The 144,179-nt window shown below is 37.4% G+C and overlaps 1 protein-coding gene and 3 pseudogenes across 1 annotated transcript; 2 read left to right on the top strand and 2 right to left on the bottom strand.

The window, feature by feature from the left end:
- Positions 1-34,301: 34,301 nt before the first annotated feature.
- Positions 34,302-61,490, bottom strand: LOC109083902 (annotated as a pseudogene).
- A 2,485-nt stretch (positions 61,491-63,975) lies between these two features.
- Positions 63,976-67,805, top strand: LOC122144387 (annotated as a pseudogene).
- An 11,642-nt stretch (positions 67,806-79,447) lies between these two features.
- Positions 79,448-82,393, top strand: LOC122144386 (annotated as a pseudogene).
- Positions 82,394-123,005: 40,612 nt separating this feature from the next.
- On the bottom strand, positions 123,006-127,503 carry LOC122144405 (myb/SANT-like DNA-binding domain-containing protein 2). The gene is made up of 4 exons (XM_042755286.1): positions 126,967-127,503; positions 125,472-125,727; positions 124,413-124,476; positions 123,006-124,327 (listed from the first exon to the last, which is right to left on the bottom strand). Exons 1-4 carry the CDS (start codon positions 127,462-127,464, stop codon positions 123,460-123,462), a joined length of 1,686 nt encoding a protein of 561 aa, XP_042611220.1. The 5' UTR covers positions 127,465-127,503; the 3' UTR covers positions 123,006-123,459.
- Between the last annotated feature and the right edge of the window lie 16,676 nt (positions 127,504-144,179).

Raw genomic sequence — 144,179 nt, 5'->3', positions numbered from 1 at the left:
GCCTAGATCCTCCTGGCATCTTCTCTGTGTCGGTTACACCTGAGGAAATAGAAAAAAAGTATGGGAGCATTAGTAAAACATTGGGAACATCTGTTTCCGGCCCACAAATCTGAGTGACACAGTCTCTTCAAAATTGCATAAACTGAAAGGTGTTCACTTTCTCGTGTAATTTTCTCTCTGAAGAGAGAGTAAAAAGCTTTTTGTACAAATCTATTTTTTTTTTTTTTTTCATGACAAAAACTTAATTTATCCCATGAGAACATAGGGCAATTTCACAAAATTAATGATAAATAAATTGACCAAAAAAATCTTAAATGGGCTATATGTCAATTTTATTATGCATAACTATTAAGTGCATATTATCCATAACTATTACGTGCTGTGTGACAAGACCTCAAAAAACGGAGATAAAAGGAGAAAAAAATGGTGTGATGCACGTATTACACATACTTTCCCTCATGCACTCAATTTTTTTAATCTAAAATCTTGATGTTAGCAAAAAGAAAAGTTAACGGACACATTGTCAGTCATCTATCAATAACAATATGGAATGTAAACCCAAAAAGGAAACACAGGTATGGCGCACTGTCATGTGGAAAGTCCAAAAGTGAGTCAGAAACTGATTCAAGCATGCGATATTGATCTTACATGTCTGTGTCGTTCAGTGTGTCGGATTCCAATTGATTTCAAAAAACTAAAGAGGGGGCATATATGACGACAAAATGCAGCGTATACTGTCTGTTTGCTTCTATCCGTTCCTGGGTTTGCGCGTCTCTGAAGTCTTTAAGCTGCCGTATACAGTCCACTTACTGCCCGAGCGCATGCACGTCTCTTCACGGGACTAAACCGAGTACGAAAGCACAAACTGAGGCACCAATCTCCAGATCCTCCGCCCAGGGGCTGGTCTGACAATACGGTCGCGTTTCCCAAGACGACGCAAGACTCCGCCTGGCTGCCGCGAGCTCTCGCAAAGTCCCTCGTCAAAGTCAAAGTAATTTATTGTCATTTCTGTTCTCCGTGGGAGAAACGAAAATATATAGGCTATAGAAACGAAAACGGTTTGTCTCCAGCTGGCATGGTGAAGAACAATTACATCTTTTGAAGACAAATACTTGTGTTACACCAAGAGTATATGCAGTAGTTTCATAATTTCACAAATTAACGATAAATAGAATACTGACAATAAATTCTCAAATTGACTATAGGCCTATGCCGATTTTGAAACATACGCCTAATGAAAACGCAACCATACAAATGATAGGCTAGTACACATAAAATGCATAATTTACAGAAAATATGTAATTTATTCCTAATTTCTGCGCCACATGCTAAAATAGCGTTATCCGATTGGAGAACGAATCGTTTTCTTGAGTCGGATCTTTTCAACGAGTCGCTTGAAGCAGTCCACAGCACACATCGGAACCGCTCCATTTCAGTCGGTTCTTTGAAACGAACTGTTCGAAAAGAATCGATTCGCGATAATGAGTCTCAACAAATCCCGCCCCAGACTCACGCCATTGGCCACGGATATTCATTTCTAATTGCCTAAGAATGTTATTTATTTGTTTATAAACTTAGGGCTTTCTCAGGGTGAAATGTTAATAGTCGGAAATCAGGATACAATTCACTGGGGAAATCACATATAAAGGGGTGTTTTGTGCATTTGGAATTTAAACCAAAAATAAATTTTGCTGTTCTTTCACCCTCACTCTTTAAAACAACTTGGTTAAAAAAACAACCCAATTTGGGTAGCTTTTAACCCAAGGACCTGGGTCCATATAGGATAGAACACATGTTGGGTTCATTTTACCCAACAAATTGGGTTGTTTATTTAACCCAGCTAATGGGTTGATTCATTTTTACAATAATAAGCTACTATCTTATTTTTACTTCAGATATTAAATTATGTTTACAGATTAACTTAAATCCTCTTTAAACTTTTGTAAAATATTCCACACAACCTCTGGTTTGATAACTTCCTTTATTTTCCTTTATTTGGGCCTATATCATTTACAGTAGGCTATTGTTTATATCATTTTTAATATGTAGGCTATACATATTGCCTATGCACCCGCTTCGAATGTTATTTAAACTCGCTGAACAAACATTATAAGTAAAAATAAAATATTGAACAGAAGTAATTCTCGTGTAATCAACCAGTCACTGTTATTCTGTTTCCACCATAACGGCACTGTTTCTCATGGACCGAGCTGAGGTCGTGTTCGGCGGGGAACCGCTAACAGCTAAAACCGCCGACCTGTGTTTCACTCTTAGCCAAAATGTGCTGCGACTGCTCTCTCCTGAAGAAGACGCAAAATCCCCACGTTAAATAACTCAACCGCTGCGTTACGTCGGACCCAGGAGCTGAGTAACACTTAACTACCCAAACATTGGGTTGTTAACATTTGGCTCAGGAGCTGGGTAAATCACTAAAAACTACCCAAAAAAACTGGAAAAAAAAATAACCCCCCCAAAAAAAAACAGCATTTGGGTTAAAAAAATATAGGTACCAGGATTTTTTTGAGATTTTTTTAGACCAGCTGGTTTATTTCATGTATAAACAATCATTATGAAAGTATTTTAAAGATTTTTTTTTAAGTGAACATCCTATGCACCTGACCTGACAAAAGAAAAACTTACTCTTCAGTCGAAACATTTTAAAAAGGTTATAGCCTGGACATCAATCTCATTTATGCTGTCACACTGCCTAAACAGCACATAAAAACTGATGGGTGCATATCAAAATGGGTTCTGAGGGCAGCAACGACCTTCAGGAACAGACAGAGGGAAGGGTACACTGTCAGCAGCTCTTCTTGATCCATTATTATAATTTCTCGTCAGCAGTGTGGCATGGGCTGATGTGGCTGTAATGATGTTTTAGTATTCAGTATCTTTTTACTGCTGTTTCATACATTTTATTATAAACCAAAAGGAACATCAGAGATTCACTGCATGTTAAAGTGGTTCTGACCCTACTGAGAAATGCAAATTGGGGGAAGGCCCATCTCTTCTTCTTTCCCTTGTGTAAAGTGATGTAGCCGTAAGCAGTCATGCAGAATTCATGGAAAGTGCCTCTTGCACATGAAATAACCAGATTGAAAGACCTTAATGTTTCACAGCATACATATCAAACATATGTATGCTGTGAAACATCCTAGTCTAGTGGTTAAAGATCTGGGAAGCAACTTCTTCTTTCTACAGTGGGAGGTATTTCTCCTATCAAAGAATGTGAATTTGGGCTGAAATCTCTGAATCAAACGTTAGAGAGAGCATAATCTGAGCAGTTCAGACAACCGTCTGATCTCTGTTCTAACTGTTTATTCAAACCAGGTCTGCATAAAGCCTTTTAGATAAACGGATCATTTAGCTTCTCAATGGACCATGGGCGTACAGAAAAAAAAGGGAAGAAAAGAAAAAAAAAAACCCTCAGCAAGCAAAACTCTTTTGCACCTTGAGATTGAATGAAGTATTTGTGACCATTTGTTTGTATACCTGATGTTTTCCCCCATATTACTGAATACTCACACACACACACACACACACACACACACACACACACACACACACACACACACACACACACACACACACACACACACACACACACACACACACACACACACACACACACACACACACTTTGTGATGCTGCTCTTATTTAATACCACCAACAAACAGAAAAAGGTGCAACATTTCAGGTTTAATCAGAGTTTAGCTCAATAAATAAAAAAACGCAATTGTGCTTAAAAATCTGTTTGCAAAAAAAAAAAATCTGTATTTGATTTTTATTTGAACTACAAATGCCTACTTTCATTTCACCATTTAAAAATGTGTTTAACATTACTTGCTTGTCTACTAAAAATCTTTATTTATTAATTAGAAACATATTATTAATAAACATTCTATAATAAAATTAAACATTAAAACAACAGTTAATAAAATAAAAGTTACTTATATTTATTAAAAAATAAATCAATCCATCACATGGCTGGCTTTTAGTCATGAAGTGTTTTATAGGGAACAGTCAATAAAATGCATTTAGCAGCTACTACATATAATGATATAACTTTAATTTATTATATTTGTGTCCTAATAGAGTTATGGCTCCATTAGCTCTTATGATTAATTGAGCACCAAATCAATTTGCAGAAGCCATATTGCTTTTCCGCCTGACTGATCTGATTTCAGCTCAATATTCAGTGAACCCAGTAAGCCAGATGTCTAATACAGGTGTGAGGAGGTGGGTGCCAGACGTGTGTTCAGCTCATTGGAATTCACCTGTACGTCACAGATGCATATGAGAGTAGTTAGAGTAATTTAGTGCCAGACTGACATTTACTATCCTCGTAAATGACATCATATGGCTTTTGTAGGCGTGAACTGAGATCTCGCTGGCGTGTCGCCATTTGAGCACCTGACTTCGATGGCAACGACCTGATGAGGGATCAAAGACGCTCATCAAAACCTGAGAATTATAATTATACTTTCGCTCTCTCTCCCATGCAGAGCACAAGATGGTTATGAGCTGTCAAAACTTCATGAGAATCATGTTAAAATAGTCTTGCTTTTTGTGGTGTAGTTGCACCATGCTGCTTAAACTGACACATGTGATCCATCGAGACACCCAGAACTGTTACCTGCTAATGATGAGGAATCTTACAAAAGAAGTTAATGAGATCTCACAGTTGTCATACACATTTACCTCATTACTGTGAAAACTTGACGACAGAACAGTGGTCCTTGTGAAAAATTAATCACTGAGGCTGACAACAAAAGTCACTTCACAATGATTGTCATTGTCATTCCCTTCTTCACTGAATTAAGCCAAGATTAAGAAGAAGGTACTTACACTGCAGGCGTTTTACCTGATCAGCTGGCTAACTGATCAATGAAAAAAAAAAGCGTAAAAAAAGCCCCACTGAAAGTCACAATCGATAGCAATGTGATCATTCAAACCCCCTCAGGAGGCCATATAAGAGCAATTGTTACTCTTTCCAGATGGAACAGCCTCAACAAATGGAAGCTTGTTTGGGAGCAGCACACCAATAAAATGTGGCCTATAACATCTATTGCATTTTATATTGCAATCATCAAAGCAATTGTGGCCTACATCACATGTGGAAACACATTTATTTGGCCAAGTGTAAATACAATGTACAGATCCAATCAGATAGCAGTGTGGTTGATCAAATGACACATATAGGCCCAAAGGAAGAACATGAAGAACAAAGAGTGATTCCTTGTTTGAGCATGATCAAAAGTACAGAGGTGGAAATGTGGGAAGGGCAACACAGAATGAATCAGAATGAATCAGCTGGCAGTTATTCACCCTCTTGTAGTCTGATCCATGAACCTCACAGCAAAAATCACAGATGCTAACACAGCAATCTAGAAAGGTGAAAGGGACAAAAATCCATTAACACATAGTGCTCAAACTGACTTTCGCACTATAACACTCTATTTTTCTCCCTGTAGACTCTTTTAAGCTTCTGCTTCCTTCCTTATTACATGTTGTGAATGTAACGAATAAAAATAAGTTTTCATATCATTATGTCAACTGTCATAGTTCGTAATTTCTGTGGCACAAGCCCCATCATCTATTGTAAAAAATAATGACTATTTTCAAACGGTTTCCCCAAACACTCTCCCTGTCTGTGATTAGTTGGCCAAAATGGACAACCTCGCCCTCAAACTTACACCATTGGTTGAAACACTGTTGCTGTTTAATTATGAAAAGATGACTTTATCTTGAATTACATTCAGCAAAATTAACTAATCTTTCATTAAGTCATTAAAATTGTTATCTTTTCAATAGTCAAAACCCACAAAACACGTCCACATAAGCAATCTTGACCATATTCTGAATTGAGAAATTAATAAATTATGACAAACATAAATGATTAATTCACCTTCTGAGTCCAGAGTCTTGCATTCATTAGTCATGTGACAAACTAAAAATAAACAAAACCGATCACAAATGACAAATCAATGTTGCCTGGCTGCTCACGCAAACAGAGAAAAGTTTTGGTAGCACCACAGAAAAAGGGTTTACACCTACAAATGGCTTACTTATATTTGTATTTATAAAGTATCTTCAGATCAAAAGCATGTAATTTTAAGTAGTATATGTTGTTTTTTAGAGACAGCCAAAAAGCACCACCTGAAGACAAACATCAGGGTAGCTAGCTACTTGTTTGGCTTGGCCATGAACAGAGACCTATTAGGAGATGGCAACCTTGACATTTTGCCATTCCATTTATTACATTAAAGAAGTCAAATCATTGTGCTCTTGCTTGTTAAGTTGATTTTTGCTTGTTGATTTTTTTTGTTGTTGTCCAGAGTAACTTGATGTCATTTGATGTCAATTTAGAAGTTGCCTTAAATGTTTCCCTATTTACATTCTTCTTGCTGAAGTTTACTGAGGCCCCCTAGTGGGCCACTGCTGTAAAAAAAGGGAGCCACTTAGATTTAGTTTTGCTTCAGGTTCCAGATTTTACAGGCGATGTAAACTTATTCAACTCAATACCAAACTTCTTTATAGCACAAAAATAAACAAAACTACGTTTTGATGCCAGCAACAAAATATATGGAACGTGTTTTTTTATTCCTTTTTATTATTATATGCTTAATTTGCACTCGGTTAATTTTGCATTTAGCATTGTTTTTGTCAGTTCACCACTATCAGAACAGACCTTTGAATCATTTTTGGGTTAATTAATTTTTGGGCGACCCAGAACTTGCGGACTTTTAATCTAGAGTAACACATTGCATTAAATGCAAAAAAGACTGAAATAGTATTTTCTTGTAAAACATACTCCAATAATCTTTTTTTTTAAAACGAATTCATTTATTTACAACCTTGAAAAATCATTTTTTTTTTACAGTGAACAAAGTAATAGTTTATGCTAAGACATAAAAAACATTAAAATATGTAAGACATAAAAAACATTAAACCGATGTGCACCAAGAATTTAAAGATTCTCATAAAACAGAGGGATAAATACTCTCAGAGGATAAATTTGTATTATATTATATTAAATACTGAAGTATAATTATAAATTCCAGCGTTGATATATCAGCATGTCTTATTCATTTCAAGCCCACCACATCAAAGAATACAGGCCAATGAGAGCCTCATTCTTTTCCCTCCCCCGTCCGTACAAGTATCACAAGGATAAATGAAAACTTTCATTTGAAAACATCAAGCCTTTTAGAGAGGTAAAGATAAAGCTGGGCAGACTGTTTTACTGCTTGAAGTACGTTCCATCTCAGGAAATGGCTCTGTAGTACAATTCATGCATGCGTTTTTGATGCATATCCAGGTCCATCTTTCTTTAACTTGCCTGAAATCCACCCCAGTGCTCATGCAGGTGGTACTGCCGTTGCCATGGAAATTTATACAACAAGATCCTGGGATAAACAAACCTGATTTCAGCTAAAGTGCAACACACCGATAAAGGTAGCAGCAAAAGGATAAAAAGGGTGTTTGCTTTGAGCAAACAGGCTGAGATGATTTTGTGATTTAGTTTAAAGTCATCCAGCCTTTATCTCCTTGCTCTTATCACTTTATTTCTCTTTGAGTCGACAGCCGCAAGCAATATATAAAACCTCAGATGCATCAAATACAACTCATTAAATACACTGCTCTCCAGCTTGGCCCTCTGCAAGATCATTTTTACCTGGTGTGTACCTAAAATGTATTTTTGGCCACCCTGTGTAGGATGAGGGTTTGGCATTCTACTCAAGCTGTTCTCTAAAAAATAGAGAGTCTCAATCGTCGTCTGTTAGCCTACTCACGAAAAAATTAGAGTGCATGTTGACCGAAAAAACAACCCCTTATGTTTAAATGGCAACTAAACAGTGCATTTAGTCTCAGTCCACTAGAGGGGAGCACTTTAGCATTAATTCAATACCAATTTGAGGCAGGATTCCTTCTTGAAACACAATAGGTGGCGCTGTGGGATTTTGTTATAGTGCCTAACTGTCATGGAAAAACCAATACTGCCATATAGTTTACACTGAAAAGTGTATAGTATTATACATTAAACAGTATGCTAATTTGCTAAATGTGTGCCAAAAGAAGTAGAAGAGAAATAAATTAGTGTGCCCGTTTTAGATCCTATTGAAGCTGTTAGCCTTTTGCAGCATAAAAACCTAAGTGTGCTGTATGGAACACACTGTCTCAGAATGCAAGATGTGCTCAACCTGACCTTCAATTTCAGCTGCAATTTCTAACGTATCCCCCTTGACTATTTATTTGCCAAAATCGAATTTACTGTATATATTAAAAATATTTAATATAATATACAGCCATCATTGTTTGTGCAGATGTAGCTGAAGCTGAGGGGCGCTAAGGGTCTCTTGCAACACAAACTGTTAGCAAAACACTTGTGAACTAACTGTGTACAATTATTTACAATCATTGCAGAGTCATCTCCATGCTTTTCAGCAGCTTTCCATGCATCGACTACACTTAACTCATACAGTGACACAGAGAAAAACATTGAATTTTGAGAGCAGACATTAGAGTTTAGGATGAGAGAAATACATTTAAACAGCTTGACAGTCATGAAATTTCATTTCCCTGTTGAAAAAAACAGCATATGCTGGTTAGGTATGTTTTGACGCTGCGATGCTGGTTTATGCTGGGCTTTTGCTGGGTTTAAGCTGGTCCTTTGCGGTTTATGCTGGTCATTTGCTGGTCCTTTTGCTGGTTTTCATGCTGGTCTTTTTGCTGGTTTATGCTGGACCTTTGGGCATGGTGTATGCTGGTCCTTTGTTGGTTCGATGGTGGTCATGTAGGCTGGCAAAGGACCAGCATAAACCAGCAAAGGATCAGCTTAAAACCAGCAAAAGGACCAGCATAAACCAGCAAAAGGACCAGCATAAACCAGCAAAAGGACCAGCATAAACCAAAAGCAAAGCAGACCAGCTCTAACCAGCATCCCGAGCGTAAAAAATACCCAACCAGCATATGCTGTTTTTTCAAGCAGGGTTGCTACTTGTTAGTTCGATGCAAGTAGCGTCATTCTCATTGTAAAGAGTGCTGTGAAGTGTATGAGTCATCAGAATTTTTGCACAATGCATTAAAAGGTTAATTTTTTTCCACTTTCTTTTAACTGGGCGTTATACACTCTTAAAAATAAAGGTGCTTCCCTGTGCCATAGAAGAACCTTTTTGTCTAAATGGTTCCACAAAGAACCTTTAACATCTGAAGAACCTTTCTCTTTTACAACAAGGTTCTTTGTGGGGAAAGAAGGTTCTTCAGATTACAAAAAGGTAAGAAAAGAGATTTAAAGAACCTTTGACTGATGGTTCTTTGTGGAACCAAAAATGGTTACGAAGATGGTTCTTCTATGGCATCACTTGAAGAACATTTTTGACGCACCTTTATTTTTAAGAGTGTTTTGATGGTTTTAAAAACTAACATAAATGGATTAAAATCCACAGAAGTCCAATTTTGAATTCATGGGCTCTTTAAAATGTTGCCATGTTTTGGCAATGGACGAGTTCTGCAAATGCTGAAAGTAGAAAAAGAGCGCTTTCATCTCTGTCAGCTCAATCTCCAGTCACGCTACACTCTTTAATTGGCCGAAAAAGCCTGCCAGACTTAATTTGCCCTCTATTTAAAGTAAAGGGAAAAGCTGGAAAGTAGGACAGAAAAGTCAGTTGCTGAGCTGATGCTTCAGTGGTGCTCACAGTATTTGTTTTGCATTTTGTGAAGTAGACCTCACTCTGTGATGGATGGGATACTGCTGATCTAGTGCACTTGTGGTGTACCAGTATCTGAAGACAAACGAGAAACTTATTTTGACAAGGTGGGCAGCCAGTTTCTTCAGTGAGATTTTTTTTTTCAGTGTGGTTTGTTCAATTTTTTTTGCCATAAAACTTACCCCAAATTGACCCATAATTTGGATTCCCCACTCAAAAGCAAGGCCTAAGATCAGAGAAAACCACTCTGGAACCTGTTCTTTAGACGGACAATGATCTGTCAACCCAGCTGGAGAATTATAAAGGGGAATTCACAAAGTCAAAGGGAACCTCCCTTGTTCCATCTCTTCTGAAAACACACGTGAACAAGCTGAAAAGAATTATGTCAGACAGTGCCTGTGGCCCACATGGACTTTTAACAGCTATGTAAATAACACAATTTGTGCGGTTATATAGCCACTTCACCACATTTCAAACCCAAGACGCTCCAACCAACCCAACCCAAATTTACACCTTTTTTTATTTTTATTTTATTTTGACATAAAGTTCGGTAAAATAAAAATGTCGTGTGAATTATTGGGGGGGGGGGGGGGCTGACTAGTCATGACAGCGTGCATTTTTTAGGAGGAAAAAAAACAGTTGCATATATGTTTTTTTTTGTTTCAAAAAAATTCTCAATTAAATGCCAGTTACAAAAAAGCTTTATAGGACTTTCAGCGGCTCTCTTTACAGTATCTATTTTAAACCGTTGTTTAGGCCTTTAGAATGGATTTTGCTTAAAAGGCCAAGATGGCATAATGAGTAGCTTATTAGTAGATGTCAGTAAATTGTTTTTATTATCAGCTAAGCTACATTATGTTCCCTATAGGTTTAAGAAAATGACATTTACGCGACAATGTCGCCATGAAATCTCTGTGAGATCCGTCCTGTGAGCCGACACCAGTCCTCCTGACACGATTTAATTTTAACAGCCAGACTGTTTCATATAAGATAAAACTGCGTGCTCTATCTTGCATCTCAGTAATCAAGTTAAACATTATTAAAGGACTGATGAAGGCTTCCCAGGTCTAATAAAAAAACAAAAAAATAAAAGAAATCTTGTTAGAGGTTTAACAATTTTGAACTATTTGAAAATCTTATTTTAAATCTGCACACAATTCCACTCTTTATTGAAATGTACAATATAATTTGTGACAAGACGTTTTTGGTGTTAATTTTTGCATTTGACCTCATGCTATATGAGGAAAGAAGTCAAGTAGTTCTTCAAAGCCTCTTAATGGGCATTCATACTTAACTTCATATTACTCCTGTCTTAGCTTCTTTGCACTGGCTGACCTATGTGGTTTAGGAGTGGTAGTTTAGAATCCATCTTATGTTTGGGTTTTTAAGTCTCTAAATAAAAATTTGAGTCTCCCCTCTATCTGAACTGATTTCCTTAAATACTATTTGCTCAAGCTTCTTTCGTCTGGTATTCTAGAAGGCTCACTGTTCCCAGATTTCAACTAAAACAAAGGGGTAAATGTGCCTTGCTGGTAAGGGACGGCTAAACTCTGAAACAGCGTACGCAATTCCAGTTTAGATCCAACACATACTTTACAGTTGTTAAAGTCTTTACTCAGTAAAAGCATTACTATTTCCCATCACTTTACAATGTCCTTGAAGAATCCCCCTTTGTATCGAATTTTTGGTGGTTCATTTTCTGGCTTTTATTTTGATATTATATCTTTTACATGCCTGATCTAGCCTAATTGGTGTTTTGTTGTTTATTAGCACTGTCGAGTTTATTGTATGTTTTTGTGGCAGTGTCCGATGACGCAACTTCTATTTTGCTATCTGATGTTGTAGAAGCATCATTGGTCAGGGCTGCTGTCTATGTCCTATATAAATAAATTAAACTTGAAATTTAAGTTTGCAATAAACTGTTATTATGACTATGGTCGTCGTTTAGCAGTTCTATGGTAAAACAATTGTCACAATAATGTAATGTTTTACTACTACTATAGTCCTGGCTTGTCTTAATCTGATAACACTTAAGCACTTAGGCGGCTGGACAAATTTATAAATATTTTAGTAGAAGCTCAAAAAACGATAAACAAAGAGTAAAATTCTAAAAACAATTGTAGCTCAACGTTAGCTAGGTTGCATGATCTCAATGTAATGTTATGATTGAATAACAGCGCTGCGCAACCAGGTGCTCTTTGTTCAGTGTTTATTTTTGCTATACTGGAGCCCGCTTGCATGTTACATTAGCATTGCACCAAAGATCAAAGGAATCACGTAGGTGTCTAACTTGTACCTGAAAAAGAAAAAAGAATAAAAGACAGATTTAGAGAGATTGTCTCTTAGTTTGGCCAGATGTAATAGTACGTCCATGCTCCCCTAATGTATGGTGAAGCAGTTGATGCACATGATGTGTTTCAGGTATTATACATTACACAACCCACGACCCACACAACACCAAAGTACAACAAACCGAAAGGCCAAAGAGAAGCTGTGTGTTTGCTCTTTAATAATTGATTCTTTTAGGCTGCTCAATAAGGTCAGTTTCGGTGAACCAGAAACCCCTCTGATATAAACTGTAGGCTCTATTGAAACTGGCGCAGGTTTTTTTAAAATCATTTGTCCACAATTACGATTCGGCGGTTTTCAGCCAGCTGCATAATGTTAAATTACAGCTGAAATCTGATTATGGGTTTCAGTTTATTTCAGCAGAGAAAGAGGGACATCTCCAGTGGCGAGACCCCCGCCTGAAATCATATTTCGTTCAGCCTTAATCGCATTTAAGTTGCCGCCGCTTTGGCTTGTTAAAAACGTCTCTCCAGAAAGGTTATAAGGGAGGCTTTCTGTTGTACACAGCCCTCGTTCTGCTCCATTACCAAACACCGCGACGCCTGGCTTCCATGCTGTGGGTCTGTCTGCAGTGTCTCCCATCATCCCCAGTGAAATAAACGGAGTTCTGTCAACAACTCACGAGTCGAGTCACTGTATTATTATGGGCATTCAGGCCGCAGGAACATACACACAGTGAATGGGTGAATGTAGCTGCGGCTACCATGTACCCAAAATTATAAGGAATCAAATTAGGCTAGAAGCACAAAAGGTTTTTGCATCCTGGTGGCCAGGAAAACCTTTTTTTTTTTTAATTATACAGAGAAACTTTTTTATTCCCACGTTCTTTTACAAACAGGAAATCTCAGCCCTTTTTTTGAGAATAGCAATCTCTCTTTAATTCAGACAGAATTTTACACTTTTTCCTTGATGAAATACAGCACCAGCAATCCCGGAATAAATTTACTTGAATTCACCTAATTAATTAATTCAATGATATCAGTATTCTTTGAACCTAATATTGTTGTAAAATTTTTAATTTTCCTAATACCTATTCAGTCAACAAGAACCAAATACGGGGAAACCAAGTGTCTGCAATAAATTTTGGTCTAGCGGTTAATCGATATGCAGAGCAAATGCTCCTCGACACATAGTAGATCACTTAGCTATGCATGGGGTCACCAGTAGACATCGTTTACTCCCTTATGAGCACACATTTTCACACGACACACACACACACACACTTGCTGACCCATTCTTATTTGTGGATGTCCCAGGGTCAACCAAATTGACTGAGAGGAACAGAGAGGCGGGGGCTTCAGTTCATGTGGCAGCCCCATGGAGATGCTACTGAATGCATAATCACTGCACAGAAAACGTCACATTCACTGGCTACACACACGATCTTCTAAAAAAAAGAGATTTACATCTTATGTTTAGGTGAAATGATGATTTGGTGCCATTGAAATGCTTTCACTTTGGGGCATACTTCGAAGGCAGTTGCCATTGGTTTCCCAAGATTAAATGAGAAAAAGACATTTTAAAGACTAAATTTGAGTAGGGGAGCCCATAATCGACGCAACATGAGCTTTTGAGAGTTGGCCTTGCGTCACAGATGTGTTCAAACACAACACAAGTGTTTCTGAAAGATGGGATGGAAGGATATAGGACAGCAGTCATACGGACTAAGCAATGTGAGATGCAGAACAATTACACCCACAAACTGAGTCAGATAGGCGACCAGGCCGGGTAGTACGAGCACGGGAGGAGGAACTCACACAGAAGGGATTCTTTCATGTCAGCATGCACGGTTACTGAAAACTGTCAGCATCTACTTTCCCACAAGCACACAAGGCCAAGAGTTGAACACAGCCGTGTTTCGCTTTGTGAGTCAGACTTCAGAAAATATGTTGAGGTGCCAGGAGAGAAAGCTATCTGAATAAATAAACCTTCATAAGTCCATCTGACAAAGAGTCTTGAACACCACATCAAAGCCATTTTTGGTAATGGTTCTTCTGAGTAACTTTAAAACCATTACAACACCACATGATGGCATTATCTTCCACACAGTAATGATTACCAATTTTGCAACATCTTTATTACATTGTGCTGTACGCTTTTTTTCAGATGGCCCTTGATTCAATAATACCTTGCTTTTCAAAAAACAGATTCCCAATCCTGAAGAGAGGAACCGGCTCTTGGCCTGCATGAGCTAAACTAGCCGAACTAATGATTATTGACCTTAACTACCACATTTTAGGGCCGTGAAAAAACCCCTCATGATGTCCTTTTATTCCCGTTCACTTTTTAAATGGCAAACTCTTATCCCCACGTTTTCCCCGTTGTGTCTTTAACAGACAGAGCAAGTATTGGCTTTCCCATTATGGCTGCGGAGAGCAGCTCACTAATTCAAACTCTCCGTCCAGCATGCTTTTATACAAAATGTTTGTTCTCAGAAGAACAAAATGGAGTGCCGGAGAACAAGACAAGACATGAAAAATCATCATATCCCATCATCTGAAGTGCTACATCTACTCACCTACTTTCCAAGTGAATGCAACAAGTACTCATAGAAACCTTTTAGTGGTGAATATTCTTCTTATGGTCTTATAATATACATCCTTGTCTTTTGAGATCAATGTTTGAGACCATTTGCATTTATAAATCTAATTCAATAAAGTTTCCAATATAAATTGCATTATCAGTATAATGATTTAGGTTAAAAGTTGATTTATTTTTTCATAAATAAATTTCTTAGTGTTTAGTCAATTAATTATAAATCTCAGATTTCACTGCACACCGAAAGACACAGTTTGAGGATAAAATCCAATATTAGTGTAAAAACAAACTTGTAATGTCCCAAATGTCCCAAAATGTGTTGGGACATTTTGAAGCGATGGTATGGTTTTCAATTATTCCCTAAATTTACATTTTTTTTTTTTTTTTTTTTTTTCATTGTATTAATCTTAGATGGATCAACCAAAAATGCTTTCTTGCATTGTTGTTGTTGTTCACAATAGAATAGTAGAATAACATTAACAAGGTTATATTTATTAACCAAGACATTTTAATATATTATATTATAAATATTCAGAAATATTATTTTAAATTAAAAAAATTATTGGTGACGATGACTTTGACTGTCGGCTTGTAAAAGAGTAGGAAGCCAATGGGCAGGGCCAATCAGAAGAATTTATTGATATCATCCTGACGATCAGGGTTGACGATGAATGGGAGCTGAAAACAAAGCCAGCTTTCAGTTTGGCAAGCAGCCTCGCTTGCGTTTGACAACATGACGTCAAACTAGGGGAGGTCAAGGCGTCTAGGAAGCGGCTAGGTGGCTGTGAAATGCGAATGAAACGCGGTAAAAAATTAGGGCGAACCCCAGAAATCTCTGCAGGGCCTTGCGAGACTCTGGGGATGGCCAATTTACCACAGCCTTAAACTTATCAGGATCCCATGCGAACACCCGTCAGTGCGAAATGATGTGTCCTAGAAGAAAAGAAACAGACTGTGCATGAACAAACGCAGTTCTCCGCCTTGACAACAATCCATTCTCTAGCAACGCAGCAGAAGCACTCGTCGTACGTGTTGCACGTGTCTCCTGGGAGACGAAGAAAAAATCAACAATGTCATCCAGGTAAACATATATGAACAGAGCCTTCGACCATGTCTCGCGAACACGTTCATTAACGAGTGCTGGAAGACTGCCGGCGAGTTCGTTAGCCCGAAAAGGCATCACGCAGAGTACTCAAAATGGCCTCCTAGGGGTGTTAAAGGCAGTCTTCCACTCAATCCCCCTCCCCTGATGCGGACCAACATGATAAGCCATTACGTAAGTCCAATTGAGTGAAAAACGGACGCTCCCCTGCAACCTCTCAAAAGCTGAAGGACATAAGCGGCAAAAGGATAGGTATTCTTTACCGTTATGTTGTTCAGCCCTCGGTATGTCCAATGCAAGGGTCGCAAGATCCGGTCCTTCGTTCCCACAAAAAAGAACCCGCCCCGCCCCCGCAGAAGAAGAAGAAGGGCGGATGAACCCCGTTGCTAGAGAACTGGATATATATTTCTCCACATGGCCCTGGCAAGCCGTCTCTGGAATAGACAAAGAATATAACTTGCCCTTAGGGGTGCGACTGAAGGACGTAGAAGTCCTGGCAATAACACACACTCCATAGCGCCTACAGTCATTAGGGACGATGAGGAGGAAGAGACCCATCAAGCAGGCAGACGCACTTACTGAACACCTCCTTCAGGCTCGTGGTACTCCGCGGGCAACGTTAGCAAATCCACTGCTTCCCCCCTGAAAACACAGACTCAGAAACCTAGCGAGTAACACCCCTCACACTTGAGACAAAAAGACAAGACAAATGACACTCCTCGCTCCAGCTAACCACAAGATCCGAGGCGCCAATCCGATCCTGGGTTGTGGTTCCGGTGGATGTCCAGGTGTGACACGTGTGACTAGAGAAACAATGGTCTGGAGGATTGAGGTGAGTCCCGTGTGATGTAATTGAAATCTCCTTCCGTATGGGTTGCCAGATGTGATGAGAGAACCCGGTTAAAGTGGTTCCTGTGTGACTTGACTGGCAGTCTGTGTCCGGTGAGTGCAGAAAGGTGTGCAAACATGGTGGGTGTTTGAGGGAGGTGAGCGAGGAAATGTGTTGAGGTTACGTAGCAACACTTAACGTCCATGAAACAAAGACCCTCTGCACCCAGAATCCAAACAAAAAAGCGTGACTGATCGAGTGCGTGGGCGTGGACCACCGTAGACTCACCCCGAAGGAGTGTCGTAATAGTAGATGAGGTCTTCCTGGCAGAGATCCCACCCGATAGTAGCCTCCGTTTTACTATCGGGCGTTGGTCTTTTAGGACAGCGCACTGGATGTTGTGATGTTCTTGGCTGCCGCAGTATACACGAGGGAACCATGAGAATACAGGAGACCGCGGAAAAGGGGGTGATCCTCCGCCTGATCCTTTCCCTCCACGTGAGAGACGAGCTCCGCCACACAACCTGCCATGGGTGCAAGATCTCCAGGTGGGGCGTGACCGCAACCTCTGAAGCGATGAGACGCTGAGCCTCTCCGGTCTGGCGCTCGCATCGTGAGAGAAAACTGGCGTCTAACAATCCGTCTTGGCTGCTTGGGTCGACGTCGGTTGTCTACTCTGATGGTGAGACTCGATCAAGGCCATATGAGAGGAGAAGTGGGAGAAGCTCGACGGAGCGAATGTATCATGTGGATATGCGGTCAGCAGAACCCATGCAAGAAAGTGATCCCACTGCGCGAATCTTCGTCTATCCACTTAAACAGCACTCCAGCCGACCAGGGTGCGGAACTCAATGAATAGGTCGGCTAACGGGGCCGGTATTGCCTGAAGTAGGTCCGTGAGAAGTCTAGGCGCCTCTCCGGGACCATACTTCCGGACAGACGGATGAGCGGTCGAAGCACCCGTCTCATCTACCTCCGACAGGGGGGGGAGACGTTGAGAAACGAGGCACAGCAGCTGGTCTTGGTGTCTTCCACACCGAAGTCCCCCAGAGGGCAGCCCTCACCTGTCCAGTAGTGACAAGACGAATGCTGACCTGCCATTTCCCCTCGGGTGATAAACGTGTGGGGGACTGCAGGGCGAAGTGGCAGAGAAACAATGAGGACAGAATCGATCGACAACACTTGGCTCACCCGCATATTTCTCAGGGATGGGGAGGCGTGGTTCGGACTGGGGGGAAATCCCTCCGGAGACGATCGGCGGTGTGGGTGGCGTGGGAGGGCAGCTTTTTCTTTTAGGTGCGTTGTTGTGTTGTCGTTGAAGCCTTGAGAGCGAGCTCGGACACCTTCGGCACCATTGCTGGGAAGCTCGGGGGGGGGGGGAAAACCCATAGCATCCTAGCGCCTTGTCGTGGCGAGCCATAAGAACAACGGCTCATTCATCGCCAGAAACTCATTAGATGTGAGATGGGGAAGCGATGACCTGCTGCTTCCATGATGGTCAGATCCTACCTGTGACGGTTTGTAAAAGAGGAGGAAGGCAACTGCAGGCAATCAGAAGAAGTGTATTGATATCAAGGAGTACAGAATATGTTAAGGCAAATGGAAAAGCGGAAAGGTATACGGTCAGGAAGTCGGCAACACCGCGCTGAGAGGAAGTCGATGGTGAAGGTTGAAGACGGTCCCAATGGATGAAAACCAGGACAGACCGGAAACACTGACACGAAGACGGAAACACGCAACACCAATCCAGCACACGCACAAGCGAATGACGGTACTCCAAACTAGGACGTAGTGGAGACATGACTGAGGATATGACAACAGGACAGAGAGAATCGACAGTGAGTATATGTAAGCTGAGTGGAGATGACGGATCAGCTGGAGCGAGACAATCAACACACAGGTGACAACAATCAACCAAACTCCACATGGAGCTACTACGGTGAGTACAAAAACAAACACAAAACATGACACGGAGGAAACAACTGGATTCTCCTACCGTGAAACTTCCAATAGCTTATATATATAGATTTTTTTTTTGGGGGGGGAGGTTATTTACCGTATAGGGCTAATACAATTTGTTCATTATCGATTTGTTGAATTTATAATAAATAAGTATAAGTACAACATGAATATAAACCAAGAAGAAGAAGTTTGAAAGTATTGTTCAATCCTTTAACTTCATGATACTTTAATGCAATGTAAAAACGTGGGGCAAGAGAAATCATTGCACATCTTTTAAGGACCAGCCACCTAGCCCCCTCACTGTGGCTTGTCACACACAAACCCACCTTACAAATCCCATGAAAGATGGTGGTATGATCGCCGTACGCTTTGTCCCAGGTCTGGACCAAGCAGGCCTGTCCTAGGCCTGCCTGCGAGGGGCGCGAATCTATTACCAATGTAGTAAGCTTGCCATTCTGGGTGTAATACCACAGCGCAAATAAGGTAATTAGGTGGTGTCCTCCAGCTGGTGTCCTAATCACTCTGTAGAGCAGAAGATACAATGGACACGTTACAATACCGTAATCTATGTGGGTGTTGCATAATTTCTAGCAGTACGTTCCAGCGGGTCTCCACCCCTAAGTGATAAACATGTTGTTCTTATTCATATATTCTCACTTCCCTGCGGGTAAACTCATTATCTGTGTGGTTGGAATGGTTGGTTGTGAGGGTTGTACATGGCTGGTGCTTCCCTGATTCACGGAGAAAAACCCCCTAAACATTGGCAGGTTAAACATGCGCATTTAACTTGTCGGATGGTATATGACCTCAATCCATTCACTGGGTGTAGGTCCATTCTATCGTAAATGAAGTGTGGCATTTTAAATGCAGTGTTTCCCAAATTAAAAAAAAGTGCTGTTTTGGATGATGAGTGTAATGTAGAGAAAAGTGTGTTAGAGTTTTGCAAAAAAGTTGTTTTGCAATATGCCAACTGAGTGGGAAAGCACGTAATGTGGCTTATAGATTGTGCAGACTTAGGTCTAAAGATTAGGTATATGGAAAAACTAGTACCACTTTTAGTGTTTAAGAAAGCATTCTTAAAACACGAAAACTAACCTATTTCCGTATATTCTACAAATGTAATTATTCCTGTGATGACAACAGTGGAACTTTTAGAAGCCATTAGCATCAGAATAATAATAATCATAATTATATTATATGCTGAAAGTATGATGTTTCAACAATACTTATCCAATGTTGAACAGTTTTATCGATACTGTGATTTTTTTTTTTTTTTTTTCAGGATTCACTGATGATGAAGATAAAATTCAAAAGAAAAACAGCATAAAAAAAACAATAATAAAATTAAAATAAATAATCTTAAATAGATAATAATATAAATATGTAAACATCCTTTCTACAATATAAAATCATTTTTATTATATTCTTATTTTAAATTCTAATGAGAGAAACAAAAAATCTTTTATACTTACAGTTTAGTAGGTTTTGTTCCCTAACTCTAAGTATGCGCACTGTATTAGTGCTAACTTGCCTTAGCAAGCATCACTGATCATCAATGAATTCCTTCATTATCAATCACCCATATGCATTAGTGTGCTGATTGTATTGGAATTTAGTCTGGGCCTTTACTTGCAGGAGGAGAGTGAGAGGGTTTTTTTTTTTTTTGTTGTGATACTCATCTATTGTTGTCTCTCAGTGATTTCCACACTAAAAGGGTGTTCCATGTTCCGTAAAATGAGCTGGAGCTAGTTGCAGGGTGTGGGAGTTGCTTGTGTGTTAATGTTGGTACCATGGCAACATACAATGATTAAAAGTTCTAATGAATCAAGTAGGAAGCAGAGAAACTCATTGGACGCAGACACGGCAGAATCCGTCGTCCGGCCCATTAAACACAGTGAAGCAATCAGAAATGCCCACGGCCATGCATATTAGTTCACTTGATCAGCGATAGGTTCCACTAGACAGTGTGTGGGGAAACTGAGCATCTGTCCACTTTATGCCGTGAAACCCTCACCCTCCCAGAGGAAAAACTGAATAGTGAACAAGCAGTGTATTAGATAAATAGATTTGTAGTTATCTGGGCTGGATGAGAGGTTTAAAATTATGTTTGGAACCTTTAACTTGGGAACAGTGTTGCGGCTATTAACTAAAGACTATTCCAAATTGTTTTGTGTTAAGTGAAATCGAGCTAAAATAAAAACCTAAATATTTAATGAAAACTATATCAACAACTGAGCGAACCACGTGAATAAGAAATGCTGTTTGGGCGGACTAACTGAAATCAAGTTTAACTAGGAAGACAACAACCTAAACTACTAAACTGGAAACATAAACTTAATACCTACATGTTCAGAATAAATTATCAGAAGTACAAAATAGAGAAAACTGATAATTAATAACTGAAATATAATACTGAAACTTGAATCAATAATTAATAAATACTATAATAGATTATAAATAACACAAAAACCAATCTCTTCAGAAAACATTTTGAATTTTAAAGCAAACAATTTGTTTCTGTGTGTTTAAATGAACAAAAAACAAATTCCTTTGGCATTAATTAGCAATGACCACTGCACGTTTTTCATTATAAGTAACAGTTTGCATGTTAGAGCAAAACAAACAACTTGGCTGCTTGGCCGGGGTGAGATTTCTGCTAGAACCGTCCCGAGCCAAGCTCATATAACGTAATAAAAAACATACAGGAGATCAGACACAGATCAACACATGAAATAGTCACAATAGTGAGTGTGATGATGTAATGAGAAGCAAATGAGATTGAGAAAAAAAAACTGAAAAACCTCTTAACAGGACTAATAAGGTCTGTGAATGGAGGAGATGGAGGTAGGTGGTAAGTATATGCACAGAGGGACATTAAAGGTAATGCATGTCTGTATAATGATTGCAAGTCTGTCGCAGCATACCTGTATGCTGTAAATTAATATACACCCAATTAATATACAATATACATATTTTTATTAATAAATGGGCCCACATTCTAGTATTTAAAAGTATACTTTTATGTATGCTTTAGTATAATAGTATAGCAACTTTGAGTACACAACTAGTTTACCTCTATTTTGTAGTTTGTAACTGCAGTTATACTAAAATTGAACTTATAGGTATACGGTCAGTTTACTAATTAAATACTTTGTTTGTACACTTTGAAAGTATAGTCAAACTACTGCATAGTAGTTTTATACTGCAAGTATACTCATGAGTTTTGTCTTTAAGGGAACTTTACATCATACTTTAAGTATACTACTATGTCCCTATTTAGGTTTTAATTTGTAATATATATTGTTATATGAATATCTGAACATACAAAACATCCAAAGAAAGAACCAGGGTATCTGATTGTAAACAAAAACACATTTTATTCTAGCTTCATGCATTCTTTTTTTAAACATTTAAATGTGGGTAAGTAAAAAAATACATAAATTCATAAAAAAACTAAAGAAATACACATTTTGGAACAAAAAGCTGAAAAAAGACTATGAATTGGACTTCAGAATGATATCAAAACCGTTAGATGGGAGTCGATCAACACCCTATAACGCTTGACTGTAATTATTACCTCTTCATCGGTCGACATTTTTATTCCATAACATGAGAGTGTTTGATGCTGTTTTCATGTCAGATGATCGTGTTACATGTGTTAGTTATTCTGTTGTTTCTTTTTCTTCCTCACTTGTGTTTTTTTGGAAATTCTGTATGTGTACTATAGCGCCCTCTACCGTATAACAATGAAAACACAGATTCTAGGAGCACAAGTATAGTTCAAACTCTATTTAGACTTTTTTGTAAGTATAAGTCAAGTATACTTAAAACGTAATTTTAAGTATATTTCGAGAGGTACATAAATGTAACCTAAAACAACAACTTTCCCATTTTTAGTTTTAAAGAAGTATACTAATATCACACTTGAATAAACTTTATTTTTCGTAAAGGGACTACAAAAGCCACATTAATGTGCCAGACAACCAACAATGACTAAAGACCAATCCCTGGTGTGGGAATCTATTTTTTGGGAAGCACTTGAGCTCCTAATTTAAAAAAATTTAAGAGCTTTCTTGTTAAAAACAAAACCAACAAAAAACAAAACAACAACAACAAAAAACAACAGGAGCACCTTCTTGATCAGTAAACAAAATTAGCCTTCCCATTACAAGCTGATAATTGATCCTCCTTAAGTGATTTACAGGGACATTTTTTAACCTTATGGTAATGGCATTTTTTCTAATTTTTATTAAATAAAGTTTTAAAATAAAACTTTAAGCTTTTTCAAAAAATATAAAACATAGAGTAGAAGAACTAAGTTAATAATCAAATGAAATCAGTATTAACCAAAATTAAATTTGCACTACAGATGTGGTACAGAAGAACAAACACAAAGTGACATGTGGGTAGACTATATTTACAGACGTTTGATGAGGCTCAGGGGTGGCATATCATGAGTGCAATTAAATTCATAAATTCATGTTATAATATTACATTTTGAATACAGAATTATTAAACAATTTAAATAACTGAAAGATACTTTACATAATATTGAAACTAAAACTGCCAGTAGGTGGCGGCCAAGCGTCCCCTGATTTTAGCAACAGTATCATTAATTCAGTGTGATTTCGTTCAAATGGCCTGTTTCATTCAGGAACAAGCAAGTGATTGTCTTTATGAATGGGTAATTGAATCATTAACTCACTAGATTTATTTACAACGCACGTTCATTCATAAACTGAAAACACCATTGGGTTTTGTTGGAGATGCACAGAGGCTCAGCTTGTTGCTATGCCACAATGAATTATGATGGTCATCCTTTGACTGTATTGTTTGTTCCCCGTTGAAAAATGTTTACAGCATTGACATCAAGTAAACACCGTAAGAACCACAGAATCACACAAAAACAGAAACAAATACTATATAAACCAAACGTGAAACCCAATATTACAATAAACAATTTGCATCATACATTGTACAGTGATAAACATTTACCGTGTAACTCTTTCAGTGAGATGCACAAATACAATAAAGAGAAGAGAAAATATGCCACAAAACAGCAGACCGCGTCCGTCCTCCACAAAGCGTGCACACACTAAATGGGTAGTGCCTTATGCAGTCATAAGTTCATTTAAAAATAAAAGTCCTTCAAAACCTTTCAATACAGAGAAAAGCAAGTGACAGCATAATAAATTTCTATTTAAATTAGCAGTCCTTTACAGAGCTTGTGACTTTAAATTATTTTGTTGATGAAATAAACGATCAGGTAAAGAATCACTTAATATTATCTCTTGTTTATTGAACTGTTATATTAAATCAATATATCACATTTTCAAACTCCCTTTCATAATCATTAAGGCGATTCTCTCATCTTACTTCATCGCAATCTCACAAAGTTTCTGTTCTCTGAACTGCACAATGAATATCTTTTTTAGATCATGTACACTTTGTTATAATGAGGAGGATTTCGTGAGCTTGCATAACTCAGCACCTGAACCAAACTCTGGTGTTTTGAACAGTGAGTGAATTCTGATTAACTTTGCATTTAAGGAATCAACAATTTAAGGAAATTTAACAATCATGCTGTTAAAGACACTTAATCTGGAAAGCATCTGCTGTGTACAAACATTTGATAGAAATCTTTAAGATGTCAGTTTTTACATACATTCTAAATCATAGACATCTTAAACACATTTTCTAAACTTCTATTTGACATTTGATAGGAAACGCCCTATAGACGTATTGCAGATGTGCAAACACTCTACAAATACATCATGCAGATGTAAATTCCAGATGTCAAATAGACGTTTTGAGATGTACGTGTGCTGTCAGGGACAACGCTGCCAAAACAAGTGTGTAAGAAGTAACCTCTGAAGCTCCCATGAGCTTCACAAAAAACACAACACAAAAAAAAAAAAACAACACAAAAAAACTGATTGGGTCAGTCGCACTGATGCTTCTAAATATTTTTTTCATAATTGACTGAAAATGGTCACACTGTAGAGCTCTGTGAAGACAGTCTGATATTCCATATATTGCATATTTTGGTATTGTAAAGGATTATTATTTTAAAGGGAGTCTATATAAAGAGTTAAAAAAATACTAATAATGAAACAATCACTAATCATCATGTGAGTATGTTAATGACATTTTAATTAGCAAAATATGTATGCTCAAATCAATTAAACCCTTTGTTCAAAGCCAAAGCGTGAATTTCCGGCACAACAAGTCTCATCCTATCATCTTGCCTGTTTCCCTGATGAAGCTCGTCCTAAATCAGCTTCCTTTTGTCATTGCTGGGCCGCAGTGACAACAGCACAGACATTTCCAGTGGAGCGTCACCCTGGGTTAGAGCACTGCTGAAACATTCCTCTGGCAGAGCTGAGTAATGAGGCTCTCTGGACTCACTAGTGGATTTTGGCTAAACTATAGTGTGTTCAAACACACACACACACACACACACACACACACACACACACACACACACACGGATAACTCCCAGTTCACCACTTTGCTTCCAATTACAAATTCAAAGCATGTTAGCGGAGTCAGTCTCTTTCTTATCTATTTGTTCATCCATCCATCCATCTACCCATCCATCTATGCTAAACAGTAAAGGTTACCTATATCTTTCACATTTCAAAGATATAAACAGACAGACAGACATCATTTCTTTCAAAGCATCATCATTTCTTGCTTCTGTCAGCAGAGTCAGTGTCTGAAAATGGAAGTTCATGTCTGCACCCACTGCTTTCTCCATTAGAGAGGGACCATCAGGAAAACCTGATTAATTCCCATAAGCTGTGCCACAGGCAGGCGCCAACATTTCTCCTGGGCCTCTCTCTCACCACGCTGCCAGTTAGGCCATGCGGCACGCTCACAGGGAGAGACAGCGGGTGGTGGAGAGATGCAGGGTGGAGGCCTGGCTCTCACCTGGGGTGACTGACATCAACAGTGGGTCATGTGGGACACATATGCATACATACACACTCATGCACACAAACACTCACTGCATGATACCCGTCCAGGAGGCGACAGTGGCTCTTATCATGTGATTAAAGCGCAGGAAGTGATGAGAGGGTGGTGACAGCAAGCTGGACTGATGCACAGGGGGTGGCAAATATTAGTAATACTCTCCCTAACCACCTACAAAGGAGATAATATCAGATCAACAAGCAACACAATGCTCTCTCATCCCTGGGAGAGTCCATGTTAATGCAAAAAGAATAAATATATATTGTGTCAGGGATGTCTAAAAGTTTTGGGACAAAAAAGTAAAACAAAAATAAATAATCATGAAACTCATCTTTGCAATTAAAGTATCATTCAAAACATTTAAAAAACTCTTATTAGGAAAAGAAAAATCACAAACGTAAAACTATTCTCAGACTACCTACTATAAAGAAGAAAGATTTTAAGCATATTCAGCCAATAAGGGACTTCATTCTCTTTAGTGCTCCAATAACAATGACAGCTAATGAGCCGAATAGTGCTAAGCAATTTTCTTTGGATTTATGTAGTGGAATAGTATGACTGGGACACTTGTGTTGTGCTTAATGCCGTTTGCACCCTTTTAGTGCAGTGCGGGGTCCTGTAATTTTTGGCCTGTTCTGTGTTTTTTCAGCTGTAATTTGCTCTGTCTGTCACTAAACACCAACGCATCAATTTGCTGTCTCTCATCAGCATTAAAAGGGCCGTGGATCAAATCAAAGTTTGTTTAAATAAATAGTTCATCCAAAAATGAAAATTCTGTCATTATTTACTCACCCACGTGTCATATTTTTCTTTGGAAAATAAGAAAGGTTTTGTGTACCCTTTTAATGCAGATGAGAGAGAGCAAATCCATGCCTTTCCATCACATGTTGGGCTTTAGCAACAGGTGGAGCAATTCACATTTAAGTTTTTGGTGAGATATTCCTTTAAGCATTTAAAATGATGACTAAAAGGATGTAGAGTACACCACTTATTGCACAGTACAGTGTTTGTATGGTGAGATCAAATGATCATAAACAGACATTTTTGCAGGAAATTGTGATCTTTTGATAAAGGGTGGCAAAATTGAAGCAGAATAAAACTGAGTGCTGAAAAAAAAAGACATTTCGAAAATTATAGGTTCAATCAGACTTCCCCAGCACTAAAAATGACTCAATTAAATGACATTTGATAAGTGTTACATCAAAGATAATTTACAATGAAGATAAATTCTGTGAATAAAAACAGCTGAATTCACTCAACATGAGCTTTCCTTAACATCACCTTTACAACCTCATGAAGCGTTAACAATCGACAAAACATGCACTGTATTTGAGCGTCAAAGGTCAGTAACAAACAGAGCTTTTTACTTTAGCATTCGCCCAGGTACCATGCATAGCATGAGACACGGAATTAGCTGAAATGCTCAGAATTCCTACAATGCAATGCACCATTTAAATGCACTGATGTCCTTCTAACATCATGACACTTAATAAGAGCGTCGTGTCACGTTGTGTACCGACTTCGGCTCCTGTTAAGCGTCCTCCCCTCATACACGCTGAACTCTTGTTCAACCTGGCCACTGAAATATAAACTGCAAGGTACCTTCTGTGTGCAGCAACCTATAGGGGACAGCAACTGATTAAGTGAATTTATTGTGTAATACACCACTGTCTACTGTGTTAAATGGTTCTGTGTTCATGTAGGTGACTAGCCAGAACATTTGTTATTCTTAAGGCTATATAACTCTAATACACTACATGCCATTTAAAATCAGAACAGGTTTTTAAACACTATAGGCATCATACATTTGCAGACTTTGTAAATAGTTATAGAAAAAAACTGGGCACACTAAAGGACTAAGGATCACACAAACTTTCAAGTCGTTCCAAACACAACAAACTCATGCAGAAACATGCACATTGTTTCCAGGAAACACATGACACATGAAAACAATGTGTTCTGAAATCGATACAAAATTTCAAACAAATGTTTGAAATCCTTCGACTGGATGGAATCATAGTCTGAAGCTTTAAATTTTGAGTATCTTACTATCATAAACAAATCAGAACTGAACTAGCATATAAAAGCCACAACTAGTGGGGCTGGATAAAAATATCAATTCTGAATAATCAATGTCGCCATTCGAACCTGCGTCTCATTTTGGAGGCTGCGTCCTCCGGAGGTTGCATTTGTCGGCCACAAACATCATTTAGGCTTTGACTGTTATTCCTTGTGAGGTGTAAAATACGATAATTTCTTTCTTACTTTGCAATCTTAGACCAATTCAATGACGTATGTGGTCGACGAATGTGTCCTCCAGTGGATGCAGCCCCCAAACTGAGATGCAGTTTGCAACCCAAATTTAATTAGGGGATAAAATCAACCTGTATGGAGAAAAAATGGCAAAAAAAAAAAAAAAAAAAAAAAAGCATGTTGGAATCACGCAGAGTGCACATATTCTGTATTGTACTAATTATGATAAACCCTTTAACTTTAAAATAAGATGTAATTTACATATTATACAACATTTCTTGATATCAATTATTCTCTTCAAGCTATGTCTGTACGCTCCAAATGACAGGATGTCAGCTGTTCCCTTCATCTAATCATCCTCTGCTATCATCCTCCATGTGGTCTCCAATCGCCATGGTTACTCCTCACATTTAAAGCAGACTTTAGCCTTTAGTCATTGTACATGAACTTTCCATGACATCATCAGCAAAGGCCAAATGTCTGCAAAACAAACCAAGTTAGCAAGTGGTCCACAGGAAAGTAAACATCTTTAAACTCAAAAATAACTGGATGCAGTGAATCCATAGTCAAACTTATGATGTATGCTCTTTTATGTTATGCTTATATACTTTAAATGTATTAAAAGACAACATTCTATGGGCATACAGTCCCTAAATCAGTGTAATACAAGTTGCTAAAGCTGCCAATTAAACAAATGTAATGCACTGACTACTTGTATCTCATAACAAATTAACCAAAAAGGGCATCAAGGACAACCTCATCTCAATATTACCATCATATCCACTGCACAGCCAAGCAAACATAATGAACTCACAGCAGAGATGGATCTAAGATACAGGGTAATAATCATATTTGCGCCTCTCACAACCAAACTGCTCTCAGCTCTCTTTATGTTTTCCGTGTATCAAAGCTGTCAGCAGTCGCTGTGGGTTTTCTTCCACTTTCACAGCTTAACAAGACTTTCAAGCAGTGCCAGAGGGTTTCAAGCAGTTGTTCTGAGGGGAAACAGACCCAAAAACAGATTGGATCGCTCATCAGTGTAAGTAAAATCCAAACTAAGAAAAGAGAGAATGAGAACAAGTGTATGTAAAAGTGAAAGACAAACAGTAAAATGAGAGAGGCAGCACTAATGAAGGCCAGAACTGAGAGCTTTAATGTGCATTTCTGATATTTCACGTTTCTGTAGAACATTTACATTTTTGGTTTGTTTAAATTTCAGCCCAGAACAACAATGAAAATCAAGACTTTAAGTTTATGTGCCACATGGACATGGTTGCAAGAAACAGATGAAGGGAGATATACTGTATATATGCATGTGTTTACTAAATTTAAAGGGATACTCCACCCCAAAATGAAAATTTTGTCATTAATCACTTACCCCCATGTCGTTCCAAACCCGTAAAAGATATTTTGGATGAAAACCAGGAGGCTTGTGACTGTCCCATATAGACCGACAAGTAAAATCGTCATTCAGTGTAACAGATATATTGATGTAAATATGAAACAACATACTTATTGACCTTTAAAAATTGATCATACTAAATTTTATCATTTTTTTGCTGACAAATGGGTAAATCATATTGGTGTGAAAAGGTCCAAAAGCTGTCACTGGGATGGTACCCTTTCAAAATGTACTAATATGTACCATTTAGTTATGAATATGTACACTTTAGGTACAAATATGTAACTTTAAGGTACTAAAATGCAACCTTTAGGTAAAAATGGTAAGGTAAAAATGTATACCTTTTGAAAGGGTCCTGTCCCAGTGACAACTTTTGTACCTTCTTTTTTTTCTTCTGAGAGTGAGTCATTTAATGACATCAAATGGTTCTAAATATGAATTTATATTTATTTTTATTTTTTTTGTCCACAATATATGATAGTCATTACTTTTATTAATTAGGGGTGCAACGGTTTGGTTTGTATCACGGTTATAGAGTCACAGTTTCGGTATGGTTTCAGTAGGTGCTATGTTTAGGGAAAAAAACGGATTATACTGTCAAATAAAAATAAAGAAAATAAGAACAAAAATATAGCCATATTACAGATTGCCAGATTTAACCATGGTACAAGTGTGCGCTGAACTGTTGGCGAAGAACGGTACAGTTTTTATACAGAGTGAGAACCATTACACCCCTATATAAATATATTAAAAAAATATGGAACACAAGTCATATGGAGCACTTTCATGGTACTTTTTTGAAGGAAGTCATTATTTCAACTTCAACTTTTCCTTTTAACCATGACAAAGGAAGAGCATTTCTAGTGCAAGCCAACTTCTAAATTAAAGTTTTAAGGTAATAACACACTTTCGTTTTTTTTTTTCTTTTTTTTTTTTGAAACGTCAACATAATAGATCTTTCTATACTGTAGGTCTACCTGACCCAGTGTGAGTGTGTGCTGCATGCTGACACACTTGTGCTGAACTTGATGAACTTCAGCTGAAGTCTCAATGGGGTTCTATTTTGGCAGCTGAAAGTTTGCCTGGCGGTTTCTGGCTGAGGAGAGACACACAGTCTCACTTCCTTCTTGAACAAACTGTGGCCTGAGCCTCACCACGGACACTTTAAAACAGGGGAACAAGGGGGAACAAGAAATGTTTGCATGAACCAACTCTCTGTCTTAAAGAAATTGTCCATACACGTATGTAGAAATGCAGGTGTGTGTATGCGGATGGATGCATATAAACTGAATAGAGCCTGTGCCACAAATAGACGTTTACTTGTAAAAGAAACATTGCAACATATTACACAGTATGACTTATATTTATTTAAAATATTTTGTTTCATTTTATGTTTTTAGATATTACAAACAGGTGGAAAACTGTATATGTCCTTATGGATTTCTCTTTTACTGCAGAATAAGAATATATTAAAATAACATCCCAGTGAATTCTCATAAAAATGGCCATGTGACCATTTAGATGCATCTTCAAAGGACTAAAAGAGCTCAGTGTGGTTTATGTCCAAAAACTAAATGAAGAAACCTTATTGTTGGCACAAGAAAGTGGGGCTTTTGAATAGAAACCCTCGCACATTGACAAGAAGACATGTTTCGCGTGCACAGCTTCACTAACCTTAAACCCCTACAGCTTAGAAGTAGTTACAGAGATTCTTATCTGACAGTGAGAAAGAGGTCTTGAGACATTTCTTGGTGTGTCCCCACAAAGTGAACTCATGTCCTAGAGTGCTCTAGCGTCCTAACGTGGCCTCTCTTCTTCTTTTCTTCCTTATCCCTCTCTGCAGATCCATCAAGAGGAACATATGGGGAGCATATGTGTCTAGCCACATTCTTCAACAGACCTGACCCACCACAGAGACCCAGTCTACAATCAACCTGACCCAGCAAGAGGGGGACAACTCGACACCAAAAAGATCCTCTGTCCTCCGTCTCACCCCTCTTCACCTTCAGTTCAACCGGAATAATGCACATGGAAGACCAGCAGAGGCCTATACTTGTTATTAATTCTGCCAGAAAAGACTCAGACTCCTTTCGTTATATATAAATAAACTTCTGTCTTTTTTAAAAGAGTTAGTTGACCCCCCAAAAATGAAAATTGTTTGCCCATTGTTTACTCACCCTCATGCACTTCCAGCCTGTATGAGTGTTTCTTTATTGTAACAAAAAATGAAGAAAATGTTGTGAGCAATTACAATGAATGGGGACTGGAGGTTTTGTGCTTAAAACCGGATGCAAAGACATCATACTGTTTATTTTTGTTAAGTCGTCTGAAGTGTTGTTATGATACCTTTTTGTTACTAAGAGTCCAAAATTTACATGGTTTCCCATTATTAATCTCCTGCTTGGTTTGGACTTGAGAAATGGATCAATCAGATTTGTGAACACAACATCATTGCAATTGTTTGTTCTTTTGTGCATCAATTTGCATACTTAATTGTGATGGGTCTAGTGTTCCTTCCATAAAAGTAATGCACAGTGGACTGCTGATCCTTGTGTGTAGGCCCTAACGAACAGAAATGAAGCGAAACTTAAACTTACTTAACTATGCCTTTGAAAGCACTGTTTTTTTGATATGACAAAATCTAGTTTCATATACGTTCTTCTGGAACCCTAACAACAACAGATGCAGATTAGCCATTTTGATCCAACTTCCTGTGGAGCACACTGTTCTGTAAAATTAATATCACTTATACTCACTTATACACTCTCACCCATACAAACTCATAACACAGTATACACACAATACACAAACTCAAAAAGATTGCTCTCAGCGTTCAAAAAATGACAAGACTCTTCTTAATTCATATATTCATACCTTTATATACAATTATGGCTTCATATAACCGCTGCAATTTTCTTTTTGTTTAAATTAAAATCAATTCTTCATCGCTGTTTACATTACAATATTTAATAGGCACTTCCTCCATGTAGAACTATTCTATAAAAGCATGTGGTTCTGACAAGACTGTACGATGAGTTGTATGTTTCTAATGTATAATTGGCTACAGTGGGAATAAATCTCCCATCTCAATTAGGTCACGTCAGACAACATTAAAATCAGCCAAAAAAAACAAAACAAACCAACAACTTCAACACATTTGAGACAAATTCATCCATAAGAAATTAGAGTCAAAACAAATGACATTTGTGATTATTAAATAAGACAAAATCAATGCTATTTACACGTCAAGAGAATCAAAGACAAAAAAAAAAAGCCTTCACAAACTTAAAGTCAGTGACACTTAATGATAATTATATACAGATATTTGACAACAGACACAAACAAAAGCATACTTGATATTCATAGACAGTCTGAAAGTACTACAAAATGCAGATTGTTGTTTTATATCTGTCAAAAATATATGCATATGTTTAAAATTCTTTTTAATTTACAAACCTTCATGGTACTGCTTAAATAGAAAATCTCACGTTAGAAATCTCAAAGCATAAAATATTTTGTAAATGTTCATTTACAATGAATGTGTGTGGTGTGTGCGCCGCGCCGCATGTAGAATATTAAGAAAAGAACACAAAAAAAAATCTTAAAATTACACAAAAATTATCAAAATAATTGTAAGACAGATGAAAAATTAGTCTTTAGTAAAGTGTGGCCTCCAGTGACATTTTATGAGAATTCTAGAATCTCAGAATAGCTCATTTTAAATTTGTTCCATTTTGCCATTATGGTTACTGGGGAGGAGGAAAGTAAATAATATAGTATATATAAAAAAAAGTTCAAATATATTTTTCCAAGGTAAAAAATTATTATTATTATTATTTAAAAAAAAAATTAATATTTGAATCATGAATATCATGAAGTTTTTCTTGGGGTTATACTTTTAATTAAATGGCCTTTTAATATTAAGACTTTTTGTGATTATCTCAGGACGGTTTTACCACTCTGACATTTTTTTTTATTCATTAAAAAAATAAAAAAATAAATAAAATCATGGATTTTAAATCAGAAATTGATGAAAAATCATCACATCAAATCACATGCCAGTTGTAGAGGGGAAGGCACAAAGTACACCATAATCAAGGTTACAATTAAAGAATTTCATCCAGCAGTTTGAGAAAAAATCAATGTTATATGTACAGCAAACAAGGCCACAATAAAATGATTTTTTTTTTTTTAGACATTTAAAGGCTGGGAGGGGTTATTAAAGAGCATTTAAATCATCTGTAAGAAGCTTACAAATATAAAGGATTTCATTAACCATCCCATCAGTACAACAAAAATTATACATCTCTGTACAAAATCACATTCATTCAGCACCCTGAAATGACAACAGATAACCGTAATGTACAGCTACACCATTACACAGCACTTCAGTTAAATAATGACACACAACATATGACCTGAATTTATTTCTAGTGACATACAGTGGCCAAACTGACAGACCAAATAGACAAAAAATATACAAAACATTCCTCAAAGGTCTGAGTGTTTGACAAGACTATTTTAGATGAAACGGTTTCAATATTTACGTTCTAACTAACCACAAACAACAAGAAGATTAATGATGATTCCCGACAATCAAGGAGGTATACTGGAACAATGTACTGTAAATCAAGTAAAAAATGACCATTCACTGGCCTCTGCAGATTGGTTGCAGAAGTTCTGACTGAGGGTAAACAGTTCATGAGGTGCATGCACACTCTTCAGAGGAGAGAATAGAGAAAACGGTAACTGGTAAACTAAATCTGTCATGTCAGTAATTTTCTATTTTATATGAGATATACAATGTTTTTGTATATACAATGGAAATTCTAGATATACAGTCAACAACTATCGAGAAATAAAGTAAGTGGTGGGGCATGCGGCACTAACAGGCATACCTTCATTTGACAATGAAGAAATAGAGTCGCAATGTGAGAAATAAATTCAGATTTGGGGAGAAATAAAATTGGAATTGCGAGATATGTATTCTAATCTATAAAAAAGGCGCAATTGTGAGAAAATAAAGACAGAATTGACAAAAAAGACAGACACAATAATGGGAAATAAAGTTGCAATCATGCGGAGATGGGCTTCAATGATGCCAAAAACCTATTTATGTCTTTTACTTTTGTTTTATTTTCCACTTTCAAATAAGTCCTTGCAGATGAGAAGGAATGTAATGTTCAAATCTCTCTTGTATGTGTAGCCTTTTGGTGTGACCTACAGCATTCAGCTTTCTGCTTATGTCTATGACATATTTACATACATATTCACACACATTTGTTATGATTAATTCATATCATATGATCATAAACATCCTGCCTCACCAATCTGTATGTGTTTTTGAATAGATAACGTGTTTATCCAGATACCCAGCTATGCGTGTTGGTTTTGACCCCGTGTGGGAAACTCTGTTGACTGCTCATGGGGTCGAAGTTGAAGTCCAGAGCATCGCCATCCATGAGCGTGTCGTGGAAGGACGGTTTCTACATCACACTCCACGCACCCTGCTCGATCGACATTTCATCTAAGTCACTGGGCAGCCGCTCCGGGTGGCTGTGATGGTGGTGAATGACACAGTCCGTTGCCTGTGGAAAAACATTGCCATTGGTGTAATTCGGCCCTCCGGGCTCTCGCATCCGGCTCCGCCTCTTCCCAGTTTGAGCGTGATGAGGCAGGTGTGGTTGTAGCTTCACTGTTACCGAGGCGAACAGGATGCCCGTGGGGTAAAGGGCACAGCCATTCATGCCCAATTGCTGGCGAAGGCAACTGATGAAGCGAGCGCGGGGGTGACGTGTGCTGGTGCACGAGGGTGAGGATGCGTGATCATTTTGCCCCCCGTGTCCCATTTGTCCCAGACTAGCATAGCCTAGGTAGCACTGTCGCCCTTCTCCAGACCCCACTGACTCTAAAGACTGCCATCATGTGCCCTCTCGGATCGGCATCTGCGCTCAGAAGCTCTTTGAGCAGACCTGCAGCACAGTTGTACTGACTCACGAAGGGGCCGTAGCCTCCTGGTTGACTGTCTGATAAAGTCGGTTGATGGCAATGGGACTCAGTCCGCCCACCCCGGCCTGTACATACAGGCACTCCCGGTAGTCCCTGCTGGGACTTGGGCCCCCTGAGGACCCATACTGGGCGAAGTTGTAAGAACGGGTACCCAGGGCTACCCTGCATCATGGGAGAAGACAGCGCAGTTAGTTTGGCATCTTGGCTGCCCTGGGTGTTATTTTTGGCTGAAATGAGGTTGAGGTTGTCTAAGAGATTGTCCATCATCACGTTCTCGGAACCGTGGTGACCCGTCACTTCAGACAGGCTGGGGAGGGGGCCGCCCAGTTTGGTGCCCGGGTACCCGATGGGAACCTCACCGGCCTCGTCCTCCTCAGGTAGGAAGGGTGAGTGTCGGCCACTGAGCGTACTGGCATCAGAGCTAGCACGGGTACGAAAGGTGGTCCAGGGTTCAAAGTCATCATTGCTGTGGAGGGTTGGGGCTGCCGAGCCATTTTGGGTACTGAGACCCAGGACTGTTAGAACCACCATCCAGTCCCACTCTGCAACGACATCTACAGATGCAAAAGAAGAGCTATGAAAACAACTGTAACACATTATTGCTCAGATATATATTGTTGTAAGTCACTTTTACACAATGTCTCCACTGGAAAGTAGCACAACTACTGATCATCTCAGAGTTGTTCATGATGCAAAACCAATGAGATTTAGTTTGGAGGCCATGAATTATTGAGTTTTTTTATTTCTAGGTTGTTTTAGAACAAAGAAGTACAAACCCAATTCCAAAAAAGTTGGGACACTGTACAAATTGTGATTAAAAACAGAATGCAATGATGTGGAAGTTTCAAATTTCAATATTTTATTCAGAATACAACATAGATGACATATCAAATGTTTAAAACTGAGAAAAATTTATCATTTTAAGACTTTAAATTTCATCATGGCATCAACCACATCAACACATCTCCCAAAAAAGTTTGGGACAAGGTCATGTTTTTACCACTGTGTGGCATCCACCTCTTCTTTTTATAACAGTCTGCCAAACGTCTGGGGACTGAGGGGACAAATTGCTCAAGTTTAGGAATAGCAATGTTGTCCCATTATTGTCAAATACAGGCTTCTAGTTGCTCAAACTGTCTTAGGTCTTCTTTGTCGCATCTTCCTCTCTTTATGATGCAGCCAAATGTTTTCTCTGGGGTGAAAAGATCTGGACTGCAGGCTGGCCATTTCAGTAGCCACAAGATCCTTCTTCTACGCAGCCATGATTTGGAATTGATGCAGTATGGTGGTCTGGCATTCATGTCATGTTGGAAAATGCAATGGTCTTCACTGAAAGAGATCGACATTCTGGATGGGAGCTTATGTTGTTCTAGAGAACTTGGATATATCCTTTGCAGCATTGATGGTGCCTTTCCAGATGTGTAAGCTGCCCCATGCCACACGCGCTACTCAGCAAACCCATACCATCAGAGATTTTTGGTTAGGCAGGCTTCTGAACTGAGCGAGCTGATAACACAACTTGGGTTGTCCTTGTTCCTCTTTAGTCCGGGTGAAATGGCGGTCCCAGTTTTCCAAAAAGAACTTCCAAATTTTGATTCGTCTGACCACAGCACTGTTTTCCACTTTGCCACAGTCCATTTTAAATGAGCCTTGGCCCAGAGAAAAAGCCTGCGCTTCTGGATCATGTTTAGATAATGGCTTCTTTTTTGACTTATAGAGTTTAGAGCTGGCACACGGCGAATGGCACAGTGGATGTGTTCACGACTTCAATGTTTTCTGGAAGTATTCTTGAGTCCATGTTGTGATTTCCATTACAGTAGCATTCCTATATGTGATGCAGTGCCGTCTAAGGGCCCGAAGATCACGGGCATCCAGTAAGGTTTTCCGGCCTTGACCCTTACGCACAGAGATTGTTCCAGATTCTCTGAATCTTTGGATGATATTATGCACTGTTAGATGATGATAATTCAAACTCTTTGCAATTTTCTCTGAGAAAAAACTCCTTTCTGATATCTGTACATCTATTTTCATCGTCGCAGCATTGGGGGACTTGGTGATCCTCTGCCCATCTTGACTTCTGAGAGACACTGCCACTCTGAGAGGCTCTTTTTATAGCCAATCATGTTGCCCATTCGACCTTCAATAAGTTACAAATTGGTCCTCCAGCTGTTTCCTATATATGTACATTTAACTTTTTTCGGCCTCTTATTGCTACCCTGTCCCAACTTGTTTTTGGAATGGTAAATCTCATGAAATCCAAAATGAACCCAATATTTGGCATGGACATTTCAAAATGTCTCACTTTCAACATTTGAAATGTGATCTATATTATATTGTGAAAAAATATAAGTTTCTTTTATGGAGATTTGTAATTATTCCATTCCTTTTTTTACTCACAATTTGTACAGTGTCCCAAACTTTTTTGGGGAATCGGGTTTATAATTTTACACAGAATTCTTAGCACCACTAAAAAATTATTGCATAACATTTTTTTTAATTATTATTTTTTAATTCGTTTTTCTTCTTCATTCAACTGTTTTATTTAATTATTAGTTTAAATTAGTAGTCCTGAGACCAAACCATAACAGTTAAACCATAACAAGTGGTTAGGGAAAATAAAGTAGCTTGAAGTGCCTCTCAAAAACGAACTCAAATAAAGGGCATGTTGCACCAGTTTATGCTTTCAGTGATTGACTGCTTTATAAATTACAATGTGACCAATTTAGTTAAGGCGTTTGCCATGTGCCACTTATACTGACAGCCGAAATTCAAATTCAAAGACAAGATTTTCTTAACAGTATGTATAATTAAGAACTGATTGCAGATGCCTTATGTCGAGGGTATTTTGTAAACCCATACACTGAGGTTTTGGCACACAGTAAATCTGCACCTAGTGGGCAAGCAGAGATTTTTTTCCCCCCCTTAACTGACCTTTTTCTTGGCTGCTCGTCCACGCTCTTTTGTGAACTTGCTGTGTTTGTCCATGGAAGTGGCTCTCCGGCGTGTTCCGAGACTTGCCCGCTCAATAGTTTCCCCATAAACTCTTAGGGTTCAGCCGATCCACCATGAAGCTCTTTCCCCGTTCCTGTCATTCTGGACGCGCACAAAACGACTGTGCCAAGGAAACATATTGTGTCTGATTGAGTTCTGTCAGGGAGAGAGAGAAAGAACGCAGATTGAGAACATGAAAATCTGAGTATACACATCTGACCCCAGAAACCAATCACAAGAGGTGGAAATGACCTGCAATCATCCAAATCAAGGTCATAATAATCTTGCTTTTATGTTGTAAGACACATCAGGAGACCAGAGAATAACAAAAACATACGAGATAAACCACGTCACATAAAAAGAGACGTGCCTTTTGATTGACAAAAACAGCAATATTTATGTTACCAAATCACTTACACCTAATCAAAGGACAATCATATACAAGCAGCCTTTTCAGAGGCTATTGACACTATGAGTAGAGCATAGCAAGTTAGCTGGCGAGGAAAAGCTGTATATTTCATGATCCTTTTTGGAGGCAAACACTGAACTCAACCTATACACACACATCCTGCACTAATAATATTTTGTCTGCTTCAGTTTTCCATTCACACCTGACAAGCCTACATCTACTAAGAAAGAGAAGAGAGAATCATCATAGTACAATTGAAAAGTCTCACCATATTTTGCTAGCTTAACTCACTTATTGTGATTCCTTTTGGAGAAAAGTGAAGTCATTCAGGCCTGAACTGCTCACTGCGAAGAGATGAACCGGATAAAAGTAACACATACAGATTTTCGAAAGAGGATAAAGGTCAACTGAAAATTGAAAATGGGAACGTGATTGGTACATTTGCTTAGTTGTGGGACGTTTGATGATCCCATTTGCCATCATAATTATTAAAGTATAAAATTCCCCGTGTTACCAGGAGGTCATAACAGAGTTATTTCACAATAATAATGGTTCAAAATAAGTGTAAATGTGACCATTTATTAGTCGTAGTTGTGGAGGGGGGGTGTATGAATGGGCTGATGGATTGAAGTGTTTTCAAATTAAGTGGACGTGTAAATTGAATCTTTTGTAAATGATGAACAAGTAAACATTAAAAATATATAAGTCCATAATGACAAATGGGCTATAATTACTAATTTTTCAGTTGGTAAAATTTGTGATATCCATCCTTATTCTACATTAGCATAAAAATTTGGGATCAAGAAGTTATGATGACAACCGAATGCACAAAATGTAAAACCAATGCCATCACCACCATTATCATAAAATTTTTTGTAAAAAATGTGACGACCGGAAACTGAATAGAGGACTGTTTTAGTAAATTCAAGTAATGGTACTGTATCAAAAGAAAATAAGAAAGTTAGAAATTGCAACATACACCATAGACCATGAGTGGATCCACATTGTAAAACACTTTGAATCTTTCAAAGGGAAGAGTTTGCTGGTTCTATTCGTATGTGATTAGGTGGCTCTAAAATATTCAAAACAGACCAAATTCTTGAGTGGGAAGAATTACTAAATCAACACTAGAAAGTTGAAGCAGTTGTGACTGTACTGGGCTCCACAAGCAAATTAAGTATTTATGTATTAACTACATTTTTTAAAATCAGTGTTACTTTACTGACGGGGTGAACTGTCTGTTTCCTGTGTAACAGGAGTAACTTGGTATATGAAGAGGGAACATCGGGAGCAGAGGCTCAAGCCGGTGAAGAAGAAGGTCTCAAGCAGAAGGTCAACCTTTGATGCTGAAGGTCATGGACCATAGAGGTCAAGTTGAGTGAAATGCGGCTTCTACATCACAGAATCAGTGAAGCGAGCGCCCGCATAGATTTGAACAGGGTGAAACGAGTACCGGGTCGTGCGCAGGGGGGGTCTGAATGAAACATCCCGTTCTGGATCTTACTGTCCGGTTATCCCCGGTTTAACTAGCCCTACTGTCGTCGACTAGGATAAAGAATATGAGGGAAGAATATGACGCGGGATGTAAGGATGCTGAGTGGATGACAGGAAGAAGGACGACAGTAACTGGAAGTGAATAGAGATTACAATGCGAGGAATGAGAAAGAGAGGTACCACGTAGCCTGGCGGTAGGCCAGTAAAGTTGCGTTGAAGAAGGGACTGGCAGTAATGCATTGAGTCATAAAGGAGGAGGAGAGAGGAGGGTGTGTTGAGGTAGAGCGGGGCAGCGGGAATGTTTTCCCTGCTGAGAGAGGGATGGGGTCGGTGAGTTCGATGTGTGTGGTAGAGGAGGAACAGCCTCTCCAGTACTGCCTGACAGACCCTTGCAAACAGACATAGAGAGAGGTAATAAACTTATGGGGCTGTCTGGCGTCTGTCTACACTGTAACAGACCCCCACAGCCACAGACTCGCCCCCCCCACTCCGACCCAGCACCAATCAGAGATGAGAGAGCGAGCGAGAGAGAGAGAGAGAGAGAGAGATGAGAGAAGCGGGCATGAGGGAGGAGAAAGCACACAGCACCGAGACATAATAGGGATTGCCTGGATCTATGTTCAGGCCAATAACTGTTAAAAAGTGCTAATATAAAAAATATATGTTGCTCTTTTATAATATAAAAACTTATAATATAACGAAAATACAATGTGAATATATTATATAATCTTTCATATCTGTTGATATAAAATTCTATACTTATTTATATTTATATTTTTTAATACTATGTTGTAATTCAAATTAAGGAATTTTTACTTTTTAAATGAATTAAAAATAAAAAATGTACAATTCAAATGCATGTTAAAAGCGATTTAAAACCATATACAACATCTATAATATACAATAGTAAAAAATGACTATTACATTTGAGATTTTCTAACGATTTTCTAAATGAAACAGTGTTATTCATTTTGTAGATTCAATTTTAAGTGATGCTTTAGTGTGCAGCCAAAGGTGCAATGGAAAAGTATCAGTAACCATTATAGTACCATTATATTGTATATTCCAAAAGGAAAAAAACTGCACCCATAATACCACTCAGTATTTTTCATTACCTACTCTCAGTCAAATAACAGTCATTACAATAAAAAAAAATTCATTAAATTTAGTTCTACCAGATTATAAATAAAATAGGCATTTTTCTAAAATGAAACGGTTTTACAAATTGTAACACAAGGATTTTATTATACTCAGTAAAACATACTCTTCATTAAACACTTGTAATTTTTCAGGTGTTTTTTATTTTGGTTCGCCCAACTTTCTGTACCAAAAACATAATTTGAACAAAAAATTGTCTCTTGTGCTATTGAAAATATCCACTTCACTCCCTCCTTTAAAGGAGGGAAAAAGACAGAAAGCATAAGAAAGGATATGTTTTTGGGGGAGTGTTCCAGTCTACTCAAGGCATAACTTTCATTCTATAGTCATATAAGCAGATCCCAACACAACACTCAATTCACCAGGCACACTGCACACCAGGCCGGGGCGGCAAGGATTATGCGTCACTACAGGGAATATACGACGGAGGAAGGTGTTACCGTTTTAATTCAAACTGGTGATCCGATCACATGTTCCAAAAAAGAAAAAAAAAAAATTCTCTCTAATGACTGAATAATTTCAGGTTAAGGTAGGGTTATGTACGCAAGCTCCTCAAAATAGGCTTTAAGCCTGCAGTTTAGGTCTTGTGACTACTGAATCGGAGGCCATTTTTATAATGTAATGTACAATACAGGAAGTAGTATGCCAGGTTTGCATGATCTGCTCCCCCTAAATCAGGAAAAAAAGGGCCCACTTTAGAGTTCTACCAATTCATAAACAAGACACATCAGCGCATCAATTCAGGCTGTGTCACATCTGCACATGCACATATCTGCAAATGAATTTTGAGAGCTAAGGTATTTTCATACAAATAAATATATTTCATAATATAGATAAATGAAAAGTTCTTTTGGATGGAGGGTGAATAAAATTGACAAATTGTCTTTTGGGTGAATTAACCGAGTAATGCTGGTCTGAGACAGGAATTGGGACATCTATTCATAGGTGTTGGGGCCTCCCTCTCTCTACCCTTCTCTTAGCAAGTATCAAGAGATCAAGGCGAAATATGACCTTTGGTCTCAGATCTGGGGTATCCCCTACTTATCTGGCGACAGTAAAAAAAGTGTGCATTAAATCCCCTTTGGGTAGATCTAGTCAACTAAGATGTGAGATGAAAACTGTGACCTATGCACCAATTTCAACACAGATGTGGGAAGTGTACGAAGGTTTGTGCAAGTGAAACTCATCTAATTTCAGGCTTTTACATAAAGGTTCATCAGTTTGTCAGTCAAACAGAATCAGCTCCACATGCAATAAATGAAAACAATGAGATGCAGCCATCATAAGGAAAAACTTGCATGGGCACATGCCACTCAAATTACATTACGGACTTAGCAGTTATTTACCATTATTTTTAATTAACCTAATAAATAAAATATTTTGATAAATGATATATTTATTTACAACACCTACTAATATATAGAAATGGAGATATAAGCAACTAATACATTATAAGATGTTGTGGTTTTTTTTTATATATTAAATAAATAAAATATTTATAAAATATCAATTGAGTTCAGTGTCACAGTTTCGACATCACACCATCAGCATGAAAAATTTACATTTTTATAATTATTTGTTATCTAAAATAAAACTAAAAATAATAAAAATATCTTCCTAAACTTTAATAAATGAATTATATTAGAATGTAGAAATTATAATATAACCTGAATTCAATGTCCAGTTCTGGCACACTTTTATAGGATAATTCTTGCAGGTCTATGACAAATTGGTACCAGAATGAATTTGCTTGTAGTACCCCGGTGTAGTGGCAAATAAGGGTGTTTGAGGCACAACGGGTGGTGTTGCATGTGTGAAATTATAATCGACAGAGGTATTTTCTTCATTGCTAGTGCGCAACAGGCTATGCTGAAGGGGTGGTTCATCAGTTTGTCAGTCAAACAAGACTCAGCTACATGCACTAAATGAAAACAAGAGATGCAGCCATGTCTAGGAAAAACTTGCATGGGCACATGCCACTCAACTTACATTACGGTACATTATGTACCATTATTTTTAATAACTGAATCAATAAAAAGTTGATAAATATATATTTATTTAAAAACTAATATATATAATAAATGTATATTATAAGCAACTAACATTATAATATGTATCTATTAAAATAAATAACCGTATTTAATGAAAATATCAAATTGAGTTCAGTGTCACAGTTTCTAATCAACCCAGCATCATGAAAAATTACTTTTATAATTTTATTGTATCAAATAAAACTAAAATAATTAAAAATATATTTCATTGAAAAAATATTGAATAATATTAATATAATTAATGAAGTATGAATATACATATAAACTGAATTCAATGTCACAGGTCTGGCACACTTATTATATGATAATTCTTTGCAGGTCAGTATGACAGAAGTGGTAAACAGAAGTGAATTGCTTGTAGTACCCAAAGATGTAATTAGCGGAAATGAGGTGGTGTGTGATGCTACAAAGGGTGTGTGTGCATATTATTGGAAATTATAATCCTCAGAGGTATTTCTTCAGTGCTAGGTGCCAACAAAGGCTTTATGCTAGAGGGTCACTATGTAGTTGAGTGTGTGTGTCTGTGTGTGTGTGCACGTGTGTGTGCGTCAGATCTCCTGAGGGATTTATAACACAAGTCGAGAAGAAGAGAAACCCCATCTCTGCATCCTGTCTGACGCCCCCAGACAGCACACACACTTACTGCCACTCAATAACAAGCAGTCATTATTAATCAGCCATCACCTTCTAGCACGTTACAAAACTCATCAACATAACCAAACCTCACATTCACATATTATGTGAACAAAAGACAACAATGATTTTAAACAGTTGACCTTAAAGGGATACTCCACCCCAAAATGAAAATTTTGTCATTAATCACTTAACCCAATGTCATTCCAAACCCGTAAAAGCTTTGTTCATCTTTGGAACACAATTTAAGATATTTTAGATGAAAACCGGGAGGCTTGTGACTGTCTCATAGACTGCCAAGTAAAATACACTGTTCAGGTCCAGAAAAAGTATGAAAAAGCATCGTCAGAATAGTCCCATCTGCCATCAGTGGTTCAAGCGTATTAACATTATGAAATGGCGACAATACTTTCTGTATTACACGAAAAGGGACGAAAGAAAAACAAAAATAAGGACTTTATTCAACAATTCCTCTCCTCTGTCTCTCCCCACATCCACTGTAAGCGTCATTTTGCTTAGATATACTATGCTTCCACTATACTGTGTCAACCGCACCACAAGGAATCACGTTTTCTGTGATATTTTACGCTGCTGAGAAAGAAAAATGATACATCCGTCGCAGCGCAGCTATTTTGGAAAGAGCATGGCTTACCTGCCGTACTACTCGAATTCTCCAAAAATAGGTACGCTGATTGTGGGGAGACCTATACAATTCATTTTCGTAAAAAATCTATAACGGTGATGTGAGATTAAAGTTTACAATAGTGTCATGAAGTCCACTTGTTCACAATTCTGAGCTACAGTCACATTGTGGAATCAAGTTACACTTATGAGAAAAAGTAGCAACTGAGATAAAGACACATGTGAGACCATTAATAAGGTCACATTTTGAGATGTAACATTGTGGCAACACTGGAAACAATTTACAAGAGATACCTGAATAGTCACAATGTGAGATAAATCGTGAGACATTGGCACCACTGGAGATATTAAGTTGCATGTAAAACATTGCGAGATATTAACAATGTGAAAACATGAGCGGACGCACTGATTATGAACTACGGAGACACGATTGTGACCCGATATTGAACAGTTTGTCTTTGCAACGCTTGTGAGATCTGAAGCGACTTCCTTGATTTGAGCGTCTAAGATAACCCGGAATCACTTCGGGATATATTTCCCCTTTTATTCTACGTATTTAGGATTGAAGACTACTTAGCAGCGTTACCACTTTTTCCCCCTTGCCCTCCCCCCCCGCCCCCCCCCCCCCCTTTTCCTCCGGCATTTGTTTCGGTGGTAAGGGACTTCCTTGACAGTGTAGAGATTGGCTTGCAAATTGCTCTAGGCAGAGCGGCTTCCAAAAAATGGCTCAAGTGGATCGGATATCTCCCTGCTCGCTTTGTGGACTTGAAACAGTCACGGCTGTGGAGGTTCTTGGCAGTTGCTTAGAAATGGAGGTGTAAACATGCTCGCCGCTGAGAAACAACAGGTTCAAACATGGCAGCCAAGTGACTTGGATAACTCCTAACCATTAGCGCTTAAATTTGACTGGACAGTCCAGACGTACGTTGCTTGACCACAACGATATTCATTCCAGTCCGAGTGCTATACCAAGCAGCTGTTGTCGCCATATGCTTTTGACCTTACACGAACCCCCCACGTTTTGTTTCGCTTGAATTCAGATCAGTTCCGACAACCAGTGCCTGCTGGACTCAGACCTGCCAGTTTTCGTAATGTGCACAAAGCTCAATATGTCTGTTAACTAGGCATATAAATATATATAAAAATAAATAAATGTAAGCAGATGACCAAGACTAAAATACATGTCAAAAATTCTTTTCCAGTTCTAGGTTGAGACAATGGTGTCAGTGGGTGAGTTTCAGTGAGAAGAGATAAGCACAAGTGGAATGTTACAAGTTCAACAGAGAGAACGGCCAAGAGGTCCTCAGAGATACAAGCTGTGATAAGAGAGACTTCCAATGGGCTACACCACTTCCTCCTGCGCACATCCGCTTTATCTCTCTCTCTCTCTCTTACTCTCTCTCCTTCATTGTAAATATTTACCACTGAAGTGAAAAAGAAAAGAATAAAAACATTTGGGTCTCAGGGAACCTGTTATGAATGAAAAACTTAGGTTAGTAGTTCTTTTAGCATTCTATATATACATACATTCAGCATTTATCCTGAGCAGTCATCATTTTCAGGAGGAAGTGTTTAAGAGTACCAGAGTCGCGTAACATGCACCATAACAGTTTATGATACAGGCTTAACTGATACCTTACATTTTGTGGTGGGGTGAGGTGACCTCTTTGACTAGCAACTACCCAGAACACTCTAGATACCACGTGGCAAAGTATTAATAACCAATTAGAGGTCCTTAGCAACCACACTACTGTATGCAAATGCTTTCACCATTACCTTAGGACGGTGGGATTTTCTTCTTGGGCTAATATCACTCACATTTTCTTTAAAATATGCAAAAAAAAATGTAGAACACTGTCAATTCAGTTATTTGTAGTTATATTTTAATTATACTAAAAAACTACAATTTACGTGAAAGTGGAAGTCCGTGCCATTGTCAAAAAGGGTATAGTGACCCATACTCAAAAATTAGATGCTCTGCATTTAACCCCACATCCAAGTGCACACACACAGCAGTGAGAGTGAACACACCGTGAAACACACACCGGAAGAAGTGGGAAGCTATGATATCCAGCGCCCGAGGGCAACTGGGGGGGGTTCAGTGCCTTGCTCCAAGGGCACTTCAGCCATGGGTATTGAGGGTGGAAGAAAAGCTTCTGATGCATTCACTCCCTCCAGCCTAGAACTCCCTGCCCAGCACCGAGACTTCGAACCTCACGACCTTCGAGTTTACAAGTCCAAGTCTTCTAACCATTCGAAATACAGTGGCCTTTATAATAATAAATAAATGTATATAAAATTAAAAACGACAACAAATTAATAATTTCTTTTTATAATTAAAGGGATACTCCACCCCAAAATGAAAATTTTATCATTAATCACTTAGCCCCATGTCGTTCTAAACCCATAAAAGCTCCATTCCGTCTTCAGAACACAATTTAGCTTTATTTTGAATGAAAACCAGGAGGCCTGTGACTGTCCACATAGACTGCCAAGTAGTAGGATGGGAGATATATAGCATCACGATTGTCACACGCACTTGTTTCATCAAGTAAAGCCGGTCCCCTGAATGCCGCTAAATAAATCATCACCTGCTTTCAAATGGAGCGGCATTTAATTCGACCGAGCCGTAGATCAATGACCAAGCTTCCGCAATATCAGCGTTCATTACTCGAAGCATGAATTCGGCCTTCGATATCATGAACGCGATATTGCGTAGCGTGGTCAGTGATCTCACGGCTCATGGTCTATTAAATCACCAGCTCGATTTGAAAGAGGTGATGACGATTAGGGTTATCGAGGAACACGGCTTTACTGACGAAGATGGCGCATGTGACACATCTCGATGCGAGTATGCTCGCCCAGCCCGTTACTGCCAAGGTAAAGTAACAGGTGTCAAGGTCCATAAAAGGTGTAGAAAGTCATCTTCAGAATACTCCATCTGACATTCAGGACGTGCAATCTGGGTATATATGAAGCGACGGGGGGAACAGCTTTTTGTAAGCGAAGAAAACAAAAATAACGAACTCTATCAACAATTCCTTTGTCCAACAGTTTTCCTCTGTGTCTCTCCATATCATCCATATGCTGAGTATGCTCTTCTGTCTCATCCACGCAAAAAGGATGTGCTGTTTTCTTTCAAATCAAAGATTAAATGCATGTAGAAACAAGCGCATGCCTTGTGGCCAACAGTGGATGATTACAAGAGCATACGCCGCATACTTTGGCAGTCAATGGGACAGTCACTGAGGCCTCCCGGTTTTTCATCCAGAATATCTTAAATTGTTTGTTTGAAGAAGACGAATGAGAAGCTTTTACGGGTTTAGAACGACATGGGGCTAAAGTGATTAATGATAAAATTTTCATTTTGAGATTCGAGTATCCCTTTCAAGCACAGAATTTTTACAAATAATTTACGTGATCTTTTCTTAAAAGTGATAATTAACTGAACATTTCTTTGTTATAAAAATAAACTGAATTCAATATCAGGACCTCAAACAAAGATTTCAGACCTTCCAGTAACGCCCTACAGAAATACCGTAGCACTGTAATCTGGAGTAGTTCTTAAAAGTTTAATAATAAAGATTTAGACCTTAGAGTAATACAAAGCACCGGCAGTTCTGAAGAAATCTTTTAAGCTGCATTACAACACGCAGGCTGGCACTTTACCTTAATGTTCTGTGTCACAGAAGAGGGGACAGGAAAAGATGGATCGTTAAACGCAAGAACGTACATAAACTTACACGCGGTTCCTTGGTGCCTAAAGACTGTAATTCTATCTTGTAATTTTTTTTTTTGGCTCGTTGTAGAATAAGACATCCTGCTCTGCCATTCCGGGTAGGGATCAATGCATTAAAATGCCAAGAGCCCTAATCTGGCCTTGTTCACAAAGTCTGGTTTTGCTATTCCTTTTTGTTTCTTTCGGTTACGTAGTTAGAAAAACAATATGCACAACGCTGAGCCGTAAGTGTGCTGTATTTAGTGTGCATACTGGCAGCTGGGTTTATTTGAAGTGAGAGTGGAATACAGATACAGAGCAAGGAGGCGACACACAGACGAAACCTGGATCATCCACCCGCTTGAGGCAGTTAAGAGGATGTTAACGGCCCACGTAGAGCCCCTCGCTTGGCCTTGACCTCGTCAGGGAAAAGCTGCAGTGAAGTTCTGATAGGAGCCCTGTATGCCCTCCCGCGTCTGCCAGGCCCTGTTGGTCCCCGCGCGGGCACCTGACCGAGACCGCCACACAGGGGCCGGCCAACGGGACACATTGGGGAGTAGAAATCGCCTTAATAACTGATACAAATACCCTGCCCTATTGAGGGTGTAGCGAAAGAGGAACAGTGCCAAACAAGAGGTTACCTTTGATAATAGGAATGCTTCTCTGTGTTGGCTCTGACATCGTGAAGAGAGTGTCGACTAATTGCCTGACCCAGTATTTTTTTATCAGGTCAGTCACTGTAATGGGGGTGGTTAATGTTTAAATGACATTTGTTGCAGCGAGAAGCAACAATACTACTAAGTAGTCGGACTGCCACAAAAAATGAATGATTAACTGTTTAGGTTTCAAACAATAAACTAAGCCATTTAGCACTTTGAACCCTTTAATCTTGCCCAAAGCCACTGTTTATACCTCAGGATGTTGCTCTTTTATGTTTTTAGAGTTATCAGTTATGGCAATATCACCTTTGTCTCGGATTGTTCCAGAAAAATTGGACGAAACAAGTTCTCTTAAGCCCATCCAAGGATGCTTTTTTTGAATTATATTTGATTAAAAAAATATGGTAAAAAAAAAATATGTTTGAAAAACGAGTAATATTGGTGATATGAATATTATTACAATTACAACTGTTTTCTATTTGAATTTTTTTTTTAGAGATGTCTGTGATGGCAAAGCTGAATTCATCACATTTATCCTTCGGAGGTCATTCTAATATGACAATTTAGTGCTCAAGAAGCACATTTCTTATTATTATCATGTTGAAAAGCAGTTGGTGTCCCCCCCCCCCCCCCCCCATGGATTAATATTTTTGGTAACGATATTTTTGGCCGGCGACAGTGGAAATATCTTTTTTTTTTTTTTAGGATTCCTATGTTTTTAGGTAATATAGAAAGTTCAAAAGCATTTATTTGAAATGTACAATCTTTTGTAATGTCCTAAATGTATTTTTCAGTCACTTTTGATTCAAGTTAATGCGTCTTTAATGTTTAAAAGTATTATAATTTCTTTTGGGGAAAAAAAAAAAAAAAAAATGTACTGAGCCAAAGTTTTGAATGTTATGTGTTATACAGTAGTAAGAGTTTTGAGGGCAATAAAAACTAATTTGCCTGTTTTGGATGCTGGTCGTCAACTAGCGTAACTAGCAGGACTTCATACTGTAGGTGCAACCACCAGCTTCCCCAGCAAATCTAGGCGGTACCTGATTAGCGGGTTTTTGAATCTCCGACCTTTGATTGCAGATGTGTGAGACTTTCTAAAGAAACGTTGGCATTTCTAAAGTCCTGAAGAGTTAAAAGACTCCTTCTCTTTTTGCGCTTCCATTTAAAATCTCATTGCTGACTAAGAGAAAACGTACCAGCAATATTGATCTTGTTTGTGATTTGTTTGCCTGTGAGGTGTTTTGTGTGGTTACACACATCTATTTCACTCAAAACATGTTCACACACATGTGTGCACAGGGACAAACGAGGGCAGGACAGTGGTCACAGTCATCTCGACACCCACTTGAGGTGTTATCATGCTTTTTCTAACTGCTTTCTCACAACCCCACCCACATCAATCCAGACCCACCTTCATGAACTAACTCTCCATACCACACGAACCACCTGGGTTGAACTCAGATCTGTAGTTTTATCATTTCATGTGGTCACTCCGAGGGGGGGCAGGAAAGGCAGAGATCAACTAAAAAAGCATGTAAGGGAACAGCATGAAATGAAACCACACATTTCGTCTCTTTCACACACAAAAAAAAAAAAAAAAAAAAAACAAAACAAAAAACCACACACACACACACACACACACACACACACACCACACCACACACACACACTTTGAAGGTGATTCAGCTCTTTGCTGTTGAGTGAAATGAAAATGAAAATTTTCTATATAGATCACAATGTGCATTTCAAATTAATTATATGTGTGTGTGTGTGTGTGTGTGTGTGTGTGTTTTGGGGGCTGTGAAACCAGAGCAGCGTGCTACAGCCTCTTTTTTTCATTCCGCTTTAATAACAGGGGACCCAACATGAACTTTGTCACTCACTAAAATGAGTTTGACTGTTCATTTCACCCTTTTAGGTCTTAAGAGACTTTTCAATTTATTCTTTTAACGTTCTCTCACATCTGGCTCAGGGTCAATTGGAAAGAGAGAGACTACATAGAGGTTTGGCACACTGTCCTTTAAAACGTACACAGGAGGAAAGGTGGTTTGTACTAGTAAAGGGCACTGAAGGTCTGAGATCAAGTACTTGTTCTATTAAAGAGAGAGATGACCTTAAAACAAAAAATGTCGTGTCATCATTAACCCACCATCATCATGTGGTTCCCAAAAGCAAGCCTTATCTATTTATCTTTCATCTCTGCCCTTTTTTTCCCAATAACAGAAAAAAGCGTTCTGTCATCCTTCTCTCCTCTCTCTACTGTTACGTCACACAGATCAAACCATCCCAATGCACGCAAAGCATGCACGCCGCGTAACACAAGCACTTGCCCCTCCGTATCATGTGATTCCAACTTAGCAACAAAATGTCCACGCATATTCCTTGTGACCCTCACGTTGGCCGAATGTCAAAATGTGCACTTTTGAGAAATCTGAAGTAGGTTTTCATGTCACTTGTTAACATATAGTATTGCGGAAAATACGGAGACGTATTGAGCGAGGTAAGCTGTGCCATGTGCCCAGAGTTTGACCTACTGCACTCGTTGTGGCTAAAACGGTTAATGTACACCAGCCACTGAAGGAAAAAACAGACTTCCGGCTAGGCGCCAAGCATTGAGGGTCTCTCTGCCCACCGGTATCCAGTGAGACAACAGCCTCCCCTGAGAGAGAAAGCAAGAAAAATACGGAACCGAGGGACCCCTTCTGAGGGAACACCCTCCTGAAGACAAGCACCTGGCCTTTGTGTGCATGTATCAGAGCAAAACGTGCTTTTGTGTGCAATTGTGTGTTGTGTATGAGTGAATGTTTTCACGTGTATGTGTGTGTGTTACGGCATGCGGAGAACAGCACCCACTCAACTAGCCCCCCAGAGGCTTGCAGGGGCGTGTGTGTGTTTATTGTGAGACGGTGTTAAAGAATAAAGGCGCAACCGATCCTGTCACTCCCCTTTGGATATTTTCTTGCCCTGTCGCAAATTCTCCATTCTTTACATACCTACAAAAAAAAAAAAAAAAACACCCCCCCCACCCACCATTAATAGAAAAATATTTTAGGACAAATTTTGAAATCATATCTTTGTTTTTCCATTTCACATTTTGTATGTGATATCCCTGATTTCACATAGAAATTATAACAATTTTCCACTTTATGTTTTTTTTTTTTTTTTAGCATTTTCCATTTCAACAGTTGACATTTTTGCCATCATCAAAGGTTTATGGCATTGGTGAAGTCATGAGACCATTGAACAAGTCCAGTTTTGTTATTAAACTAAAATTAAAACTAAAACTATTAAAAATCATCTTCAGAAATTGAAACAGACTTGAATGAAAAAAAAAACAAATGAAAATTTGACTAAAGGACTAAAATACGAAAACAAATACTGAAATAAAAAATTAAATTAAATGCGATAAATAAATAATTAAAAATAAATAACAAAGTTACCAAAACAAATTAAAATTAAAATATAACAAATAAAAGCCTAATTCTAAATTGATTTTAATAAATAATATATACCAATAATAGTTTTTTAAATATAAAGTGATTCTACTACTACACTTTCCGTTTGCCACTGTAAACAACTTCCCTCTTCTGCTGATTGTACCAAGACCAAGTAGGCGGGGCTTGGGTAAAGTAATATTAACCAGTAATATCAGAGTCTAAACATTCATGATTCAATCAAATGCTGAAAGGATAAATCGAGACTAGTCCTATAATACCCTCCATTACACTCCACACAGAACATCACATTCACAAAGATCTACTCATTCTCAATGCTATGTCTTCATTCAGTAATTATGTTTGATTAATCTTTATAATGTTTTTCAGCAAAATAATAAACTCTCAGCCCTGTATTCACATCTATTCCTGCAGTGAATTGCACAGATTTCCCCACACAATCATTGCAAGAAAACATGAATAAAGGTCATAAAAATCTGTGCAGCCCTACACATGTCATGTTTTTTAATGGTGAGCAAAGGATTCAGCCTCCTTTTTTTTTCCCCCAGACTCATATTTGAGTTTTATAAAAATTTGATTTAGTGGAGAGTTAGCATCATCATTAATTTCCATGTGCTTTTTAATAGGATGGCAAAACTGCTTTATATTGTACAGCAGACGTCAAGTCTGAATTCTGGAATAAACCCAGAACAGGCTGAGGACGAGTTTTGTTGTCAAAACTCTGGTGCCCCCCCCCATCTCCCCTGGCCAGGGAGTATGTGTGTTTTTTCAGCAGAGGGAATGTCGCTATTTTCCAGGCCACTCAGCAGGGAAACGCATCATAACTCAGTGTGGGAGACGTGCACGTTTTTTGTTACAGGAAAGTGCAAAATAACCTCAAGCCAAAGGTTTCCACCAGGGCCACTGGACGCAACATGACTAAGGTCCAGTAGCGGCTGATGTTTTACAATGAAGGAAAAGGATATCACTGCTCTATCAGCAGAGGCCAGATAAACGGGCCATGTTTGATTTAGCCACGGTATTAATGAGATCCCTATGGGGAAACAGATATGATTTTGATAGCAGGCACAGGTGCGAGCCCAAATCTTTTTTTTTTTTTTTGCCAATGACATCCAAGAATTGAATTGAGCAAAAGTACCTGCCATAATATAATTAAAAAAAATTATATATATATATCTATATATATATATATATATATATATATATATATATATTATATATATATATATATATATATATATATATTATATATATATAATATGCTCAAGTCAAGAAAGACATTTTCTATACTAAAAAAAGTATATATTTCTACGAATAATGTGCTATTTATGAAAATGGAAACATAAAAAAAAGAGAAGAGGATATGCAGGCATTCTCTGAGCATGATTTACACACACAGGAAGGACATGGACTCTAATCAATGCTGAGAATGATTAGTGGTAGAAAATGGGGAAGTCATTCATCAGTGTGTTTTCTCAGAGAGAGCTGCTCTGTTACAGAGAGACACGGATGCGCAGCAGCACTGGACAACAGAGACATTTGTAGGTCAGTGACCCTTGTTAAGATGAGCGGGATATCAGAGGAACAGGAAAGCTTAGAGTTACACAAAACGATGCTTTAAACATGTTTGTTTTTTAGGTTAAAAGGGATAGTTCACTCAAAAATGAAAATTTCTGTCATCATTTACTCACCCTCAAGTCATTTCAAATCTGTTTGACTTTATTTCTTCTATGAAACACATAAGGAGACATTCTGAATAATCACGAACACGATCCAATCGAAAACTTGATTAATAAAGTCCAGCTGAATCATTGATTCAACATTGAATCAATGCTGTTTCAAATGTCAGCAATCTCACATTCTTTCTGATGTTGTCTTAGTACTCAAAAAGGGGGGAAAACATTCAGAAATTATTGTTAAGTGTGACAATATGCTATCAGAAACACTGCACAATATTGATGGAAGTGGTTCAAGTCAACTTCACTGTGTTTTCTTATGGAACGCAGAGGAAATGCTTTAAGGAACGGCGCAGATGGAAATGAGCGCAGTGCTCAGGAATGGAGGATGTTTGATGCTTTTCCCCTACAGTAGTAACCCCCTTTCCCTTCCCTTCCATTTGTCCTTCTCTCCTTTCCCTCTCTCCACAATTCTGAGGAGTTGTTGTCAACTCCTGTGATTGTGCAGTAGGGCTAGAGTACAGTGGGGCCTACAAAATACCCTCCGCTGCCTTTTAGTGATCCCAGTGACCCCAGATGTCTCTGAACTTTTCTGGGATTTAGTGAGAGGAATCCCACGAGTGAGAACTTTTAAACAGAAATGGGATCAAAGATCATGTATGCTTTATAGGGTGTAGGTACCATAAGAGGTCTGCATTTAACAACAATGCAGACCTCCCATGGTACCTCCGCTATATACTGTACATGGCGTCAGCGAGGTGCGTTCCTCTATATGACAGATCTGACAACAAGATGTGGTGGTTACCACCACCTGGATGTTATTGATCTTTTGAAGACACAATTTGAAAGACGATACAGCTGTCCTGAACAACCTAAACCTGGTACGCTGTATCTTTGCACCTTCGAGTGTGTTCATATATTTGTCGAAATTAATAAGAATCATTATCAAAAATTAAGAAAAAAAAATCATTTTCAACAAGCACTAGCAACAATTGATAATAACTGAACACCAAATCAGCATATTAGAGTGATTTCTGAAGGATCGTGTAACACTGAAAACTGGAGTAAAGGCTGCTGAAATGTCAGCTTTGCCTTTGTGGGAATAAATTAAATTTTAAAATTGTACTCAGATAGAAAAGTATTACTGTTTTTTACTGCAGTTTCGATCAAATAAATGCAGCTTTGATGGGAATAAAAAAAAAAAAAATCTTCTGGATCCAAACTTTTGAATGTTTTGAAAAATTATGAGAGACATGTTTTGTCTTTTGTGGTAAGTAAAAGCTCAGTGAGAGGTCTGATTTCTTGTTGTGTGGCTTTGACAATAAACAAATGTCTTATTGTCTTGCGTTCTGGAATACTTCAATAAAGTTGGCATGACTTCAGCTCTGATGAGTCCAGGGAATTTTTCCAGCTAAAAATGCATATGTCTTCCGTAGCAAGTGCAAACATGTTTTTGAGGAATGTCTCTGGCAAGTTAAAGGGTAAATTCCTGTCTATCTTATACCTATTTCTGTGTCTTCATCATAAAAGACAGTCTAGGCTTCCATGGTTCATTCTATCTGCAGGAATGCTACACCTCAGTGGAATTCAATGAAAATCATTTCAATTCAAATTTAGTTTTCTGCTATAGATGTGATATGGCCTTTAGACACCCATTCAAATAAATTAGCTTTAAAAATTCAACTGATTACAATTTACCTAAAGTTAACTTCAATTCAGTCCAAATCCAATCATTCATTACCAATCAATTCTACCCCAATAAAACAATTCTGCAACTGAAAATGTCCTTTTAACATTTTTTTTTTGTAAATCTCTCATTATGCCATATTATCACCAAATCTTGGATTCAGTCTTTTGTTTCAATATTTTTTTTTCTTCCAGTTTGTTTTCTTAAATTAGCACAGGTTTTGTATTACTTTATGGAACTGATTGGTCTTGTTGATCTGAGCTTATACACCTCTGTTTTTGAGTGAAAAAAAAAACATTAATTGTGGATGATTTGGGCAATGTTTTGGCAATTTGGCAAAGTTCAGGTTAATGAGGCCTATGACCAATCAGGTTCAAAAAGAAAAACAAAACCTGTGCTAATCGAAAGAAAACAAGTCAATAAAGATTGAAGACTGAATCCAATATTTGGTAATAATATAGCATAATGAGAAATTTTTAAGCAGCTTTTTATAGGCCGGCCATTTTTTTGTCGGGGAACATGAGTTCAACAAAACACACACACAAAAGCACAAAAATTATATTTTTGGGAGAAAGTTGTTAACAAAGTCATTAAGTTTTAGTCCATTGCAATAACACTGACTAGCATTTTCAAAAAAGAAAAACCTACCCGGTTCAAAATAACTTGAACACAGCATGAGGGTTAACAGTAAATCATTATTCACTATTATTTTTGATGCCAACAATGAAAGTACATAATGAAATAACTTCTCACATGAATTGTAATCATAAGTGACTAGATTACATTATTTTTCTGCATTTGGCACTGACATCCGGCTGTCGTTATTTGACATTTCAGTTTGGGGACTTTTACGCTGATATCTGATGAATTCAGAGGGTTTATCTTTTTGTCATGCTACTGTCCCATGCTTGCAAACTGATACGTACCTCTAGATTAAAAGCCACAGGTACCCACAGAGCCAAAGTCTGCACCAACTCTTTCATCTGTCTGTGGTACGGTGGAGCAGCACTGCATGTGCTTTCAGTTCATTTTCAAATCTTTCCTCCCTTTTCTTTCTCTCTTTCACTTTGAGTGTGTGTAAAAAGCAAAATGTCCCTCAATTTTTGCTGCACTTTGCAAAATGCTAATTACGCACTACTCGTGTTATGCAGAGCAGGTATCATCTACAAACCACAAACTTCAACTTCTGCACACTTCACCTGTACGTACTGACATTTATCTGTCAAATACATTCTGAGAAACTGCCCCAGAGTTCACAAACTGGATAAGATAAAGGTAAAATTCTAGAATTTTGATTTTAAAACTACCTAATGCACACTTTGAATCCACAAACAGGTCAAAAGTGACTATAGTTTTGGAGAATCAGTGACCAGTACACCTACACTCGAAACTTATTGAACAACAAACTAGGATACAAATTGGTATCTGCTCAAGATAAGCTTGAACAAATATTGTGTGTGTCTTGAAATAGCCTGAAAACACTAACGTACAAATGTATGGCTTGCATGTTTGTGCATGTGTGAGTGTGAGTGTTCAGCATGTGGGTGAGGTGAAAGCCTATGGTGAACTTCAAAGCATGTAGAGGTAAACAGGGTTCATGTGCTGTAAGTAGGGCTCAGAGTTAAACATTTTCAAAAGTTTGAGAAAGAGGGGGAAGTGAGAAAGCTGGGGTTTTTTTCTTTTAAATAACTAAATGAACACCACATGAGTTCATGTATTCATTCAGGAGAGTAACTCTTAGTGCCGTTAATGACATTGAGAATGGAATTAATATAGTAAAAATGGCAATAAAACGATATGAATGATAAAGGGTGTGTTGAATTACACAAGAAGAGCTAGAGTAAGGCTCCACACAAGATTGTATCACTATACCACAGACATAGTAACACATCTCTAGCTTTGGGTTGCAAACTGTCAAAGCTCTGAACACAGAAAGTGCACGCCATTTTTACAGTAGTCATGGTGCTTATTGGGGCACATGGGAATACATAACTGACCCACATTGAGTTCTACCTGTATGTGTGTGTGTTTTGATTACTCAAGGTGTATAAACAATGGTGTGCATATTTGAAGACACACAAGAATTATGAAACAAACAAACAAAACCTCATAAAATGAGTCTAAACACTATTCTCATTACTTCACTTTGACTTAAAGGGAATGAGTATGGACTCCCATTACATGCTCCACAAACTTGGTGGCATGACCTTTAAATTTTGACCTCTGAACCCCGGAGACATTTGAACCACAGGGTAGCATTTTTCACTTCAACCTCCTTGACTTCTATCTAGCAGCTACACCTAAATTCAAGGCTTGAAAAAATATATATAATGAACTAAACAAAAGTGATCAGTTTGCACACAATTCTAGCTTTGAATCAGTTATGATTATGAATCTTAAAACAAACAAGATTCCAGCGATAAGCAATCTGTCCACAATGAAACTGATGTGGCCCAAAAGGCACGATAACAGCCAATTAGAACACATTTGAACACAGTGTTTTGGACCAATGAGATTCCGAAGTGGAAAGAACCATTCAGCATTACACTATAGAAACCACAGCCAACCAGTCAACAAAATAACTGGTTATCACGGCCCCGTTAGGACAAAGGCTCTTTAGCACATGGTGTAAGTTTCAGATTAAAAGCAAAGAAAAGGAAATAAAGGTGGTGCAAAGATGGTATGTCTTCCATTAATAGACATTTGCATACAGTTTTTATGTCTTTCAAACTTGTTGCAAATTATTCTGATTAATATATGTCCCCATGTTAAATGTATCCAGCTGGCTAACATAGTTTCAAGAGTAATTTGTGGTGTCTTCCAAGCATCAGTTAGAAAGGGCTGAAAATCATAAAGAAATCGCATTATGACATCATTTTTCAGCAAAAGTTGTTTTATGAATTTATAGCTGTTGCAGCTTGTTACTCATGTAATATATATATATATATAAATATATATATATATATATATATATATATATATATATATATATACATACACATTTATAAAAATATTTTAAATATTTTATATATATAAATCTGAATTATAATCTGGAATCTACTGGGACAGGAAGCAGAATACTCTTGTATTGTCTCAGGTATGTAGACAGTATGATGATAAAGAACAGTCCAACCCCTACAAACATCCTACGAGTGACTGGAATGCTGAAACTCTGATGTCACAGGTGAATGAGTCCAGACGATGTTTTGCCGTGGCGTGTAGAGCCGATGGCGGTGAGGAGGGGGGGCGGACCACAACTTTCAGGTAAATGTGTCTCCCTGTAATGACAGGTAATCCTGCCAGTATTTTTAGCTCAGTGTTGGGAGGAGGCCCTGACATGTGTGACTGTAAGGATTTGTATTTCCATTTACGCACCGAGCATGCAAAGAAACAAAAGTGGCTTGTATGGAGCGGTGAATCAGAGACAGGAAACACAGTGTTCTTCTAGAGGTAAATGACAGGTTTGACAAAGACCCTTTCAACATTAAAACCACTCTCTGTTTGCTCCACCTCACTCGTGGCAGCCATACAGGACTCATGATAGATGGTTCTAGTCATCAGGCACCTCAAAGCACCTTAGGAGCTTTAGAAATGTGTCGTCAGATCACAAGACTTACTACATACCTCTGCATGAGCGCTGGAAAAATACTTCACATGACTACAACCGATGAAAATGACCACAGTTCAGTCACACAAGAAGATAAATAACAGTAGTTTACTCATAAAAAGTAGAAACTTTAAAGACTTTACTGGTCGCTCTTTTCATTATATTTTCACACAAAGCTGTTGTATGCCATAAGCTTAGACTTTGAATAATATAGCGCACAAGACGTATGGACCACTTTTTAACAACGGTTTTGCATCCTTTTTGAAGCATGAGCTTTCAGTAACAGCATGCAAAACAAATTTTCTTTCTTCACAGAAGAGAAAAAGTCATACGGGTTTGGAATGAAATGAGGGCAAGTAAAAAAAAATTTAACCCTCTCTCTACATCAGGCTGATGACAGAAAGCCAGTCCACATGTTCTTCTGTCAAGGATATTAAACGGTTAAACTGATCTGGCATCAGCAAAATCGCAATTGATACTGGGGTTGTTATGCATTCTTCTGAACACTCGGAGCTCAGGTCCCTCCTCTTTTGAGCCTTAAATTCCATAACAAACCGCATGTTTGAACCAAACCATAACAAATCCACAACTGCGCTTTAGAAGGATAATTGTTACCGTCATATTAAGCTACATAAAAAAAGCCACCTAAACATGTGCTTCATAACACCAAAGTAGCTAGTAAAAAACAAGTCAAGTCAAAAGCATTTAACTGAATTAAATTCACTAGCTCTAAGGTATAAGAGATATATGGTGGGACAGACAGTTGTGGGTGATTGAAGGGGTGGGCTAGACCATGATTGGTCAGGCTAAACCCACCCAGGACCCCCTGTAAAGCTTGCCTACATTAGGTTACCAACAAAAATGACCAGACAGGTATGTAATTAGGTCAGGCAAAAAGGTCATTTAGGAGGAAATACAGCTAAATAAATCAATAAATCGTGTTTCTTGATTTTGTTAGATTTATACTTGAAATGATAAACAATTAACTTAAGGTATATTCTCAAAATAAATAAATAATAATCTTAATGTCCTACACATTCAATTAATCTTCTTTTAAGGAAGTTTAAGTGTTTTTACTGGAAATACAGATAAAAATATTAAGAAAATTTGTGTAGAAGATTACTATCAGATATGAATTGTAAAATATATTAAAGTGTAAAAATACGTCCATCCTTCAACTTATTGTGAATCACATGCCTTATTTTTCCTCATTGTATTCTTTTTTTATATATAATTGAATTTCTTATCTTACAGTAAAATTAAAATCATTATTTTATGGGCACATTAAAGGATGCTTGCAGTGTGCAAAAATACTTCTATATGTTAGTGTATTTAAATATAGAATACAATACGGGACCTTTAATGCTACTTTTAATGGCACTTGTGCTTAGCCTTGGAGAGAAATTACCTTCCAGCCGGCTGAGCTGTTGCTGTCGCCCTTATCTTTGAAGTAAGGGACGCTCTTCACCATCCACTCGTAGATCTGAGACAGGGTGAGTCGCTTCTCAGGGGAGCTCTCGATCGCCTTGGTGATGAGGTCAGCGTATGACATATTCCCCCACGCGTTCCTGCGAGACGAGCTGCTCTTCCTCTGGGCCGCTGCAGGGCTGGAGCTGCTGGCAGGGGCGGGGAGCGGCGGCACCTGTTGCGGGTGAGTCAGCTGGGGATTCGGCTGCTGGGGATGAAACGCAGTTGTCCTGGCAGTGAAAGTCGTTCAAAAGGACGGGTTTCTCCTCCGGGTAGTCCTCGGTCTCTTCTAGTAAACTTAGGCTGTTGATAAAGTCCACGATGCCTTGCTCCGGCTTGACGGACGGTGCCGGGGAGGACGTGTTCGAGCTCCCCGGCTCGCTAGATTCCGGTCGGTGCAGTGGCCAGGTGCATGATCGCGGCCGGGAGAGAGGCTCGAAATCCGGGTCGATGTCAACCAGCTGTTGCTGCGGTTCTGCCATGTCAAAATTAAAGCCAAAGTCCTTAAACAGAGGATAAGTGCAGTGAAGATTTTGTCTAGTTTGCCAACTCTAACAATCGCTCATGGTCAGAACTGATGGTTGTAAATGAAATAACTGTTATGAAGCGCTCTCCGGGTGCAGCGTGTTTTAGAGTAGAGTGAGCTGGCCACGCCCACAGCTGGAGTGACAGCCTGGACAGCCAATCACAAGCGCGTATTCAAAAGGTAAACAGATTGCGTTTGGCATAATACACGCTACTCCAGTTCTTCACTTTTTATGGCAAGGCTCATTTAATATTTTTTCCCTCTGAAAAACAAAGTTGTATCTTTCATCACTTTTTTTTTAGTTAGTATTCATCGCTTTATGTGACTCATAGGCATCTATTTTCAAGTTCACTAGTAGTAATTATTCTTAGTGACTAGTCACCTATTAGTCGCTATTATTTAAAGAGACAAAAATTATCTATCCCTGGTTGGGACATTTTTTTATGTCACTAGTTCACTAGTTAAAGCTGCAGTCCGTAACTTTTTTTGGTTAAAAATAATCCAAAATAAATTTTTGAGAAAGTACAAAACCATCCATTTACTAAAACAATTTACTTACCGTATACTTATTCCTAGTAACTAGTCCACTTTTAGTTTAGAACTTTCAGTATACTATAGTATCTATCCCAGATGTTACTCGAAAAATCTCTTACATCACTAGTTCACTAGCTAAAAACGTGAAGTTAATATCTCTGAGCAATAGACCCCATATGATCCAGGGGTAAAAAATTGCAGTTTTATCATCATTATTGGCAAAGGAATAAATACTAACCAACCTGATAAATGCTTAGTGACTAACTGAATAGATATTTGTAGCTACTGGGATAAGTACTAATATCTACTAAATAGTTATTAAATTCGAAAAAGACACCAGTCAGTGTTGGATTGTTTGCTTCTAATTAAAATAATGTGTCAAAATAGGTAGCCTATTAGTTTGATAGAAATAAATGTTAATAAGAATCAGAATTATAATCACGTTTATTGCCAAGTATGTATACATGTACGAGGAATTTGTCTTGCTAATATGCCTTATACTTTCAGTTAAACAGGAATTCCAGAGGATTGTGGCTGCCATGAAAGAATTTGACCACACAGTTTAGCTTTCCATTCACCTTTTTAGTTGTCTAATATCAAATAATCAACAGTTGTACATATTTTTTTAATAGGCTTTAAAAGTGGTCCTTTCATCAAGATTTAAGAGGCTGAGTGCAATGAGACTTAGAAACCATTTGGCACTTCTACGTCTGTCAAATATATATATATATATATATTATATATATATATATATATATATATATATATATATATAATATATTATATATATATCTATATATATCTGGTAGCAACTGGCTTTCTAAATCTGTACTAATCCTTTATGTTTCAAACAAAACATGCGTGTGACGATAGTAATGTTTGTAACCGGTGTTCATGCAGAGTTGTGCTGTCACTAGCTGTGCTCACTAGAGGGAGACATTGACTACATGACAGTGATACTCAGACAGGGTGTTGCATCATTACTTTTTTTTTTTTTTTAAATGAAGGCAGTGTTGTCAGCATTTTCAAAGACCTTTCACTTATCAGTAAGTATATATTTTTTATTTAATATGACATTTCAAACAAAACCAGGGCTCTCCTAATTGTCCAATCAGTCATAGATCGGGGTTTCTGGTTTTCATTTTGCATCTCAAATAAATGCATTTGATTTATGGATGATTAGATATTTGTATTCGAAAACAAACAAAAATACTGAGACCTTTTTTTTTTTTTCTTTTTTTTCTTAGTGCATGCAACATTTAATGCCACGACTTTATGAACTGATGAAGACTTAATGACTTTACTTTAAGGCCTTAATTTGAGAAAGCGGGAATGAAGTTTTTCGGTCTGGTTCTCATGAGAGCACCTGGAGAATTGGTCTGCACATAGTGTGACTACATTAAATATAACTATAAAAATACAATAATTATTAATAGTGATAATAGTATTATTGCATTTATTTATTTGGTATTTTAATAAATAATGAACAAAATAATCAGTGTGATAATACTATTATATTTAAAAATAGAGTATAAAATAAAAAAAACATTTATTTTATAGTACACTTAAAAATACAACGCTATTAACTCTTTATGTGTGTGTGTGTGTGTGCGCGCGCGCGTGTGTGTGTATTTTCATCTTTTGCAAACCTAAAATCAGCACGCTCAGTTATATCAGCTTTGAGTTTTTGCTCTGAAACAGTGTAGTGCGCTTTCGCTTTGAGTGTAAATCTTATACAGTATCACAGTTAGTCGATCTAATAAGGTGCATTAACAGCTGTCAAAACAGTCACAACATAATTTTACACAACAACGCATTTTTTTTTGTCGCGTATGCGCACCTGCGTACCACTTATGTGCACCCCTGGATAACATTTTGTGCGCATCAAATGATTAAAAATTAAAACATTCAAAACTCCTAAACACAACTACCCATTATGGTCATTTGACTCTTAGTAAAATAAATTAAATTTGTTAAATTTGATTTCAGTCGTCTATTTAAGACTTTTATTTTGAAAACATAAATTATTTACGTGGACTATCCCGGTAGTAAATTCATTTCAGAAGCTTGTGCCTGTTTGTACATTGCTGAAAAAATCCTCTGCATGTATTTATAAACAGTGGCCATATGAAGAATTAGCTCAAATTTATTTTAAAACAGCCTATTATAAACGTACATGCATTGCAGAAGATAAAGCAGCTCGCTTGTGAGCAGGACGGAATTGCATTGATGTGGAATTGGACCAGGTGTTAGAATACAAAAGGATTCCAGTCCAGCACAAGGTGTCGGGATGAGCTTCTTCAGTTTCGGACAAACTGCTGAAATTGACATAGTTCTAAATGATGCCGAGACGAGAAAAAAGAGGTCGAGCACAAAACAGAGGACGGGAAAAGGGATAAATACTTCCTGTTTTACGATGGAGAGACAGTCTCTGGGAAAGTCAACGTAACTCTAAAGAACCCAGGCAAGAGGCCTCGAGCATCAAGGGATCAAAATAGAATTTATCGGGCAAATCGGTAAGTACAAAAAAAGCTACGTTTGAACGAGCGATGCAACGTACGTGCTGTAATGTGACAATTCAACATTTAACATCTGTGTTCGCTTGTTTGGAGTGTGTCGCGGGCAAATTTGTTTTTGTAAAGAACGTTTCATTAAAGGGGATCCAGACTTAAGTAATAACAACGTTAATATGTTGAAGTGTCAAATTTACAAAAACACCTAGTCTCGTGACATATGACACATTTTTGATTCGTGAACGAATCGTTCTTTCGAGTGGATATTTTCAGTGAACCGAACGATCCGATTCACAAAAACTTGTCTTAATGATTCCTTCACGATTAGCAACGAATCGTTCAGAAATTGCTCCGAGCGTCTCTTTATAATGGACAGAAATGGCAAGAGCAATCCATAAGTATGCTGTTCCAAAAAAGTCAGCCAACAACTCACCGACCTGTTGATCCGAGAACCGCCCTGTTCGGAAATTTTTCTTTTTTTCTTTCTCACAAGTCAAGAACTGATGAGTGAGGCGAAAAATAAGTTGATTTTTTTAATAGCAGAAATGTTACAAATTGTAAAACTTGTACTAGATATGGTTTATCAACGCAAAAAGGAACTGGACTTAAAACATAGACTTAAAATTTTCAGTTAAGAAAGTTAAATAAATATTGTATTATTGTTTTTAATGTTAATGCTAATTATATTTAGGTTGTAAATAAAAGTCAGATGTTAGCTGAATCATGGCGCAACAACTGAAGTGGAACAGATTAAAAACTAAAATAAATAAAAAAAAAAAAAAAATGAAACACTCTTATAAATAAAACCCCATAATGAACAGTAACGTTACTATGTGCAACATATAAAAGAATCATATTAAGTTCTTTTATCCCGTCTTTGAAACGAATTGTTCAAAAGAGCCGAGTCTCCGAAATGAGTTGACTCCTGTTCTCTAGTAAAAAACGCGGTATCAATAGGAGCCACACCCCTAGATGCTCGTACACAAGCTATGAATCCTGTTTTTTTTATATTTTCAGTAATGGAACAGGTCTTCCCTAAAAGACTGTTCTAGCATTTAAAGCTGTATATACCATTAATACACTTCAAAGAAATTTGAAGAAACTTAAATGGAAAGAAAATTAATTTTTTCACCTGACGCCTATTTTCATTTATCAAGATCTTTATACAAGCCTTATTTACTGTCCTATTAAAGGCATAGTTACCCCATAACGCTTGTGTTGTTGCATACCTGCAACCCTAACAAACACAAAGCCTTAACGAATTGTTCTCACTTGAAAACAGAATACACAAACAAAATATGAACATTTTATTAAGAAACCATGTCAAACGTTGTGCATCTGATAACATTTTTCTCTCCTGTGGCTTTTTTCTCTTAGAATTGTACTTCGACAGAGGTAACCATCATGAGTTTTGTCTCTCTGGTTAAGGATTTAGCTCGGCCTGGAGAACTGGCTCAATCTCAGACCTTTGATTTTGAGTTCACACACGTGGAGAAACCGTACGAGTCCTACACAGGCCAGAATGTAAAACTACGGTGTGTTCCCATTGTGCAGCTCTGGAAAGATTGTTTATATGAGCTCCTACAGTATACTGTGTGCACTTAGTTTGACAGTTCTCCAACTCTCTTAGATGTTGGTTTAGATGGTTTTTATTTTAAACTCGAATTATTCCTACAAAGCTATTTCCTGCGGGCGACCATCAGCAGGAGACTTAATGACATCTGCAAAGAGATGGACATTGTAGTGCACACACTCAGCACATATCCAGAGCTCAACTCCTCCATAAAGATGGAGGTGGGAATTGAGGACTGTCTGCACATTGAGTTTTGAGTAACAACAAGTCCAAGTAAGTCAAAACAGCCAGAGAATGCGAGTTTATGGTTTACAAGTTAATAAAATGTAAATTTGTCATGCCATCCACTGATGATACCTGCTTGCATTCTTTTTTTTTTTTTTTTTTTTCTTTTTTTTTACCTAAATTGGCAGGTATCACCTGAAAGATGTGATTGTAGGAAAGATCTATTTCCTGTTGGTGCGAATTAAGATCAAACACATGGAGATTGATATTATTAAACGGGAGTACTACAGGGACAGGGGCCAAATGTGTACCATGAAAATGACACCATTGCAAAATACGAGATAATGGATGGAGCACCTGTACGAGGTATGAAAACAATTCTTAACACCTCCGTTTATTAGGATTACATTTCTGATGGATTAATGTGAAACATTAATACTCACTTGTATTTTCAATGTTGAAATGAACTGTACTGATTTTTAACTTTATTCTTTTCTGGCTTTAAGGTGAATCCAAATCCCTATCCGTCTTTTTCTGGCTGGGTACGAGATGACGCCCACCCATGAGGGACATTAATAAGAAATTCTCTGTTCGTTATTACCTGAATCTTGTACTCATTGATGAAGAAGAGAGACGTTACTTCAAGCAACAGGTTGGTTTTTGGGGACTTTTTTTACTGAATTAATAAATAAAAAATAGCAAACTAAAATGTGAAAACAATTAGACTATATGATCAAAGGCACGTTTAAAGGGGTCATATGATGCTTTTTTAAAGATCATTATCCTGTATATTTGGTGTAACAGAATATGTTGACATGCTTTAATGTTCAAAAAACATTTTTTTTTTTTTTCAAATACTGTACATTATTGTATGTCCTCTTATGCCCCGCCTCTTCTCAAACATGGGGACGTTTTTCCGACAAAGTCCCAGCTCCTTCTGACAAGCATCAGTCTGCTCTGATTGGCCAACTGACGTCCAATGCATTGTGATTGGCCGAACACGGCAAGCACTCGTCAGAAAAGTAACGCCCCTTTCCATAATCGCGTGCTTTATCTTTCAAAATAAATGTGAAGACAGTTAATAATGTCCTTAGGTTTACCATCAGTTCAAGCCCGAAAGCGGAAACAGAGTCGCATTACGCAAATATTTCCACATAGTGACGTAGAGATGTGGAGGCGTGTTAGAAACGAGCCGTTTTAGGAGGGCGTGGCAGAGTCCTAACTTGATAAAGAATATCTCTTTGGATTTGAGACTTTAGGCTTTGAAACCTTTACAGATCTTCTTCATGCCCAAGAGCTTGTAACACTTCAAAGAGAAAGGAAAAATTGAAATCGCATCATATGAACCCTTTAATTTTCAATTATTGATGTCCAGAAAAAGAAACCTACTTCCATTTCTCTGCACCACTTTGATGTTAATGATTCATTCTTGTTTTGGCTATAGCAATAGTGAATATTTTAACTGTTTAAATGCCCAGAACATCTGTTTTGTGTATGAATTGATACTTTTGTGGATTTCTAGGAGATTACGCTATGGAGAAAGGGAGACATTGTGAATGAAAAGCATGTCCCATCAAGCTGCCATCGCCTCGCAGCGCTTCGAGGCTCGGCGAGCTCAGAGAAAGCACTCTCTCAAGCTAAAGAGGAGGACTACTAAAAAAACCCAACTCTCTTCTCATCATCTCATGTGTGTTTAGAGTGTGTATGGGTTTAAAGAAGCTGCGTGCTCCCAAAATAGATGGCAACGTAAACATGATATTTCACATTCCTGAACATACCAATTTATGATCAACAAGTTCTTAAGTTGCTTTTAAAAAGGATGAATATGAAAAGTAAAAAACAGTGATTCCAAAAACTAGACGTTCAATTTGATATTTATAAATTCTTCTTGGTGGTTCCTCAGAGATTTGCTTACTTTTTGCCGCGCACACCTTTATTTTAATTGACTCTGCATGTTTATTTCAAACATTTCAGCAGTCCATCTAAACAAAACCAACACATTCCCACTCTCCATATTTCCTTTTACAGCCTTTTTTCAATTAATTCTTTTATTGACTGTTTTGTTATTAATGTAGATTTTTTTTTCTTTTATAACCTAGACATTGCATCACAGTGTTCCGTTTTTGTTTTTTAATGAAATGGTGTTGAAACTAATTCGAGTATTTTTAGTGACTTTTTTTTTTTATATATACTTACCAATACATGCCTTTTTACTTTTTTGTTGCCATTCCGGAAAGATAAATTCTAAGCACTAAAGGGTTTTTTGCGACCAACAATGATTTTCAGTGTCGGGACCGGCGGGACCCATAACTTCATATCAGCCCAAAATTACATGATACCATTTCTGCTTAGAGTCAACCAAACAAACCCAAATTAATTTCCATACAGGTATGTAGCTAAACTGAAAACGCACCATGAATTTATTTTTATTTTATCTGTCAGATTGTGCCTGAGTATAATGATAGAAATTATATGAACAAGCTCCTTGCCATTTTTAAAAGTGTGTAACAATGGAATTTTAATTCAGTGTTATTGCTGTTGATTGTTTTTGAGTACGGTAAACCAAAAATGTTTGACATTAGTTGGGTAACACTTTCTATAAGGTTTAAAACGTGCAAACATTAGTTAATGTCTTTAGGTTTCAAGAAATAACAATTAATCTTAGTTCACTATTTATATTTATAAAAGTTAATTATGAAATCAACTGCTTATTTGTTAGTTTGTGTTGGCTATAAAACAAACTAATGTTAACAAACGTTTAAAGGGTAAAAATGTAAAAACTATTTTTATGTAAAAGTTAACATTAAGTCAAGGAGTTAAATATTTGTTAAAGGATTAACATAGGTATTGACATCCTTATTTTGTAAGCAGTTACTAAAGCTATCATTGGTGGTTTTAATGTTTAAATGTTCTTTAATTCATGAGGTAATGATCTAGAATCTCAGGGATGGCATTACAATATCTGTGATTTTTAGTTTCATTTGTTAAAATAAAACGGAGATTAACTTTCACTAGTGCATGGGCAAAGTCAGCTTTCCATAACCAGTCACGCTCCCAATATGTACTTAAAACCTTAGAAAATCTTTGACCATAAACCAGTACAGCTTAGAAAATTCTGTGAGACTGCAAAAAGCAGTTCTCAATATGGTCTTCTGTTAGTACGGCCATTCACTTAAGTAGAAAATGATCCTTGAGTCCGTCAATGAACATGAACTAAGATCTAGATCTGTGATGTTTTGAAAAAAAAGATTGTGAAATACTGATCACACACTAGGCTCTGGATATTGTTTGATAAATATTCGCCTTTATTTTTAAGGAAACCCTTGCCTTTTGGTGGTAAAACTAGTAAAAGATGGCAACGGCCATCTAAAAGCTAAAAAAAAAAAAAAAAAAATCATCTCTTTGCAGAATACTCATGTCTCTATGTGCCACAACAAAAAAACTTTACTGACTTCACGTATATGATTTTACAAAATTAGCACTGTGTATCCTTTCAAAACAAAGGAGGAACAAATAATAGTAGTGTTCCTAACTTTCTTTATCCATTTATCATTGTACAAAAAAGTTCTGCTTAAAATGGCATTAGATAACCAAATTTCTATATTAAATATTATGTATGTACAGTATATATTTTACAGAACTGTAAGTATAATGAATGACATTTTGGAAATAATTTAAAAGAAATCGCTCACTAAGGTACTAAAAACAAAAACAAAAAAAAAAAAAACATGGATTCACCAGAAGATTCTAGAACGCTGTGCTAACTAGCAGTTTACAAATTGGATTCTAGAAGATTCTAGAACTGTGCTAATGTAAAATATGAGAGTAGCAGAACAACAAACCGAAACTGCTCTTGTTAGTAATTTGTGCTGTATATGACATTTTTGTTTTTTGATTAAAAAACAAACGCCTCATCTTTTCCCTCATGTAAACTTTCAGATGTTGCATGTCCGTCATTTCATCAGGCAATGGAACTAAGTTTGGAAAACAAACTCGAGTTGCGTGGTAAAGTAATCCAGATAAGCCGTTTATGATCTTAGTAACATAGTGCTGCCATTGTGAATATTTCTAATTAAATAAACACAAACCCACAAAGGTCTATATCTTATATGTATTTAAATATCTCTTAAAAGAGCGATAAAGGATTTGATTGGATTTGTCTCTGGTCTTTAAAAAATGAGTAGGCTTTTACCTTTAATTCATAAACACACCAGTTTACTTTCTTTCTTTTTGAGTATATTTATTCAGAGTAGATATTCTTCATTCGGGTCCAAAAACATTGAGTAAGAAGTGACAAAACCTATTTTATGAGGTTAAGTTTTTCTCCAAGTTTCTAAAAAAACAACAAATACTGAAAATCAGTCAGCAGCAGTAGCTCTTGATAACCCGTAGAGGGCAGAACTACCTCATTTGTGCAATCAGCAATGCACTTTATAAGCCAATTGATAATAGGATAACAATGTATTCATATTAATTGGCTACACTGTACATCAATGAATGTATCACGGTTTCCACAAAATATTAGGGTGCACAATTGCTTTCAACAAAAATAATGAGACACTGGTTTGTTGCGAAGCACATCTCAGCATATTCGAATGATTGGCTGCTAATAATTGTAATAAATTTACATTTTTAAAAATATATCAAAATAGAAAACTTTTTTTAAATTGTAAAAAAAAAAAAAAAAAATCACATGACTTTGTTGATTTTACTAATTTTTTTTTATCAATAAGGTGGGTCATAGGAGTACTTTCAAAACATAAAAATCTTACCTACTCCAAACTGTAGGCATTTAGTCTAAGTTGTTTTTTTTATGACTCACTTACTGTAAAATGTTCCAGATGTATGTAAGTATAAAGGCAGATACCTTTGCCGATGAGTTTTCAATAGTGTGTGCAGTCCTCTGGCTTTGAGTAGATGTTTTATTGATCGGCTGGCCGTGGTGCTGACAGCTGATTTTCCCCAAGTGAATTCTGAAGCTGAGAAGAGAACCCTGGATGAGTATTGAGCTGAAGTCCTCTTTCTCTACATCTGCAGAATTCAAGCCCATAGACACATAATGAGGACTCAGGACAAATATACAAGCCTTTGTGGTTCAAAATCCTGAACTGAATCTGTCACACAATATATAGAGTAGCCGTACAACATTATGCTTTCCTCAGGGAGGCTGTTTTGTTCCTTGTGAGCAATAAAATCACGTGTCATTTTGGAAAATTTCAGTCCGATTTCAAAAAAAAAGGTACTATTCGAAATAATATAAAGCGTAATGAACATAATAATTAAGAATGCTATTTTTGTTAATTACTACTCTGCGTTAACTTATCTATTATTAATACTTGTATTATTCTTTTAAGGAAAATAATTTTTTATTGAAACATTTTAATTGGCAATTTAAGTTTAGTTTTACTGATTTTCTGTCAAAGGTGGAAGTGGCAGGGGCAAACTACCCATCTTACCCAACAAAAAACAACTGAGAGGTTCATGTAGTTAAATACAGTTAACTTGCTATGCAAAGCATAAATATTAAATGTCAGCTGAAAACAAAATCTTAGATCAATAAATCCAGCGGCCACATTTTTCAGACCTATTAGGTGGCCTTCAAGGAGGGCGTGGAGATAATGGGCCAGTTTTTTTTCCAATGCTCTTAAACCAATAAACCGCAGCAACTGCTCAGGCTGCACAAACCGGTTACCAGGGCCGATTGGGCCAGCGTCATTCTTCCGAGGTCTTTTGACTGTTTGTGGAAGCGTTGCATCTGTGGTGAGAAGGGGAGTCTTGCACAGGAAATAAGGTCCATTGTGTGTAATTCTCCGTTTTATAATTATCTCATCAAATGTGATTGCAGCTAATGTAATATGGATGAAAAGCAAATGTGGGGTATATGAGATAATCTTCAGTTTTATTGATGTATTGTTAATAAAGGACTTTTTTCGTTTATAAGTGGCCAGTGGAAAAGGGGTTTAAAAAGATGCTTTAAAAGGGTTTCTGTTATCAAAATAATTGTGATGATGAAAAATAGGCCGATTTTATTTATTTTTAGTTTTTTTGTAGTTTGCTGAATACGTTAGGACAGTGAATGAACACCTAACCATAAGAGATTTACGTGCCATATTTGTCTTTGAGCTTTGCAGAATATTCCTCCCCTTCATAAAGACCCACTACTGGTTACTTTCTGCTCTCTTCCTCCTCCTTATTAACCATTAATGGAAAAACTCACATGGTTTAAAGTTCTGTTAGACAAAGAAGTTGCCAACAGCACATACAGCAACAACCTGCCCTAAACTATCACATATAGTAAAGCGTGCTAGAATTATTTAACATTTCATAATTCAAGCAGCTAGTGATAATACACCTGCATTTGTATTTCAGGTCACGCTGTAACGCTTCTATTCAACCGAAATGCATTTCAGAATAAATTTTGGACAGAAAGCTTTACTTTATACGGATCCAGCCATCCTGTGATGTCTAAGCTCTATTAAAAGCAGCGTGTGCCACACTTTTTGTTGTTTTCCCACAGTCATCTGCTCAAAAACCCCTGTTAAAGCATTGCTGTGATCCACCAAATTCGAGATGCGTAATCCCTGGAATATGGCAAGCCAGTTTTTAGAAGCTTGTTTGGCATGCAGACACATGCATGCTGGAGAGCGTCGTCTAACTGTAGGTGTCTTTCTACAAGCTGAGACGCTGATTAAAAACGTGAAGGAAATAGGGCAGGCAGGGAGAGGGGCATTACAACATGGGAGGTGTGGATATGTTATGAATTAAAAGGCAACTGGGCATACGCACGACCCAAAATTAAATGCAGTTCTTTATTTTATGCCATCTAGTTCCTATAACCACTCGGGCTTTGGTTTTTTGGCTGCATTTCTCCAGTCTTTATGGCTCCACTGGATGGCTTACAGAGTCAGACAAATCTCGCCCTGAAACAGCATATTTTGTGCATATACAAGTGTATTAACAAATGGTAACAAGATACAACTTTTGATTTTAAAAATAGATTACTAAGATAACTAGAATCCTGTAAAAGTACTGTTCATTGTAGTTCTAAAGCCTACGAAAACTTACTGTAGAGTGGTTTTAAATAAGTATTTTCATGTCATATCCGATAACTGATAAACAGACACATTATTAAAAATTTCTATTCTATTGTGTTTAAATAATAAAAAAAGCAGAAGATTAGCAAAAGGATTACATTTAAAAAGTATTAATTGTTAGTGTATTAAAGTTTTTTTGCAGGTCAAATCTGAATGTTAAAACTAGGAAAAACGTGCAGGAACAATTAAAATCATCCACAATGAACTGATATTAATACGATATGTGAAATAACATAAAACGTTTATTAAACAAAGCAAATGTTGAATACATATAAAAATATTCACAATTCTTCTGAATTCCTATAGGTCAATAATCAAATAACCAAATTTTGTGACATTTGACCACGACGTTAATTTAAACTTTTCACTTAAATTGGTTATAGACAATTAATATCAATAGGTAAGTTCCTGGTTTTAGGGTATAAATGGGAATATAAAAATACAATATAGAAGAATTTTTCACTAGTGGTCTCAGACGTTTGGACCCTAATATGCTATACTATCACTCTAGAATGACCCACACACATTTATTAAAATACTGTAATCCTTGCCAAATTTATAGCTTTCATTCATTCATTTCAATAGAATGACTGTGACAGTAAGGAACGCCGGCAATACATGTTGTTGTTCGCAAGGCCTCCTCAATGAAAATCCACTTGGAGCGATGCTTTGAGGGATAAGCGAAGGGGATCCTGCCAAGAGACCCCCTGGATGTGGGCCGGTGGACAAGCAGTTCAAGGTGTGACTAAAGCCCCAGCTTCGCTCCATTACCTCTCTCCTATTTTTTCAATTCCATCATGAATAATGGAGGGATTTGGCTTATGGCAGATTGAGAGAAAGGGGAGCGGGAGGGGTAAGGGGTGGAGAAGTTGAGGTGCATGAGGGAGGACAAAGGGGAGTGGTGAGCGAGAAGGAGATTCCGTCATTGCCGTACAATGCGCAACTCCGTGAATCAGGAGAGGACGCTGCTGCTAATGCTCCATAAAACAACAACTCTGAGCCTTGACTTGGCTTTAGACAAAGAACGCCGTGGTACTAGTAACAGTGGCTATGCACGGACACGGAGCTTCTTTGTGTGTTGTGGTAATGATTGTGCTAGCTGTCGTTGCACTCTAGGTCCTTCCTTGTTCCAAGATTTGCTGAATGGTGGTTTCTCTTCTGACTACGATTGGAATAGGATGGGCTGTTTCTACCCATATACACCAAGGAAGATTCCTTCTGTCTTCGCAGGTAACTTGTGTTCCCCTCTCTCTCTCTCTCCTTCATCACATCCCGTCTCCATCCCGCCATTGTTTTCCCCAGTATTCCCGTTGGGAGAATGGGGTAAGTGCTGGATCTCCATCCGTTTCTGCGATCCATTCCGTTTATATTTCCTTTTAATTCTGCACATTATTTTTTAAGAAAAGAAATTATAATTGTTATTTTTGTATTGCACAATTCTATATAATTTGTGTTCTTCCATTTGGATAGTCAAAATATTATTTTGCAAATCCATGTGGTGTGACCTATATCCGCCACACATTCGTCCCATCATGGCTCATCATTAATCTGAATCTTGTGGGGCATGAGTTGTGTTCATCATCTCATCATTTCCAAGACATAGTCCACAACCTGCCGCAAGCATTGTTTTAACGTGGCTACGTCTTCACCAAATTCATACTTGTTTGATCAAAATTTATCCTCATAAGTAATGTGTCTGAAAATCTCTCTGCGCATTTTTTCAAGCCAGTGATAAATAATACATGCATAGACTTTAAGGACGACCGTCAACATCTCAGTCAGAAGATCCCACAGCAAAATGGCTTTATTGCCATGGGGCCACAGTGTTTGTTTCCATCGATTTGTTAACGGGTCAATATGCTATTTACATTCCTGCCTCACTCACTCCCCCCTTACGCAGGAAGTGGTGAATGATGGCAGATAGTTTATCACTGTAACATGGAATTACCTCTGGTTCGTTGGGTCGTTTGACTGAGTTTTTGGCCATAGGCACAGAAGTATGGGGGGTGGAGATAACATCAATCAGTAGCGCAAAAACCAGGAAGTGAAAAAATGTCATTTCCGCTAGATCTGACCTAGTACAGACAGACACATAAATACGGAGGTGTAAAGTAATATAGTGTAATAGATAAAGGGAACTTTGCTGCGACTAATGTCCCTGTTGGGGTAATAGCTGTATATGTAGGCTCCTGTTTTAAAATGGATGTTCTATCCTGCAGTCGTTTAGCCTGAATTTAATGCCTGATAAATCCTGTCGTAGCTCATTCATGGGACTTCCTGATAATAAGGCCCGAAAAGAAATGCAGGAACTACCATGTGTTGATGTTATAATAACTCTCAACGCTGAACTTGTGTTTCAGATTCAATGTAAGAGCGAATTCTTTTGTGGAAGTCCATCTTGGTGGGTGCTTATAATTGTAAAAAGCATTTGTTTTGGGTGAAATCCAATATAACAAGATTCATTTTTTGCCGGGCAACCAGTAATCATAGTAGCCAGATAATAATTGGCAGAAAAAAACTAACGGATATATATTATCCATATCAGATTGTATCATGTCATAAGGGGAAAAATCCCGCAGGTTCTCTTGCTGGAAATGCAACCACCGATGCAAATCAAAAACACAATTACTTTCACTTGCTGCTTGAGTTCAAATGCAGTCTCCATTCGCTTGTTCCCTGCTCGCTTCTTTGAAATTTACGGGAATTAATTTTTAACGAGATGTCATGTGAAATTCTGTGTTTTCCATAGGCGGCAAATTGGTTCATATTTAATAAAAGCCTCACAAAATGTTCTTGTCCTCCTGAGGAAGCCATTGTTGTTATATAATGTTTTCATACCCCAAATACACTTTTTAGCTGGAGAAGTGAACAATCTTATTTTGAATGACTCCAAATTTTAAATCCGCATTGTTATGTTTTAAAGATGATGGAATTGAGATGTTGACTGACATGTATATGACCATAGGGATCATGTTTGTAATTCAGGAATCGTGCAGCGGAAACCTCCACGTGCAATCAAGAGGGCATCAGAGGATGTGATGCCCCTCTAGTGTGCCTGGGATTAAGAATTCGAGGATCTGCGTCCCTGCAAGATGGAACGAGGTCTCGAACTCCAGCAAGACCCTGCCTGCAGGTCCACACAAAACCATGTCCTCTGGCCCCGCTGTGCCCGGAAGAGTTCCTCAGAGCTGGAGAACTTCTCTGAGATGATAAGCTTCAAGTCCCCTGTAGGACCTCGTCAAGTGAATTTGACCTAGAAGCTTAACGTATGCTTCCACAATTACAACACCAAGACAGAAGGTCTGGCACCTGTTCGCAACCAATCACACCGCCGATGAGGATGAGGAGAGGCTTCAAGATGAAGAGAAAGAATCTTTCTGTTTCTCTCCTAATATATGGTGCAAGTAAATACATGTACGGTAGAATAATTAATGAATTCTGAAGTTTGATGCATTTAGCATCATTTTTTGGGGCACAACCAAAAAAATCTAGCATTGATTACTCGGATGACTATGCTAATAAATTATGCCCATCCCAGCTGTCTCTCCTGCAATCAAAGTGGAAAACAAATAGATAGAAAATGGATAGTTGGAGACATGGCTGCACCCTTGCCAACTGGCCTGCCAATCAAACTGTATACAACATCCTTTGTCCATCACACCAAGGCCTGTCCTGTGTGCGTGTGGTCCTTGGTTGGGTCCTTGCATTATTCATCGAAATTTTTTATACCCATTCTGTGCTTTTTTTTTTCCGGACTTGTCTGTGCGGGCACATCCTGCACACCATCCGCTCTCGACTGTCCAAATCTGCCTCTCACAAAAAATCCCCTTGTTTCTCTAAATAAATAGCGCAACATACTTAGTTTATTTTAGCAACAGTCAAAACATCTCTCACGGGATTGAGAATGTATGGCAAAAATATACCACAAATATTAGCAAGTAAATAAAAAAGAGCAATAAAAATTTTACACAAAGAGATTTAAAATCAAAAATGTTGTTATCCTTTTTGTCGCCTTGGTAGAGAGATAAAAATAATACATGTCACTGTTGTTTTCCAGTATTTGAGCATCTTGCTCATTACTCTTATAAGTTTGTGCTGTAAATATGTTCGTTGATTTTACTGATTTGTTATCATGTATTTTCTGCTGCGCTTATTTCCTCCACTGTGATGTGGTTCTCATTGCCTGTGGTCTTTTGTTCTTGGCTTGTATTTTCAGACACAAACTTCTGGTCCCTCGCTCTAGAATTCAGCCGGTGGCCGTGGCATCTTACTATTACAGCAAACACGTCCCTACTGCAGTTTTCTCCAGTATTTTTTAATTTTTTTTTATCTGATGGGTTGGTAAATCATTCTAGATACAATGTGTGTCCTCTTTGAGATCCTCGCAGCTCGACAAAACAGAGGAAATTCTAAACTCCTTCTGACCACAATGACATATGGGTAAATGATGGACTGTCTGTACCATATTGGTGTTGTTTTGCCTGTGCTGGAATGGAAGGCGGTAGGCTTGTGTCCTGGTGTGCGTTCAGATGTTCAGCACATCTTTTGAAATGCCACGTTGTTCCCTGGATGACTAGACAGAGGGCAAAGAAATGTGGAGAAGTAAATTTTCAACATGTAGATAAATACATAACAAAACGGAAAGAAAGCATGTGCCACTTAGCCCAGTTATATAAACATGCAACCAGCTGACTTAAAAAACATCTTCAAAAAGAACGTGCACAAATCAACGATAAAACTAATGCTCAGGTATCTTTCTCAGTGCTAAACAAATCATGACTGATACATATAATGAAATTCCTCAGTTAATGAAGTGAGTCCTTTACTTAAAGGTGTTGTTAAAGACATTTATTAGTATAAAATTCCTGGAGAACGAGCCTCTCAGTTGTTCCATGGTTCATGGTGTGTTGGAGTGGAACTTGTGTATATAAATGTCCATGCCTGTGTTTTTTGTATGCGTGTGGGATGCTCTGACTGACAAACTACATGCCCTCCATCTGGTCCATCTGGGACGACCCCACCTCGAAACACTGAACGGCAACCTCTCAGACCCATGAGGTAAATGTCTGCTCTGTTCTGACCTAACATTCATGGGTGTTGAACATGACAATACTGCAGGGTTACTGTATAGATTCAGTGCTATAGAACCATGACTAGAAGGTAAGAGTCCAATACGTGTTAGGGACATCCAAATGGTTTACCAATCAGACGCAAATCTTTCCTTTTAATCACGGGTACATGATTAGATAGCATTATTTCATAGTAATTTAATATTCTAAGAGTGAATTTTATCATACAGTGATATTACTATTGTATATTATCTCCTGGGATTAATTAATTATTATGCGTTCACTACCCAATAATACTAGTATTCATTTTGTATTATAATTACATTAATCTAATTAATGGACTCTGAAGTTATCACTGATGGCTTTGGCACATCAAATATCTTGTAACATATATTTTCTTGCAATATCTTGCAATAGCTTTCTCCCTTAATTGAGAAAGGCAATTTATTTCCTCATGAGCAAATGACGGCAGCACTATAGTGAGAGTACCGAGCATTTTGCTCTCTGTGATTTCAGCGAGGTGTGTGTGTTATATTATTATGCCAAATGGACGGCAGAGTACAAGTCCACTGCTTGGGGGGGCCAAAAACCCCAACCTGCTCTAACTTTCTTTTCTCTGGCAATCAGCCTGTCACAAAGCTTTGCAAAAACAGTGTTAGACACAACAAGAGAAATCCCCACAGAAGCTCTAAATAATGCCCCATGACTGAACTGGCATTGTTCTGTATATTCTTTTATATTTTGTCACCATGGTGAGGTGTCCAGTTTACAGTCTTTATGGTAACATTACACTAATTACCACTACTGCAAACTGGTCAGAGTGTTAACAATGAGGTATATAAATGTGCGAGCGGTTGACTAGCATATGCCCTTCTCTATAGACTCTGGTTGGTACATCAATGGCTGCGGCTAGAAAGAGAGTGCCATAGCTCTCACATTTGAAATGCACTTCTCTTCTAACACATTACCAATGAGGGGTAATGAACTATATGGAGCCAGGTACTCTTTGTGCCATCTTCTTGTCATATTTCATATGGCCAGGTGCTGACTAAACCTTTTGAGAAGTTTTTCATGAACGCATTTGCCTGGGGTTTTCAAAGATCCACGAAAAAGCAGAAGACTAGATGAACGGAAGAATGACATGGCCAACTGGTCTGAGTGAGAACCTGCTTATTACGAGTCTGAGCATGGTGAGCATAACTTTTTCCAGATGATACAATATACACAAAATATAACACAATACACAATACACATAAAATGTTGTTGCACTGGTCAAAAAAAAAAAAAAGATTTAATGCGTGTTTATAGTACAGGAATAAATTTTTCCTATTTGTTATTTAACAATTAATGCATCCAAGGTTAAAAAGTAGTGTTCCAGCATTTGTGTGATACTGAATAGGTTGATACATTTAGCCTAATACTGTATTTTGGTACATCAAGCAGGTTTATGCTTGAACAGTAACCTAGCTTGAAAAGCTATGCTATAGTTAAAATCAAGTTGTGGCTACATTTGATTCATTGCATACAAACTAAAAATTCAAAGCTACAGTTCTGGTTGTGTCCTCAAAACTTGTTTAATAACGCTCACTGAAATCTGTCCCATTTATTCTCTCTACCAGGTTGATTGGAGTAGATTGGTGGAGATGATGGAAAACTCACCAGATCCTGGAGAGACCGAGGAAGAAGGGAAGAGAACGATATCGGGGTGTCTTCCTCCTAAAAGCAGTCCCTCTCTTACTGGAGGAAGCCCTCATGCTGTTCTCAGGCCTCCAACAACAACTGCTCCTATGAAGGTGCTCGTTTCAGACCTGCAGTTTAATTCATATAGTGTGAACCTCAGGCTGACTTTTGAAAAACTTTTTCATGAATCTTCTTCATGAGAACTAATGATGAACACTCCAAACAAATACTGCTGTTAAATGTAATTGATAAATAACAGTTAATGATGTCTGTCAGCAAAATGAGAAGTACCTTGATATAACCAAATCAAGATCAATATAAACATGCGCCCACCAGAGTAAATAAAACCGGTGCCTATTCTCTATAGCATTAGGGAAGGTTTTCTATTTAAGGCTATGTTGTTTCAGCATTTTTCTTCATCTCACAGACCCGATGAACTTTGTTGAAATCAAAGATGCAGTTAGAGTAAAAGCCAAGGAAAAATAGGCCGGTGTCAACTGAGAACCAACACTAAAGAAAACATTACATCAGTCCACAGTTGAGAGTCAATGGTGCTCAGCTTTGATCAAGTCTTGTTAAAAAACTGAATGTTTTGTCCATCAGGTCTGAGGCTGATGCCAAGCTCGCGCGCTAGCTTGACATCTTGTGTCCGAATGGAGGCGTGTCGATACGAGAGTATTGCGGAGGAACGTGGTGGGCCCAGCTGGCCTGGACTGGAATGAAGCTGGAGTTTGAGAAGGAGGTGAAGATACGCTTCATCACAGCGTCTGATGGAAGGTCCAGAACAGACAGAAGGAGCCAAGGGGAGCTGATCAAGCGCAGGCGTAAGTGACAAGGCCATGAGTCTACCAAGGATCTACGCCGCTCCGAGAAGACCGGAGCATTGCCTGCAAAGGTACGTGTGTTGAAATGAACTGCATGATGTTTACCTCGCAAGTCAGACTCCATGCACAGACATCTCACTTCTGTGTTTAATGGATCTTGCCACCCATTTTAACTGCTTCAGCTGCACTATTCTTAACTCTTTACTGGAAAAGCAGAGGAAGCATTCGCCTCTGCAGTATGAGCTGTGAAGGCTATAACCAGCCTTCCTCGGTACAGTAATACCGCTGTATTCTCTATTACAACAGTTGCAAGAACGGCGTTTCTCACAGGGATGAGCTTGATTTCATTCAAGTAGTATTTTGGTAACACAGTTGGCTAGTTACTCGAAATGTGGCAACATTGTGAAGCTCAGATTTAATATTATTAATGTTTGCTTAACTTAGAAGCTTAGAATGTTAGCCAATAACTTATTGTATAGCCTGGTCATGGCTGATAATTGATAAATCAGGAAAAAGCAAGAAAAATTATATATATATATATATAGATAGTATAATATATATATATATATATATATATATATATATATGAAGCTATATATATATATATATATATAAATTGGGTGTTATTGCTTATTTTCAAAATGAATATCCATTCTCAAAAACATGCAAATAAAAACATAGAAATATATAAAAAAGCTTAAATAAATAAATGGCAGCACATACATTATAAGTGTACAGTAAGAGTAATGTAAAGATGGATATTATAATATTAATTGTTATATGAGTTTAATAATTTGCTGATAGAAATCTATGGATACTTAAATATGAGATCTTTTTTTTTTTTTTGTTGGTCGAGAACATTTCCCCCCCGGTTTGAATTCTACCAGCTGTTTTCCTCTAGTTTGGCGTAGGATGTGTGCTGTACAGAATGGTGAGCAGCTACCAGCAGCTTCTGGCACTTAATATTGATGTTTTAAATGTTTACCAGCGCTGCATCATGGAGGGCCTTTCCAACATCCTGCAGAGACAGGCATCAGACCAGAACCTTTGGGACCCTCAGGGACAGAAAGACAGGTAAGGTGGAGCAGTTTCAGGTAATGTTCTGAACTAAACTTGCATATATATGCAGAATAAGATCTGATTGTAAGCTGTTTGTGAACTCTGATTATTTTCTTTCATATGTATGTTCTACAGTACCTAAACACACGCAGGGGCTCCCATATGAGAAAAAAGGACTTGCGGCCTCCATCTGGGGATGAACATATGCAAAGGCTCACAAAAAGTAAGTGTACGGGGGAAACTGCCCTAATTATAGTTATATTTTGCTAAGACGGATTTATTTAATACGGAACACAAATTTTTTTTTTTAGGCCTTCAAAGGGAAAAAAAATAGTGAGCATTAATTCAACTGAAATTGTTTTTCAGTTCTTTATGCCATGAAAGCAGACAGTGAGAAGGTCCCAACCCTCCTGACTGACTATATATTAAAAGGGAAACTACCCCTCTTTTTTTTAAATAATTTTGATATATAGCTATATTTTTTTAAATGATGTTTTGTTAGGTTATGGTGTTTTATAAGCAGTCATCATTTTTGTATATAGTATTATTTGTCATTTATTTAGAAAATTTTAGAGAAAGTAACTGTGGCTCTGAAATAGGTTTAACTTGAAAACATTTTAAACCGCTGCTAGGAATTGTTCTTTTTTTGATAATGTTATTTCTCTCTCAATTTAATTCAATGCAGGCTGGATTTCATCACACGAATCATTCACTGTTCTCCTCGTAAATATTCTCATAAATAACTAAAATAACACTATATAATACAGTACATAAATGTATCTGAAGTACAGTGGCCAGACATTTAGTAGTTATTTGAGACCAAGAACACAATATACACGTCTCCATCCTGCAGTTCTGTGTTCCTACCCTAAATGTCCCTGAGTGTGAATGTCTCGATGGTGAGAACAGTGGATAGGGAATAGGCACACAGTGTTCTCCGTTCGTCCTCTCTCAAATCTCCAGCCAAGCTGCCATGAGCTCCCTTATTCAGTATCACGAGGGACCCTGACATCTTAACCATCCTTCTCTTGCTTGATCTAATGGACCTTTGACCTTGCTCAGCTACTCTGCCCTTCCTGTATTGCACGGCCCCCGACGAGGTTCATACCACAGCGCCTGGTGCTTTACCTATGTTTTCTACTACGTACGTTACTATGGGCCAAAAGCCATATGGAACGTGTAAGGGTAACAGGTGAACTATAATCAGTTTAACTCTACGATCAGGTAATATTTTATTTTTAAATATACGCCTAACATAAGGCATTTTACATACTACTCAATACAGTCACGATCCCGTTCTGAACACAGGTGATGATGAAAGGGCATTATTCACAATCTTTATTATTAGTGTAGGTGAATTGATTCGAGAGCCATTTGAAAATAATCCCTCCGATAATTCTGGGCTTTGCCGAGTTTAGTATGGATGGCTTTAATTGCAGCCACTGTGGGTTTGAAAATACAGCATGTTTTAGTGTTCTACATTAATGCCAGTTGTTATAGGCGAGAAACCGTGTGACTTTTCTTATTTTGGGAAACCTGGGATTTTTTTTTCATCCTATGGATGAAATATTACAGGTCTTACATAATGCTGGTTCTTTCTTTTACCATCCATTTGATCTAAGTAAAAAACGTTTTTTTGTTTTTACTTAACAAACTGCTTATTCATGCCAGGTGCTTAACATCTTTAATGTATATATTTCTTATTTACTAAGGGACATGGAGAATGTGAAGTACATTGTTGGTTTTTTTGGGAGTTATAATTCCAATAAAATGTCAAACCCTGTGGAACGCCTGAATGACTGTTTCAATTATAAATACCTGCAACATTCCACTGGAGGTCAGTCATATGCAGGTCATAATTCATCATACACCATAGCTGGTTTGCAACAGCGTTAACGTTAGATGTTTCGTGTAGTCTGAAAAACAATATCTGTTACATAACACAAAACAAACGAGAGAATAAATTGGGGGTTTTGCTCATTTTGAATGTGGCAGCCACTGTCACGTTATATTAAGGCTATTTAACCATACTGAGTCTGCCCTGACTAAATTTACACAGCTTGCGGCTTATTTATATTACGTACCTGCGTTAAGGTTATATTTTTCCGAGTATTATTAAATAATGGGTCACTTAGAAAATTGTCCCTAAAACACTAAAATCTTACCCTTCTGACTCTCTTCTTTTAAAGCAAGTCTTCTTTCCGCTTTCCCAACGAAAAAAAAGGCGAGAAAAACAATATGCGCACGCCCCACTGATTTTATTGTGCATTGATATTCTTAAGCGCGCATTAACATAAAAATAGGTCATTGGTAGTCAATAAGCAAAAACAAACAAAATACATGATATGTTAACACATCATACAAAATAAGAACAAAATGACAACAAAAATATATGAAATGCTAAATTTCAGACTCTGCAGAACAATTACTACTCTACTATATTCCCTTGTAATGAACAGATTACATTTTACAGCCAGTTTCTTTTAATAAAAAAATATAATACAAAGTGTTTTCATGTCTATACAATAAATGTCCTATAGAGAACAGTTTTGTCTGTAGATGAGAAAAGACTGACATGTGTTATAGGCAATAAAAACATTTTCCAATGAAATAAAGTATAGTTTGTGTTTGTGAAAACAAGTACAACATACTTAAAAAAAAATACAGCAGTTGTTCATAAAGCATTTATGAAAAAGGTGGGAAAAAAAAATACAACACATCATGACCCCCCCCATGGAATACTTACAGATGTGTGATTTATTTTTATGGGTCTGGTATACTTAAAGTGACCATGAACTGCCAATTTGCAACCCATTTTACTTCTAAAACATGACAATTTTTCTGATTAAAACCAGGATGTTTCAGTGACGTCCATTAAGAAAATTAAATAGGTTCCATTTTGAGTTCATGTTTTCCCCTGGTGACCCCTCTTATTTCCATGGAAACTTGATCTTTTACCCTTATTATGACATACATTTGCAGCCTGTCTGCCTGTCATATTTCTGATAGATACCATTCAATGTTTGTTATGAATCTTTGTCAGCTTTAACTGTAGTGAGCATTAGCCAGTACTCTAGAACAATGCTGGTAAGAATGACAAGAAAACACTAGTTTCTCTTCACATCAACAACCAATCGAAACCATGAATCTTTGGTTTTGTAATCCGGTTGTTCCAGAAATATCTTGAAACTTATTTGCTGTGATATTATGACCCACGCGAAACCCCCCTTGAATGAGAAAATAAATACCCTTATTTACAGTTAACTGAAAGGAATGTTTTAGTATTATAGTTTACCATAGTTCAATACAATACTATTAGATTTAAAATATCATCTATGGGGTTAGAAAAAACACTATATAAATTAAGCCTAACGGCCAAATTCAGCTTCGAAATTGAAAACAGCTACAATACATCTCTAAGAGATAACAACACAGATTTTTTTAATATTTGGCCAAAAACATTTAAAGCAAATTTATTTTTTTCTTTTTTTTTTTTTTTTTTTTTCTTTGTTTTTTTTTTTTTTTTTTTAGCACACGTTCAATGCCCACCTTTGTAAGTGACGTCCTTGCAAATGTACCCTTTAACAGTTGCTCGCTTAGGAAACTATGTATGCCATCCACCTTCATTTTAAGGTAAGAGTAGGGTGCAGCCATTCAAAACAAAATAGCTTACTTTCCGCCATTGCAAAATAAGCTGGATCTGATCGCATATGGCACATTAACATATGTAAACAATTCTTCACGAGGAGTGTCTTTAAATAACTGTTGAATAGACCTTTGCAATCAGTTTCTGTTTTTAATCAAGGGGCACAAGTTGGCATCTTTAGATTTGCAAGAAGAACAATCAGTAAAGGCCGTAACCACAAAAAACGAACAAATAAAAACTAAGTGAAAAAGCTGGCTAGTTCCAGATCAGTGTCTTTTTGTTTTACTGTTTAAGCAAGTTCCACTTTATAGAGAGTAGAGGCAAAACGACGCCTTTTTTTACTAGTTTAACAAGTTTCCACTTTCTAGAGAGTAGTAGAGCCTTTTCTGTAATACAGTATTCGAACAGTAAAAACTAAGTACATAAAAAATAAAATACAATGAGGCATACTTTACATATATTTGCCAAACATTTTTTTTTGGAAATTATTATTATTATATATATATATATATATTTTTTATATATATAAATTCAAAAAAGAAAATTTTACATCATACTGATTCCATACAGATGCAATAAGCTCATCGGTTCCAATCCATCCTTTCTAATGTAAGGCTTCCAAGTTCTGTGGGACCGCAGACATGATGTCCTTCTTCTCTCTTTCCCATCAGAGAGAACTAATGGAAGCAGAAATGTTTGGATTCTACACCCCCGGTCCTTAGCCAGCTATGGTTTTGCCGACATTAAACGGTAACCATAATGCCTGTTACCCTCTCCCATGCGGCGAGTGATGTTGGCGAGCAGTTAGGGTGGTGAGGGCAGCGACGGGCGGACCGGTGGGAATCTGAGGCTGGGCGGAATCTGGCTGTGGCACTAAGGAGTGCTGGGGAGCCTCACTTGGGGCTGGGGGGTCCCAGAAGAAAGTCCATTGAGGTCAGGGTGGGGTTTGGTTGTGTAGCCTGGCACTGTGCGCGTCCAGTGTGGCGTTTGCTGGAGGCTGCGTAGCGGGTAGCCGGCTGTGCTGCACTCGTGGCATCCTGTTTGTGAGGATGGACAGCGGTGTCGGAACGTGAGGGTATGGTGGTGTTCTGAGAATGTCGCGTGGTATAATTAGCCGGTTGTGAATGGCGGACAGAGCAGGGTGCCGTTTTTCGAGATGCAATGCAGATCCAGTGCCACTTTTGGCCCATGAGGACAGCGTTTGGGAGGCCTGAGCATCCTCTCTGCTAAACACAAACATGTAATGTCTACACAGTTTAGCAAATCCCTAAATCACTCAACAACTCTCAATGATCTTCTTGATTTCATTTGCCATAATCCTCCTCTGTGTCTTTCTGTCTTGTCCAAAATGAAGACGAGAAGAGAAGATCAGGATGAGAGCTAAAATACAACGACCGTAACACCCAAGCCATCATCACTTGCATTAGTCGCGTACGACAGGAACAGGAAAGTTACTGCTAGCCTTTTAAGTTACATATTTATTTGTCGTCAGACGACCTTTAATACATGTGCTATTCCAAGTTGATGTCGCACCCTCTTCGTGCCAGAGGTGGATGCAGTGACACATGATTTCCCTGACATAGTACTGCTCAGATTGTTCAGTTTTAAATTGACTAGCTCGTGTATTCATCTACAACACACAAACACCAAAACAAGGTGGGGGTTAACGTTAGATTTGTCATGTTTACAAAAACAATCAGCCAGCCAGATATTTATTAATTAGCCATTTTTCGGAGAAACATGTTAATGTAAGGAGACACAACAGCTCATTTAAAACTAGCATTATTTAAACATTCCTGTGTCTTACTTTGGACACAAAGATTAGACCTTCACTTTGGGCAGGAGGAAAGAAGATCTCTGAGGTAGGGCTGGTCTTGGTCCACTTTGTATTTTTTCTGTGCTGGTTTCCCATCTTTAGAGAGCTACAAGCCAGAGTGATGTTCCCTTTAAGAACAGGCGTTTCCTTTAACGTGACAAACTGGTACTGAAGGAGGGGCTGAAAGCGACAGGATGGGTAAGTTGATGTAAACTGCCTTAACGAGTATTTCTGGGAAAACGCGGGAAAGAAAGAAAGAAGGCCTGTGTCACAGGAACAAGCATCCGGACATGTACATAGCATTTGTGTTTTAGGACTTGATGTGTGTTCACGTGTGGCAGTAAGTAACACCTTTAACCTTAAGGGTGAGATCTCCGGGTGAGTCCTCCTGGGGCTTCTGATTCATGACCTGGCTCAGTACTTTCTGAGTCTGATGCTTTGGTGTTGTTAATGTACAGGGAAGTCGGTGTTAGGCATCTTATGCATAAACCGACTCGACACCTGCAGAACGTGGGAGTGCTATAAATTAAGCTCCATGGTTGACGTCTGAAATGCTCGGAAGAAAGACAAGAGTAGGCTGAATAGCGCCATTAAATTAAAAAAGTGAGGAGGAACAGTTGTAACAACAGGAGATTTCAAAAAAATCATTTGTAGATTTATAAGTTTTGTACCCATGGGACCTCAATTAGGTCACCACGGTGACACAAGTCCCTGAGTTGGTGAGTACAGGTTTAAGTCCCCAGCAGTATTATAAGAACACCTGTACACACACACTAAATGCACATTACCGTAATTAAAGATAAATAATACTAAATTAAAATTATATATAATAATTTTTTTGGACATTCTAATACTAATTAAATTATATTGCCAAAAACAAAAAAGTAAACACAACAAAACTGCATTAGGCAACATGCTGTGAACATTTCTAACCCACCCCCCCCCCCGGCTAGTAAAGAAAGGAATGAGAATGACTAAGTATGTACACAAGGCTGGGACATGAATCTTCTCCATGGAAAACGCTGAAAAGAAAGAATGGCCTGTGTCACAGAACAAGCATCTGACATGTACATAGGCATGTGTGTTTTAGGACTATGCATGTGTGTTCCACAGTGTGGCAGGTAAGTGCCACACACCTTAACATTAAGGGTGAGCTCCCGTGAGTCCCTGGGGCTTTCTGACACGAGACCTGGATCATGTACTTTCCCTGAGTCTGATGCTTTGCGTTGTTAATGTATTAGGAAATGTCGGTGTTAGGCATCTTATGCATAAAACCGACTCGACCTCTAAACTGGGAAGTGGTAATACTTAAGCCTCCACTGACGTGTGAAATGATCTGGAAGAAAGACAAAGAAGAGAAGGGGATGAAAGAGCATTAAAATTACAAATGAGGTATGAACAGTTGATAACAATTCAGGAGATTTAAAAAAACTCATTCTGTATGATTTATAAGCTTTTGTACCCATGGGGACCTCAATTTAGGTCCCCACGGGTGACACAAGTCCCCATGAGTTGGTGTGTATTCAGGTTTAAGTCCCCAGCAGTATATAAAAACCTGTACACACACACTAAATGCACATTAAATAGTAAAGATTAAAATAAAATATAAATAGATGGGGAGGTATATATATATATATATATATATAGTTATGCTCTATATAATTTTTTTTAGACATTTCTAATAATATTAATTAAATATATTGCAAAAACAAAAAAAGTAAAAAACCAAGAGCCTGCTTAGGCAAGTAAACATAGAATTTCTAAAGCCGCTATGTAAAAAAAAATGAATGACATAAGGTATCCTTACAGGCAAGGGACCAGGGAATTTCAGTGGAGCTGTGGAGCTCAATGGTTAGAGAATTGACTGTGAACCAGAAGGTCGCCGGTTCGAGTCTCATTGCTGGCAGGAGTTGCTGGTGAGGGGAATGAATGAACAGCGGCTACTTCCACCCTCAATACCCAATACTTTGAGCAAGGCACTGAACCCCAATTGTTCCCCCGGGCGCTGGATATAGCTGCTGCCCACTGCTCCGGTGTGTGTGTTCATGGTGTGTTCACTTCTCACCGCTGTGTGTGTGTGCAGTTCTGTTTTTGCTATTATTGTGTATGTAGTGCATATTATGGTTTAAAAAAAATTAAAAAAAACAAAACTAACAATTTTTTTCACTAAAGGATTCATATCAGCCTATCCTTCAGTGTAGAGAGTTAATCTCAACTGAAAAAAAAGGATAGAGGATTTTACAATCTGCAGATAATACGGTTTCTTACAGAGTAATGCGATGCCATGTAATGCAAAATGAAAGACAACTGCTGCCAAGAATGGACATTTCAATCACAGTATTATACTTAGCTCTTAAGGTAAGATGGTCTGAGTTTGCAGGCAATACGAGGTATGTACAGTAGTCTGCTGTGATGACCCATATGATTTCTTTGTACTTTCGATATGGTTAACACAAAAGACAAAGTGATCCTGTGGATTGCAATATTTTGATATGAGCATCCATCCTACATTATTTAACTGAATTTAAAACAGAAACAAAAAAAACCATATAAAAAGTGATAATTTTTAAGCAGACAATCATCTGTGCATGTCCAAATCATAACATGCACAGATGGTGCAAATATTTCTGGCTTCTGCACAAAAAAAACTAAATGAGTACAATCCTACCTATAATGCCACACCATTTCGTAAATCTAATTTGGGCTGACATAACATTATTATCAGGATTTCATTATAAACTCTATGCTGAATCCCTTCACTGTACAGCACTGGAAACGTGTTCTCAAATGATTATTTGAGTGGTGTGTTAATAAGGAGGGGATTTGTCTGTGTGCACTTTTGACCTCTGGAACCTCGAACCGACTGGATCAGGGACAGAAAGTGACCATTATATTACATCAGCTGCATGTCATGTTACGTTCTGAGAAAAAATCTATCATTATAAATCATTATAATGACTTTTATAAAACTATGAAATCAAATTGAAGACATCCAATATATGCACATGACCCAAGATACTGCACTCCTTATATTTCTCAAGTTAATGAATTATATTACTTAAAGTCTTTATTACTGTGTGATAATTAGTATTATTGTATTTCATAGTTTACAGATTGTATTGTTATACATTGTCTCATTTATTCCAACAAAAAGAGCATATTAATATGAATTATTAAGGGATTACAATTATTTCTTACCTTAATTGATTATTAGTAGCTAAAAGCACTATATATGGGCAAAATATTAAGTTTTACTTAGGATGCCTAAATTATGCTGTGTATTAGTTACTACATACTACTATATTCTATGTATATCCTGACTACTCATTGTCTCAATTATACTGTACACAGTCTTACCACAGTACCTGTGGATTTTTATTTTAATCCTGGCTTATTTACATTTTGTTTTATTATTATTGTATTTACCTGCTTTTTTTAATTATTATTTCTTGTATTTCATCTATTGGCTACCATTTTTATCTGCTTTTTTTATATTTTAGATTCACAGTCAAAGCAGTTGACTGAGTATGCTTGAGATAAATACAAGCGGCAAATGCTATGTTCATGTTTTTTAACGTCCAGATTTTGGGTGTAATAGGTACAATGGCATGCAAAAGTTTGGTAACCCCCTTGCAGAATCTGTAAAGAAATGTGAAAAGTTGCCAACAAAATAAGAGATCATACATGATGCATCTTTGACACTGAAGACAACAGAGGGACTCAAACACAGCTAATAAAAAAGGTTTAAATATTCTACTGCGTGCTCCAGAGAGGAAACACGATGCATTAAAGAAAACTTTTGAACAGGATGAAGATTACCGAAATTGTTCTTATTTTGTTGAAATATCATCTTTGTTCCATTTAGTACTGCCCTTCAGAAGCAATAGAAGATACTTGCATGTTTACCAGAAGACAAGTTAAGTACAATTTACTTGATCTGATCTTCAGATATAAAAAGTTTACAACTGTTCAGAACAAACAAGGGACTCATGAACAACCATCCACAAAACAAAAAACAGTCATGGATCATCCAGGTAACCACACACAGTATGAAGAACCAAGGGTTCCCAAACTTTTAGATAGGGGTTATTTTACACAATAATTTCAGCTATTTTTTTTTTCACAGATCTTGTGGACTAAATGTATCTTATGTATCTTACATCTCTATGTAAAAAATATCTTACTCAGTATATCTTACTTATTTAGGACATTACTAAATAAAAAATAACATGCATTTTGTATGATCTCTCTTATTTTGTTAAATGTTTTTACAGATTCTGCAAAGGGTTCCCAAACTTTCCGCCATGCCGCTGCTATGTGAAATATATAACATTTAAAAGTCATTATTTATAGTGAAAAATATATAATGTTTTTGCAGTTCACTTAAGTATTTCTTAAAGTGTGACAAATAAATTTGTATTAAGTATAAATAATTCAATGCCTGGTCTGTTAATAGAATAATAATAAAAAAATGTTACGAATTGATAAAATTAATAAAATCACATAATTCTGATGGAGTATTGCATATATGTGTATATGGAGTAAGTATAAGCATGTCAAACTGCAGGACACTGCTGTCTCTGTCCAACACTGAAACAAAGAAAAAACAAACATTTAGAAAAGAGAGTCACCATTTCTACGCTGCTGGACAGTGTTCCAGACCACTGTTACTGTCCTTACTATCCACACAGTGCTTAAGAAGCCTACAGCACTACCTTCCCCCCTATGGATCCCACTTCCTACCTACATTATTTTTCTGACAGCCAGATGAAGTTGGGCCAGGTCCACCTGGAAAGAAGATAACGAGAGAAAACAAAATTAATTTAACTATATTAACCATTCAGCAGCCCAGCTGACAGCTTACAAGTCCAGTGCACTCATTTGAAACCCCAATAAAAGCTACAAACATCTCAGGAGTGACATACACTCCCTCCAAGTGGAGGTAAACAAGCTGAATCCAGCTGTCCTGGTTGTCACTGTCTGATCCGCCAGCTTGGTCAGGATGCTTCAGCTAGGCTCCCAGAAAAAAATAAAAAATAAAATGCATGCCACATGAGAGACTAATCAAGAAGAGAGAATCTGCTTCTAAAATGCTTGTCCACTTATGATTTCAGATGAAAATCTGTAGGGAGAAAAACTGTGTGACGAACTAGCCGAGGCATCTTGTTTTTATGTGGGGGAGAGGACATTCACAGGCGCAATGCAGTGAGCTTCAAGTGTCATGCGTTCGTCAAATTCTCCTCCCTTGAAGTGTAAACCTACTAATCCTCAGCTAGAATCCTGTTCGTGCTCATCTTTCGGACATTTTCTTCTGTTTCTTTAGGGTTGGGCAGAGGCTAGTCGTTTAACCAGATTAGCAATTATAGTCAAATTGCTTCCAGTATGCTTCTGCCAAATAAAGACATTGGAATGTAGTCTATATGTGACTAGATCAAACGCTGAATTGAACTTTATGAATGTAGAAATGAATGAATCTCCTTTCACTGAAAATCTTGATCAACAATTCATTGTAGAGGTCAAAGGAGAAAACAGATTTCTGGTTGTTGTCTCTTCCAGATTTATCTTGCAATCAGTGTCAGTTGGTATTGTTTTGACCAAAAGAAGAAAAATATATCTTAATCTTGTGCTCCAGTCTGCCTCCCTCGGTCATTATGAGGGCACTGTCAAGGACCAGAGGTCACGGCAGTGATCCGCAGCCCTGCTCTCTGAACTGGTTCCAACTGGACTTGTGAAACACTCTCAGATTAAAAATATTTATAAACAAACATACAGAGAGTGACAGACAACATGTGTACTGATCATCATGATAAGTGTACCACACACATGGTGTAGGCCTACATATACATATATAAAGAAAAAAATATTGGACTTCTACTTCTTTTCTTTTAACTTGAAACTAAAAGTTCCTTTTATTAAAAGTATATATATATATATATATATATATATATATATATATATATATATATATATATATATATATATATATATAAACTTTGACCCCACACTTTTCTAAATGATAGCAAATATTAGCCATTATTGAGGTATTGAGGAGTATTCATGTCTTTTCTAAACTAGCGTTCAACTTCGTGCAATTAAAGTTTTATTCTAGTGTATCCTAATCACTAGATTTGTAATTAGAAAAACACAACCAGATGTTCTAGCATGAACTCTAGCATTTGAAATCAATAATTTACAATGTTCATTCACAATCACACAAACTTCTAGAACATTTTCCATAATCTGTGTGCTAGGGTACATAGTACAAATCATGTTAAGCCCCTAAGCAGCTTAGAAGTAAAGCTTAAAGACAGAAAGAAAAAAATTTATGTGTCCATAACTTTTAGAAAAGAGTTTGACCTTAAAACTGTATGACTGTCTGCCTACATACCAGTAAAGAAAGGGCAGCAAATGCTAGGCAATACTCAGTCCTAAAATAAACAGAAAGTAACACGCAAAGAATATGACTATTTTGAGCACTTCGTCCTTCATTCAGGACTTATGAAGATACTATTGAACTCATGCAGCCAGTCTAAGTTTTCAAAGCTCTATAAATCACTGGTTTTATCAGCAGCAAAACCAAAGCAAGCTTCTCAGCACTAGGTTACTTAAACCCGCATTTCCCCTCTTCGCCCATCCTCTTAATCGTGGTCGACTAAAGCCTCAATAAGAGATTAAACTCGTATCTGACACTCAGTAGGGAAACCTGGGTTAGCATCAGCCTCTCTCATTAATCAGAAGACCTTTTGGGAGTGGAAGTGGTTTTCGCTCGTTGTGAAACACAGAGGGGCGCGGCGCATAGCCATATGAGGATCTTTAGCAGTGTGTTACATTCTCCTGATAACAACTGATTGAGAGAGCAATTAACATCAATACAAACATGAAGTGCATTTTCATATGCCACAGAAGGAAAGCATTTGTGCTGTGGATGTGCATGTTAGAGTTTAGTGTGCTAACCCGGGGACGAAGTTCAAGTAGACTGGATGGAGGATCAAATACTTATGTCACGTACACTTAATACAAGTCAATATTCTATCTCTATCTGTTAAACCTAAACCTACCATACAAAATTACAGACCCTCCATTTCTTTGCAAGTATGGCAAAACTACAAATTCAGCAGAGGTTCAAATAAATTATTTTCCCCACTGTAAGTTGTTTATAATCATTTAACAATGATTAAATAGATTCCTCCAGGAAATATTTCAAGGGATTGATTTTCGTGTATTACTGTGAGAAGTGACAGGGCACAAAAGTGAAGAGCCCATTTCCTGACTCCTGAGCATAAAGAAACCACCCCCCCCAAAAATTCAGCGAAGGGGACTTCTGATTCAACCCTAATGACATTCCAGTACGGTCCCAATCCCATCAGCCTAATGAGCCTACAAATTGATTTCCTTAGCATTTATAGTCCTCCAAACAGCACAAGATGTTTTTCGCTGGATTGCAAATGTGCTTTTGTTTTGTTCAGTTGTGAACCACAGAAAATTTGAAGGAAATCTCTGAGGACAGGTTTTGGGCAATGAGAAGAATATACGAAAGAGAAGGGAAAGCAGCTTCACGATTGAAAGTCAATTATTGAATACAGACTTTTATTCTCTGTAAGGACCTAATGGAGAGCAGAAGCAGGCAGCTAGCAGCAGCAAGTGTTATAAAGCCTAAGGAATGATGTGAAGCGGTCATGATCTGAATAAGTATTTTCTACAGAGTCGGCATGGTGAAGTCAGAGAAAAGAGATGGAGGATCATCAGTAGAAGCCACACAAGGCTGGAGGAAGGTAATTGAGGTGTCATCAACCAAAAAAGCCCAGTAAGTCCATGGGACACCAAGTAATGCCCATTAAAACATTGGAACAGTGACACTACCACATGCTCACGTACACAAGATTAAAACATCAAATGAGACATCAGCGTTACAACAAAGATGATGACAAGGTCCAGTGCCAGGGTATATAAATATTCACTGCATTTGTTATATTCAAGCAAACAGACTACGTACATACAAGATGACATTCAGATATTAAATAAATATAATACAAATAAAAACTTTAATTACGCTTGCCAGACTATACCATTTAAAAAGTCTGAAGCTCAGTAATCGCTTTGTTTTATTCAGCTACCAGATGCATGTAATTGATTAAAATAATAGGTAGCAATTTTACAAATTATTATTGTTAAATATTATTTAATTAAAAATTCTATTTCTTAAACAAATGCTGTTCTTTTAAACTGTTCTTTTTGAATCCTGAAATAAATAAAAATCACAGCTTCCCTCAAAAATAGTAAGCAGCAAACTGATTTCAACATTAATAATATTATATATATATATATATATATATATATATATGTATTATATATAAACAACATTTTAAATTGTAATAATTTCACAATATTGCTGTGTTAACTGCATTTTTTCCATAAATAAATGCAGCCATTGAATATGCATGAAACACCTCAGTCAAAAAAAGATTTGCTATTTAAAAATTTGTTAACTGATCCGAAAAATTTCAGTAAATTAAACTACATAAAATCAACAAATAAATAAAAATAAAATGGTGTTACTAATCTAACACCCACGGTGGTTATATACAAGACAGAAAATAATCACATTATTAATCTGTACTTGGAGACCCTGAAACATTATAAGATGACTGCATGCAATTTATCTGTTATACTGCAAGTGCTAGGTTATTAATTAATAGTTTTATTTGCACTGCACCTGTTTAAAATCAGTGAGTCTGAAGTTTCCATTGTTGAAAATTTTGGGGGAGAAAAACCATCTAATTTCTGGGATAACCCCATTATTCTAAAGTGCTGCGGACTAACATAAATACCAAGACTCTGACAATCATGCTGTTGCATAGCTTAAGGCAAAACAATGGGTTTAATGGTCTTCAACGGTAATCAGATATTAACCTTTAATAGTGAATAACGAAACAAAAACAAGCCTATTTTCCTGTCTTAATAAATGTTCCTGGTCTATCGTGAAAGATTAAGTGAGAAACAATCCAATCTGACTGTTCTTATGGGTGACAGGACCAAACCCTCTCAATGTTATATCCCACCCCTCCAAACAACCTACTTTTCACAATCCAGCCAAGTCCTGCACTATATTTTGTCCCACAGAATATCCTGTTTCACTCTAAACTTGTCACATTATGAACGTTATTATAATCATGTTGACTTTAATGTAACTTTCTCGAGGGAATCATGGATAAGATTTACGATGGCATGAACATGGGCAGTTCGAGCACTATGTGAGCTTGCTCATATAAGTCATGCTTATGTGCATGACTGAAATGAGATGTTAATGTTTTTAATTGCAGGAAGAGCACCATTATTTTTTGAAGGTTGGCACTAGGCTCCGATAAAGAGTTTGGGAAAGGCCTTTGAAGCATCTGACAGTTTGCGTAGATGCAGAGCATTGGGCGGAGGCCAGAACTTCCTGTCCTACAGTCTATGTATACTGCAAAGTTACCGTTAAAGCATTCCTGCCCTGGGTCTTCAGTCAGATCTGAGACCGAAGGCCTTTTCAAGATGAGTTAACACCCACAACAACATGACGATTACAAATGCTCTGGCAAAATGACAAATCTAATCTCGACTATAGCCGCACTATGCCTTCTGAAATCAGATCAACCCAAGAAAATGTACGGCGGGGTGGGAGACGTACACAAAGCGCACTTGCAGATCTGAGAGACGAGTGGTTTCTCTCTTCATGTCACTGGTAAAACCTTTATGAAGTGGTTCATATATGGACCCTTCGATCGTGGTAGATGAGGCTCTCTTGACTTCATGTATGTGTATAACTGTAATTTTTATTTTTAAACTTACATTTTATATTATTATTTTATTTTATTTTATTTTTTACTCTAGGACATCTTTCATTGCACATGGACATGAAAACCACTGAAGCCTTTTTTACTTGGGTACACCAATTTTGGTATTTTTTGTTTGTTTTGTTTGGTTTTTTTTAAAAACCACAAACGTTACAAAAGTGTTATATTTTTTAAGAACTTGTGTAGTAAATGTGTAGATATTTAAAAGACTTCTTCTAGAAGCTTAAACATCTTCACATGTGATAGAGAAACCAGTCAAGGTTGCCCTCTGTCTCCTCTTTCTAAAAAAAAAACTATTTATCTGACAAGAAAATCCCTTATTCCCTTGTCTCTTTTTTGAACTTCTCTATCTCTCTATCTCTCTCTCACTGCGCATTTCTCTCTTCCAAGTTCCGCTCTTCCCTCTCTATTATACAAGTCTCAGTAATTACAGAGACAATGTTCGAGACCGCGGATAGAGACGCATCAGTTTCTATCAAACTGACTGTTGGGACTCATCTGAGAAATATTTGTAAGTCATTAGTTTTGTAAACTGAAAGTTAGTTAGAATGCTGTTGTCGTAAGGAGAGGGTCGTCCCTCTGCTGTCGAGGGCTGGGATGTGATGAATGAATAGGAATGATACAGAGGTCTCTGCAATGTACTTTAGGGTAGCTGAGTAGTTCAAGGTTATTGAATTGCAAGTAATGAGGGCCCAGAGAGATATTGACCGATTCATGGATGGTGAAAAAATGGACAGAAAAAAAAAATGGACTCCATGTCAACGACAACTGAAAAAATGCTTGCCCTACAAAAGTCAAAATAGGTGGAGAAAAACCTGACAGGAACATGTCATATTTTAGCCAATTGTAGCCACAAGTCACATTTTTAGGTCACTTTTTTAAAATATTTAAAGTTATATTTATTAACAATCTTTATATAAAGATTATATAATGTTAGTTTTCTTGCCTTTCTGTTTTTTTTTTTTTTAATAGGGTGAAATGCGACCTTAAACGTTTTCATTGGATTCACAAAAAAAAAAACACATACACACACCCACCACGTTTGTTTTTGTGAAATTGTGGGGACATTCCATAGGCATAATGGTTTGTTTATACTTTACAAACTGTATGTGCGTATTGCCCTGCACCAACCCTACACTCTAACTCTAACCCCTTACAGGAACTTTTGTGCATTTTACTTTCTCTCAAAAAAACTCAATTCTGTATGGTTTTATAAGCTTGTTGAAAAATGGGGACATGGTGTTTATGTCCTCATAAGTCACCCTCCTCCGTTGTAATACCGTTGTCATACCCATGTCATTATACAAAGTTGTGTCCTGATATGTCACAAAAAACACGGCGCACACGGACGACACACAGCACACAGGCCCACACAGAATACACACACCAGCAAAACCACACACAGGACACACACCACACACAGGGGGGGGTGGACAACACACACACACACACACACACCCACACACACACAACCTGCAACACACACCCCACACACCCACACACCAACCATGCAACAAGTTATGCTTGTTTTTTTAAATTATGGCTGTTGCATTTGGGTGAGAAAACACCTGGGCTGACGCTGCACTTATAGGGGCAGCGGTGGAAGTATCTAGAATCCAGTGTATTCCTGTTTCCTTAGACTTTCCTGTTCCTGTTGCATTTGTGATTAAAACAGGCGATACAGGAAAGAGAACTGGGCCAGATTAAGACAAAGAGACGGGGACACCATCTAAAACAACCATATAAAGGATCGCAGGAGTCACAAAACACACACCTGCATCAGCAACATCTAAGATCCTGAAACTTCAATATGAGCCCTTGTCGCTCTCCTGCATCAATCGCTGCGCTCAGGATGCCCTCTGGCCCCAGCTCTGCTCACTTCAACACAGTGGCTGACAGCTGCGAGTCGAATCTGTTACAATATTGAGACACCCTTCTCTGTGGCAGGAGGCGATGCAAATCTGTGCAGGAGACCACTGGATTAACATTGCTGAATGTGCTGGGATTACAGTCCACATGTGTTTTACCGGACCCCCCTACACATGTGATCATCTGTGACACCACGAACCTAATACCTTGGAACCTGATTTCCCAAGATACCACCGCCTATCATCTCAATGTTTAAGGCGTTATAATCAAAACTCACACCACTGCTGTCATAAGTGACACAAACCCACTGCACAGATGAAATGAAAAACTCCTCATTTACGTTATATACACAGTGCACACGAAACCAAATAATACATGAAGGGCACATCTGGTGCTTGATGGCACTCAATTGCGATCAAATTTTGGGGACCAACAGGAGAGCATCAAAAATGTTCAAAATTGACAGCAAATACTTTCACATTGTTACCAAAAAAAAATCTAACTTCAAATAAATTTTGTTCAAATGAAAAACATCGATCCACGGTTCTTTCAAGACAGCAAAATTGTGTTTTCAAATTGAAGAATTACTGAAAATTCCCACCTTTACCCATCACTGGAATAAAGGAAATTTTGAAATATATTCAAGCATAGAAACGCATATTGTAAATGGTAATACAAGATTACAATATTTGCACGTTAAGTTACCTATATTTTTTAATCAAATAACATGCAGCCTTGATAACATAAGAGACTTCTTTTAGTAAAAACAATAAAAAATGATCTATCAGTCCCAGCCTATAGTGCATTTTATATTTTGAACGGTATAGTATATAATAAATATCTAATAGATAACATATCATAAATAACTAATTTTTATATGCAATTTATTTTTTCTATTGTATAAGTATTGTAAAACCATTTATGTCATAATTAATGCCAATAAGCTCATATAATAATGTGTATGAGTTCGTGGGATTAGATAATAACACAGGTAATCTATAGGCTTATGTTACGCCGGCCTTAAAATACACTAAGCTGCAAGCATACAGTAAGCCAAACTATGCCAATCGTACCCTAAGTAAAATTTAGAAAATGACGCAGTTGATCACTGTAGCCACACCTGGATGATGAGAAACTGCTCAAACTAATTACCCATCTAATAACGACAAAGGTACGTACCATAGGGCTCCGTCCTCTAGAATCTTATGATAAAACTGCAGATAAATCAGTGAGGACCAAATCCGCACGCTCTAGCTTCGCCAGACATAGTGTATGCAGGCAACGAGATCCGGCTCAGTTTAGAGATGCTTGCAGTTTATCCATGTTGCAGGAGCAGTCTGGAGCTTTTCAATAAAGACGTGGTATTTCAACCCAACGGTTTCTACGCACAAGTCAGAAAGCTTGACCAGAGTAGATAAATACAGCTTCCTTGGTAGCTAGAGTTTGAGTGAGACTTTAGCGCTTAATTTGACAAGAGAACCGATATACAACGATATGTGTTGTTGGAGCTGCAAAATTCAAAGAAATAGCTCGTCCAAATACCATGCAGAAAGAAAAATATATGAGTACTTTATGATGCCCCTTCTGTCCTTTACCATCATAACATGACAAACACAAATAGTAGGCCAACATGTGCCACTTTAAAATTATTTAGTATTAATGTTCGTGGAAAAGATACAGGCTGTCGAGCCAAACAAATATTTGCAAATAAACATTCAGCAACACACCATCAGACAAGTTCCAAGAATAAACTGGGCCTGATCACTTACATTCTAAACCTTCTCAAACTGAACTAACTGTATCCCACCCAGGTGTCCGCTTCCGTTTAGCAAGGCAGTCACAAATACAAAGCCCGGATCTGCCAGTGTTGCCCACACATAGACTTTACTTGGGTGGAGATCCAGCCCGCCAGGTATCTTAACGGCGGCCAAGTATATGTGAAGAAATCTTGTAGCTTTTATTATAATTTTTATCATCTTGATACTAGCTCGAAAATCTCCCTTGCCCACAACGTTTCGGATTGCGCGCGTTATGTTTGCGTGAGAAAAGAACTGTTGTACCCCCCCCACTGGCTGTCCATGGTTCGCGGCCCCGCGATGTGGTGGATATTTCACAGTCAAAGACCGTGCATCGGACAGTGCGGGGGCTTCAGTCGTATTTTCGACAAAATACTATTTTCGCAGCGTAACTGTAAAATGTATTTAGTAGCATGTGTCGCGAATCTAGCAAGATTACTGACCGGATGCAGAGGTTCTAAGGTTAAGGTCATTAAACAGTCTTCAGTACCATGAAATGCTGTAAATCAAACATGTTAATGAATCATGTTAATACTCCTTATATTTGGGCGATGGAAAAAACACCTAAATCCCGCGCTACGCCTAATCGATTATTAACTGCAAAAGGCTATGCGTTAATTCATGCTTAAAAAAACAAACGTGCAACAGCGCTTCAGACTGCCTTCAATTGTGATTCCTCACTCAATGCATGCGCACTATTTATGCCAAGCGATGGATTTACGGAATTCGAGCTTGATGAATATGGGACAATAATTATTTCGTCATGACCTTTATAATAAACGTTTTTGAGAAGGTTTCAAGACAGGCATAATTTTATCTGCTCAGCTGGAAGGGATCACACCGGGCCAAGAGTACAGACATTTCAAAATGAGCGTCTCCCGGTGTATTTCAGGATTGTTTATAATGTAAGAGTCACATGTTAGTGTTTTTTCTGGGCTATTGATAAATTACCATTTAATCCATAGTAAACTATGTGTATTTCTTGGGGGGGGGACTGGGAAAGTCAAGAAATTATTTGACCCACATTATTCCATATATAGATTTTACTTAGTATCAGTTAAAATCTGTCCCCTCATTCCTGAGAAGAGAAACTATTTGGACAAAGCAAGGAGGACATACCAGTTAAATGACGGGTAATTTTGGCATAATTTATCACGGCAAATATGAGTATGTAATTAAAAATGCAATAGTAGGCATATAGAGTAAAGAAGATTCAATAAAACATATTGTAATAAAAGCACAACATTTATTTGTCACATGGCGTAGAACGCCTTTTTGTGCCATGGGGAATAGGAGATTGTTTGATTCACCTTGCTTCCCCCCACACAGTTATATTTCAAACATGCACTGGCTGTTCATGCAAATTTCCACAGTTTAACCTGTCTCTAAACTACACAAAGCCATAACTGAGTTAATTTATAGATAGGGGAAGCTGGACGTCCAAAGATAATGGTTAGCATGAGCTAGCAACACCATATAATGCATGTTGTATTTGGGCCCGTAAGTTAAGCATCTCTGTTTTGCATTTTTTCTTCTGAGGAGCTCTGCTTGAACACTGGAGGATCAATGGCGAACAAAGCGGAAGCAGAGAGTGTTGAGCCGTGTGTACACGTCTGGACAACAGACCGTACAAGCATTCACATCTGGGGCTTATCCCGGTCACGTTCCTTCTTCTGAGGGTCACCACTGTTTAGTCAAACTCTCAAGCTGTGTATTTCACAACATATGCCCAGCATGATATTCTGGTGTCCTTGGTGGCCTCTTGAATCACAGGAAGACAATATGCACGCCGAGGGAGCTCTGAAACAAGGCGTATGATAAACACAGTCCCAGATAAAAACTGTGACACAGGGGTTTTATGGAAAAATCACCAATTTACATGACTGTCACCACCATTGACAAAACTCTCTGCAGGGAACATATTTCCCAGCCCACAGGAAGATAAAAAACTCCCAATAAGTTCCACACAAAAAACAAAATCAATTTTACAGCAGATAGGCAATGTTATCCTTTATCAATTAACGAAAAAGGACTTCATGTCTGAGGTCACCCAGCAATCTGATAGTCACCATGAACAAGCTGGATGGATTAAAATAAATAATAAAAAATATCATTTAGACTAGATATACATTAGTAATATGCTATTATACCATAATTAATTGGCAGATAAGCTAATCAATAAGTGTCATTGTTTTGCCCGGATGTTGGCAAAGCTTCATTTAAAATGTTTTTTTTTTTTTTAATCAGGAAAAGTGCATTGAATGAATATATGAATGAATGAATGAGATGAATAATGAAAAACTTTGAATGAAAGTAAATAAAACTAAAAAATGCCAATACGCTTAAGTATCCCAAAGATGGTCCTCTTGGCAAAAGGAACATTAAGACAAAGACGCACTCCGCCATATTCCTGAGATGACGCCAAAAACAATTTTACTATTATCTAATGTAGTAGAATATAATATAACATAAAGGACAATGAGGACAATGTGCCATTTTTACAGTGGTGTTTGCATAAAATGTATCTTATCAGTGTGCATACCATCCCCTAATATGCTAAAACTCTATCACTCTCCAGTTTTTTTAATCTCCAAAGAACTTAGTCTCATTATCTAATTAGATGGTTGATTTTCTGAGCAATATGACTCATATTGCTCAGACCTGCCCGACGAATGCGACAACTGTACCGTATTACAGTATACCCTCAGCCAGTTTATGCTGTCCACATTTTCTCCACACTTCGGCAGAGCGTATAGAGTAGCAACAACATTCCAGTAAGCATGCAGGTGTTTTGTATTGATTAAAGTGAACATAAGAGTCGTCAAGTCCTCCCGACATCAAGAAGCCACAAAAGGACAGTGGATTAGTTTTGGTGCTGATGGTAGACACCACCCGAATACACCGAAATTTGTTTTATGTCTGCCAAATCATTTTACGTCAGACTGGCTTGTCGACGATGGACAATCTCAGTCAGAGTTTGCTAAAAAGTGTTAACTCAGGATGGTCGCGTACCCATTGTTTCATAACCAACTGCGACCTTCAGAAGTCCCAGATACTTATATTTTTTAGGTAAATCACTTTCCTCTTCCACCGAAGAGATGTGCAGGTGACAGTACTCATTATCAGTCTTAAAGGACATGCACTGGAAAGGTTTGCTGTGAACAGAGCCGTTTCTTGACAAGGAAAAAGGGTGGTGTGTTATACAACCATTGCGAATTAACCAATTAAGTTACGACAGGGTGGCAGGGGGGACCTAAAAAAACATCATACCAACTGTAAAATGGTCACCGATGTCCCCCTTTAAAAGTATTACAATATTAATACTACAATATACACGAGTTTCCTAACAGTGTTCAACAATGTGCTTGTGCAGTACTAAACTACATACTTAATTTAATGCTTCACATACATTAGTCGGTTACTGCGTATCTAAAACGCCGTGTACATCAGGAAATACTGACAGAAGAACACGGTTATTTTGACAACATGGCTAAACATTTATGGACATCGGGTGTTTGTGAAAAAATGACAGAAGGCCTTGTCGCACTCCTGATAGCGCGGTTATGTTCATTGACAAATTAGTTCTGAAAGCCAGCATGCCCATTTTAGTGGCATCAACTATATTAAAATTATTGCCCTGTAGTCATGTGCCTTTTAAGTAGGATGCAATTGAGATGAGAAAAAAAAAAATAAACCTGGAATATTCGTCGAAATTTAACAGCTGAAAAGAGTGGACTCACATTGAAATAGCCATGTACTTTTTAGATCAATTTTTTTGCCTCATTAATGCACCTGATGTGTCATAAAAAGCAAGCGTTGGATTTCGCAGCTGGTACTTGCAGACTGAGTAACAGCAGTGATGTCATCTTCATTTCATGTTCCTGCAGTGGGTTGTCCGACCTTTGAATGTAACTTATATCTATCCAACGCTCTAAGGGTTAAGTCAGAAGCTGTTACTGAGATAATTACCTCTTATCAGGGTGTTTATAAAGAGTTACCCGCAGGTTTGGAATATGAAACTCACCACACTGGACTCATAAAAGCAATTTAAACTAAACCAAATCACCCTGACTTTCAAATTGGTTTTCAAAATAATTTCTGACACTGCTGAATCGGTGTTCCCCAGCGCTGATGTACAAATTCAATTTTTAAAATAACCGCCTTCAAGGACTTTAAATCTACTATAATATTTATACAGATTTCTCTAAAAATTTTTATATAAACAAAATACAAAAGATATATTTATATTATAAATATATACTTATAATATATATATATATATCAGTATCCAATATAGATAAATCCAAATTCAAAAGTATGAAAAAATACAAGTAAAAAAGAAATACAATAACATTTAAAAATTAATTAAAAGAAGTGATAATTTAGTATTTTATATGCCCTATGCGTTCTCAATCCTCTTCATTGAATTTACTATAAATGAAAGAACTATTGTTTTTTACAACGAAGAGATCTACACGAGTTTCAGAGACAATCAAAGGATATATGAATTAATCAGTAGATGACTAGGTTTATACTTTTAGCTTAATTTGGCAAGACGACGTTGGTATTTTTATCTATTGATAATCCCCGATAATCTCACAGAAAAATGCTTGAGTTGTCAATAATTTCCAATCTCATTAGTATAGCCCGAATCTCCAAGCTGTCATCGACATGTAGCATGCGCAAGCCCCAGCGATTAAAGGCGTGATAACAGTTAAATTAATATTCAAAGATTTTCATCAAGTGCCTCGAATTAGCAGCACACACAGTAATTAGGACACTAGCCTATGATGAATTTTTACTATTTAATCATTGTGGCAGGCGAAAAGCAGACCTGCTCTGACAGCCTCTGGCCTATATTCTTAAAACTGATGAGAGAGAGAGAACACCCTGGCCGTGCGCTGGCTCCCTGGGTATATGAGTTATTTTGAGTGTGATTCAGTGGAATGACATGCTAATGACAGTGACGGCCCAGTAATAGACGATTGCGCGAAGGAAGTAATACAAAACAGGACATCTCTACTCATTCACTTAAATGTGCTTTTTGGGCGAGCAACACTGCCTTAGCGGGAACCTCAGGCTATTATTTTCATAAGTGTTCTCCACAGAGTCAAGAGCCAACACAAGTGGGGAATGCGAGGAGAGCATGCGAGTGCCTGCCTGTATAAATTAGACAAAACAGAACAGGGAAAGAAATAAAGTGCGCCCCGAACAATAGTTTACTCCAGAGGTTAAGACCACTGCTCAGGGAAAATGAATCTCGTATGATCCTAGAAATCCCAACAGCAGCATCCGTTCCTAAAATCTAAATCCCTAAAATTGTCACAAACCCCACCATACAATAAAAGACTAATAAAATAATAATTTTGGGCAAAAAACATTTATCAGAGCTTCATACAGTCTGGTGACAGTTGCTCAGCAAACAGCTGGCTATACAGTATACCTGTATATACAAGAATAAGCCCACAACACGAGAATAGCGAATACAACATTCACTGATGCCCACAGTACGGCTGACAGCCCCCCAAAACACAATAATGCCAAGAGATCAACAAAGGGCTCTCAATACATAGGGCAGAAAATATAATCACTTCACAGACTGTCAAACGTAAGTGACCTTAATAAAATCCCCTTTACTATTCATAATCTTTCACACTCTTGTATGCGAAACAGTCTAATGTGACTTGTATGAAATCCTGTTATGATTAAAGAAGCGACATCGCTTTAACAACAATAAGATGCTATCTTTTCCATTACTTTTGTCCATTATTCTATGCAGAAAAAAGAAGTAGTTCTTCAGTTTTACAAACGTACTGAAAATCTTATTCAACAAGCGAAAAAATACTGAAAACACAATAATTTCGAAGAATTTTGCAGTAAAAGCAACATTAAAATTAAGATAATTTTAAAATAAAGTGTGTGCTAGCATCATCCTTCACTATACTAAAATTTAACTATCTTCTTTAGTTAGACATGCCCTGGGATATGTTGAGGGTTGTTGGACATTTTATAAATAATGATAAGAATAATAAAAAAACATCTGGGGAGGGTGATTTCGACAGCTTAATGCTCAAAGAATCTCTAGAACATAATGTGACTTATATTTTCTTTTTTTTTTTGGCGTTTTTAAGGACCATTTCAGTCAGAAAGAATGCTGAAGCAGGGTTTACAGATCTGCTCTGACAGACAGGGGTCACTGGAGCACTGCCATCTGTCTTCAAAAACCGCCTTTCTGAAATCTGTATGCCCCTAAGAGACTGACCTCTAAGAAATGACACAAGATGATGCCATCTTTGAGAGCGAGTTATCTCATGCAACCTAGAAATCATGTGTACCTCCGGTGTTTTGTTTAAGAAGATTTACTGTAGGTGAGACAAGTCTATGAACCTACAGAAACACACACCCAGCACCAATCCTGTTGCACTTTCTGAGATTGGGCTCATCTTCTCTGGCAGTGTCTAAGCCTCGTCTCTTCCCTTTAATCTTCTCACAGCACAAAGCTGTCTTTAACAGCTTCACACACACACACACACACACACACACACACACACACAACACACACACACACACACACACACACACACACACACACACACACACACACACAAAACTCACAAATATCCGAGATGTACTGCCACAAAGGCAATGACCAAACAAATGAACAAAAAACAATTTAGCAATCTGAAACAGAGCCAGATAGAAATTAGCAATAATAAAGTGTCCAAGCAGGTAGAGACTAGTTGGGTTAAGAGGATCACAGTTGCTCTTTATGCCATTTTGAAGAGCAAAAAGCTTCACTTTACTTACTATGAACAAATGATCATCCATCATGCAACAAAAAAACAACAATATCTCCAAAAAACAGAACAGTTTTTGTTTACTCTCCTACCAGAGATGGGCAAGCAGTATTTCAGATACATGTATTTTAAAATATGTATTGAATTACAAAATACTATTTTTTTTTAAAGCCTTTGGAAAAAATCTAATGTAATTTGGATTTAAATACATTTAAGATTAGAATTTTGTATTTCAAAATACATAAAAATACTTTGTGAAGTCAGCCAGGGTGCTGATTTTGTGCATTATTTATTTATTATTATTATTATTTTGCATTCAGAATAGGTCCAGATAGATTTCAGCCTATAGGGATGCCTTCATTGGATGGCCAATTTCACATGTATTTTGTTTTGTATTTAAATACATTTTTCCACACAGTATTTTGTATTTTTATTTGAATTACATTTTCATGTATTTATGCTCATCACTGCTCTCTACCAACAAAACGCATTCAATGCGTGTCTGCAAAATGACGCTCTGTGGTAGCGAATCCTGAGGGACAATAAACAATAGTGCTGGCTACCAAATCCCAACAAAGTGCTCCTTTACAAGCATAGTTTTCCAACAAGTCTCCATTTTCAGGAAGGATGGGTGGAGGCCTGGGTAACAGTCACATTTCCCTTTCGAGATTAGATTGCAGACCTTTAAAACAGTGACTGTGATTATTCGTTGCGACTTCTTCCATCACGTTGCAAATCTTATTCTATAAAGCAGGTCTGAAAAATAATTTGAACTGCAGAACGATTTACTGAAATTATATTTTCAAATAAAACCGAGAGAAAAGTTATTCTACACACCACTACTGTGAAAGTCAACTTTTTAAAACTCCAATCATTCAGACTGACAGCATTTTCTCCATCGCTGAATATTGTGTATCTCAAGTTTAGTCATTGCAGTGATTTTTGAGGACAGGACATTGAATGTATTTATTTATTTGGTGGAGTTATCGAATTGATCTGGGATCAGTGGAATTGCCTGGTGAGGGAATGCTGGAGCTTATCAGGGAGTGCCAGGCGGTCAGACAGGAAGTGGAGAGTCAGAAAAAGGAAAGGCCTAAATGCTGTCTCTTCCTTAATTTATTGCTCCCCCTCCCCGCCTATCCCTATTTTTCCCACCCTCCTTCTACTTTTCCATTCTTCCTTTCTGCATTTCAACACAGATACTTAGTACATGTTTTTTTTTTTTTTTTTTTTGCACAGAACATTGAAGTACTTGCTACGTCTTTCAAAAGAATAATTCAGCTATAATATGGTAGATTGAACTCTAATACTCCCCAAAAGGCCTTAGCAACTGAAAATACCCACACACTATGATACAAAACACAAACTGTCGGTCACCAGTCAGTTATACATTGAAAATTATTTATATAAACTAAATGGTAGTCACAAAGAATGAGAAACAATAACAGGTTTACCACAGGCACTATATAGGCTTGACTGTTATTAGTTATTTTTGTGAGACATTCGACCACAAAATTAAAAATGCAGCAAACAGTTTCACTGTGAAGAACCAAAGAGGCCATCCATCCATGCCTATGGCTTTTTTAATTACACATGAGACATTTACACTTTACGAGTTAAGCATTATGATATAACAGATTCTCTTTTGGTAAACAAACTTGCTTCTAATGGGGCTGCAATGATACATATCGAATGCAAATGCAAATTAGTACTTCATGTAATTATTTTGGAAGGAAGTGCAGAAACTAGTGTTCAATTCATAAATCAGGGCATCTGAGAAACAAGTGCAAATTGTCATTGTGTAGCTATGCAGAGACTAATATGGCTGTAATACAGCTAATATTGGCAAAGAAGCACTTGCTTTGTATTACTATGTAAACAGTATTATGCTAACAGATTCAGGAGTTTCAAACTCACTCTTAAAAAAAAGACAGGTAAAATACTAAAAGAATACCAAAATGCAGTAAACTTTAAAATTATTTGCGTTACAAACAAGTATGTTTATAATTACATCAGTACATTAAAGTTATATGATAAGAAATATCAGTTTGCAATATCAAGCAACATAATAACATTACAGCAAATAACTGGACTCGGATGAATCCAGAAACCTTGCACATTAAATATACAAATGATTGTGCCCACTCTTTTGTTAAAATTAAGATGGACACGCAATGAGATATGAACGCAAATAAAATAAAAATAAAAATAATAAAATAAAATAAAATAAAATAAAATAAATTGTTCATTTTAATTGTGTAATTTAGTATTTTATATGCTTGGTTCTCAATCATTCCCAATCTCACTATTTAAAACGATAAGCAATCAAAAGATATATGAATTTAATCAGTCGATGACTAGGTTTATACTTTTTAGCTTAATTTGCAAGACGAGTGGTATTTTTATCTTTGAAATAAATCCCATAAATCTCACAGAAAAATGCTTGAGTTTCAATAATTTCCAATCTCATTAGTATTCGGAATCTCCAAAGCTGTCATCGTGAGAGGAAGCAGGTTAAAGGTGAAACAGTTTAAATTAATATTCACAGATTTTCATCAAGTGCTCAATTATGCATCACACAGTAATTAGGAGCCTGAATTATCAATTGTGGAGGGAAAAAGCAAACCTCCCCCTAAAACCCCTGCCAATTTTAAAACTAATAGAGAGAAGATGAACACCCTGGCGTGGCTCCTGTACTGATTATTTTTGAGTGATTAGTGGGAATGAATGGCTAATGACAGTGACGGCCAGTAATGGATTGGGAATGGAGTAACAACAGGACATCTCTCTCATTCACTTTAATGTGTTTTTGGGAGCAACACTGTTGGGGGAACCTAGGCTATTATTTTCATAAGTGTTTCCACAGATGTCAAGAGCAAAGTGGGAATGGAGGGATGCATGGAGTGCTGCCTGTATAAATTAGGAACAAAACAGACAGGGAAAGATAAAGTGGGAAAAAATGTTACTCCAGAGGTTGCAGTGACAGAACATCGAGAAACTGATCTGTGGTTCAGCTCAGAGAAACATGTTACAGCATACGGGGGGGGGGGGGGGGGGTTGTGGGGGGGGGAGTTATTTTGATGCAAAGCTGGGGTGGGTGAGAATCGAAAACCTGGATTAAATGAAAGATGTAGGGAATATCGATGGCCTCAGGTGTGCTGTGATTTACAGACACTGCGAGATTGTAATGAGTAGTGCATTTTGGGATAGATTGTTGTTTCGAGGTGTGTCAGTAGAGCTATCCTGCTTTGAGTGGAGTCAGATGTGGGGGCACAGGTTTATCTTCATATAGGACCATCTCAAGCAAGCACACACACACACACACACACACACACACACACACACACGACACGTGTGTTTCTGCATGTTATAAAGCATACTGCATCACCCTGCTTCTAAACTGCATGCTTGATGTAGCTGATGGAAGCAGCAGCGTGTGAGATATTAGCTAGATATATACCACAGAGATGCAGCATCTCCTCTGGGCTGTCTAATTTATTACCATAAATCATCATTGAAATAGACTATACTAGTGGTGTGACAAGACACTTATCTCGAGACGAGACACGAGACTGGGTTCACGAGAACGAGACGAAACAAGATTTTTTAACGAAATCCTCAATGATGAAATATATAGGTAAACAAAAAATGCATTTTGAAATCAACTTGTACTTTATGAAATTAAACTTCTATTTTAATGAATTATATGCAGTAATAAACATGTGAAAGCTGAAAAATGTTCTGCCACAAACTTGACTGACAGTACTAATATGCCTTTAAAGTGGAAGAGAAGCAGTCAGTCAAGTTTACATCATTTAGTAAACAAATTTTCACTTTAATAAAAAAAAATATATAATAAACACGATTAATGTAACCATTTTAAAGAAAAAAAGGATATTTTTTTATAGCTTTTGGAGCAAGGGCACCGCAATCTTGCAGTACCACAGCGTGACATCACAGGGTTGGTACGCACCATTGGCCAGTGCAGTAATATAAGTATTCCTTTACTTTTTGAACACACACTTGTTTTTAAATTGAGGAAGACAAACTTAAAGGGGTCATATGATGCAATTTCATGTTTTCCTTTCACTCCCTACTAAAACAACCCGTTCAAAAACACACAAAATCCCAAAACACTAAAATACTAAAGTCTCAAACCCAAAGAGATATTCTTGTTTCCTCTGTTATCTCAACCTGGAAGAGTAGCCTACAATGCCGGCTGTTCTGACTCAAGGCCTGTAAGTATCTCATATTTAAAGAATTTGCCACCGACGATTCAAACGTGAGTTTAGAGCAGTGTAGAGTAGCACTTGTTGTTTATCGTTTCTCCGATCACAAATGCATACATGGTTTTATGTTTACGCGTCACGGTACAACGCAATGCATAAAAAACAGTATCATTATAATCCGTAATTATGTCCCCACTGGATGCAGCAACGTCATATGACCCCTTTAAATGTTTTCATATGATTTCAAGAAGATGCGAAATAGAACTCAATTTGGTTCTCGCATATGCTGTCTGAGCTGTGGCTTTTCTGCGTGCGTGCATGCGCACAGAAACGGTCTATCATAGCGCGTGAGTACCGCACTGAAATCTCTTTTGCGCTCTCTCACACTTGAATAGCTTAAAACACTTTAATGTTTAAACTGACAAGGCTTAAAACATGTGAGAATGATAAACTACGTTCTTGAGGAAGCAGCACTAGCCCAATCATTCAGATAGCTGATTAGTTTAACATTGGAGTAGAGGTCTGTATTCCCGTGGCTCTCCCATGGGAACCGACTAGATTTTTTGCACTGCGGGATTAAATACCCAAATAAAACATGGTAGTCAATAATTATGATTTTGTATAGCACTAGCAGGCACATAATAAAACAAATACTAACACTTTTAACTGAAACACTACAACTTCTACAAATGAGAGCCAAAAATAACCCTATAAAGAGCCAATGAGGATCAATCTTAATGTCTAAAGTATTTAAGTGAGAAACTCAATGACAGTAATGATCAGTCACTAATGAGGAAAAAAACACACTTGCCAAAAGTCAATTAGGGTCACAGAGAGCCGAGCGTCAACAACCTGAAGTTGAATCACAATATCAATATAAAAAAAATTAAATAGGGCTGTGCAATTATTCGCATACGATTGTCATCCGCATCTCGTCAGTAAAGCCGGTTCCGTGATTGGTAGTAAATCGACATCACCTGCTTTCAGATGGAGCGGCATTTAATACACAGAGCCGTATTTCACTGACAATTTAGGCAATATCATGTTCATAATTGACTGAGATTCATCTGCGATTATGAACGTGATATTGCCTAGCTTGTCAGTGAACTACGGCTCTGCGTAGTAAATAATGCTGCTCCATCTGAAAGCAGGTGTAGCCGATTTACTACCAATCACAGAACCGGCTTTACTGATGAGATTCGCTTGACAATCACATGCGATTAATTGCACAGCCCTACATTAAAATGTTACTGTTGGTCTCTTTATTCAAAAAATGCAGGTTAGTGTTAATAAAAGGTGTGAGTAAAAGGTGTTTTTAAAAAAATAAAAAGTGAGTGTTCAACAAAGCCATTTTTCCTCCTTTCCCTTTGTGTTTGTTCAGACTTGGCATAAGCTGTGCAGCTGCTAAACAATAGGGTTTAAATCTTTTTTTTTTTTTTTTTTTAAACTCATTTTGGAGCATTTAATCCTTAACACTTTTAATGAAAGAGCTGAAACAAGAGGTCAGTGCCTGAGGCTTGGTCCCCTGAATCAATCCCTCCCAGAGTGTTACTACTCGTGTGGGGCAATGGCCATTTGGTCAGTGTGACTCTGGAGGCCAAATCTGATGTTTTCTTAGGATTCGTGGAAATCACATTGGACTGAACTAAATGTGTTATTCAGGATCAACCCATACTCCTGGGACACTTGATTGAATTACAGTAATATCTTTCCTGTAAATTACAAAGTCTTGAAGTGGGAAAAAATGGAATGGAGAATAAAAACAACAATAATTTAATCAGCATGCAAATTAAATTGATGATCATTCATTTTAGTTGACGTTGAGAACAGCTCTGTCTGTGTGTTTCTGAAAGGCCTATGGGAGGATAAAACCAGCCGGTCTTTACCTCTGAGTTGTCATTAACATAATGAAGTCTTAGATCTCCAAAACACTGGTTTGCACCAATGATCCTAACACTCTCTCTGAGAGTCTATAATTACAGCTTATAATGAGAGCTGCGCCAAAATGATTGTTATAGTCACCAGAATGTAAACACAGGTTCAGTACCCTTCAGTTCAATTCTGAGGTATGAGTGTGTAATTATGTGTGAAGCTGACGGTTCTCAAAGGTTATAAATGACTGTGTGCAGGGTTTTTTTCTTGCAGTAATGAGGTTTTGAGGTTGTACCTGGCCACAGGAGATGAAATTGTGCTGATGAGCTGTAAAGTAAAGCTTTCTGTCCTCTAATGGCTGTGAGATGACAAGTGGGCATAACCTCAGTGACAGCTCACTTCTGATTTTCACTCTCTTCGTTCTCTCTCTCTAAAACAAGCCAGATTTTTTTTTTTATCTTGCCCATATTTGTGTCTCTGGCTATTTCTCTGAAGAAAGAGGTGCTCTTTTTAGGGGCAGAAGAGCTATACAACACACAGTGACCCCCAAGGTCACCGATTTTACCCAAAGAAACACTTGCTTAACAAAAACAGACCCCTCAGTACTAGGCCAACAGGCATCAGGATAGCAGTATGAGCAGTCTAGTCAAATATGATGGTTATAATGGTCATAATCCATAATGGTCATTCCTTTTTTTAAACACTTTTACTCCTTTTTAATATTCAATAAATAATGAATAAAAGTGTAATATGAACCCATAATTTGAATAGATTTTAAATTGACTTTATTTCAAGCTATACTATGGCAATTTTAATCTCATCCAGAATTTTGCTCTTCCAAAACCTAGTGAGGAAGCATTTTAAGGCATCATAGACATGCTCATAACTAAAATACATTATTTTGGACAAATTTTAATGCAGCATTAAACATACCATTTATGGTCATGCTAATCCCAGAATGCACTGCAATCAGCCTAGCAGTATAGGTAGCAAAAACTCAAAATTTTGCATGCAAAAAAGGGTCCATTATACTTTGTCAACAGCATAGAGGACTGCTCACACAGAAGTCAGTTTTAAATTAATCCGCAATCTGGTAAGCGTGGCAAATTTACATGACCAACTTGAACATGAGAAAAATCTGCATACTAGTGAACTTTTTCACCCTCATGTACTCTCCTATTGGAATGACTGGATTTTGCTGTTAAAATTTCACAGAACAACAGCAAATGTGACCGCACATGCAGTTCAGTGTATTTTAATGTGTACAGTTTTACCCAATATTTGTGAGTGCTATGTGTTTTTATACTTCTTACAGTATCACTCTATTGAAATCATTTGATCTTCAAATCATCTGCAGACTCCCAATTCTGTGATATTTTTCACTAGAATGAAAATGCTACCACAAATAATACTGCCATAATAAGAAAACAATTTAAAAAAACACTTACAACACAAAAAAAAGAGAACTCCATATAATGGAACAATCTGACAGACAGACAGTCAGAAAGTGCATTTCAGCACTGGATGATTCCTGACCAGCAATATGAGAATACAATGGATTTCAGCAGTGGTAATTACTCTGTCACTTCCTCTACAGAAACTCAGCCAGCTCACCAAGATTACTCTTCTCCTGAGTTGCATTAACTGGATTTTCAGGATTCATTTAGTTTCATGTCCATAGTTTTGATGCTCTGTAATAAAATAATAATAATAATAATAATAATAAAATAAAATGAAATTAAAAAGAAATCGTAATTTCTTACCTTTCACACTTAATTTAAAGATGTTGGATTGCAAGGTAAGAAGAATAAACATTATTATGGTAATACTGTAGGAATGATTAAATGATAAATGATTTTGAATTAATAGGCGTCAATTCAAGTCTGCTTCACAAGAAACAAAAAATTAATCGCACCCACTGACATTCATTTGCCTGTGCTGTCTGCATTGTTTAAGCATTCACTAAAGTAATTATGCAAATTAGGAAATTGTGAAAAGATGCCCCAAAAAATGGCAATTTACCTTAATTTAAATATGCATGGATTGGTTAAACTGGACTGTAATTTGTTAGTTAAAAAGAGGTGTTCGCTCTGAAATGCATCACGCTAAACTCTACCCTTCTGTTTTTCTCTGCATCTGACCTCAGAGTCTCTATAGTCATGAATTGTTACACAGGTTCCTTTAAGACCAGATAGAGAGCAGAGTAAAAGCATCAACAACATCACCCTGCATGAGCTCAGTATAGAGGAAAATGACACATCAGCACGAAAACCTGCCACTACACCACATCAAGTTAAAGTATAACAATTTTCTGTTTTTCTAAATAATAATTTAGGCCAGTGGTTCTATACTGAATTTACTGAAATCAATGTTTTTTTGTGTTTAATAGTGAAATATTAGTCATAGTCTAAATATTAACACAAAGACACAATGGCACATCAAAAGACAATTGGCTCTACAAGCCATGTGATCTAAAAACCTCTCCAAGGGCAAATGGTACGTCTTTTTAAAATAGATTATGATGTCATTGTGCATGTGTGTGTATTTGCAAGAATGCAATAGGCCAAGAAGAGAGTTGGGAAAGTCGCCCACTAGTTTTCTCATGACCCCAGACCGCACTGAGCATGTTCCTCTGGGGACACAGCACTGAGAGAGGCACTCTCGGAAGTGAAGGACTCTCACTTCCGTATATGGGACATCCTGATACACAACACACCCCACATCTCAAACCCTAACCAACATGGCATAAATAAAAAAATAAAAAAACTCCAGTTCTTGCTGCAATGACCCCAAAAAGTATTTGGAGACTTAAGTCATACTTTTAAATGTCATTGCATTAGACAAAAATAAAATCAAAAGGTATTGCAAATATATGATGCTGATATTTCCAAATATTTGCAATTATTTCTCAATAACAGTTTTAGTGGATTTATAAAGTGAGTTGCACTCAGGTTCAGACAGGTGTAGTTCATCACATGAAATACACACATGAAACTTTCCAAATACATTTTTTTTAAAGGGATACTCCACCCCAAAATGAAAATTTTGTCATTAATCACTTACCCCCATGTCGTTCCCAACCCATAAAAGCTTTGTTTGTCTTCGGAACACAATTTAAGATATTTTGGATGAAAACCGGAGGCTTGTGGTTGTCCCATAGACTGACAAGTAAAATACACTGTCAAGGTCCAGAAAAATATAAAAAGCATCATCAGAATAGTCCATCTGCCATCAGTGGTTCAACTGAAACGTTATGAAGCGACGAGAATACTTTTTGTATGAGAAGAAAACAGAAATAACGACTTTATTTTAACAATTCGTCTCCTCTGTCTTTCCCCATATCACTGTAGCGCCATTTTGGAAAACACCTGCTGAACGCAAACTGCATACGCTCTTCTGTGTCAGCCGCACCACAAGGATACGTTTTCTACATGTATTTACGCTTTGATTTGAAAGAAAACAGTGCATCCCTGCAGCGCGGCTGACACAGAAGAGCGTACGAAGTTTGCGTAAAGGTGATGTGGTGAGAGACAGAGGAGACGAATTGTTGAATAAAGTCGTTATTTTTGTTTTCTTCTTATACAAAAAGTATTCTTGTCGCTTCATAACGTTACGGTTGAACCACTGATGGCAGATGGACTATTTTGACAATGCTTTTCATACTTTCCTGGACCTTGAGAGTGTACTGTATATTACTTGGCAGTCTATGGGACAGTCACAAGCCTCCTTGTTTTCATCCAAAATATCCTAAAATGTGTTCCGAAGACGAACAAAGCTTTTACGGGTTGGGAACGACAGGGGGGTAAGTGAATAATTACAAAATTTTCATTTTGGGATGGAGTATCCCTTTAAAGGAATAGTTCCCCCAAAAAAGTTTTCATTAAGGCAAAATTCCTTTTGGACAAAATATAAGTCTATAATCCATAATAACACTTGTAAACAGTGCTTGATTGGTGCAGATTTCTCTCCTGATTCAGATGAGATGACTTTTTGGTTGAAGAAAGCAATATTATGGACAGAGAACCGGAAGCAATGGTTTAAAGTTAGCTTCCACTTCACAAGACATTAACTGATGGACTGGATTGCCCTCATTCACTGCTGAGGATCCATTGGTGAGCAAGTGATGTAACGGTAAATTTCTCCAAATCTGTTCTGATAAAGAAAAACTCAAATACTGTACATCATGGATGACCCGAGGATCAGTAAATTTTCAGGAAATTTTAAATTTGGGGTGAACTATTCTTTTTATTTTAAACAATAAATCTATTCTTTTAACATTTAAAATCCTCCAAACTTTTGTTTTTTCTTTTAATAGATAGGAAGCTTGAAAAATGAGCTTGCTTTCTTTAAAGAAATACCATGTGATCTGATATTTTGTAATCTAATACAAAAGACATTCAGACATTTTAAGCACAGCTTAAGTACCCAGATACTTTTTGGGACACTGTAAATCTGTTGTTGGAGTTGTTTCTATGTTCTTTTAGCTAAATATAAAGACAGGACAAACAAATCTTTGGCCTAAAATTACTTTGTTCTTACCAGTGTTACCAAACGGCCAACAAGGGCTTTTATCAAAAGCCATGCTTTGACTTTTACAAGCTACCAGAGCAATGCAGGATTACAGGAACTTATGATGTTCTTCTGAACTAATTTTATCCCTGCCACCTGGGTTTAACACAGAAACCTGTGATGGTATTGTTCTGTGCCATTTCATTCCAGCCGGCTTAGTAAATCCTTGGTTTGCACTACAAACATCTGACCTGGAACTCTAGATTTCACATTCGGTACACACTTTTTCTGTGGTTACAGAATTATAGACAATTAGTATGTAAGCCATTTCACTATTTCTCACTCATTCCATAAACAACACGGATCAAGTCCTGTCCATTTTTATAAAATCTAATTTACTCACGGAAATACCCTGCTGTCAATCAATTTTACAGCATTTTGACTCACTTCCGTCTTTTCTAGGCTGTGCAGAGAAGAGGACGCACCTGCAAAAAGTTGCGTCGCATGTGCAATGTCCGCATGAGAATACAAAGATCATTAATCTCAGTACCCCCATAAGTCATACTCATATCCTGTTACTTACAAATGCTACAGTATTGCTACGTCACTTAGATCCAAAAAATATCAATTGTTTGTACTTCACATGTATAATAATTCAAGGAAAATTACATTATTGCCTATAAAAGCAACTTGTCAAATGACTCCAAGAAACAGATGACCACACCCAACTTAAACTAGCCTACTCACGGAGGTGTTTAGATAACTGTTTTATAAGGGCATCTGGGTTTATGCTGGACACCATGTAATATTAGGCTATATATGTGTGTTATGTTAATTTACTAACCTAGTTTAACTAATCTAATATTTAACTAAAATATAAAATATAAGTAAGTCAATGCAATATATATTAACCAAGTGGAAGGAGAAAAAAAAATAATATAAAATATTTATTAGATTTTTTTTCTTCCACTTTTTTTAATTTACTTTCACGTTGTAAACTATAACCTACATTCCCGTTTACTTTTAGAATGTTCTTATTCTGTCTGCTCTTGTTCTTGTAGACTTGAGTAAACAACCGACAAAAGCAAGAAATATTATAAAATTTACAAAATGAACCATTTTATAACTATTTTAAATATATACAGTATTATTCAATACTGTTGACCATCCTGTTTAATCTTTTGACTTTAAAAACTGCCTTAATCAAATTGAACTCAAGTAGATAAGCAACCATATCTATCCAGTATGTGAACACATGAAGTATTTACAAACACAGTAACAGTTCGTGTAGCCTGGCACATCAGTGTAGAAGTAGCGTACCTGATGAGATACAGCACAGAAATGTGAATATCGAAAGGCAGATGTGAAGTTTTGCTGAAGTCGGCGTCTCCATGGCTCCGCATGTGAAGAGTGTCCGCTCTGCGCGCGCTCGTCCGTATTAACACTGCGCGTGAAGTAGATAACGGTTATCTACAAACAAATCAAAGGGGCTTTTTTTCAAGTGTCCTAAACCTGTGTTCTCCTCAAAACAAGCGACGTTCACCGTGGGAAGACCGCCGCTACATCCAAGCTGAAAATCATATTTGACTCCTCAGAATTCAGTGGAATGAAACTGAACAAGTGTCCGTTTGTTTGGCGGCGAATATCCCACCAGATTCTCTCAGCGCTGAAGTTTCTTTACGCACTACACAGACAGCGAGAGGATGGCGAACACTTAAGGTACTTCAGTCCGTGCATAATGACTGCTCGGCGAGCTGTTGCACCTGCACTCGCAGGGAACGTCCCGCCCCCGCGTGCACTTCATCACTTCATCACGTCATCACTTCAGTTACAGGTGAATTCCGCTTGAGAACTAATCTATAATAGATAGATAGATAGATAGATAGATATTTTGACAAATAACTATTTGACAATTAACCAGTTATTATAGCTATATAAACTAGTACAATAGGTAACACTTTATTAATTTTATTACATTTTCCTTTTACTACCAAGTCATTATCAAAACATTATATAAAGCTTTACAGATCAGTAGTTCATTCATGTACATACTTATGGTTAATATATGACCATGACCCCAGTCACAGGTCATTGTACATGGTATCAATTACCCAGGTTGACTTTCCAAGTTTCATTTAACACTTTAAAAGTCTGAAGAGCAATAAAAATACCGCCAGGCTGCTCTTGTGTTGTTCAGTAATACGGGACAGCAGCACTAATGTTGTGTAGTTCCTTTTATCTCTTGAAATGATAATGCAACAGGACAGAGAGTGGGGCTTGGCGTGGCGGTACAGTGGTCTCGGCCCTCGGAGGTGAATACCTCCTCACTCCTGTTTCTTTAGGATGGCATGTTGCCATGGAAACAGGGCTGAGGTGGATGCAGTCGGACTGCTGGATTATTAGGGGCAGATGAGCTCAGTTCTTTGATTACACCCTGGGCTGCTTGGAAACAATCATGTGGTTTTGCAGTCAAAGCTAATATCTTAAACACACTTGAGCACCTCGGGCAAACTGTATCCACAAAAAAATCAGAGGACAGAGTGAGCTGGGGTGTGTGGGATAAAATAAACAGATGTTTTAGCTACAATAGTACCTACTCTGACACAGAAGGTCATTTTTACTTTTTAAACCATGATAAAAATGACACAACACATCAAAAACATGCTCTGGAGGCCATTCCAAATGCAAAACTGACCGATTCAGAGCTTTAAGAGCAACGACCAAAGGTCAGTCACACAGGCACACAAGAGAGCCACAATCATCTCACAGTTCCCAGACCAGCAAACAGAAAAGATAATGAACCTTGAGTGTTAAGCATTTTACAGTCTTTCTTGTTTTATTTCCCTTGATGCCATTTAGTTATAGGAAACATGCATTTTAGCCTAGGAGACAGAATATGTTGGGTAAGCTGTTTGTATTTTGTTGTCGTTTATTTTATTTATTTATACAGTATAAAGAAATAAATCAGTTTATTTTGATTTTATACAATCAAAGACTGATTTACAATTAAGAAAAAATATAATATACTAATGGAAAATACATAAAAAACTAATCATTATATTATTATTATTATTATGTTGTTGTTATACACACACAATAACAACTAGAATAATTAAATAATAATGATAACTTAGTGGTTTAACAGTATTAATAAAAGTATTAAAAAGTATTAATTGCGTTATTGATGTATTTCTTATGTACGACATTCATGACTTTTGGACCTTTAGTATTCATAGGGACACATGTAATATTAGAGCTTTTAGAAAAGTTAAGTAAAGGTTAAAAAAACACAAGGATTGAATAAATACCCATGAGTTAAAGATGTTATGAATAAAGAGAAATGGATGGGGAAACATTTATCATGTTCAGTAATAATAAGTGTTATATATTTTAGTCACCGTCCAGAGAAATCAATCACTAACGCAAATAATAAATGTTTGGGGTTAGAAAAAGTGTAGCCACCTCCACTGGGAGGGGAATTTTTCTTGTGTATTTTATTTTTTTTGGCTAAGGGAGATACTCATCTCATATGACAGGCTAAGCAGGGAAATTAGACTTTGCGTATGAATTATTGATTCTCTTTAGCACACGCTCACCAACGCCAGCTCTCCTACTACCTTTGCAACACCACAAAAGAGGTTTACTACACAAGCAGCATTACAGAGAGAAAGTACACATTGTGTTAAATAAAACACTATACAGTCTTCTGATTTGGGGCATAATTCACTGCATCAGGGTCAAAATGAACTAAAGTATTGCAAGTTTTAAGTATTGTTTGACGGTTACTTTCATATGCACTACTTAAGGCCTATAAGTAGTAATCTAATACTTAATTTAATATTCTAGAATCATGTGACATTAATGAACACTTATTTAATGGACACATCTTTCAGTCTTCACAGATATTTACCGCCACCTGCTGGTCATATAATCGACCATGTGTTTCTGCAGGTTTCATGAAGGTAAATTTATAAAAAGACGTCTTGAAACCTTTTTAAATTTAAATGTCTTGCATTAGCAACACTTCAAAGTTTCAAATAGAATTCCAACACATCTCCGTTACTCCATTTATTCATTAAAAAAGCTTGTTTTGAACACCTCTGTTCCCAGCAAATAGAATATGAAAATAACTTTCTACACGTTCTCCAGAAGTTTTTCATCAGTATTTAGTCTTGTTTTCCAGTGCAAATGTCTTAAGAGAATAACAAGTCTTGTTTTATGATTAATTTATTTTGATCAATATGATGCGAGTTTATGATTAAAACAATTGCACTCCTTAGTTGTATGTCACTTTGGATAAAAGCATCTAAATGAATAAATGTAAATGTAAAGAATAAATATTCAATAGGCTCAGAAAAATCAATCTAATTCAAGGGGAAGCAAGTTTGCATACCCCACTGATTTGTTCCAATTGCATCTCAAGTAAATGTATCTTAATTTAATGATGTTTAGATATTTGTATTGAAAAACAGAACAAAAATACAGAGGATGATACTTGTTATTTATTTATTTCTGCGGTGCATGGAATTATTTAATGCCATGACTTAATGACTTAAAGACTTTTTTTAAGACCCACAGCAACCCCGGTTGCAGCAAACATATTAAAGATAAATTAAATATGTATAATTAACGTTTTACAATGAAAGGTCTTTATAAATAAAAACACCTAAAATGGACAACATTAAAAACAAAGTAAATAAACAACACTTCATTTCATCCGGTTTATTTTTTTGTCCTTCCAAACATGTAAACAAGACTGTGACCTGGAAACAATCATACATAAAGACACTGTGTGAACTGACAAATAAAAAAACAAACATTGATAAAACGGTTTATGAAAAACATTCTTTGAATGCTATAATTGGAAATGCTGGAATGCTTGACAATATCAATATATACTCTTAAATATATATATATATATATACTTCTTTATAGATAGACTTTATACTTCGATTCATTAAGAGCTCTCATTAAGGATTCTTTTTTTCTGACAGTTCCTGCATTTGGATCTTGAAAGGTTTAAATAAAGGCAGTTTGCTCCAATTTACGCTCCCTGATAAAGACAATTACTGCAAAGGAGATTATTCGGCCCCTTTCGGAACAGACTGTGCCTGACATACCACATAAATACTTTGAGTTCAAGTCTATATTTCAAAATCCTGGCTTTAAAGAGCATCATTGGCAAATACAGTAAGCACTACAGTGCATACTGTAAGCACTACAGTGCATCTTTCTTGTTATACTTTAATGAATAACCAATCGCAGTCTCTAAACATTCCACTAAAGATCCGGCGGAGAGAAAGTCCAGCTCCACCTCGATAAACTTAATGTAGACGTGTAATCCAGAGAGGACGGCCTCCTTGGCCTGGCCGGTGCAGTTGTCCTGCAGGAACCTGGTTATGGCCAAAGGCTCCCCTCGGCTGTAGTGTTTGCCTGAAGTCTGAAAGTGCTGGAACAGACACTGCTGTAGCGTCCTTTCCTCGGCAATGCCTAGGTAACAGTAAGTGACTTTGGATGATGTCCTCTTGTCCTTCTCCACACTCTCACAATGGTCCGTCTCCTCCTCTTCCTGTGAGGGGGAAGACTTGTCATCTGTGCTAGACGAAGAATTGGACTTGCTCGTCTCCTCGTGGCCTATTGCATACAGGCCATATGTTTTTGGGATGCCCCCTGGCAGGAGGTACTGGGAGCCATTGCTACACCCTGCCGCTCTCGTCTGTGCAATCGGGATCCAGTCCACTTCCATGTGCAGCTCCAAACAGCGAGCTTCACTAATGGTAATGTCTAGGAATTTATAATACACATTTTTCCAGTTCATTTTCTGCACCTTGGTCATGATAACCCTGCCCTCTGCCTTCTCAGGGTTGAAGTATTCCCGAAGTCGTTTTCCAAGAGGGACCTGTGAGCTGATTTCTGCATAGTGGTAGCGAATCTCTTCTCTCCAACGTGTGTTGTAGCCCACTCCGAAGATGGCCAGCTTATTGGACAGGTGGAGGCGGGAGAAGTCGGTCCATGTCTGGAAGTGCTCCCATTTGACCTCCACTGACTCCAGGATACGCATCACGTTCTCCATCACTTCCTGGCGTCTAAAGAGAGCATGAGGAGAGAAGGAAGTGAGTGGAAATTCTGTATTTAAAAGGACTGAGAAACAGGACACCGGTTCTAACTTACTGAGTGTGCTCAGAAGGCTCCAGTCGTATCTGAAGAACTCTGGTTTTTGAAAGCTGGTTGTCCTCTGTGAAAGACAAGATTGCATTATTTGAGATTTTAGAAAATATGCACATGGCATCAGATTTTGTGTTGGGTCTGAATTGAAATGTGCAGAATTTTTATAGAGTGTGGATGATAACTAGGGCCACACTGAATATAACAAATTTTAGCAGATGATTGGAAATCTGCAGAATTCTGCCAATTATTAAAATACAATAATTAATTGCAGAAAAACTTAAAACAAAAGAAAAAAAATCATATTATAAATATGCACAAATACATATAGAATATTGATAAATACATACTGTATTATTGATTTAAGGTCGTACGTTTTTTTTTGTTTTTGAAAGTCTCATATGCTGCATTTATTTGATCAAAAATACAGTAATATTGTGAAATATTATTATAATCTAATATAATATAAAAAAATTTTTTCTCAAAGTAATTTATTTCTGCGATGACAAAGCTGAATCTCCATCATCAATTACTTCAGTCTTCAGTGTCACATGATCCTTCAGAAATCATTCTAATATGCTGATTTGATGCTCAAGAAAAGATCATTGTTGAAAAAAAGTTGTGCCACTTACTATTTGTGAAATATATATATATATATATATATATATATATATATATATATATATATATATATATATATATATATATAAAAATATTATAAAATATTACAGAATTCTTTGATGAACATACAATTAAAAAGAACATTGATTAAAAAAAAACCCTTAACAACACCGAAAAATAATTTACATTCATTTTGATCAATTTAATGTGTCTTTGCTAAATAAAAGTATTTTAAAAATTCACCTCCTGAACAGCAGTGTATGTACTGTATATACTGTAAGTTAAAAATATGTAACTAAATTATCTCTAAACTGTGGACTGGTGAGGTATGAACCTAAAATCTTTCAGGTGCTTGCCAAAATTTTGCACCACTCTCCTTTTTAAAGGACGAGGATACTACAATTATGACTTGAAACTGCACTGTAAAGAGATTATTGCACTCACCTGTTTCTATGTCTCCCTCATTGAAGGCAGCAGAAAGGTCCTGATTACACCAGTCTTCCTGAGAGTAGTCCTCCATCGTACTGCCGTCTGACTCCATCTCCTGGTAGAGCCCGCTGCTGTTGATCAACACAGGCTGACAGCTTTGAGAATCCCAGCCGCCCTGCCCGAACACCTTCTCCAGCTGCTCAATGGAGTAACTGCTCTTCCTCTTCCCAATGCCGTGCTCTTTCACTCGGCTATAACAACGTCTCAGCGTCTGAAGACGACAGTCATGTTTATAGATACAGCAATACATGCACACTGTATTTGAAACAATTAAGACTGAGACGTATATCGCAAATAATCAACTGCTCATCAGAAACCATGAAGAACAACTCTCTTAGTACTTACACCACTTACACTTAAAAATAGACACTTGATTTTTATCATCTTTTCACATCTGATAGCGATGCATGGCCTTATGAATTTGACATGCAACTTTTTGCGTATTATATAGCAGGGATGTACGCAAATTCAGACACAGTGAAAGCAGTGCGAACGTTGGGTGGTGTGGTGCACCAGTTTAAGATCTGGGGTGGTTATCAAAAGGGTGTAGGTTTGAACCCTGCTATAACTCTGGTCATATTGGTTTCAAATGTAATATATATATATAGAAAATAATTAATATGTAATATATCACTCATATTGTGGGTGGCATAAGAGATTTACATGTAAATGTTGTAGTAAATAAATAAATAAAAATAAGTAAATGCTTGATATGAAAAATATGAATATTAAGTAAAGAATTAATGGACATGTAAAATAATCAAAAAAATTTAATAATTACATGAATTAGATGACAGCTATAGAAAGCATAATAGTAAATTCAAGTAAAGTGTCTATTTTAATGTTTCTAATAACTTTTGTTAAAATATAAAATTCAAAATATGCATGAAATAATGTTCCTTTGTCATTCAGCTTAACAGATATATTTATGTAAAAATGAAACGACAAACCTGAAATATATAAAATAACAAGTGATCATTCTACAGTAGTTGGCTGACAAATTGGTGAAATCTAGTGGTTTGAGGGATAGTGGCAAATATTTCAAATTACAGTTAATTAGTTTTGGGGGTGCTGCACTGTGGTAGTCTTTTAATGTCACCTAATGATTCTGGGTCTGAATATGGAAATTGAAGCATTTATATTTTATGTTAATTTGTGATATCTAAACTTCAATGCCCCAATCAAAGCGCTTTGTTTTTATTTCGCCAATTTTACCAAAGCTATGTGGAGACAATCTACCATAAACACATCACAACAACTCCATGATCATAACTGACAGCAATCATTCCATTAAGCTTGAGACGAAAGAAAGAGCGATGCCTTGTGTTTTGATTTTGACAGCTTCAGCAAAGCTCTGTGTAACAAAAACAAACAGCCAAATAAACACGACAACAAGCCCCAAATCAAATCTGAGTGACAGCCATGTGTTTGGATGTCTTATTCACAGTACCTTCATCCTCTCTCGGCACTGGGATGGGGTCCTTTCGTAACCCAGCTCTGACAGCGCTCTGGACACCCGCTCGTACATCGCGGGTCCCGGCGCCTTGCCAGAGAACACCGTCCCGGCCACCTCCAGCTGCTGCATCCGCGCCTCCGCCAGCCTTTCGTTGCCCCACACGGCGATCAGCGCGTTTGTTTCGGACGGTGTCCACGACATGCCTCGGCAAGCGGTGAAGCTGTTGGAGGCAGAGGCCGATCCACTCCGGCCTGCGCCCCCGGACAGCGAAACCCCGACGTTCAGAGGAGAGAATCTATTAGGGGTGGAGGGGTTGGAATGGTACTGGTTGCTGTCACTCAGATCCTCGGATTCTGGGGAAGGAACCTCGGTTTTGGGAATCTTCAGCGGCAATGATCGATCAGGAGAACGCTCGGCGTTACTGGGGGCCGCCATCTTGCCTCTGTTGCTAAGGGGAGGGGGCAGAGAGGAGGCGCGCACTGACAGCTTCATAATATCGAGTTATCATTTTTGCAGCCAATGTCTATTAATATTAAGTTACATATTATAAATAATTACGTTATAAATAAACATATTACATACAAAAAATATATATTATATGTAATTATTATGTAAAACGCAATGTTACCGTTTTGAATCATTATAATAATTTTTAAATATAAGAATGAAGTGCAACTGACAGCTTCATACTGACAGTTATCGCTTTTAAAAAGTCTCTCTTATAATAATATTAAGCGAAATATTAGAATTAAATTATAGGTAATAATATTATATTAAAATATTACAATAATTATTATGCAAAATAGTAAGCCAATAGTCAAGCAGCCTTAAAAAAGTGCGTATACAAAATATACCAGCACTGGGACGCTTCACCGTTTGTATCACTCGCTTAACCAAGTTGAAGGTGCGGAGTGATTTGCCTGGTGCAAAAAGCAGGTTTTAGAAAGTCGAAGTGTTTCCTTCTGAAAACAGAAGCAATGCTGTGTGAATTTACCTGCTGCTTGAAGCTTGTTTTTGAAGTTTGATTGTGACTCATAATGGAAAACCTGGAGTGGATCTGGTGCCGAGGGATTCCAGATCGCTTTGAGAAGGAAACGGAACTCAGTTGTTCTGATTCCAAAATGTTTCACACACGCTTTCAATCTGTGCTTTGCTTGGCGGCCTAACATAAATGTAAGTTTACCAATATATATATATATTTTTTTTTTACAACTGCATATAAGCAATATCAAAAGTCAACAAGGATGTCATATAAAAATTAGATATTATGTAAATAAAGAAATATAGGTTATGATAGTTCAGAATTACCATTTGATCAGTGTTACATTCATGTTTTCTCATGTATGTACAAATAATAATTCTATATGTAAACATGGTCGAATACGACTATTATAAATATAAATATTTTATTTAAATATTTAAATTAATTATCCTTTTTCGAGATGGGTATTTTTCTCTGCAATACATGTGTATTTTCCACTACTCTACAAGGGGAAGTACCACTGCTGACTACTAGGTGGGGTTGCTTATCCTCGTTACATTCTGCTTTGTGTTTGTTAATGTGGCAACAGACTTGGCACATTTTACTTGCATGTGTTCTATCCACAAGAAATACAACCTAATGGTTAATCATGGTCAAATTTCATTCCGTCTGTGTTTCTCTAAAAAGTAATGCATATAATCATGCCCTTCTCTTGCCCTGTTATTTTATAGACATACATAATTTCATCAATGCTTCGCATAAAATAACAGCTTTAGATGTTCCATTTTTCTTCTTTCTTTTTTTCCCAGCATAATACAGATTGTCAGTTTTGATTATTTAGTCAGCTGTCTGGCTGCCAAAAATGTGCATTGAAGAAGAAGCAGCCCAGATATCTGTATGATCATCTTCTTTAGTAATGTTGATTATTTAACAATGCTGACAAATTATTTATTTGTGTTGAAAAAAAAAAAATCTTGCCATTCTATATGGAATCCAGCTTAACTGAGCTGCAGCTTCACAGCTGTTCACATGATTTAACAGAGAGTCTATTTAAGGTCAAAGGTTATGGCCTGTCCTAAGAATAGTGAACCGTCCTAACTGACACCATTTTCTGTCTATATCTGGGTGTTTTCTGACAACTTCATTGTGTTTGATGTCTCCCTAAAGGTTAGATGTAGAGTCAGGAGACAGTATAACCTTTAAAAAAAACTAAGATGACAGGCACCTACGTAGTTTATAAAAGTAACTGTAAATTAATGCAAACACTTTCATAACCATATGCCAATGGATCCTGAATCCTAAACTGTGGCCACACACATGCTGATAAACACATCAATTTGTTTTTCATATAACTTTTATAGTATAAAAATATAATAATAGCTAAAATTTGCTAATATTTTACCAATTAGGAGCAAACCCATACGGATTCACTTGTGTATGAATTTAGCCTAAGGTGTTCTTTTCTCATCAAGATGTGTTATAAAGAATCCCTCAACCATGATGAATATGAATAATAAAGAGCCACAACCCCGTATTGAAAAAAACTTCGTACTACAACACTGGACATTATATTTGTGAATGCAAATCTAAAATGGGAATCTCTAAGCGTATTATACCCCACAGACATTCACTGCCATACCTTCAGCTTAATGAGGGAATGGATATGTTTGCTCATGATCAGAAGCTTGGCCTTCTGATTAGACTTGCTCTAGAGGCATTTCTAAACGCCTTGCCGACATTAAGAGGAGCACTTCGTAGTCAGATCACATAGTAACTCACGTCTTCGTGAAATCAAGCCAGCACTTTTTTTTTCATCATCAGCGAAGTCACGAAAGCCCTTTAAATAGCTGAATGTGAGAGAAATTCTAATGACCCTCTGAAAAATTAAGGGGCGGTGAGAAAGCGAAGATAATTACAATTATTATTTCATAATTTAGCATTTTAGCGAAGATGCTTGAAGCATTTAAGCGAATTTGTGTCGGAGAGATTGCTTTTAGGATCGGCCTTCAAAATTCCTTTGCATTTTATAAAGCCCAAAGTGCTTATTTGCATGTTTAATGGGCAGAGATATTTCTGTTTATCCCCTACAAGCAAAAATACACACATGCATTCACATTCAATCATGATTTAATTTTTTATTTTTTTTGTGCATTTTGGAGATGAATGGCAGTAATTTTGTATATTTAGGGTGTCCGTGATGACTGACTCCCTACAGGTCAGGGTCACAGATGTGCTACTTGTCCAAAAAGTGTCCTCTGCCAGGATTCCTCCTGCGATGCACTTCCTTTAAGACATACCAATACTAAAAACCCAGGGCTTTTACCTGACATGAAGGGAGTTGATTCTGGATTCTGGAACGAAATGGAGACCCAAAGTACAAATTCTACCTGTGATACTGATGGACGGTTTGCTCTTTTTTTGGTATGAGTGAGTCATCAATGATGGGAGCTTTTTACACCCATCTTCAAATTCTGTTTCATCTCACTCGACTGGCTTTAGATCAAACCATTATCACGGTGATGTGAATGATCATTAGATTCACTCAGCAGTGCGGCTGATTGCAGCACCTGCAGACTCCAGTTCAGAGAAAAAGCACATTTTGGTTTGGAGGCTTTCATTATTAGGCAGCCTTCTTTCTTTTCTCACCTAAAGCATCATGAAATCACACTGAATTCACACTTTTATAAAGAAAGAGAAACAGGCTAACAGGTTGGTGAGCTGTCATGTTCAAGTTAACATGTCTGAAATTGAAATTGCTTGGTTCATTGTATTGATGAGTCAGAATAGTCCATCTGCCATCAGTGGTTCAACAGTTACGTTATGAAGCGATGACAATACTTTTTGTACGTGAATAAAACAAAAATAATGACTTTATTCAACAATTTATCTCCTCTGTGTCACTCCACATCATTTTGGCGAATCTGAGCTGCTGACACAGAAGAGCGTACGCTGCCTGCGTACAGCTCAGATCCGCCAAAATGGCGCTACGCTGATGTGGAGTGGCACAGAGGAGACAAATTGTTGTATAAAGTCGTAAGTTTTGTTTTATTCGCTTACAAAAAGTATTTTCGTCGCTTCATAACATTACGGTTGAACCACCGACGGCAGATGGACTATTCTGACGATGCTTTTTATACTTTTCTGGACCTTGACAGTGTATTTTACTTGGCAGTCTATGGGACAGACACAAGCCTCCCGGTTTTCACCCAAAATATCTTAAATTATGTTCAGAAAATTAACAAAGCTAACAAAACCTTCTTAAAATACATAATTGATAAATAACAAAAAATTCAACATTTAATTAAATACCACTACAAAGCAATCAGCTAGTAATCACATTGTTATCTACACAGCACAGCTTATTTGTGTATTACTTGCTGCTCAACATTCAAATACTTGGCCAGTGTTTGCTGTTGCAGTTTACATTTCGCTTTCAGAACCCCTCCACCTTCCCCAGCTCCACCTGTATAGATCTGCCACAGGTAATTTCACATATGTACAGGGTAAATTCATGTATGTTACATGTACACAGTGTTGCTTTTGAAATGTAGTAAGCTACAGATTACAAGTTACCCTATTTAAAATGTGATAAGTTGTGTAACTAGTTCGATTACTTTATTAAAGTGAAGTAACTTATAACATTAGATTACTTTTTTACTTTTTTAAATTTCTAACAAATGTTTTCAACTGTTAATCATTTTGAAACGTTTAAAGCAGGCAGGGTTAACCTTACTGTACTACTCAACACTGATTACTGTCAGACTTTCAAAATCCGTCTTTACTTGAATTAAGATTATAATCATTTAATTTTAAATAACAGCCACCACAAAGTCAGACTTTAGCACCTCTTTTTGCTTTAAAATCGTTCTGAGGTTAAATACAGATTTAAAATCATAAGATATTGTTTAATAGTTATGAAATTGTTTTTGAAATCAAATATTTGCATAGCTATGACAGGAAACACTGGCATCTAACAATGCTCTGGAATAAACAGTTAATCTTAAAAAAAAAATAAAAGCATATACACAAACCCCAAATAGGAAATAAAATAGCTATTCTGTGTCATACAGTCCTGAAAAATTGGTATCTCATATTTTAAAGTAGTCAATGCCATTTGGGAAATAAATCAATCAAATCTGCATGTGTGTGAAAATATTCAGATGTAACCCCCTAAGTAATCTTTAACATGTTTATACGTAACTGTAATTTAATTACACAACAGATTACAGTTACATTTATTTTGTAAATTATTACGTAATTCCATTACATATAACTAGTTACTCCCCAACACTGTATGTACAGCAGTGATATGTGTTACATGCTCACAGTAGCGTAGCAGACCAAGTCCAAATACATTAACATTGCCATCACTGTGCTAATCTTTCAGAGAGTTGTCATGACATAAAATGATGCTGTGCAGGTGGTAAAGTAATAACTTCTGTTAATTAATTGGTTTAAAGATGTCAGATTATTGCTGTAAATAATTAACATAACATCTTATGGCATTTTTGCATTTGTTTTTCAATGTTTTGCTTAATTTACAGATGTTTGGTTAAAATATGGGTTCCCTTATGTCACACTCTGATTTGTAGTGCTAGAGCACATTCGTAAACCCAATTTTATGGTTTAGCTTACAATATTAGGCTTATTAACATTGTATATAGACAATAGTAGATGCTAAAAAAAAACTTTAAAGACTTTAAAAGATTGTGAGCTTTTAAAAAGCATTTATTTTACGTTTTTGTATTATGTATATATCAGTTCAGAGCTGTAGTTGTGACAGCACACTGTTTGTAAAAGTTCTGGGAAATTCAGAGAGCAGTTCTGTGGATCACTTCAAATGTTTCATTGAAAAGATATGACTCAAAATAATGATTTATTACAATTGAATACATGCAAAAAGCCATTTTCTTTACAGTTTTTTTAAATTATTGTTGTCTGTCCATATTAGACCATTTTAACATAAAACAATTATAGTTGTATATTACACATTTTCAACTTAATATACAGTGTTTTCAAACCTCTTGATTTATGTAAATAGGTGATCATTGCTACCTTGAGTGGAAAACCACTCTGTCAACTTCACCGTGCCAAATGAATACCTAAACAGACAAATGAAAATGACACCACATGCCAGAGAGATTCATATGGGCAGCATCCTTTAGTTCATTATGTTATTCCGTCATCTCAAATTCTCCTGCATGTCTTCAAACAAAAGCCTATCATGCCCATCAGACAGATAAAGACGAGGTCTCTTACGCAGCCACCCGCTGTCCCGATGAGAATTTACCAAAGCACCTCTCACAGATGGGACCTGGCCCCATGGGAGCACCGTAGCCGTGGCTAACCCCACTCTGGCGGCGAGGCCCAGGTGTTTCCCCTCAGTCAGACGCCAAGGTAATTCAGTGGCGACTCCAAAACACACGTGCTCCCTCATTAGCAGACCCTCACCGGAGAGCAACTTTACATTAAAGACTTGTCTCATTAGAGTGCAGCGGACATGGCCAAGGCTAATGAGAGAGGCTGTGATGACGGCAGCCTCTGATATTCAAGTGCAATAACAGACCATGGTCAGGGCCAAAGCCATGTCACGCCTGGGTGATGTTGAATGGGAACGGCGCCGTGATGTTGGCACTGACAGCATCCAAGTTCAAGGCTCAGCAAGATTGTTTTGGTATTTGCTGTTTCAGTGTGTCGAGGGAGTTGCTGTTTACAGAAGGAGTCTTGTAATGAGCCGGGTCAGGGACAAATATCAACGTTTCTGAGTCGAGGTTGAGCATGATATCATGTTGGTAAACATTTCATCAGATCATTTGAAATTCAGCATGCTGCTGTTCAGTGTTTAGTGCAGGGGTCTCCAAACTCGGTCCTGGAGGGCCGGAAAGTTCAGGTCCAGACTTTAATTAAACACACCTGAACCAGCTAATCAAGATCTTATTAGGCATTCTAGAAACTTCCAGGCAGGTGTGTTGAGGCAAGAAGCTGAAATCTGCAGGACCTCCAGGGCTGTGTGTGTGTGTGTGTGTCATTCGATTTGTTAAAGGTGACATATCATGAAAATCTGACTTTTCTAGGTTATAAGTGCTATAATCAGGTCCCCGGTGCATCTACCAACCAAGGAAACGTGAAAAAGATTAACCCAGTAACTTTGTTTTGGTAAGCCTTTTTCTGCAAGCATCTGAGAAAACGAGCGCATCAGATTTCTCTCCCTTCGTGACGTGGCAAAAGGATCTCATTAGAATGTTACCGCCCCTAAATCTGTAAGTTTATACCCACGGTGCCGTCATTTTGATTTCGCAAGCGACAGCGGTGTACCAGTTCTAATGCCATGGTGAAAATTTGAGCAAAACATACTGTCCTGCCTTTGACTGCACAGATGAGAACAGAACACTGTTTAGAGTCCCAGCCTCAGAGGAGTCAAGACAGCAGTGAATTTATTGATTTATATTGCTGCTGCCACACAGATCTAAAATAAACATGCAATTTATTTCCTAGCAGTTTACCTTCACAGACATAACCGACTGTTTTTGTAACTCGTGTGAAAGAGAACTTAATTTAGTACTCACATGCTGTGAGTGTTGTGTGAGGGGTCAGAGATGGCCACTGTTGCCCTCATTATCCTGTTATCCCCTCACATCAGTGGACCTCTTCATTTGCAAATAAAATAAGTTTGAGTGAAAACATTGAGAAGAAAATCACTTCATCTCCATTGATTTCTTTATGACCACCAGCACTTCAAAAGCTGGAGGATTTACAAGGCAGCTTTTCATGCACAAGTAGTCTCATAAAAGCAAATTAAGGACCCTAAAGCAAACGAAAACATTTTTAAATTTGTTTTGGAGGTTTTGAAGCCCAAATGAGCACTTAGTGAAGCATATCCATTTTTCCAGATTAATTATTTATTTCATCACATCTCTCTTTGATGCACAATCAGTGCTGATAACTTTCAGTCAGAATGAATAACTGTGAAGGGAGACTCAATAAAGCCATCAAGATGGTGATGAGTTTGATAAATGAGTCGATTGAGTAGTCTACTCTGGTTTGTATCGATGTAGTTGGTGAGTGATGAACCGGACTGATGGTGGTGTGGGCTGGACGAGGGCCAAGGATGGTCAGTTCTCTGGTCCTCTGTGGCCCAGGTGTGGAGCAGCTGCTTCCTTTGGATGGATCTGCGGGGTCCGGCCCCTGACCCCAGCACTGTCCTTCGTTCAATACACCATTACCCCCAACAGCTGCACTGACCACTGGTCTCTCACATGCCTCGGTCACTGCTCATTAAGGAAGGGGGTTTGCAGAACACATGGCAGATTTGACAAGGCATGCAAGTAGATTGTGGTTTATTCGGCTATAACTTAATTTACTTGAAAGTAGCAACAGACCGGGCTGATTAATCATTTCTTATTGGCCACTTTAAGATAATTTTAATTAATATTTGACAATAACCATGCACATTCTGCCATAAATGTTATATATATATATATATATATATATATATATATATATATATATATATATATATATATTATTATATATTATATATATATATAAATGTAATTTAGTTTTTGAATGAATATTATTTTAAATCAATGCAATGTGGTAAAATTATTAATATACAATTATGTTATACAATATACAAAATACAATTAATTAAATATTTTAAAATGTTATAAAAATATTTTACAAATTTTTATAGTAGTTCATTTTAAATAAATAAAAATAATTGTACACAATTGTATAGCTATATTTTATACTTTTAGCAAATTGTTTATTTGTAATTTTTTAGTTAAGTAATAGTAATAATGTCAAATTATTACTATTATTTTATACTATACTTTTATACTATATTTAATTAAAATACAATTATTTTTAAAATGTATACTGAATGTGTATGTTTGTATCTTATCAACCATTTTGCCAGTGTACTCTCTAGATAACAGAACGCCACTGGTTACTGAAAATCTCAGTTGAGTTTTTTTGCTTGTTCTTGTCTGTGGGAGTCTTTACAGGACTGATACAGTTCACTTTTACATGTGCTTGACAAACAGTAAGTCAAGTTTGCGTGAAATCCAAATACACAAGCACAGGTGTCGTTGTTGTTTTCAATAAGAATATCAACCACTGAATTTTCCACCGAGGCCGTAGCATGTGATTGAGGTGAATGAAATCCATCACAGCATGCCATGTCAGACATCGGCCCTCTAAATCTCTGCACAGTGATTCATTCAGTCGACACCTTTCAGCTGCCTCATAATAAGAATGCTCTGCATGAGGAAATTGGCTCACTTGCTGTCCCCTGACTTTGTGCGCTCTTGATTGATTACCACAATAGAAGCTCAAGAGGATACGTGGTGAATGTGTGTCTTATCTCTCCCTGCTGAGGGTGTTCAGTTTGTGTCTATTGCTGGACACAGTTGGAGCAGTTAGGATTACTTTATTACTAGGCTTGATTCAAGGTTATGTTGTGAGGGTACAGACATCGAGTATAGCGGCTTCATAAAGTCAGTGATCCGGAACTAAAGTTTACCTAGATAATGTTTTTGTTCATAGGTTGCTGTTTCAAAGCTCAGAAGACTTAAAGTTATTGCAAGAAACATAACTCAATTACAACTCTGTCTCAAATGTGTCTCAAATTCCTCAGGAGAAATAAAATTATACAATTTCGAAGAATTATACAATTTTTGGCACTCAGTAAGAGCATGGAGCTGTAAAATCAGTGTGGATGGTAGGGAATCGGGATGCACAATCAATTTGGTTATCAGAGATATTTTTATGTGTGTATAGTGTGTGCATACTGTATATATATATATTATATATATATATATATATATATATATATATATATATATAATATATATATATACTGTATATATATGTGTATGTTGTTGAGATATTCTTTAGAGATTTTAGAGATGTCTTGTGTGAGTATTTTTTCTCAAAATAAAAATCTAAGCCATAGACATATGATCAAATTTGCCATTTAACAGGCGAAAATGAGCTCAGTTGAGGTTTTTTAGAGTCAAGTTGAGATGCTTCAGTCTTAAGATGTTAAAAGTGGCTCATTGTTTTCTTGAAAATCATAATTAATGAATCACATTGTATTGCGGTTGTCATTTTGCTTTGGGGGTTTAAGGGTCGTTGTCCTGGGGTGAAAACTCTGTGGCATGACATTTTCGTTAAAGTTTTAAAGGTCTGCAGCCAAATGTCAGCACGCAGGGGACTGGGCAGATGGCCAGCAACACTTTCTATCCTCCTCTTTGGTAATAGTCATCCCGTTATCCCAAAACGGACAGGTTTTCTTTAAGATTCACTTAGCTGGGGCATTTTGAGTCCTGTAAAAACTATTTTAATCCTCATATAATCCTCTTAGATGAAAAATTAGATGAAATTCAGATGGTTTGTCACACGTTTTCTTATTTAATGTTGGTTACTGACAGATCGTGGCAGGGAAATGGTCTTTTGTGCACATGACTATGATTATGTCCTGGCCCCACTGGGGCTCGCAGACACTAACTCATATACAGGGTGGAGGGGATGAGCGGATGATAGAGTGATGAGAGAGAGCGAGACAGAGAGGCACGTGTGTGGATACGGTGGCCCTGCTGTGAGTCTAATTAAAAGGGGCTGGATACAGAGGGGCTGCAGTGGGGCCCACCGGGGCTCTTCCTTTGATTAACGGCATGCACTAATGACCCTTCAGAATATAAACATTTTCTGTAAACATTACATCCAACCTAACATTTCTTTTTAATGCCTTTATTTCCCCTTTTATAAGTCATGCAATACTTTTGAACTATGCTGCATGAATCGTCCTGCTAACTAATTTAAAGGATCAAATGGTGCAGCTTGTAAAGGAAAGATGGCCTTATGATTTTGGCAATTAAAAGGGACAAAATGTAGTTGTGTTATCGGCCGCTGTTGTGTAAAGTGGCATGCGGACCTGCTTTGGAGGGCTTCCTCACATTTGCAAAGAAAGGTCAGGGAGCACTCGTATAGCATTGTTGTCTCATTCACAGTCTAATCCCGCCCTAGTTCAAAATGATCTAATTGCATTCATCAGATATGATGGTGCTTTTGTTGATTATAGAAAATTCAATGTTTGTTTGGTTTGGAATAATTTAGTGAGCACAGCAGCCATATCTAGAAAAAATATCAAGGGATTGCATTATTAAGCCTTTTGTTTAGCTATGAATTTTTTAACTGATGAAACTGACCAGTGGCACCAGGTGGAATTGCACACAGTAATTTTTCCCTAAAGGTTTGTCCAGCACTTTCACCACATTTCATCATTAAGAGGAATGACGTTGCTGTTCATGTCTATGTGTTTTCCAAAGCAGGGGTTTATTTATTAAATAACTGAGGGACATCCTTGCTAAAATATGAAAGCAGTGTGTATATAAAAAAAGCCATTTATACTAAGAAGTTAGATATAATATTACAAAGACAACAAATTAAAGTAATTGTTTCCCAAAATAAATAATTGGCTTTTTTGTTGTCATTATACTTGGGCAAATTTGATGGCACTGAATTTTCATTATTATTAATTTCTTTCATAAATATAAATGAATAAATAAATACTCAAACTTTTGACCTGTAGTGTACAGTAAAGGAAATTATATTAAGTATATTAAGTGCACATTAACTTTGACAGCCCTAAATAAATATACTTTAGTTTGCAAAAAATCTTGTATTTTTCACTCTTTTTTGAACCTCTAGCACTGCTTTGTTGGTCCTTTGTGGGTCCCCAGTTTGCATTATTTGTCTGGATATGTGCTTATTGAGTGTGTGTGTGTGTGTGTGTGTGTGTGTGTGTGTGTGTGTGTGTGTGTGTGTGTGTGTGTGTGTGTGTGTGTGGTGTGTATGTGTGTAATGGGTGGATCTGAGAAATGACGAGCGAGAAAAAACAAAAGTGTCTAGGCGCCTTACAGCAACAAAACCCGATTGTCGTTTTTTGAATTCACAATCAGCTAATTAATATCCAAGAGACTCATCACATCCCGCCACTTACAACAGTAAACATCTATGGATACTGCATAACTTTCAGTCTTCACTCCCAACCTCTAGTGCATGGAACTTAAAGGTAAACTTTTACCAAGTCAAAACCCTCAACCAAGTCATCATCCGAGCACTTAACCAACAAAATGATGTTTTCATCTCGAGCAACACTCCTAGAATGTCATCTTCCAGAAAGGGTCACAGAATTGCCATCTCTTACTTCTGGAACTCTTTTCCCCAGTGTTGGCATGTCCCTTCATTAGCCTGGCCCATTCATTAGTCTGGGGGTCTGGGCTGCTCTTTGTTCTCTGGTCCCCAGTCTGGATGATGCCCAGGCATCCTCGTCCATCACTCTGTCATTGGTTGATGCTCTTGGGGACCGGACCTTACCAGCCCATGCATATTCAACCGATAACCCACCAAGCCCCCTAAAGCAGGGGACAAATGTGCCCGTGGTAAAGGAAACGGTGCCATATCAACCCCCCAAATATTAAAATGCACTAATAAAGACCACATGGATTCCCCTTAGTAATGTGTCCCATGAGAACAACTGGGTAATTAAAGGCCTCACGCCTTATACGAACTCCGATCATTCATCTCCAGAGTGGACATGCTCATACATACATATTACATGGCATTTTTTAGTACTGTTGTAAGTTTAACTAACTACACAACAATTTCCAGTGGGAGACAGTTGTAGTTGCTGTTTTTGAAGCACTAATTCACCCTGCACTCCAAGGACAATATGAATTTGTTTTTGTCCTTTTGGAGATCTGACTGTAGAATGGAGGAGAATATATTTTTTATATGAATTTACAAGGAGTTGCAAATGAAGGGAAAGCCCCTTATTAGAAAAAAACGAATTGCAGTAATGAGTTGGATAAAGGTAGAGGCCTCTCCACATTTGGTATTCCAGCACAGCTTTTGTTATTGTTAGACAGGAGCAAATTGATACAAATAGAGGACAAAGGAAATACACAGAGCGTCGTGACTGAAATGCAATGTAGCTTTTTCCAAGTGTTTGAAAATGGCCAGTGAGTTTACCGTTACCCGGAAAAAAACAAAAGATAACACCGGAGGAGGGAGCAAACAGAATGTGTGTTTCAAGGAAACTTTTAATTGTGTTTGGCAAATATAAGCTGTTTTGTGTATGCGGGAGCACAAAGGTAGGCTCTGTGCACTTCAGGCTCTTCAGAAAGTTGATTGTGCGTCTAATTGTGACAAGGGTGGTGATGATTATGTGAATGAAAAGATGTGAAACCTAATTACAAGGCTCTCTTCCTTGTGTGAAAGTGGGTTTGGGAATAAGCTTTTTGTTTGGAGGATGGCAAGGTCCACTGGGATGCAGCACTCACCCTTGTTGTGTTCTTATTCTGTAATCAGTTTTTCAGCCTTTGTGTGTGTGTGTGTGTGTGTGTGTTGTGAAAAGAAGATATTAAGCATAATGTTTTTGGCATGTGGTGCTATTTATCAAATGAAAAAGTACAAAAAAGAAAAGTTTTAAGTTTCCAGGACGATAAACTGTAAGGGTAAAATTGAATAATCTTTTTTTTTGAAATATTGGTGAATAGGCCTTTGTCCTGCCTGTTAATTCATTAAGCAAGAATATATTAAAATGTAATAACGAAACAGGAATGATATCTTTTTCCAGCTGATGAAAGGTAAAAAATTATGACAGCCAGTCAAAACCATGTGACTTTAAAGAGCTTTAACATTTCCTGTTGATAAACTTAATTTCAAAAATTCATAAAAAGGGCAGTTCTTAAATTAAAATTTCATTTTGATATTCTTTGCAGGGCAATTTGTACAAGTCCAAGTTGTCTGAGTGATTTAACTGTCCATTAAACAGGAAATGATGTCCTATAAAGGATCCCTGCAATCTCATAAATGTGTGTTAAAGTCAATAATACTCTTAAAATATCAGATAATTGGAGCTTTTATGACAAGGTAAGGAAGGTTCAGGTTATCTCAAATATAAAAACAACTAAAATATTCAAATATCATAAATTATACTTATCACTCGTGATACTTAAGTAATTTTTCCCTTGAAAAACAACTGAAAATGTGAATACATTCTTAATGTCTTATTGTATAATATGAAAATGTATAAACATTTTCATTTTATGCATATAAGATGTAGGGAAAATATGCAACAACTTTATTCCTGCTGGTTACAGCAATTGAAATTTTGTAGAAAAAAAGTAATTTAAACCATATGAAACTGAATATAAAGTGTACTTGGCACAGAATTTTAAAAAGATGTTTCCTTTTCTTCATCATAGACACTCTTATATGTCATTGACCTGTAAATTGGTTTTGAAAAGATTTTTGTCTGTCCTATTTGATGCTTGACCTCAGAATCAAATTTTTACCCTACATTTTTCCTGTTCTCTTGCAGTTAAAGCAGTCTCAGATCTGTAAGAAATAATTCATTATAGCCCTGTCATTTCCTCTGAAAAGTTGTTAGCCTCTGCCTCGGCGCTGTTTCCTAATAGCTTCAATGTGAGAGATGGAGGGGAAGAGCACATGGCAGGTCTCAGTCTGTACCTGGAGGATGTCAGGGGTAATGGAGCCCCCCAGCGGTCCCTTCATTTTTTTAACTAATAAAAGAGCCTCTTGCTTCCCCTGTAATTCCACACAAACTTCAGCAGGCTGGGGTCCAGAGGGGTCGGTGGGTTTGAGGTGGATAAGCCTTATTCGAGAGGTTTGTTAAGCAGCTTGTACCCTCAGGAGACTAAGAGGGGGATGCAAAATGGACATCAGAGAGAGAGAGAGAGAGAGATGAAAAAAAAATAGGGAGGCCGGGGAAAACTGCGACAGCATGTACTAAATGTGCTTTATTTGTCATTTAAAGCTAATTTTTAATTTGATTTGTTTTACACATTAAGAAATTAAAAATATGCTAAACATGATATACAATTGACAGACATAAGGTAAAGACTCCAGGCAAATCTTTTAGAAGTGTTAATTTATATATTATTATGTTTGTTTTTTTTAGCTTAGTTTTATTAGTTTAATAATTTATTTGTTTATTATGTTGTCGTCTTGACCATATCTGTCTAGTTTATTTAAGTTTCTTTTTTGTTTGCTTCTTAACAACATAAAAGAAAATAATATTATTATTTACTTCTTTCATTTGATTTATAAGATGTTATTTGAACAAATACACATGGTTGTACACCAGGCACTGGTATTTATTTAATTGTTTCTTGATGTGTGAAAACTAAATTCAACTAAGAGCAACAAGAAGTATGAAATATGGGCCAAAAAAACCCCGAAGAGCACAACCACAGTTTACCGAAATCACTGGAAGGCTTTTCATTGTCTGCAGAGCAACTTTTAATTGTTCCAGATGTGATACCGTGGGACACAGTAACCAAGCGAGACCCTTTTGCATTTGCATCTGGGAATGGAAAAAAATAATACGCGAATTAAATTAAATGAGTCAGAGAGGCTGAAGATGAGCAAACCTGCATTGTCCCGTCCGTTAATCATTTACTCACCCCTCTGGCTTCAATAAAAGGGTTATAAAAGAGTACTTAAAAGAACAATTTGGCCCAACCCAGCTGTGAATAGCCAGCCCATCAGATACACAATATTGAGTGACGGCCACTGTAATTTAGTGTGTGATCTCGGGAAAAGCCCCCCCTCTACCTCAGCCTTTGTTTAAACTCGTCCAGTGATGGGACTTTCTTCACTTGGCCAGAGTGGGCAAATCCATAATGCAGAAGAAGGGGTTTAGGAGAACCCCCCTCCTCCTTTCCCCCATCTCTTCATCTTTTCCTCAGCGTTTACCCCATTCGAGCTTCACAAACTGGCCCATTATGAGCCAATGGGGATCCCTCTCGGCTAATTAAGCGCAGCTTTGCTAGCGCTCTGCACGATGGGTTAGCGACCCCCACTGAAGCTCGAGCACCTGGGGATGCTACTGTTACTCTACCCCTCCCTCCAGCCCTGCGGAGGGGACCCAGCTGTTGGGGATGGGCCCCTGGCCAGAGCTGACTGGTGATGCATGGTGTTCATATAACATTGTGCATACACTGTTTTTCTAACCAACCCTATGGGCGGTTTGATGTCTCTTGTAGAGTGAAAACAATAGACAGACGGGTTCATCAAACATGGAGCTATGGATCTAATGCGTCATAGTTTCATATACTCTTGGCATTATTTGGAATCGGGCTTTGTATAAGTAGAGGAATTTGTATGAGGGTTTGCATATGCATTTTAATGTTATTGTTTTGTGGTGTTTCTTCAACCTTTGAGCACTTTAATGTTCAAGGAGTTACTTAGTCAGTTAGTTGTTTATTATTTGCCTTCATATCTTTTCAGTTTTATTTTTGCTAATTTTTGTTACCAAATGTCTTTTATAAACAGACTTTATTTCTGACCCACACTTTTCACTATAAAAATCTATTGTTCACATATAAATTAAAAAAAAAAAAAAAAAGTAAAATATTAATTATATAACAATATTTTAAATTGCACTGATTACAACAAATACTTAAATAAATGAAAACCAATGGAATATTTATGTTGTATAATTTTTTTTTTTTTTTTTTAAATAATAAAATATGACATATTATGTCCTTATGTTATAGCATCATTTTCACTTTTGCGAACCACCAGTTTTTTTTTTTTGTGGAATCAGTATTTTGTCACTTAATATACTCAACAAAACACTCACAAAAAGGAGAGATGAGAGTCAATCAAGTGATGCAAGAAAAAATCAAGGAAAAACTGTGTGATCAGAATATTTTGTGTGTGTACTGTCATCAAGCTGTTTTTGATTATACCAAAAAGAGTGAAAATCTGATTTATTGTGTGTATTTACTGTTATATAAAACATGGACGTATAGTGTCCGTGACATCACCCGTAGTTTTCTGAAGAGCGTTTTTGAAGCTGAAAGTGGGCGGAGCAGGCCATTGCCATCTTGGCAGCACGTCACCGTACATCACTCCTGAATAATCGAAAATGGACAAAAAGGCGGGAGCTGGTTGCTGAAGCCACGCCCACCTACCTCGATGGCAGTGTCAGCAGCTGCAATCCACCTGTCACTCATGTGGCCACGCCCTTAATTATGCAGAACTTTAAGGCTTAATATAATTTAAAAAGATGAGTAATAAAAAAATTCACCCTCTCACAGTTGTCATGAAGGGTAAAATTAGATATAGACCAAATAATTTTTTTTGTACCAGGCTGTAAACGTTTCTTTCTGCTCTAAATTTGGCCATT

This window comes from Cyprinus carpio, unplaced genomic scaffold, assembly GCF_018340385.1.
Source record: "Cyprinus carpio isolate SPL01 unplaced genomic scaffold, ASM1834038v1 S000006658, whole genome shotgun sequence".
Lineage (NCBI taxonomy): Eukaryota > Metazoa > Chordata > Actinopteri > Cypriniformes > Cyprinidae > Cyprinus > Cyprinus carpio.
This window is presented reverse-complemented; position numbering and strand designations above follow the sequence as displayed.

Bases quoted from the DNA above. Each gene is read 5' to 3' on its own strand.
- LOC122144405 (XM_042755286.1), bottom strand. From the start codon at position 127,464: ATGAAGCTGTCAGTGCGCGCCTCCTCTCTGCCCCCTCCCCTTAGCAAC. The intron at 125,728-126,966 runs GTACTGTGAATA...TGTCGTCTTCAG, and splicing joins AGTGCCGAGAGAGGATGAAG to ACGCTGAGACGTTGTTATAG. The intron at 124,477-125,471 runs GTGAGTGCAATA...TGTCTTTCACAG, and splicing joins TGAGGGAGACATAGAAACAG to AGGACAACCAGCTTTCAAAA.